The sequence below is a fragment of the Archocentrus centrarchus genome, chromosome 5 (genome assembly GCF_007364275.1).
Source record: "Archocentrus centrarchus isolate MPI-CPG fArcCen1 chromosome 5, fArcCen1, whole genome shotgun sequence".
Lineage (NCBI taxonomy): Eukaryota > Metazoa > Chordata > Actinopteri > Cichliformes > Cichlidae > Archocentrus > Archocentrus centrarchus.
In genome coordinates, this window is record NC_044350.1 from 7,336,531 (window position 1) to 7,458,426 (window position 121,896).

General features: G+C 41.3%; 2 protein-coding genes across 5 annotated transcripts; one reads left to right on the top strand and one right to left on the bottom strand.

Moving 5' to 3' along the window:
• The first annotated feature begins 29,766 nt into the window (after positions 1–29,766).
• sema3fb (sema domain, immunoglobulin domain (Ig), short basic domain, secreted, (semaphorin) 3Fb) lies at positions 29,767–87,930 on the top strand. 4 transcript variants are annotated; one of them, XM_030728651.1, is made up of 19 exons: positions 29,767–30,196; positions 32,104–32,301; positions 66,842–67,002; positions 67,350–67,412; positions 67,896–68,015; positions 69,087–69,176; positions 70,871–70,964; positions 73,105–73,224; positions 73,479–73,618; positions 74,693–74,807; positions 79,301–79,370; positions 79,472–79,616; positions 79,853–80,075; positions 81,111–81,199; positions 81,335–81,376; positions 82,103–82,260; positions 82,601–82,683; positions 82,886–83,019; positions 85,131–87,930. In XM_030728651.1, the coding sequence occupies exons 2-19, from the start codon at positions 32,184–32,186 to the stop codon at positions 85,581–85,583; spliced, it is 2,418 nt and encodes an 805-aa protein (XP_030584511.1). In that variant the 5' UTR covers positions 29,767–30,196; positions 32,104–32,183; the 3' UTR covers positions 85,584–87,930. The 4 variants fall into 4 exon arrangements, with proteins under 4 accessions (XP_030584511.1, XP_030584512.1, XP_030584513.1 ...); XM_030728652.1 differs by having other exon boundaries at positions 82,616–82,683; XM_030728653.1 differs by lacking the exon at positions 69,087–69,176.
• An 8,682-nt stretch (positions 87,931–96,612) lies between these two features.
• On the bottom strand, positions 96,613–115,542 carry camkvb (CaM kinase-like vesicle-associated b). The gene is made up of 12 exons (XM_030729564.1): positions 115,489–115,542; positions 111,576–111,641; positions 106,118–106,225; positions 105,898–106,029; positions 102,756–102,830; positions 102,189–102,327; positions 100,825–100,945; positions 100,641–100,716; positions 100,337–100,473; positions 100,063–100,141; positions 99,563–99,650; positions 96,613–99,367 (listed from the first exon to the last, which is right to left on the bottom strand). The coding sequence occupies exons 2-12, from the start codon at positions 111,578–111,580 to the stop codon at positions 99,005–99,007; spliced, it is 1,323 nt and encodes a 440-aa protein (XP_030585424.1). The 5' UTR covers positions 111,581–111,641; positions 115,489–115,542; the 3' UTR covers positions 96,613–99,004.
• Between the last annotated feature and the right edge of the window lie 6,354 nt (positions 115,543–121,896).

Genomic DNA, 121,896 nt, shown 5'->3' on the forward strand with positions numbered 1-121,896 from the left:
AAAAAGGCAGATATCCGCTACACTGTAATATGATGAACTAAAAAAGAAAAATGTGGCCACCTTTTCTGTGAACATTAAGCACCGAGACCTGCTTTGGCTCTTCTTTCCAGTCCCACAGTGTGGAATTCACGCTTACTCCCTGATGAAAGGATGGAGAGGCTAACTCATCTAAATGCTAGGTCAGGCCTTCACTGTCAGGGTTGTTTTTCTGCCCGTTCCCTCATCGTGACCTGGCACCTTTCTCAAAGTTCACTTCTTTAAAAAAAAATCCCCCATTAAGCCTCTGCTGGCGTAGAATAGTTGGACCTCTGCTCCAGATCACCCAGTGATGCCTATCCTCCACCTTTTATTTCACTCATGAGTGACTCTGAATGCAAAACATCTATTTATAGGTTTGTCATTCATCCCTTTTTCCTAATCAAGCGGTGTTGTTTAGCCAACAGTTATGTTTCCCTACATCTGTTTCTAATTCTTTGGGTGGGGGTAAGTGGGATAATAAATCCACCTCTATCAGTAAAGATTTAGAGAGAAGGGCTAATTGAGATATGTGGATTTGGGCATCAGATTACTTTGCTAAAAGCCTTTATTTCAAGAAAGAGTAATGTGTCACTTCAACTAATTTAGTCCTAATTTTGATCTATGCATAGTGTTTAAATTATGTTGTTTGAGTTTTAGCCTCACTGGAACTGCTGTTCCCAAAAATTCCTGTGCTTTATTTTGTATATATTGTCACATCAATCAGAAACAGCATCTGATTTATTTATTTTTTTTCCCAATTTGAATTTGGTTCGGTAAAATGTGAGGGCCACGGTATGGGCACAAATTAATTGTATAGTGTGAGTTAAGATATGTGCGTCAATAAAGTTGTCCAGCATTCAGTACTTGCCTTGCTAATGTGCTAGCGAGAAGGACAAGCATGGACAACAACCGTTTGCTCCTTAAGTATGTAGGCATAAAAGACTCCATTAATCAAAATCAAGCTCAATACCTGATTTAAATTCGGCTGCTCTCCCCTTCAAGATCACCCTCTTGCGCACCTCTGAACTGCTTTCAGCACTAACGCTTTTTCAGATCACGCTGTAAAATCCCATTCTGACCCCTTCAACTTGTGCATCTTTTGATTCAAACTGACCCCTCTTTACTGTCAGGGATCATCACCGGTGATGAAGGCACTCACCCCAAGACTACTGCTTTTATAAATAAGATGTAGATCTTAAAAAATAAAAAGCATGACAAATGAATACTTTATCATTATAAAAATGGAAAACTGCAAACACGACTCAAACAGGACTAAGCAGTGTATTTGTTTGGGGCTATTTTTTGGTACTGCTACTGCAACAGCAATATTTTATGTGTGACTTAAGCAAAAATTAAACTGCTTCATTGCTCATTGTGATGAAGAAACACAGGCCTCACTGTGTGTCATCCAAGCAATGGGCAAATGTTGTCACACACTAAAAACAAGACACCTCCCTTTACCTGTTTCACATCCTCTTGAGTCAACTGACCTTTAACTTGACAAGAACCATGACCTTATTTCTTGTTTATTTATTTACTTAGAGGTCATAGTGATATTGTCCAGTGGTGAATTATAAACTGAGATGCTATCAACTGAGTCATGCTGGTCCTTCTCACATCCCATTATGTGATATCTCTTCAGCACAATGTTACATGCTTTACACTTTTGCTAGTAATTTTTGTTGACCCACACATCTGTGTTTGATGATGCTTTCAAGCTGAGTTCAAAGTAAGGTCACTACAAATTACAAGAAAGGTCACTGCAATGTTTTTCTAAAGAATGACACATGGTATTTCAACTGAAGACTTGCAACAACAAAGAGAAGATAGAGATAGAGAAAATCTTTGATAGGCCATTAGATACTGTATTTTATTCTGAAACCAGATGCAAACTGGTCTGCCTGCATTATTTCACTGTGTGGGAAGGATTGCTGCAAACAGCTTCCAGCCATCACCACAGTATCCTGAGCATCTCACTTTGTGGAGAAGTGTAGATTTTAATTGCACCCAGGAACAGGGGGGAATAAAGGGTGTTAACAGAATAGCATTAGTTGGTGCCCTCTACCAAACAAGTAAGTTTAGATGACATCAGCTTGTTCCTTTTAATAAATTATTCTATAATCCTTTCTTCTTTGGACAAGGCTCACACTAAGCCTGCTGATAATAGGCTGTCATAAGTGAAAGTAGACAAGGATAAATATAAGATATGACTGATAAGATACGATTGCTCTTCACTGGTTTATCATTTAGCTGATGGTACTGTGAGATTTTTATATTTAACACAACATTTAATTGACTTGTTTAATGAGTTAAAGTTAATGCTTTTGCTTCTAAAATCACAAGGAGCTAAAAATGTGCTTTGAGAATCTACTCTGAATAAGCGGGAGAAAATGCATGGATGGATATTTATTGACATAATCCTCAAACTAACCCCAGGCTGAGACGACTCTTCTTACTATATTGTTATAATTAAGACCAAAGTAGTAGGACTACAGAACATGCACAATGTAAAATGCATGCCCTATGCCAGTGTATGACCCTCATTCATGTGCCTATCATATGAATCCACCACTGGCAATGCAAACTATTCTATAGAGGTGGGATCCTTTTGAACCAGAGCCAGATATATGTATCTATCTAGCTATCTATCTATTTATCTATGTACACACACACACACACACACACACACACACACACACACACACACACACACACACACACACACACACACACACACACAAATAGAAAAGTACACAAAGTGAAAAGACAAGAATTTGACCTCTTTGAGGTGTTCACTCCAGATGATATTGTAACAGCTGTATTCATCTCCAGAGTAAATGTGTGAGAGATGCTCTCTTTTGAAGTGTGAAGGGTAGAGCCAGACAGTTTTTGCAGGTCAAAGTAATTACAGAGCACCCTGAAGAAAAAGGCCAGAGAGGTCAGAAAGAGGTATATGGTGTGGCCTCGGATTACCTGCTATGACCCACCATCCCTCAAAGCTTATTGTTAACACCACATATTTTACATAGAGACTGTATATTTATGTATACAGTTAATGCTTAATATTGAAAACAGCTCTGTGTGTCTGCACAAAGAGCTTTTCACAGATGCACATTGTATCATTGGCTTGATATAGCACTCATATATTGACAAAAGTGTGTTTTTAAAAACCTATCTATTTTGCTGACTTTGTGTTGATGAATAAAATCATGGTTGTTCTCCACCAGAGCAAGCTGTTTCAGCGAGCAGCTCAAGAATTGTCTTTTGATTAAACTCACCACTGTATTTATTGGTCTGTGCAATCATTTACATATCATAAAACATTCCTCTCGGCCCTGCTAGCTCCTTTAAAAAGCTAACATAACACAATAGAGCAATAATTTACAATATTACATCATTAAATTTAAAAAGATTTCAAACAGGATATTTTACTGAATTTAAGGGGATTCATTTTTTATATTTTACTGATTATTCCAAAAGTCCTCACATTGTTTTCCTGTGGTGAGATAAAAAAAAAAAAAAATAGTAACTGTGTTGGCCTATTTGTCATTTGTCCATGTTCTTGTCTTGCTGTGTGTTGTAATGGAGCTGCTGCTGGTCCACAGCTGTCTTCACAAAGACATTATGATAAAACACTGTAACATGTAACGTGTGCCAGTGGCAAGGTCAGTGTGTGGGAAAACATCTATCTGTGTGTGAATGTGTGTGATAGGCCATAACCCTGACAAGCAGCATTATAGCATGTCCATAAATCATTGTTAGATGAATGTTTTCTTATCTATGTACACAGTTTCTCTCTCCCAACCAAAATGCCATGATGTAAACACACTGCGCATACCTCTGCTTCAGCAAAAATGATTGCCTAAACAGCCAGCTTTTACATGTTGAAGGGAAGCGCGCTGTTGGTCACCAAGATGACATTTGCCACCAGCGTAGCTGAGGTATGAGTGACTCTCAATCTCCCTTTTTCTGCAGCTCTCTCTGTGTGAGACTGAGGCCCAGCGAGGCTGAGATAAAAGGGGATGTCACTCAGCGTCTGCAACAAGGCTGCCCACCTGCTCCAAATACCACACAGCCCAACAGCTAATGATATACCTGGCTGTATTAGCAGAGGGATACTGGAATACAGTATTTCATTAAGGTTCACTGCTGGCTGATTCCAGTCCAGCTCTGGCGGTGTGCGGTGGCAGGACATGGTTGCAGGACAATGAGGTGATTATCTGTCACTTGTGAATGCTGCCAAATACCAGCAACGCCATGTTGATTGAGCTGCTATCAAATGCCAGGATCTGTGGTTCTGGGGAACAGGTGGTAAATGCTTATCGGGGCCTTGAGAGAACCCCCCACGCCAGCCCAATCTTCTATTGCACATTAACCTTGCTATAGGTCAGAAATGTGTCAGAAATGTCATGGTCTTTTTATTATACTTATTTTTTGTGTAAGCCTTGTTTTTTCCATATATTTTGTCATATGAGTGCCTTCCTTTTTCTTTCTTTGTCCCCTGTACTTCCCCTTGAAGCATTTCACTGTTAGCTGTGCAAGTTTTTACTTGCTCCCTGTTTCAGTTTCAGCTTTTTCAGCTTTATTTTGATGGTTAGTCTGATTTTCTGTGTTCTTTACTGATGTTCTATCTTCCATTCAAGACCCTCATTATTGCCTTATTTGAGCTTTAGTTTCCTTTCCTTGATGTGTGTATTTAGTCTAGGTGTTCTCCCTCAGTCTTTGTCAAGTTGTCCTCTGGTCCCCTTTTACTGTTATCTTTTGCACCTTACCAGCATGGCAAGAATGGTCTTCTCGGGTAATTCATGTCAAAGATATTCCTCTAAATCTCTAAACTTCAACCAAATGTTTTAATGGTCATGAAATACAAATTCATATCCATGCTATGTCTTGAGTTTGACTATGTTCTTTGAAAATTACTGAAACCACGTCGCTTCCAGAACGTTTTCAATCCTGTGCACAATAAACGCTGTTTCAGAGACCTCACCACATATGCTCGAAGCAAATGACAGTTTCCAAAATGTGTTGGCTGATTCTAACAAACTCTAACAGTTTACACTGTTTGATTAACTTGAAAGCACTCACTCAATGCAGCACTCAGTGCACAAGTACTCACACTAAGCACTACTGCCGTGTACTGTACCTGATCGTGATTGTCCTTCATGTCCCAGTTTGTCTCAGCATCTCAGCTCCTCTTTCATCTCTACTCTTTCTCTCAGATTCATAGGTTTATTCATTTTGTGGCCTAACTGCAATGAGTTTTGGAAATGGTGACATTCTCACCTTTTCACAGATTCGATTGGAGTTGGAGTCCCATTCTTGGGATTACTTTTCATGCAGGCTATGCACAAGTCCAACTGACCCATGCCCAGGTCCACCACTTCATGTGAGTCAGAGCACTGGTGCATGGCACGCAACAATCACACTAACCAAGCGAACTGGCCGTGTTACAAACTGCCTATTGTGAGTATGCCTAAACTCTAACTAAAGAAATAATTTTGCGGTTATCTGATAGGGCTTATGAAATCATACTGTAATTCTTTAAGAAATTTAAAGCAACTGTCTTCTTTAATGGATTTAAATCATTCGATTCAACAGTCACCTCAAGATGCATTGTATTGCAAGAGAAAATAATACAATAATACAGACAAAACCCAAACAATAAGACTACCCCCCCTATGAGCAAACACTTGGCGACAGTGGGAAGGAAAATCTCCCTTTCAATAGGAAGAAACCTCCAGCAGAACCAGGTTCAGGGAGGGGCAGCCATTTGCTGTGACCATTTGGGGGTGAGGAGAGGGAGACAGGACAAAAGATATGCTGTGGAAGAGATGAATAATAACTAATGATTTTTAATATGTGCATTAAAGGACATATCCTGGTCAAAATGACCCCAAGATTCCTCACGTTGTTTCTGGAGCCCATCCAGAGTAAGTATCTGGTTATACATAATGGTTCTAATTGTGGGCCGAGCACAATAACATCGGTTTTATCTGAATTTATAAGCAGGAAATTAGAGGTCACACAGGTGTTTATGTTTTCAAAACATTCCTGTAGTTTAACTAAACGGTGTGTGTAATTAGGCTTCATGGATCGATATAGCTGGATATCATCTGCATAGCAGTGAAAATGTATGTTGTGTTTTCTAATAATACTCCCTAAGGGAAACATGAATAATGTAAATAAAATTGGTCCTAGCACAAACTGGAGTCTTCCAGATAGATATGATTTAAATGCTTGTGTGCACTTAAGGCTCAGCTGCAACTACAGATATCACTTGGGTAAAAGAAAAGTGTTTCAGCACTCAGCAACCAAAAAGGTGACAACACACTGTTGACACAACAATGGCTTAAGTTCAGAAGAGCTGAGCAACTAAGCCTGCAGACATGAACAGGTGTTCTTAAGTTCATGCAGCTCAGCCTTGGACATGACCCTTTAACCTGTTTGCTCAAACCCTCTGAGAGACATAACTCACATTTTGTTTCATGAGTTAAGGAGCAGTTGTCCTTTGTCAGTTTTCTTGGAACTAAACTGTTAAGTACATTAAGTAACCGTAACCAAATACCCCATGTTATATTATGTTTTTTTGTGAGCCTTGACCCAAACTGATTTTAAACTTTGAACTAAAACTAACAAATGAATAAATCTATATACTGTATTAATTCTACTTGGTAGAAAAAATAAAAAGGTACTGAATCAGTTAAATTGAGATTTATTGATGGATGGAGGCCTCAGCTGTGTTGTATTACCCTTTATTTTGTCATTCTCTGCATCCTGAACTCTGAAGAATCCATTGTGTCTGTATATTAAATATATCTTTTATAAACACACTGCATTGTTTCTACATATATAATGTATCTGAAAGTTTCTCTCTATCCCAGTGCACATATTTAAACATGAACATCCTCTTGGACATGTCTGCTCACGGTCAGGTTGAATATTTGGCAGGTTGCTGAGGTGACAGAGGGGTGAATAATAGCTGTTTATGAGAGAGACACATCATCTCTACAAGTCACAAGCTGTAAATTATTATTGTTATTAGGAGGGCTATAAAGTCTTCATGTGAGGACAGGCTCTGTGATTCTGAAGTATCAAAAGCACAAACCATCTTCAGTTAAGCATGGGATGTGTGTGGGTGTGATTTACAGAACAGGTCAGTTGTTGTGTATCAAATCAGGACAGTTATACCCATAAACTCTCTCTCCCGACTACATGCCTAAAGAGAAGCACCAGTTATTTATAGGAACAGTTTCTTCTTACTAGTTAAAGTCTGATTTCTCTTTAAAAGGCGGACTTTGTCGGTTTATTACATTAAATTTGCCATTAATAGTTCATATTCAATTCAGTGATGTGTTGCAGTAATAGTAGCTGTGGCAGCAGAAGGGATGTCTAGCAAAAGGGACATTTTTGAATCCCAGCTGCATTAGGTAGCAGTTCAAAATGAATGTGTTATTTAAAAAATATCACTCATTGCAGCTTGTCACTATTTGTAAAGAGCACAAGAACTGTTTAAAATGAATTATTATCAGGTTTCTCTTTTCCTTTATTGCTTTCTGGCTCTGAAAAAAATCACCACGGAAAGACTAAAGGTTTTATTTCATACCATTTTTAATCTCTCTGGTTTATTGGCCTGCTGGTTTTGGCATCACTGTCTGGCATACGCAATCACCAGTTGCTATGGACGCTTCACAATTAAAAGTGAGCGTGAGCTGAGTGCTGCTAATACTGCTCAAAGTAGCATTAGCATGGCTCTGATCTAGCACATGAAAGTGAAGCACGCCAGACTCGCTTCACCCAACTGGGCACATTTACACAGTCTGCACACAATGCTAGCAGAGAATCCCTCCCTTTAAATATGGGGTGGTTGCCATGGATACCACAGACTCAACACCAATTTCAATTACTCTCCATGTGGCACTGTGTGAAGGCCACGCTACCTCAGAAATCCAACTCAAAGCAGCAGAAATGAAAGCTTTGACCAAACTGTTATTAACTTCATCTTGTCATGCATGAGCTGCACGTATAGTTTTGAATATGGTGAAAAATTAAAGGTATTCCTAGTGAAGATTTTGGATTTGTCTTGATCAGGCACATTGGTGACTCCAGTATCAGTCCATGAGTTACTGCAAACCCTCACACACACTTATTCATGAGAGCTTTGTGCATAAATACAGTCGTATGCATACACTACAACCTCAGAATGCTTCAATAATTCAAAATCAAAAGTTTCTCTGCCTGTGACTCCCCTCTTTTTTTTTTTTTTTTTATCACATATTCCTTTTGCTTGGTTGCTCTCCTGGGAGCGACATGGCAAAGCTGGAGATTTTCAGTCTGGTTTATTCATTTTCCTCCCTTCCCATCTCAGTGTCAGCCTGGCTCAAACAGTGGCACCTCATCACTTCCAGCTCATCCTACCTGCCATAGCCAAAGATTTTAGCCAAATCTTAGCTTAGTTGTTTTTAAAATAATCAGGCATATTTATTTTCCTGACCTAATCTTTGTTTTTTTTGGAAGTCAACAAATCTACCATGATGGGTTGTCAGCATACAGTAAATACATTAATTTGATCCACATGTATAAACCCTGTGGTGATCCAAAAGGGTCACTAAAGCGTCTTGGATGGATTTATGCCAGTCCATCAAGTAGGTGTTGAGATATTTCACTGGACAAGTGAAAAACCTTGAAATGCTTCTAGGGCTGCATAAAAAGTCAGAGGATCACCAAAGTCAGCATGCTTTATTATCTGCAGATCATGAATATCTGTACAAAATTATTCTTATCATAGTGTTAGTTTGGTTATTTGTTCCGATTGTTTTTTGTTGAGAATTTAATTAGAAACTCAATTGTAGAATTATAGATTTTCATAGGAAGACATGAGGTTGGCAAATAGGCAAGTGCAGTGACAAATGGGCATTTAGATCCATGTTATTCTCTGAGGCGACTCAAACAGAACACTCTGCTGCCATGTCATGTAATTATTTGTCCTTATCACCCATCATCCAGCTTTTTGATCTCTCAAATGTTACTCATCTAGCCGCAGTAAAAAAAAACAAATGGCACAAACAGCTGGAGGCAGGAGGGTAGTTACCAACATCTGTACAGTTAAAAGACAAAGAGTGCCTCCTGTCTCAGTTAGCATTAACTGTTCTCTGTGTGTTGCTGTAAATAAAACAATTTCCTGGTGACAGGCACATTTCCCTGTCAACAGACCACCAGTGTCCTTCAGCTTGTGATGTAAATCCCCACACTGGGAAAGCCCCTTAGGGTGGGATACAGGCATGAGAGTGTGTGTGTGACTATTTGTGTGTGTTTACATAAATTGGTCTTGGGTTGTGATTGTATGTTTGCATAAATGTGCATAAGAAAGAGAGGAGAAGAAATAAAGCATGGTGAGACACAGCCGGCCTTCTGGTTGGGTCAAAGTTCACTGAGCAACTTGCTCATTACAACTTTAGAGAATGTTTCAAACTGTTTGCTTGCTCAGGCTGAAAAATGGATGGAAACCTTTGGAAATTCATTCTTTGCTGACTGACAGAGGTGAATATTTTATATGTAAATAATCTTTAAATGATCATTCAACTCTTAATGTTCATGTTTGAAAATATTCTTATGTTCAGTTTAAGTTGTCAAGCAGGTCAGCTGATGACTTTCAAAATCCTAATTCATAGCAAAATGCCTCCAGAGTTTAAATATATTTAAATCAGTAACATATTTGCAGGTTTTACTTTTAGCACGGACTCATTTGATACATTTTATTGACTTCAAATCAATTTAACTCTGGTTTTTACTTTATGTCAGTTTCAGAGCTTGTAAATCTAAACTGACTGAAATATTTGATTTGAAATTAGATGTTTAATTAATTCAGCAGAAACTGCCATTTCCAGGGCTAAAATATTTAACCACTGTGAAAGTAACAAAAAGTGCAATTCCTTAAATCTTGTCTAAAAGTGGAGTGAAAAAGTAAACAAAAATGTCTGCTTCGTAGGCTCCTTTTCTGGTAAGTAAGTAACTATGTTTTAGCCTGTTTTTGAAGCATAAATGTTGCCATTTGTTGCAATGTGACTGAGTTCTAAAACAAAACAAAAGTAACCGTCAAAGAGCACAAAGTTTAGTGAAGTTTTTCAGCTTCTCCAGTTCCAAAATACTTACTTTCATAGTTTTACATTTTCACAACTCCCCAATCTAGTCCTCCGCGAGATTACGTAGACCACAGTTTACTTGCAAAAACAAAGAATTACCATCCGCTTCAGCTGTTCTTTGTGTTTATTGCTGATAAGCAAATATTAGCACGCTAACTTGCTAAACTAAGACGATCAATCTGGAAAACTTGTTAGCACTGTCATTTCAAGCACGCTAACATTAGCGTTTCCAGCTCCCCCACAGAGCTGCATGACGTTTAGGCTTCCATTAGTTTAACCCTGATTCATGGAATTATCTTTTTAACCATCAAACTGTGGACATTTTTCCACAGCTTTTGTTTTTATGTAAAACTAACAGGATTGAGTTTGAATGCTAAAGACCTTGTCACACACTAATATGAGCCCAATACATATTTCATATATAGCTTGTGAGGACATATTAGGCTTATTCTCCTCTTTGCTTATCTCTCCTCTCTCATCGCTCAGCTGTGTGTCACTATCCAGACCTCCATCAGAGAGCTGCTTGCTAATACTGTCAGTGTACTGTGGGGCTGCCTGCTGGGATAGGGGGATTATCTGATCACCTGTTCTACGCTGCATTCCCTCACTCACTATCTGGGAGAGCTGCAGGTTTTAGTTGCAGGTGGTGTTTTCCTCCTTAGCCCTCCCTCTGTTATATTTTCTCTCATTACCTTTTCTCATTGAAAAGGTAATGAGGGTTGCTACTGACACCATAAATTTCCATGAATCACCCCAGGTATTTCTCACAAGAAAACGTCTGATGTAACACCAAAAAGGTCCCCCCAAGGCCAGAATTGTTGCCTTAGAGCTCAGCAAATGACTGTTTCATCCTTTCTTATTCAAGAGGAAAATAGTCTGTGTGCCCCGGAGATATTTGCTATTATGCTCTGGTGGTGGGTGATTTCCTATTGTAGTATTTCCAGTAAAGACAAGTTAATGGTACATTTCAGCCAAATGGCAAACAGTTAGTTGGAGCTATAATCGTTTCCTTAATGTCTAAGTCACATATCTCAAAGTGATATTCTGTACATTGCTGTCCAAGCTGGGAATGATCTTTCAAAGTCACAGCCCAAGGCCTGCAAACAGTGATTGCCCTCCTTCAATGAGAACCAGACCAGCATGCTTAGCTACTGGCCCCAGTCTGGGCTGTCGTGAACTGGTCATCCATCACATAATAACTTAAAAACTGGGACCAGGACATTCTACACAGTGGTTTTATTTTTTTCATTTTTGCTTTACATTTTATAAAGCGTTTATGAGGCAAGCTTATCCTGTCATCAGTATTGCCTGGAGAGAACTAACAACAACAGATCCACCCTTGGAAATATGTAGTGTTTTTGAATCCTATTTTAATGACCTGGCACCAGCATGACTGGGTGGCATACATATATTGTCCTCAGACTCCCTTCACACTGTATAACGTAATTAGATAGAAACTCCTGAGGCAGTTGCACAAATATGTTTTTCTCTTTATGCAAACCAAAGAGGCCGCCTTGAAGTAAGCTAGTATTTTAAATCTGTGGGTGAAAGAGCGCTTTCTTTTTCAAGTGTGAGTCATATTAACTTGCCAAAAGTAAATTTCGTGCATGAGGCTAATGTTGATGCCAGGGAGCAAGATTTGTCCTGGAAAATCCTTTCGGGGTGACACTGCCAATAGGTCGTATAAGAAGAGCACAAAGGGTTTTCAGGGAAGGACAGAAATCCAGCCAGGCCTAGAAACCAAAACAGTTTGTGACTCAAAAGGTTCATGCAGAGTACTGTTTGATGATCTCTCCTGGTCTAGTTTGAAAAGAATGAAAGCCAGTGTCATTTCCAGCAGTGTGCTACTGACAGGATTGCTGCGCTAATGCTAAACTGAAATCTATTAAAGAACTTGACAGATGGTGTCTAGCATACACAGGCCTTCACATACAGCAACCCGCTCACATATCATCATAGGTATAGAGCAAGCCACTAATTACTACCAGTGATTAGAAGTGCATAAAACTCAGTGACTTTGTCACCTGGAGCTCTGGGTAAAACATCTGTAAGATATGAACACTGGATGACATCCGATCATGATGTCTATCGCAGCTGTCTCTTGGGTCTCCCACTCACGCCTGAGCACATTTTCAGTTTCTCTGATAGTGTTGCAGATGGAAAAGAATAATTTCTGATGGGAAAAGTCTGGCTGCACTTGATTTCTTCACACAGGTTTTATAAAAATGAACAGCAGCGTGTCTTTGCAGTGCCCTTTAAGTCCATCACATCCACTTCTAAGTAAATGTATTTAGTAAGAACTGTCAGTCAGTTCCTATTAAAAGTAATAAATCATATCCTCATTCTTGAGTTTTAATGTGTACTTTTTTCTTCTGTTTAAGTGTCTGTTCATTTACCGCTTGAAGAATTGCATAGTTGTAAGCTATAACATGACATTGCTTTCATCTGTTGCACAGTTATACCACACAGCTGCACTGTCACGGTAAGCTGGTCCCCTCTATGATAATGAAGCCATTCTGGAAGGGACCTTCAAATTCAGCCATCCTCAATTCAATTTGGACTTGTTGCATTGCAGTGGAGCTGCTTGCATTTTAAAAACTTTTTAATGTTTTATTTCACGAATACCTGATTCCTCCTTCAGTAACACTTCTGTTCATAAAAAAAAAAAACAGAAGTGTTACTGAAGACATCTTGGGGCACACAATGTTCAACCCAGCAGCCACTCCCATGACATCATGTAATCCCACTGAGCTCAGTTCACACCCAAATGCAGCTAAGGATTAATGTATAAAAAGGATTGATTGTGTTTGTGTAAACTTTGCAAAAGTCAATTTTACTGATTAAGGATGAATCCAAACTTGAAGCTGTGTATCATTTTGTGATGTTGACAGTGTTACTCAGTTCCCAGAGAAATAAATTCAATCCAGGCTTTGGCCTTTAGTGTTGCTGGCGCTGTGTAGTCTACAAACTGAGAAGCTGCGCAGCCCAGACATGCAGGACCCATAGCCCCTCCAGCACTATGGCAGACAACACATGTACCACACATAGAGAGCAGGAATTTTAACAGTACTTAAAACACAATATCGCTAAGTCTCCTGATAGTCACATGCAGGTATGTATCTATACTTTGTTCTGCACTTTGGGTAATGGGGGTTTATTGTACTCAACCTGAAGGACATCAACGTATTCATACACCCTGCAAACGCTACAGTTGCAGATGGCTTGAAGATAATTTTGAGCATGACTGTGCACATCCTTCCTGTCAGTCTTCATCTGAACCTCGTTGAGATATTTATGGATAATAAGGGCATGCCGATATGTGGGTTTTTGTTCTTTCCTCTGGCTCAGACCTACTGTATTCCAGTCACAGAGCACAGCAACTAAGCGATAACATGAGTCAGCACATGTTGATTTGGCATAGAAGAGAGAAATTGGTTTGTGGGATGTCATGTCATAACAGAGTATACCCTTTGTAATACCAAGTGACTTTCCATCATTACTGGGTGGTGTACGAATGAGTATCACCCGCAGATGTGTGTAAGGCACACCCTTGAATACTGGAACTGTCACCATGGCAGTGGTATCCTGTGAGCTGGTGAAGAGGAAAGAGACAAACGTCAACAGGGAGGAGGGAAACAAGGATGGTGCTTCAGCATCCTTCCTTTGTGTTTTGAACACCTTTCTGGAAGAGTTAAACCCATTTATATCATCCCCAAGCAGATGCAGCCCATCTGTAATATGGGACCTGACAGCATACCCACTTGATGTTAAAGTTCAGTTAAAATCAAAAAATAAAGTTTTGCTAAGAACTGTCTGTGTGTCCTTGTTTTTTATTTGTACATTTATATGATGGAACCAATTGGAGTCATTTTGACCCCAATATAAAATAACTGAACTGAACCTATAGCCAGCTGTGCTAGAGATCTAATCTCTTCGACGTGTCCATGGCTTCCATTACATGCCCGAAACCCCTCACTTAGGAGGCACATAGGAGGCATCCTGGTCGGATGTTTTTACCACCTCGAACATGTGGAGGAGTAGCATTTCTACTCTGAGGTCCTCCCAAATGACCAAGATCCTCACCCTATTTACAAGACTGAGCACAGACACCCTTCAGAGGAAGGTCTTTTCCACTGCTTGCATCTGTGATCTCATTCTTTAAGTCACTATCCAGAACTCATGACCACATGAGGAGAAATGTAGATCAGCTGGCAAATCAACAAATTCGCTTTTATGCTCACTTTTCTCGTCACAACAACAGACTGGTACAGCGTCCGGATCACTATCAAGATGGCACCAGTGTGTCTGTCAGTCTCCCACTCCACTTTCACCTCATTTGTGTACAAAACCCAGAGATACTTAAACTCCTCCACTTGGGACATCAACTCATTCTGAACCCAGAGTGGGCGCGCCACTCTTTTCCATCTCCTTCACACTCAGCTGCAAACCACCCTAGCGAAACCTGATGAAGCCAACAGAACGAAATCCTGAGATCACCAAACCTGACGCCTTCCAACCCTTGGTGGTGCCTAGAATCATGATAAAGGGCAGCCTGAAAATGATAGTACCTCTCAGTTTAAGTCTAAAGTCTGAATTTCCAAGTTCCTAGTCACAATTTTCAAGTGGAACATCACCTCAAGTTGGCTTTCCGACTCACAAAGTCAGAGCAGCCCCACCAATCCCAACTTAACAATCCAAGATGGTGGCAGTGAATGTAAACAACAGTAAAACTGGAAAACTTTTAATCTATACTACCACTGTTGCATATTTGTGACTCGCTGAACAAGTCGTACGCAGAGCAGGGACTGGAAACAACTAAAGCTAAAAATTCACCCCAGGCAGTTATAGCACAGAGTTTGCCTCATGATTTGCTCAGGACATGCTGCCATCTGACAGGAGGAACAAACAGTTACTACCTTCCTGTCTGTGATTCAGGAGCAATGGTAACACTTTTTACTAGTAGATTTTCCAGCGAAGTGTTGGACAGTCACATCAACAGGTGGGGATTTCTTCACTCCCAGGAGGGTCATTTTTGCTTGGCTTGGGGCTTGCAACGTAGCAGTATCAGCTCTTCCTTTCATGTGTGGCATGACCAGGGCATGTTCCATCTGTCTCAGCAAGATCTGGAAACATCTCCCACATTCTGATAACTTTCAATCTGGGATGTTTTACATCCAAATGATGCCATCTGAGTTTTTCTTATTTAAAAATGACAGAGTGCCCCTACCCCACTTAATATGGTGTAATACCTTAATTTAGGACCTGTGCCAAACACAAACTGAGCAATTAGTCCCATTTATTAAAAGTGCATAGGTATTTCAGGGTCCTAGGGGACCCCAAAACATTTGTATTTTTAAATTAAGCACTAATCAAAGCAGAAATAAAAAACAATGATGTGGCATCATTAGGAACAAACTGATTGACAAAGTTTTAAAAAACTGAAATGATTAAAAAAAACATACCAAAGAGATATGATGAAAAATATATCTGTACAGACCCCAGTCTGTAGGATGATGGCTTTTCACTGAATTGCTGGGGTTTATTCCTTTATTCCCACTTTGCAGTGCAGAGGCCAGCTAAAAACTAAGAGAGAATCACAGCCTTCCTGAGGAAATAAGGTAGTCTGAGTTGGTGGTGTCCTTTAATTTCATTGGTTAGCTTGCTGGAGTTTACTATAGTTTTATGAATCTATATTCCTATACATCTTATTGCCTAGCTGGCTATTGTATTTTTTTTTCTTATTTTTTATTTCCTTTGAGTTTACAGTTACAGTTTTGCATTCCTGTTTGTGTGAAACACACTGTAACAAAGAAAAGGATACTTGCTGATTTCTCCAATTCATTGCCAAAAAGGGTAAAGTGCACAATCAATACAGACAGTATTTTGTTATACAGATTATGAATTTAATTTTAATTTGTGGAGTCACACTGCATGACTCAGAATACAGACCAAAACTGTCCTGTTTAGCGATTACCTCTAGCCCTTCACCAACTCCTAGAGGATACAGCTAACCTTTCCTCCATCTGGAAGTAGGCGGGCCATTAAGACGGAGACAGCAATATTAAAGAAATGCCAGAAATGTTAAGCCCTGCAAAACTTGATTCACCCACCCACATCAGCCTTAATACTTAGAGTATTAAAGTGGATGTGAACTGTAGATGAAGAAGTTTTGGTACACAGACTTTTAAATATTTGTCTAAAATGGTGTTTGAAAATGGTCATACTTATTACCATGTATTTGTGTGATTAAACCTAAAGTTGCATTTAACAGGACTGACCTACTCAAGTCAACTAAAGTGCTTTGAGATACTGGGAGTGTTTTTGACTTCATGAGTGAGAAAGGTGAGGATGAGGGTGTGGGAGAGGAAGGGAGTATCCTGCCTCGGCAGAAACAATACGAGTTGTACAAGCCAGCATTGAGAGTTTGCAGGATCAGTTCTCTTAGGGAGTTTAAGATAACCCTTCAGCTCTGGCAGCAGTAACACCTCAATAACCAGGTTTACATGGTTGGCATGGAAATGGAGAAACAAAAAAGTATCAGCTCGGGGGAACAAAAGTGGCACAGAGTTTGTGGTTTTGCTGGGTGGATTCATTTCACTGGTGGCTATCATGTTTTCATTATGTTTTGTATAGAAAACCCAAGGAGGCAGAACATAGAGTGGTGCAACAATTTCACAAACTGTACTTGACCTGAAAAAAGAAAAAAAATTTACTTTAGAAGGAAGACGTACTACTGGAAATACTGGTGAAATTAGCTTTAACTAATAACTTCATATAGACCAGTTGGAAAAAGCTTCAGGTTGTCTACCTTTTTCCTTAGTTTGTGTTTTTCCTCTCTCCCTATGCTGTCTTCTTCTTTTCTTATTGACATCATCCTCCAACTGCTTGCAGCAGATGGCTGCCCCTCCCTCAGCCTGGTTCTGCCGGAGGTTTCTTCTTGTCAAAAAGGAGTTTTTCCTTCCCACCATCACAAAGTGCTTGTTCATAGGTTCACATATTCGATTTTTGAGGTTTTATCCCAAATACTGACTGTTTTTGTGATTTGGAGCTATATAAATAAGCCTTGATCGAATTGAATTGAATACTGTCATTTAATTTTATGTGTATTGATAGGTATATTTTAATTAAGAACTTCCTGACAGCTCTGATGGTGGTCAGGATGAATCCAGAGAAGATGAGCTTCATCACAAATATCACTTCATGAACCTGTGTAAGTGATGACCTGCTGCATCGGTAGAAAAACACAGAATATTATTCACAACCAGATCCTGACTGATTGGGTGTTGGCCGTACTGGGTCAGGGAAACAGGGCTCATAGTAAGAAAAAGCATTACATGCAGCTATGAGTGCAACCTGGTCTGCAGATTTGAAAAGTTATTTGCACTCTGAAATTAAAATGTGACAGGAAATCAGCAGGTTATTAGAATATGAGTTCAGTGGATGAGATCATGACCTCAGAAAGGAAAGAATGACAGCCAGGGAGGAAGTATTGCACTATTACCCACTAGGAGTTCCATGACATCCTCAGGAAGTAACCAAAGTGCAGGGCAGTGCCAAGTCAACACTACAATAGATAGCAAGACAGTGGGAGAAGGTGCCAAGCACAGACTGTTCTTCATATCACTGGTCTCCACCTCTGAGTGCATTTATGCGCTTCCACTATTTAATCCATGCCGGGAACCCACTGACTCTAATATCTTTTTAGAGTTTAGCTTTTAAGAGGGCATAGAGTTGATAACTACACATGCTGACAGAGGCAGAAAGACTGTTAGTCATGGGATGAGTTGTGTGATGGGTTTCTAGTAAGTGTTTAAAAGTTACATCAACAACTAGCAACAGCTCAGAGACCAGAAACAACCTGACCATGTCCTGAAGCTGGACTATAAAAAATTTATCAATACACCAAATGTATTTATTTCAGATATTTATATGTCTGTATGTATTATTTATACATTGGAACCAGTACCTGGTTAAGTTAGCTTTGCAAAAGACTGAAAACTGAGGGCAATAGCAACATTGTTTTTTGTCTAAGGGAACAATATCAGACAGCTTTGAAACTCATTAGTTAACTTGCTATATCTTGTTTGTTAACTCATAAAAAAAGTGTAAAATTACATGTTGAGATATGTAGGACTGTTTCTAAGCTGGAATCATGTGCTGAGTAACTGACTGAGACTCCATGGTGCACATCCACAGTACCTCCTATAAAATAACAAATTGGCTCTTGCATGAATTCGAAAACAAGACATAGCATGTTAATTGGTTAGCTTTAGAGGTGCTGGTGGGGAAATATTGCTGCCTTTGAAGATAGCTAGGTTTTTGGTTTCCCCCTAAGCTAACATTACTGACTGAGCTACATGTCTATGTAGGTTCTGAGTCATCCAGGTTATGGGAGTCTTAAGCACTTGAAATTCACCTCAGACCCAGTTGCCTTGAATTTCAAGCACTTAAGACTAAGCTACATATTTATTTTCTAGGCGTGGGAGTAGTGACAGTCATCTTATAAATAGGGTATTTCTCCTAAAGGTATTTCATTAAAGGATATTTTTATTAATATCAAATTATTCATTTGAACAAATGAGAGGGAAGGTAGTCAGAACTGATGTAATTGTAACATTGCATACACTGAGGACAGCTACAAGCATCTTAAAGTCCCGCAAGCAAACCTCTTCATGGGGACCATGAAGAGGCCACTAGGAAACCTGCAACTGTAAAAAATACCTGCAGAGAGTAAGGCAAGTCCTGAGGAGTCAGCTTACTGGGAAGAACAAGATCCGGGCAGTCAACACCTACGCCCTGCTGGGCGTCAGATAACCTGCTGGGATAATAAGCTGGCCAAAGGAGGCGATAGAAGCCACTGACAACAAGACAAGAAAGCTCCTTGCCATGCATGGAGGGTTTCACCCCAAATCCAGCACCCTGAGATTGTACACTAAGCAGAAGGAAGGAGGCTGAGGACTAGCGAGTGTCAGAACCACTATCCAGGATGAAACAACAAAGATCCATGAATACATCAGGAAGATGGCCACAAAGGATCATGTGCTTTGCGAGTACCTCAGGCAGCAGAAACCCAAGAATGAAGTGGAGCAAGAACAGGAGCCATCATGAAAGGACAAGCCTCTGTACGGCACTTACCACCGACAGATAGAAGAAGCGACTAGTATCCAAAAAATCCTACGAATGGCTCGACAATGCTGGGCTGAAAGACAGCACAGAGTCACTAATCGTGGCAGCACAGGAAAGAGCTGAGCACAAGATTGATAGAGGCTGGGGTCTACCACACAAGGCAAGACCTGTGCCGGCTGTGCAGAGATGCCCCTGAGACAAACCAGCAGATAACAGCAGGATGTAAGATGCTAGCAAGCAGGGTGTACGTACATGGAATGCCACAACCAAGAGGCTGGCATAGTATACAGGAACATCTATGCAGAATATGACCTGGAAATCCTGAGGTCAGAATGGGATATGCCCTCAACTGTGGTTCAGAAGAACAGAGCTAAGATCCTGTGGGACTTCCAGATACAGACAGACAAACTGGTGATGACTAACCAACCGGACATAGTAGTGGAAAGAGGAAGAAGATTGCAGTGATAGATGTAGCAATACTAATTGATAGCAGCATCAGGAAGAAGGAACACAAGAAGCTTGAGAAATACCCAGGGCTGAGAGAAGCACTAGGATGTGGAAGGCGAAGGTAACAATGGTTCCTGTGTGAATCAAACCATCTCCTAGAGGACCCGAACTTGGAGGATAAAGACCACCCATAGGGCAAGTGGGGAATATATATATATATATATATATATGTATATGTATATATATATATATATTAGGGGTGGGACTCGATTAAAAAAATTAATCGAATTAATTACAAGCTTTGTAATTAATTAATCGAAATTAATCGCATTTTAATCGCATTTCAATATTTGACATGAGAAATATTAATTTAAGTTTAGTTGATGAATGAATCAATATACATAAGCTTAAACTTCAAAATTTAGTTTATTTTCCCACCAGTCTACTACACAGACCAACGAAGGGTGGAAGTGCTCCTGTGATAAGCAAACTCCTGAAATTAAAGTTAAGCATCATAACTGGATAGTTTTATTCAACATTAATGTCTCACTTGTTATAGTTGGAAATTAATCATTCTCTCAGCTGTATTCCTTGATGTTGAAATGTGTTATGCTTGTTTTAACAGCTTATTTTGAATTAAAGACTTAAAATTAAACCACAAAAAGGAGAAAAAGTTCGTTTTCTGTTTAACAGCTGCTTTTACACAGCTGTGCGTCACACTCACGGTTGCTAGGCGACATGAGCTACGCAGAGGTGAAGGCAGCTGATATGAAGGCTAGCCGCTCACTTCCGGCCTTTGTGGTGTTCGTGGGCTGCGAAAGACGTGGGCCGGGTCCTTCGCAGGATGCGGCCCCTAATTTGGACATTGTGCGTCGATATAATCTGTATGACGGGAACTCGTGCACTGAGAAACGTTCCACGGTGCAAAGTGCGATTAAAATGCGTTAAAATTTTTAACGCGTTAATTTCCACATAATTAATTAATCGAAATTAATGCGTTAAAGTCCCACCCCTAATATATATATATATATATGCCCTAAACTGTATTTGTGATGACTCACAGGCAGGACTCAGGTGCAGGACACAAAAAATTCAGCAGAACAGTTTATTTCCTTCCTATGGAAGTCAATCAATGGCCAAAGTCTTGCTGAGGCAAAGACCTGGCGTTGATTGAGAGTCTTCCACTGGCTTATAACTTCACTGCATTAGGGACATGAGCAGGTGTGTCAGATCAGCCACAGGTGAGCGTTGGAACCATGGGTGGAGTTCCAAGGACCGCCTCCCTCTGCCACAGGCACAACTCCCCACAAAAACCCACAACCCCCCAAAAAAACACAAGCAAAGAAAAACAAAGAAACACAAGCAGGCCAGCCGGAGCCCCCAGGGGACCATGACAGTATTGGTAATTATCAAAATCCTTTTTTATATATGCACAAGACAACAATATCATTATTGTTGTCCATGAATTTTCAAATGTACTATTTTATTTTAAAAAAGTGGAGGAAAAAATTGTGCTGAAGGCCTGGATTCTTTTCCACCATGGCCCAGGCCTCTCTCTCTCTCGCTGTGTGGAGTTTGCATGTTCTCCCCATGTCTTCATGGGTTTCCTCCGGGTACTCCAGTCTCCTCCTGCAGTCCAAAGATATGCAGTTACTGGGGTTAGGTTAACTGGTCACTCTAAATTGCCCATAGGTGTGAATGTTAGTATGAATGGTTGTCTGACCCTCTGTGTTAGCCCTGCGACAGGCTGGTGACCTGCATCTTGCCCTGTGTCAGCTAGGATAGGCTCCAGCCCCCCACGACCCTGAACAGGATAAGCGGAAGAGAATGGATGCATGGATGGAAAAAACTGTGCTGGCTCAAATATGATTAAAAAAATATAAATTCAGTTTGTTGTCTGCCTAACATATTTTTAGTTTTAAACAAGTTTTTGACAGATTTCTAAAATTATTGTGTTTTCTTGTCTTTATTACAGGTGGTTTAATAAATGTGTTAAGCACTGTATATTTAAATTAATCAAATTAGATTTGAAGAAGCATTGGACAGTTTACACTATCAGATAGCCCCACAGTTGTTTTAGGGTATAACATTGTGCCTTTCTTTACTATTACTAAGCTAGTCTCACAAAAGTAAAAATATTAAGTGAGGATTGTGTCAGGACATTTCTTTCAGTTAGTTTAAGGTGCCGTTTACAAGAAGCCGTTTTCACTGGAAACTGTGTCGTTTTGATGCGTTTCAGCCTTTCGTTTACACGATGGCGTTTCAGAAACGATCCGCGTTTACACGAGGACATGTGAAACGATGAAAACGATGTAGTTCCCATGCCAGGCCACAAGTTGGCGTTGGTTTTCTCTTTGCAAAGTTTGTTTATGCAAGACGCGCATGCGTGGAGTGACACAGTAGGTAGTGCGGCAAATTGTTCATTACTTACAAAACGGCCAATGTGAGAGGTTTTGTGTGGACCGATGATGAGGTTGGATCGCTGCTGCACACAACGCTGAATTACAAAACGGTAAAAACACAGGAAAAGCATAAGAAGCACTCGTGAATCCGCGAGTACTGTTTATCAATTTGCGCGTGCGCGAAAAACTGTGGCCGTCGCAACCATAGTGCGCATGTGCGAGTCGAGCGTTTTCAAATCACCCCGGTTTCAAGTGTTTACGCGAGAACGCAAGCCGGTGCGTTTCTGAAACGCTCCACTCTGGACCCCGTTTCTGAAACACATCGTTTTCACTCTGTTGTCGTGTAAACAGAAGGGCGAAACGCATCAAAACGACACCGTTTTCGTGTAAACGCAAGGCCGAAACGCATCAAAATGACGCCGTTTCAAAATAAAAACGGCTTCATATAAACGGCACCTAAGCTGAATGAGTTTTTGAAGGTTCATTTTACTGCCATGGAGGAAATCCTTTCAAAGGTTTATGGCATCTCTCAAGATCTTTGTTATTATAATGAACCAAAGAGAAAATCTGCCAAGAATCACGCCGCCCCGAGATAATAAGCTCAAAACAATGTGCCTTATTATTGGAGCAGCACAAGAATTTAGTAATTGTTTTTTCTTTTTTAAATTATGCATCAATTCACTGACTGACAAATTCCACACTAATCCAAACCTCAGTGTCATTTTCAAATAAGAAACTCTTTGTAATAGTCCTTTTGGTGGTGTAACACTCTGACAAAGCATGGAGTAATGCAGCATTAGCCAAGAGGTAGCTGACAATCTGTGTGGGCCTCCCCCCCCCACCTCTGTGGCTTTTATTGCTGCATTGTCTTGGGATGGTAGCAGGACCTCCCAGATCATTACATTCTGATATGTATAATCACTGTATGTGTGAAAATGATTTCTGCTATATGCATATGTGAGTACTTTAGTGGCTCTGTGATTTAATCCTGTTTTTACCTCTCCCACGGGTAGTGGCAACACAACATCAGCTCTGTCCCAGTATAGTACCTCCCAGAAAGTTGGTGTGAAGAGGAAGTATGACACAGTATGAATCATGTTTGACCCACCTAAAGAACTTTGCTTGTGTTTCTTTTTTTATATATATAATCAAACGCAGCACTCTGCTGAATTAAATCATCATTTAGACTTTAGTAGATGGATTATTTGTTCAAATTCTGACATTCAACTTTACAGAGATTGCAAAAAAAAAAAAAAAAAGACTCCAGACAGGCAGTCTTGGAGAACAAAGGCGTATTGAGAATCTTAGACTGGGTTGGCTATTTCTCCTCAGGCCGATGTGTCGGTTTGTGATTTTATTCAATTACAGAATATTTACCTTTCTCATTATGTCAACACTGATGTAGAGCAGCGTAAAAATGAACTCACCTGTTCCCCAACACACACATTATATTATGCCCAACACACACACACACACGCACACACACAATTCAGCCGACACGGTTATAAATGTGCATACACATGCACACACATACTGTGGCATAAGTTTGTTTATCCAGCTAGGTCAAGACTGGTGTATGGGTTTCTTTCCTTTGCCCATTTGATGTGTGAAAAGTGGAAGGAAATCAAAGTCATTTCCTTCGTTCTGGTCGCTGTGGGTTGCGGTTCCCTGGGGCAGGAGGGGCGACACTGGCAGTAAAGTATCGTTTGGGCCGCGGAGTCTGGGAAGTGCCTGGAGTTCCACCGTTAGCCAAAAATAACAGAGGAAAGTGTTACTCAAAGCCACCAAACACAGGTAGGGGAAAAGGAAGGTGGTCCAAACGCTGAACTTTAATCTTCACTCCAAAGAGTCAAATACTTGTATTCATTATGATTAGAGAGCCTGAAATCCCCTTCTGTCCAACCTAAAGTACATGTTTTACTAACTCACTCACACTCAGCCATTTAGCTCAGGAGATGAGAAAAGTTTATTCTAAAGGCTCTCCAATTGTTGAACAAGTTTTATACTGTTGAGAGTTCTTCTGTGATCTAGATATGATACTTTTCTTTTCTCATTTAAATGCTAATAACTTTGAGGACATCAGCTAGAGAAAGTGCTGGGAGCAAAGCTTTTCTCCTATCTGGTTGCAACACAAGGTGAGCTCTTGTCTGCTGAATTTGAAATATTGCTAAGTCTTGTTGTTGGAGAAACAAGGCACTTTAAGTTTGAAGGCTTTGTGCCCGCACAAGTATGTGGGTGTATATGTGAGCCTGTGTGTTGGCTGCAGACTTAATACTTTCAGGGATCAGTATTATTCCCTTAAAATTAGGTAGTAGTTAGCTAATACAAAACAAAGAGGACTTTGTAATTTACACTACCGTTTTGTTCTCAAGAGGAACGGCACTTCAGGTTTGCAGAAAAATGTTAGTTAATAACAATTTATAATGCGACGAGGATGCCCTTACATCATTGTTACTATTCCCAGTAATTTTGTGGTCAGCGCGTTTGTTTTTCCTGCTGGGAGTCTGATGAAGTGTTGATACTGATTTACGTCACTGTTTATATGTTGACAGCACACGTAAGTCACAAAACACTAAAAATAAGCATCTTGGTATGGAACCACAAAATGATCAGTGTTTTAAAAAAATATAACTACATGAGGGGATTGTAATGAGTTCAATAAAGTATACAAACTACACCAACAATTAAAGGCATCCATTTTAGATTAATTGGTGGTTCTAAATTAGCGGTGTTAGCCCTGTGATAGATGTATTTAAGGTGTACCCTGCCTCTCTCTAAATGACAGCTGGGATAGGCTCCAGTCCCCCGCGACCCTGAACTGGATAAGCAAAAGAAACTGGATGGATGAATGAAAAAAAAAAGCAGCATTAAGAAATGTGAAATTAAATTTTAAAAAATCACCACAAAATCAATTTAGCCTTGAAAGAAAAATATGAGATAAGTTATAAAATTCAAATTTTTTCAAAATCTTTATTTTTGTCATGTAATTTATCCACATCTTTTTAAATCTATTCAAATTTGAATATTGTAGCATTACCTATATTCAATAAGTACAGCAATTAAAGCTTAGATTTCTCTGTGGAGCTACATTAATAATAATAACAGTTGTCGTTATTGTGTGGTGGCTTTTTGCTGAATCATTATTTTGTGTTTCCTGTAGCAGTGCAATTTTAAGGTACTTTATGTGATCATTTCCATATTATATCACTCAGCTATTTAAAAAAAAAAAATTACATGCCAATACTCTGTTTATTTACTTTACTTATTTAAATGCTGGATTCAAAACAGATCTGAGCGTATAAAATATGATGCGCTGTTGAAAATTACATTAAAAACATTGAGTTGCTGCTTATATTTTAGTGTATCAGTATTAATTGTTAAAACACTTCTGTCTGCAGAAAGAGAACTTTACTATTAATTTCATCTACATGTTTATACACTTTTCTTTTGCATAAGTAGAATTTTGTATGGAATTATAATTGTATTGTTTTTTACTTGTAATGGTATTTTTATATTTCTATATTTACTTTGTCGTATTTAGGTTGAATGACAAAAGTAAAGTCGGTCAACTTTATATAACATGTTTATATGTATTAATATGCCATTATGTTGTCACTAGATATGTGATGAGTATTTAAACTTAGCAAACACTGGTTTGATACATTTAAAAGAGTTATGATCAAAGATTTGTGAAATAGACAAAACAACATAAAAAACAGCAGTCGCTGCATTTTTATCTCAGATATAGAACCTGAGATCTTTTACGGTTCAGCACAGGATAAAACCCCATCAGGCACGCGGTATGTCACATCTCTCCACACGTGAAATTTAGATTGCATCGCAGATGATCCCCTGAACTGTGTAAGAATCACAAATACTGATATAACACCTGGCATCCGTTCATGCCCTACAGGCAGAACCACCGAAAGCGCTGTTCACACCTCAGCTGAACTGCAAGTTCTTCTGCAGAACATTAAAACAACTTCATGCGTCTTAGATAGATGTCAACAGCAGCTTGAGATCACGGACTGCCAAGATTTTTATCACAAATATCACAGTTCAGGGCTCCTTTAGAGGCAAGCAGTCTAGCCTCTCTAAAATGCATACAACTCAGTTTGGAGTCCCATAAAGGGGGGAAATGGTGCAAGATGCAGTGGTGCGTAGAATGTATGCAATCAAGCTGACGGCTGCTTGTTTCTTTTCCTTTCAGCAAACTGGATCACTTGTGGGCGATATCTTTGGAGAAGCATAAGGTCCTGCCTCGTCTTTACTGAATACTGAAGTTGTCCTGAAGAGGAAGAAGTCTACTTGGACTCATCAGACTGATCCTTTTCTATTTGACCTCTGCCAAGTCACTTTAAAAAAGAACCTTTATGTTGAGTCAGTCTGCAGAGTGAAGGCTGCAGAGTCAATGCCAGGCTTCATAAGCACGAAAAGTCGAGCGGACAGCTTCTTTTGACAGCATTGAGCCAACAGTGGAGTTCTTTTGCAAACTTTCTAACTCCCCGACAGGCTTAATGGTGAGTCGCCATTAAAGCTCCCGATTGAATGAAAGGCAGATAATGCAGGTGTGAAAGGGCACTGAATGGAATATGATTAAAAATGGGAAAATGTTTAATTTTCTCAATGAGCTTTAGAATATCTTCACAGGCGGTAACTCTGTGTTTGAATAGAGGAGTAAATTAACCATTTTAATGTAATTTTCCATGTACCATCAACTGAATTACATTTCTCACTCTTTTTCAAATCAATGGGTACATAACTGAGATAAGAGTTTTAATTTCTGATAAGTCAAACTCAACAATCATTACATTGTCTGTACTCTAAGTCACTCGACAGGTCAAATATTGAGTAGAAAGAAATCAGCGTAGCTCTGTAATAAACTTGTACCCACAAAACCTTTACCTGGTGAATGGAAGCTAATGGGAGTGATTTTTTGTATCTTTTTGATAAACTCTTTAAAAGTCGTTTTAAGTAAGTGAAAAGGATTCATGTTAAAGCCATTCACTTGTTGAAAGAAAAAGAACACATGTATGCACCATTAAGCCAATTCCTCTTGAAATTTTTCCCTCCACACCTCATGTGTGGGTGGCAGATGGTGCCTGGTTGGTTGTCAGAGAGAGAGAAGATGGAAGTACAATCAACTGATTTAAAGGAAACTATCAGCTCCTCCGTGTAAGACTCTTTGCAGTACTGTAGTGGTTGTGGAAGGGACAGGAGACCTGACACAGAGCTGCTCATGCAACAGCATTTTTTTCCCCGAGTTGTTAATCTACAACTAATTAATATACATATTAATAAAAACAGAAGTGGAATAAAGTGCTTTACATCACCGAACTTGATAATTGCTTACCTAGGCTCGTATTTGGTATTTTCTTGGCAAACTGTTGTTGCTACTTTTAAAAACATGCCTGTCGTCTTCCGTTTCAGTTGACATCATTTATAATTTTATATCACAGTTGATGAAATTACTTTGTGTGCTATGAAAGGTGTTGTTTGTAGTGACAAACCCACAGAGAATTCTCACTTTCTTTCATCTCATTGGTTTGTATTTACGGCCTGTGACAAGTGTGTCTCGCAGACAGCCCAGCAAGTTCCTCAAACCCAGCCAGTCATTAAAAAAGTAGCCTAATTTTTCATCTCCAAACACAGTCGCTGTTTTCTTAGTTAAAATCAAGCATTCTTGATGACCAGTGCAATAATTAAGTTTTGATGTTGCCCCATATTTTCTTGATGAACACTTTTACCAAAGTTACATCAGGTTTGCTTCACCCAAAATTAGTTAATGTACTGTAGCTTTAGATGCCTCTAAAAACCAGTAAAGTCCATATGCACCTGCATCTATTTAACCACTACTTTCTAATAATGATTATCAAATAACTTTTTAAAGTCATTCATAAAACTTTGTTTTGAAAAAATTTGAAACACTTTGTAATGCAAGCAAACACAGAATGTCCTGAAGAGGAAGAAGTCTACTTGTACTCATTCAAGTAATGTATGCTCTGTATTTCATAGACATTAGATCAATGGAAACATGTCTAACAGATGAATTTGATTCCAGTGACATGTTTCAAAAAGGTTGGGACATGACCATGTTTATCACTGGTTTTTAATCACTACTTCTTTTACCAAGACTCTGAGGATTTAGAACTGAGAAGATCAGTTGCTGTAACTTTTCAAGCCAAAAGTTTTCCCAGACTTCAGCTGTTCAGGGCCTCCTTTGTTGTATTTTTTGTTTCAATTTCACCAAATGTCTTCAGCTGGTGACCAGTATGGACTGCAGGTGGGTCACTTTAGCATCCAGAATCTTTAAATTCAAAGCCAAGCTGTCATAAAATGTGTAGAAATTGGTTTGGCATTATCGTTCTGACATAAGTAAGACCCTTCCTGAAAAGACCCTTCCTGAAAAAGATGCTGTCTTGATATAGCAACTACAGCACTCCAAAAACTGTATAAATTGTTTAACATTATTGATGCTTCTTTGAATCTGCAATTTACCCATGCAATCACGAATGATGGCTTTTCAACTGTGTGTCGCTAGTAAACCAAATGGTTCCTCTCCTCTTTATCCTGGAAAATACAGGATCCATGATTTCCAAAAAGAATTTCAGATTTTGATTGATCATACCACAGGACAGAGTTTTCCTTTTCACTTTTGTTTTTTGCCCATGTTCCTTGCCAGCACAGACTGATTTTGATCTTGAGTCTTTGAATCCTTCAATCATATTATATATCATTGATGATGAAAGCCCCAAATTCTTGTCAACAAATCCTAATTTTAAATAGTTGAAATTCAGTAGAAACTCAACTCAGATGCTTTTTTATACCCAGTCTGTTATTTATTAGTCTAATTAGTGACATTATTGGTCGTTGTTCATTTAGCAGTGCACAACTTTTCCAGTCTTTTATTAACCTGTCCCACTTTTTTCTTTCCTTTTTTTTTCTTCTTTGAAGTATGAATCTGGCTTCAAATTCAATAAAAATGTAGATTTATATTTTTTTAAAGGATCACTTTCAGCATTTATCTTTTAAGTTAGATTTGATTGCTTTCTCTTTGGGTATTCAGCCTTTGAGCTGCCAGGTTGTGAATATCTCTGTCACATTGTTTGACCGTTTATCTGTATAAACGGGCTGCTGGTAGTTATTTTCTACTTTATTTACAACTGAAGGGATAATTATTAAAAAAAAACGACTCATGACTTATTAGACTGTCATGACGCCACACTAAGCCCATAGTTAACAAATGATGAACAGCAGTGGGAGTTTTTAAAACCCGGCAATCAAGGTTTTGTTTCTGTCAGTGCCGTAATCCTTATCTGGTTTAAATAACAGCTGATCAGGGGGATAATCTCAAAACTTTGTGCTTTGACCTCTGCATAATAATAAATGTCCAATCAATAAATAATGATACAAATAAATTTTAAGTATCAGATGCACAAGACCAAAGGACAGTATGTAGTCTACTCTCTGACAGCATACTGTGGTATGATATGGTAGTAAATCACTCCCCCCCCCAGGCTGGCTGGCTGATGGGCGGCTCGGCTCGTCGCTGCCCGCCCTGTGGGTGTGTTTAAGGCAAATGGGCCTCTGCATCCACCTGCTAGCGCCCTGCCTCCCTACAGTCAGGAGCGCCCAACTTTCCTGCGGAGCACACGCTACGCGTCTGGACACCGCGGGGACTTTTTTTTAAAAATTTGTATCCAGCAGCTTTTTCCCACGAGATGTTGATTGTGATCGTGCGACGACATCATCCAATCGCCTCGCGGTCACGCACAAGGTTGAGTTAGAGAAACATTTTCTCCCTTTTTCAAACTGTAATTTTCTCATTGTGCTCACTGACAACTCCGGGGCCAATACACACGCAGTGCGCACAGGTAAAAACGGTCCCCCCACCACCACCACTCCCACCCCACTCCTGAACAGGGACCGTCCAGAAAGCCGCGCCGGGATTTTCTATTGTTATTACTGCTTTCAACTTGGAGAGAGAGTGATCGATCTGTTGGAATTGGTTTTGTTCAATGACTTGCAAGGTTGGATCTGAACTTATATCCGGAAAGCTGTGAGGTAAGCCCGCACGGACTGTTCCTTTTTGAATATATTTTTAGTTTATTTCCTTATTATGAATGTCATACAAGATGTTACCTGCTTTACAGCGGCGCGCTTTTTTAATACCTTAATTTATGATTGGCACCACGCCTTACTGGCTCTTTCATTTTCTTTTTTTACACCTTAAAACAGAAACACCAGTTTGATCACAATTTTCTTTTGATCAGAAAATAAATTCCAACATGAATCATTATTGGTGTTTATTTAATGGCTGTGCAGTTTACCGTGCGCTCTAATACCGCACCAGACTGTTTACAGTTCTGTCGTCCATGTGTAGCCAAGACTGCCAGTCTGTTACGCACAGATTTCAGCGTGTTTCAGCAACATTGAGCATTTCTGCATGCATTTTTTATTCTTCATTGCCGAAGAACACATTCATACATGCACATGAATGAAGTTCATGTATAGTTTTTGTTTATTATTTTGTTTAATATTTGTATTTTCATCACTGGGGCATTTTCCTGTGTCACGATAATTGCGAAATGTTAAAAAAAAATGTTTTTTAAACGTCAGCAAATGCAAATGGTTATTTTGTTTTCCGCTGGCATAAAACACCACTGTAGCCACTGAGCCGTGTCCATCTTGATTTTATTGGTTTATGTCTGTAAGTTTTAATGATTGCGTTACATTTGTTCAACACATGTCAGTTAATAAACTGTAAAGAAGCTGAGCGCAGCGGTGGATGTGCGCGGCCTTTTTTCTTTAAGCTACTTGGACTAAAATGATTGACTCGTGACTAAAGGTTAACACAAATGTCCTCTTTTGTAAACTTTTTTATTCAAAATTCAACTCACTATACACGATATATGTATTTATATTTTTAACTTCATGGTACAACGCGAGTGTGTCTTTCACAATCCTCGGTGTCATTTGTGAGATGTGCCCCGTTTGATTTTATGCGCTTGTGTGAAGGAGTTGGCCCCCGTCTCAGAATAAACAGCTGGATGGTTTACAAATTGTAAACAGCTGAGGTTTAAACAGCTGCTTTTACTCATAAATTCACTCCAGCCAACCATTCTGAAGACTGTTTTGCTCTGCTGAGGTCTCTGAAGGTGCGTTTGAGATGGAAATCCAGTCGTCCACTGTTTGTAGTGGCGGTGGTTTCTGTGGAGAAGAGCTTTGGAGACTGTAGGTGTCCGGCCAGTGAGCTCAGGGGGATATATAGGAATGGAGGGGGGAAAATGAAGTTTTACAGGCAAAGAGGTAGCCTGTAATACGAGTATTTCTGATGGTCAGTGATATATGTGTTAAACATCAGTTGCTCCAAGGTGTCTATAATTCATTAACCAAAGACCTTTTTATTAATAAACGTCTGGTTTAGGACACCTGTTAAGCTGTTAAAGTTTGAGGCTCTCATTATTTGCAAGCCTTTTAGCAACTTGTGTTTTAGTTGCATCAATCAAAATATTATTTTTGTATCTTTTTCCTTAAGTAGGTGAGAATTGTCGTACAACCCGGCATTAGGTGAACCCAATAATTACAGAGTGGTGTCACGATGAAGGAATGCATTTTTGGGTGCATGAAGAAGAGCAGAAGAAAAGCTTCAGTGCAGTCAGCGCAATCCTGCCATTATTTTGTCGCACTCTGAAAAACAAACATAATTTTTACCAAATGGAAATCATGTGCAAGTCTCAAAAAGTTTGGCTCCTCTCCATTAGGACTCATCAGTTTAATGAAACTCCCAGAAATCTGGGCGTGAACTGCACACCTCGGTGCTGTGTCGCCCAAAACTAGCAGTGATGGGACCCTTGGGAGCAACTGATTTGATACGTCACGTGAAATTATAAATGAAAACAGACTTATTGTGGCAGTGTAAAGTGGAGTCAGCATCTTCTCTTCTCATGTGTTACTTTTTGTCCCTGCAGATTTATAAAATACAAAAAAAAAAAAAACCCCAAACCAAAAAACTAAGCGGTCGTTGGGAGCCACAGGAGGTTGGTCCACCATGCAGCTGGACGGTCTGTGGACGGTCCACACCCTCCTGGCACTGTGCAGCTTGGCTTTTGGGAACCAAGTGAGCAATGAGCCCTTGGCCGCGCCCCGTGTCTTCATCTCTTTTAAAGGTGGGAACCCGAACTGCTCTCTTTCACCCTTTTCTTTCCTCTTGTCTCTCATTCTTGGTTTATTGCTGGCTTTTTTTGTGTTTTAGTCAGTGCTGGTTTCTTCTCCAGCCATGTGTTTCCTCACTGAGTGACTGATGACATGACAGTTGTGTAACTGGAGCGATTGTGGCTTTAATACATGCTTGAGGGTTTTGCAGAGCAAGAACTTAGAGCATCACCAGAGCAGCACTGTGCAGACCACAAACAAATCATGCAACTCCCATATGCTGCCCCCTCCTCAGACCTCCAGGCCTTGTAATAACCACCAGATGCTTCCACTGGTCTATATTGCACAAATACAAACACAAACAGTGACTGAGCAAATGCACATATTGAAGAATGTGTATGTCTTGCTCATTTCGAGAGAACACATATGATTATTGTTTTAGTTACTCAAATACAGCATCTTTATCTTCAGTCATCTCTAGTGCTGAATCTCTAAATTGGAGCCACAAAGAGAGATGGGATAATAAGGAGCATGTAATAACTCCACGGCCATTATGTGATTATTCTCTGGTGAAGCAGATGTACTTTGGGGGGCTGCGTTGGTGCGTTCCATCGGCCGTACAGATTAGGTGAGATAGTCTTCCGGATTCTCCGGGCCGCAGAGTGAGAGAGTGTATTATCAAGAGCAAATTGCCAGGATCAGCCAAGCAGAGCGACATCCCCAGGGCCTGTCCTACTCGCAGATCAAGCCTTTGATTAGCATCCAGAGAAAAGCTCGGGGAGCAAGCGGCAGCACCCCTGTTTGCTTTGCTTTTTTTCGTTTCCCACTGCTCTCTGGTAGTACAAGTTGACTTAATTAAGTGGACTGGCACAGTTCATTGTTGAAGGCGTTTTCCTGCTTTAATCAAGCGGGATTTAACACACCAGTGAGCTCACATCCAGAGTTGAGCAGTTTTTTCATTTTCCAGATATCATCTTAGTCAACGCGCTGTGTTGTTTTGAGAGAACTGTGTAAATTTTGTGTGTGTGTGTGTTTTTTTTTTACTCTATAAGCTGTTTTGCATCCAGACAGGCTTGTGTATAGGTGCATCTTTGGATGGCTGAACTTATATATTTGAAAGCGCTGGACTACACGCACCATTCTTTGGCTGACAAGGAAAAAGCTCAGCACTGCTGCTTACCTGTGTATGTTTGCCTCTCTAGTCAATATGAATTTCACAGTCTGCTGCTACTGCCTCTCTCAGAGGAATGCACCCCCCTCTCCATTCAATATTATGACTCCCTCTGCCTTAATTGCTTTTTGAGAGGGGCCTTGTAGTCCTTACCTTGGCAAGCTGGCTGCACTTCCCCTGATGCATCATGATGTGTTAAGTTTTTGCTTGAGCTGTTTGGGAAGGCAGTTTGCCTCTGAGCAGCAGCATAAATGGAACACAGCTTGAAGACAAGTATGGGCGATATGCAGGTTTTTATGTTGAGACTGCAGGAGGGAATGAGTTAATTTTCAGGTACCACTTCATAATTATTGATCATTATGTCAGTGAGTCACTCTGTGAAGAAAAATCTTAAATTGCAGCTGTAAAGCTGCTTGCCTGTGCTGAACTAAACACATGTTTCAAACTGATTAACTTGGTAGCAGAGCAGCGAGGTTAAGAACCATGACCTCCATCTGGGAGGCCCTCACTTCCCTATTAAAGCAGGTAGAGTAAATCATGGCACCTAATTGCTTTGCTTTTGCTCCATGTAGTGTGCACAGCTTTTATAACAGGAAAACACATTCTGTGATACTGAAATAAAAGCCTACACCTTCTCAGTATACTTAGAGGATGCAGGAAGTTGAATAATGTATCTGCTTATACATATTTCAATAAGATTTGCTTTTGTGGAGTCTGACAGATAAACATTGCAAGTAGACTTTGTTCAGGCTTATCATGTCTTCTGCGTCGGTAAGCTGAGGAGAAAGGGCGAAGCTGCCTGAAGAAGCCTGCCTCACTTTAAACAGCATGTAGCTGCAGAAGAGTGAGGAAAGAGAGCAAAGCAAATCCATAACAAATAATTAGGTGACTTTTTAAAGTTGGCTGGCATGATAGACTCATATCATATAGCCATGGAGCTGCTGATAAGTAGCTAGTGTACACAGTGAGAGATGTGATATTAAAATAGTTTCCTGTTTGGTTTCCTGATTTTTCAGTGGCTTTTTTTTAACAAACATGATTTAATGCAGGATTTCGTGTTTTCAGGATTTTATGGAAACTTGGTTAAAACTTGCATTCCATCCACAAGAAAACCTGCCTAATTATCCCATTCTGGCATCTTTGAGCTTTATTCACTTTTCTAATTTATCTTAAGTAGCGCCGTCAGTCTTGATTTAAGTCTGTTCAAATGTTGCAACACCAGATCATCACAATTTGTAATGGTGCTCATTAGTGAAATGAAGTGATGGGCAGAATTAATGTGAAAAATGCTTTAGCTTTTTTCTGTGAGACATCCAAGTCATGCAAGCGATGTTGAAACCATTAAGAGTTAAAAGTTCCACAGATTTACATGTGGGTTTTTTGTTTTTTTCATATCATGCTGTGAGCATTTTCTAAATGGGCAAAACACTCCAGGGAGAGTACGTTGCTTCTGTTGGCCCATATTTCTGTTATCACATATTACAGTTCCTGCATAAAGTAGATCCAAATCTAAATCCATACTAATGGCTCTGCTATTTTTAGGCACATGAACTTTCGCCTCATCTGGGCTGTTGTGAGTACATATACTTAAAATAATCACAGAACATCACTTAGGTTGTGCCGTGTTCTTTAAATCCTTTCAGTGCAGTTGTTGACATAGAGGGTGTAACTGGCGATTAAAAAAAAACCTTTTAATGTAAAGTTTTTCTTAGTCTGCTTAATTACAAAGGCGCGTGGTAAACATCAGCTCAGAACAAACAGAGACACGGCGTCAAGAGCCTCCATGCAAATTTTTACTTTGGAAAGTCATGCCAGCATAGTCTGCAGCTGAGGGTGGAGCCACGTCTTGCACCATAAGGACCATGTAAGAATTACCGCAGTGTGCTTCTCACCTTTTCTCAAAGAATTTTGAAACAGCTTCTCGCACAACTTCACCAATGTCATCATTGCCTGTCGGTACAAACAAAAAGTCCTTTAAATGCCGTAACATCATCAGGATTACAGCTCTCTCCCCCACCTCCTCCCTCTGAGTATGCACGAGGCCAAAGCCACCAGGATGACACCAGAATGTGGGTCAGCTCTGCTACAATAAACAGGCTCACTGCAGGCAGTGCAGGTGGCAGTAAGAGAAAGCCACTGTGGCTTATCATTATTCCACACAGTTCTTGTTTGCAAGCCCTCCTGTGAATGGCTAACAGCGGGCTACTATTTTTACTTCTCAGCAAAGTTTTTTAGTCTCTATTGGGTGAGAGTGCATGGGTGTTTGTGTGGGTGGGTGGCAGTGTAAAGGGTTAGAAACTCCCCTTTGGGGTCAAATGCCAGGCATTCTGGTATGTGTTAACCCTTGTTCTGCAGTGGCTATGTTTCTGTTTGGCTTTTAATTCCACTGAGTAACAACAGATGAGGATTAAATCTGTAAATATATAATGTAAAAAGCAGCTTAGAAGGGAAATAGCCACTTCAATAAGTCAGCAGTTCGGTATCGCTTCCACTCTGGCCTCGCCCTTTTACAGCCAGCCTGTCACTTATCTAGTAAATGTTTAAACTGTTATTACTGTTGTTCACACAACACATTCCAATAGTCACTTTCTTCTTTGGAGGTATACATTAGTGGCCAGAATCAACTTAAGCTCTTATCACTTGTGACCGTATCAGCATGCGTGTTTGAGTGTGAAGCCTTGAGTGTTTATTCAGTTTTGACTGTTTCAGTGAGAAATGCAGTTGAAAATTTCAGATCTTTTGTAATGTTACTTGTATATTTGCTAACAGTGATAACCACTTGTAGCTCCTCTTTCTATTTTCTGATGCAGGTCTAACTTGCTTCAAGCCAGACTGGTAGAATTTCACCCTAGCTGTAATATTGCAGTGTTGACCAACCACATGTAGAAGCCACAAAACCACTGACCCTGTCGTCTGGCACTGCTGCTGATGTTTTGCTGTGATCCCTAATTACTGTTTGTGAGACCTGAGTCCATATAACCCCACAGCAGCAGAGTAATGACTGACAAAGCATTGAAAACCACTATTACTTTGGCCACGTCCCAGACCTCAGCTTGTCTCCGCAGCAGCTAAGCTCAGTTATATTTAGTGTAAAACTCTCTTCTCCCTCAGCAGGTCCACAGAAGTCATTTGTGGCGCTGTGGTTAACCACTGAACGCAATCGGCAGGGTGTTGATGGTGGTTTAAGTGCAAATGCAGCTTTGTCCGGAGCAACTTGCACTCTGCTGTGATCCAGCTGTCAGAAGAGTCACTTAATTGCAATGTCCAACTTTGTCTGGAAGTCATTCTTAACTGTGTAAAACATTTTTAATTTGATTGAGTGACTGCAGAGAAGAGTGTGTATATTAAAGCAAAGTGAGGCTGTGCCGTGTGTATTTGTAACAGCTGCTGCTTAAGCTTTATGGGGGAAAATTTGTCTCACATTTATAATCTCTGTGGAGGAATGCTGAATTCGCACATTTGTTTTAATTTATGGGAAAAACCTTTCTTACGTGGCGTTCCTATAACTTCTTGTCTATGATAAAACACAATAAGTGGGGATCAACCAATTAAGTGCTGAATTCATGTCAGAATGGGATGCATCTCAGCTTGAAATGTATTTATCTCTTTGGCCAAGCTAATTTATGAGCACAGCATGGTTTATTTTCACTTCAATGAATTTCATTTAAATCTTTTAGCAGTTGGCTTAAATGAAATGTGATTGCTGGCCTGCTGCAGTTCCCATCCAACTTTAGGCATGAGTGCTTGTCTAGTAAAAAGTAATCACTGAACAGTTCACAGTGGTATACGTCCAACAGCCTCAGACTGAGAGGTCAGACTCAGGGATCGATTATCTGTCTGTCTCTGCACCCCTGTAACCTTAACTCTGCCCCCTATTTGGTGGATGACTGATAGTACCGTGATTACATTTTATTTCCGGACCACTGAGTTTATTGTTTTGATTGGAATGCACTGAAGATGAAAAATAACAGCGTACTTTGCATTTAAAGCACAGTGCCATTAGAATTCATCTCTCTGGTAATATTTTAATGGGAAAACTACAGATTCTCTGTCTGCCCATTTATATTCTTTGCTTGCACATATAGAAATGACGCATTGCCAAGAATGCAGGTTCTAATTGTTCTTTACTCATATCTATAATGAAAAGCCATGTCATTTGTAATGCATAATTTATTTTAAATGTAGCGCATATGCATCTTCATTAAGTTTTGCAGTTGAATTTATTCATCTGTTGGTCATAGACTACAGTATTGCAGAAGACAGTGCTACTGCCACCCGCGCCCCTCTACTTGTCAGGTATATGTGTGGGACAGACGTGTGATATTCCCTGAAAAGATGAGTATGTTGGCACCTTTCAGCATGTTGCCCCTGAATCCAGCAGTAATCTGATGCCCCGTCTATTGGTGCCAATTTCCTTCTGCAAATAAACTCGCGTTCACGGTGTCATCTCATAGTCAACCGTTAGCTCTGGCTGAGCCTCCCACCTGGCGCTGATGCTGCGACTCCTGGAATATCTGTTTTATTCTCTCATTGCCAGTAGCTGTGAAATGCACACAGGCTTTTCTTTATGATGGTCCATGAACTGACTCATTGTGTTTCAGTGTTATTGAATATAGCCACTTGGCACCTCAGCTTGATTTTCATGCCATATGGCTGCGAGGTTGTAAAGAGTATCATATGCTGCTTGGGTGGTCCTAATGTTTGATAAAAGAGGAAGTAGTATCATTGCTCGGATTCTCTTTCCTCAGCATATGGTCGCTAGATGTATTGTTTCTGTGTGTGCGTGTGTGTGTGTGTGTGTGTGTGTGTGCACGCGTGTGCATGCAGTGCAGAGTAGAAGAGAAGAGAACAGTGTCCTTACATTTCTCCAAGGGGTGACTGGTGGCAGTTGCCAAACCTTAGGTGACATCTTGAAAATGCTTGCTGTAGCCAATCAGCAGTTTAGTTTCTGGTCTTATTAGGTAAAAAAAAAAAAAAAAAAAGCAGCAAAACTTCTGTCACTTTAGAAGCTGGAAATAGTACACAAGTCCACCCTAACCATAGCTACAGTTACTTAATTATTAAAACAGTTGCCAAATAGACAGTTTAATTGCAATGTCCTTCTTCCTTCTGCTACTCAGTTATCTTCCCCTGGCACGAGAACTACAGTAAACACATGGGGACCGGGGTGTTTTGGATTCCTCGCATGTCAGCGGCACTCTCTTTTAGCATCTGCAGTATGGGATGTGTCATATTGAGAGTGTGGTGTTTGCACTTTGGCCAGGGTTTCACCTGTGGAGCAGCCGTCTGAGTCAGGTTACGTGGTCTGTCAGTGGCCCGCCAGTGAAACCAAAATGGGGTCTCAAAATGAACGAGGACCCCGTGTTGTCTGCCCGTCTTGTCTTTCAAGGGCATGTTGTTGCATTTGTTGGCCCCACCCTGAGTCTCCTCACAAGACTGAAAAATACCACCCAAATTGTCCACCGATGCTGCACCAGTGGAAAGAAAGTGAATCACTTTTCTTTCCACTGGTGCAGCATGTTTTGCACATATGCTTTTATTTATGGAAAGGGAATTGTACTCTCTTCCAGCTTTACATAAAATGGCCAAAAATGCAGGATTAGAGCGCTAGGAATCTCAAACCAAGCAGAGCTGACGTAGTTATGTCTTTTATGCCCATGTAGAATATGGACAAATGTGTTGGAGTAGTAAATGAGTTCACATGTTAAAACCAAGTAATCAGGTAAGATAATGGAGGTAAAGGTTTTACTGTCAACGGTAGCATAAAACTTCTCAGTGCAGAAGTCCGTCATTCACCCTCTTCTGTTATTGTACTACCCCTTTCCCTTTGTTCAGGAAACTGATAATAGATAATGATGTAGCATTCTCAGGCTTGACATCTTGGTAACCAGGTTGGTATCTAGCACACCTGCCAGGCTTCAAGGCTTGTACTTTTTCCAGGTGGCATAATTAAGACTTCCTGTGGGACTTTGTGTCTTTTCTCGCTTGTGAAAACAGGGCATTAGCGGAGACCGGATGAACAGGTTGAAGACTCAGACTAGCTTTGTCTCTGCACTGCTGCTGAGGCTGAACATTGTATATTCTTAGCACCAGTGTTTCTCTTGTGGCAGATTAAGGTGTCAGGGAGAATAATGGTCCAGACGGCTTACACAAGTTTTTGGATCCAGCTCAAATCAGTGCCCAAGTCTCACAATAGGTTTATGGTTTCGATTGTGGTATTGTGTGATTTCTTTTAGGAAAGTTTAACTTGAGAGAAAAGTGTTACAAAGACAGGAAGCAGTGTGCAGAGGTGGAGGCAAAATAATGAGGGGGTAAATGAATTTAGTGGTTGCCCAGGTGAATGACACCTGCTATGAAGTGCTTCTTTGTCTTGCCATCTGGACAGAGGGATGACTTGATCCCTATCATGGGCTAATACTTGCCAATTTCTGTTATCTTAGACATTAGACAAAGAATAGCTGTTGCTTTTTGGGACTTGAAACTGTGGATGATATTCAAGTTTTAGTCATTTATCTGGGCTTGAACACTTGAAGCCAGGCTGTCAAAGCGCTCTTTTCAGTGGAGCTCATCCGGAACACTGAACCACCTTGTCTTCAACCTGTGCAAATTCCCCCCATCGCCTCCCTCCCTCCTTTGGCTGTCTGTAGACGCTCATATCATATTCAGAGCACAGCTTCGTCATACCAGTCTTTGAAGGTATCTGTCCCTTTCCTCTCCTGCCTTGTACCTCAAGGCCTGTGGCTCTAGCCCAGCACATCACGCCAAACTGCCCTCTCCCTGCTCTGCATTAAGGCATAAACAGACACTTGGTTTGGATTTTGTTACAAAAAGCCAAATCAACACTTGTTCACTTTTGTTCTTTCCTTAAGGCTTCCCAGTGGCTCTAGCCTGAACAGTAACGTCACTCCCTATCTGTAGTTGCAGGCTTCAAAGTTATCTCTTCAAGAGGTATCTCATATCACCCTCATATCTCTGAATCATATCTGCTCTTAACACTTCTACTCTTCTCAATCTAGCTTTCTTTGTGTCTCTGGATCTGATTTTATTTGTCTTCTAGCGTTGTAAAGTTACTGACCTCAGGATGCATACGTTCTTTAATATAAAAAAATCCTCAGGTGCCATTGATACATATACACATTGCTTATGGATATTGTACTTCATGGCAAATAGGAGTGCTTGTGGAAGTTTGTTTAAAGCCTGTCTCAATGCATGTGGACATCCCTGAAGACATTAAGTACATAGGAATTGCTCAGGAAGGTCAAGTGGGAGGCTATGACCCAGACAGGGGAGGTCAAGGCCACTGCCACCTCCTGATCTACAACCTCAACATAATTTCTCACCCTGTGTCACTGGGGGATAGTATTTCAGATGCTTCTCGCAGACGTGGAACTACTAAGATGACCTCTTCTTTTTGTGTCCTACAGTTGGCTGAGATGGTGCAATGCACTGCGACCTCATAGACTGCATGTTGTTACAGCTCAAATGCTGTGCTGGACAATCACTTTGTTAAGAGTTAGGGAAAAAAGTGTGCATTAGGACCAAATCAGCAGTGTTGAAACATGTTTTCTACTCTTTCACCGTGTAAAATTATTTTCTGTGTTATTTGACAGCTTGGTCCAATGGGACCCCAAATTGCTCCCGATGGTCAGGCCATTACGTTGCATAGCAGCTTCCTGTTATTACTCTGTGTGTGAGATTACTCAGAGTTGCATAAGATTTAATAAATTTTTCCTTATAAAGTCTTTTAAATTGATTTATTGTAGAACATTTTTTTAGTTCATCATCCAAACTGTTCCATAATTTTACTCCATGAACAGAAATACATATTTGTTTTAAAGTAGTACGCATGGATTTACTCATAAAATCATACTTCCTCCTATAGTTTCTATCACTTGAATTTAAAACAAAGAACTTTTGTAAATTAATTTGCAATAGCCTCTTTCTGGCTTTGAACATAAGTAGTAGCATCTTTAAATTAGCCAAGTCTCTTAATTTTAAAATATTTGATTGAATAAACAATTTATTAGTGTGTTCTCTAACATTCACATTGTGTAAAACTCTTATAGCTTTCTTTTGTGTCACAAACAGCAGCTTAATATTAGTTTTATACGCGTTGCCCCACACCTCTATACAATAAGTCAAATATGGAATGACAAATGAATAATATAATGTCTGAAGTGTTGAGAGTTCTAAAATGTTTTTTACTTTGTTTAGAAGTCCAATACTTTTATATAGTTTTTGTTTTATGTATTTTAAATGAGATTTCCAATTAAGTTTAGGATCCAAAGCAACTCCTAAAAATGTAACTTCATTTACTCGTTCCACTAAATTTTCATCTATAGTCATTGTATTGGAATCATCTATTGTTCTGTTACCAAAAATCATAAATTCTGTTTTTTTCCAGTTTATCAATAATTTATTGTAATTAAACCACTCATTAAGTTTAGACATCTCACAAACCATATGGTCCATGATGTTTTTTAATTCATTCCCAGAACAAAATTAATTTGTGTCATCTGCGAACAGAATGAATTGTAACATTTTAGACACCTCACAAATGTCATTAATATGCAAAATAAAAAGCTTTGGTCCTAACACTGAACCTTGGGGGACTCCACATTTTATTTTTTGAAGATCTGATTTTTCATTAATTAGCTGTACAAATTGTTTCCGATTAGTCAAATAACTACTCAGCTAATTATGAACTATGCCTCTTATCCCATAATCCTGTAGTTTGGAAAGTGATAATGTGTGGTCAATGGTATCAAATGCTTTTCTTAAATCAGTAAACATCCCCACTGTATATTGATGAAATATGTCTAGTAAGCATGATCAGAAGAAAGTACTCAAAGTATTAAAAGTAATTGTGAACAATACAGAAAATGTCCCTACATATGCTATTATATAAGTGGATTATTACTACTGGTTCATTGATATCTAGGCAGCATTTTACTCTTGTAGTTGGTTGAAGTGGATCTCATTTTGAAATGCATGTATTTTGTGTATTTTGTGGCAGCTCGAGGGTTTTTTTTTTGTAAGTCACAGATTTTTGAGGGGGGATTTGTTTTTGCAATAATTCAGAAATTACCCAGAGCCCAAAGTAACAACTTCACAGTTCTTGTGTTTTGTCCAAGAGTGGAAACATTAAATATGTGGCACTTTTAACTAAACTAAAAATATTGGGTGTTTAATTATTGAAAAAAAAACTGTTGTGTATTGTAAGATATTCATATGTTTTCTGTGTAAATAATATAATCTCAAAAGCACATAGTAACTCAAACTGTCATATAAATGTATTGGAGAGAAAATAATATTTTTTTCTGAAACTCAGTAGAAGTGCCTCAAATTCTAACTTGTGTAGATAAAATGTTTAGTTGACCGTGAATCTTTGTCACAATAGTCTTGACAGATTAAAGCTGATAAAAGGGTTGCGCAAATATTATGTCATATTAGTGATGGTGAAGTCATTTGTTGATGTGTGGTTTAAGTCATAACACAGAGCTTTAAATGTGTAGTGTATAAGAATAGCGGTCATACGTAAATAAATTTTTCAGCTGCAGCCTCATTTATGATGATCGTTGTAGTTGCTGCGTATCAGTACAGTTGGTTGTAGTGATCAAAGTGGATTACACCTGCTGAACTGCGACCTTTTTATTACAGTTTCTGAAAAATGTGAAAAAAAAAAAGCATTTGACCTCTTCAAATTTTCATTTAGTGATAAACAAATGTTTAAACCGCAGTCATCCATGTGATTCTGTTAGAAAAGTCACAGAGAAAGTAGTCCACGGTTGAAGTGTAGAACACACAAACTGTACGCTATGCAGGTCATTAGTTAGAGTTCATTCAAGCATTTAGGGGTAAATTGCACTCAGCATTTCACCTCCTGCTAAAAACCTTCCAGCACCCTGCTTCCCACCTCCTCATCTGATCACAGATGAGGTCATACACTGTTCCATGTTGGTAAGGGGAAATGAGGCTGTTTGGAAGACACACTGAAGAGTTTAGCCCATAAGAGCACTCAGGCATAATACAATGCATGCACTTTGATGTCTTTGTAGTGGTGTGGTTTTGAAATGCTGATTTGGAGATTTCTCTTTTGCTGCCTCCTGCATGTTGGTGGAGTAGGTGTTAATTGCAGAGTGTGGGGATGGACTTCTGATCACACCCATTGAGCATGGGCTGGGGCCAGCAGTGACCCCCTGATGATGGGCCTGTTTTTTTGTAAATGACCCCCCCCCCCCCCCCCCCCCCCCCCCCGCGGTGGTGTGTCCTCTTGATTGGTGAGGGAGTGAACAAGGGGGGACCCTGGCATGCAAGTCCCCTTGTTGTTGTTGTTGTTTGGCGTCGCCCACACACTCTTCCCCCTGTGAAGGTCCTATAGCTGCAGGGATGTTTGTGTAGGTTTGCCTCTTATTCACAGAAGTTCATTCACATTCTGGGAGACCTGGGGGTGGATGTCAAACTGGCATCAGGCCTTTTTTGTCAATGAATGCAGCACACAGCATCCCGCAGGCCTTTTACCGTGCTTCCTATAGATTCCTCAGTCCGGGTCCGAGGAGCACCACTGTGGAACTCCAAAGAGAGGACAGCAATTTAGAGTGGAGGTGAAAAATGAGGTCCTCATATGGGAAAATGAAAGTGAAGAAGAGGAAAGGAGACTTTACATCCTCCACTCCACCATGGCATGTGGCCAAACCAACAGTGGGAGATGTGTTGCAATCGAAAAGCAGAGAGGATTATGAGCAGTCAGGGAAATATTTGTGAAACTATTTGGTAATGCCCTGGTGTTGCTAACTTTGTTCTGTCATCCTTTCTTTGATTCTCTGGGCGAGATGTACATGCTCGTGAGCTCTCCAAGTCTCTTATTGTTTTGTAAATCTTAAGATGAAAGAGCGTGGTGCTACTGTGTGTTCTAAGTCCCTGTTTGACTTCTTAACTCAGTTGCTTGTTTTCCTGCTTAGCCCTTCAATGGTGGGTTAATGAATACTTTATTGCCACTTTACTGTGTGGATCTTAGCGGCCGTATTTAATTTCCCCCCCGAGGGACGTCCTGTGGCGTTTCCCAGAGTTTCGGAGCAGCCTACTTTGCATTTCTTTTCTGTGAGAAGACAAACGGGCCTAGAGTCCAAGATGAAGCGCTCTGACAGAGGGAGGCTGAGACAGAGAAAAGGGGACGAGAGGAAGAGAGGCAGGGACAGAGTGGGCTAGGATTTCACTCCCACTTCTTTCCCTCCGAGCTCTGAATCAGTCCAAAGTTTCTCTCATGGGCTACAGTATGTATCAGGTTTTACCCCCACTCCTCTTCTCTTACCTTCCCAAGTTTTGACATGCTTATGTCTTATCTTCCAGGGTGGAATTAAAAGGGTCAGGAATAGAGTTTTTCCAGGAGAAAAAGTAAAGCTCCAAACACAGAAAGTCCTGTCAGTAATCGGTAATGGTACACCATTGGATGTGCCGATATTTTGGAGTTCAGCTTCAGTGGTGTGGAATCAGAGACCAGTGAATGCATTTCTATGGCACTGTAGTTGTATTTCTTCTAGAAAAAAAAAACCTTCCCAGGTCCACCTCAGGTGGGCAGTGACTGATATTGTAATCCACCTTGAAAGTGTTTCTTCTCTTCTGCTCATAACTCTGTCAGACAGATCTCAGTAATCCTGCTCAACTGTGACGAGTGTTTGCTGTTTTAAAGCCTGTAATTAAGTCAGTTAACCTCCCCTTTTTCCAACCAGCGAGGGGTTCCAGGGGGTCCAGGCACCCCCCCTCTGTCACACGCTGGACCCTGTGGTGAGCGATGGCATTTTAATGGAGGCCTCCCAGCAGAAAAAAAAAAAGCTAGTGGAACCAACCCGAGGGAATATTTAAAAGATTGACAAAAAAGAGCAGGACTGAATAAGCAGCCCCTTCCGGTCCACTTAAACGTGGAAGCCTCCTTTTTCCAAAGGTAATTGATTGGAACAAATTAGCAGTGGAGAGATAAACTATGGCTAGGTGAGATGCTGTGCTTCTGGTGATACACTTGGGTATAATTAACTCTTGTGTTGAGGCCCATGGTAAAGCTCACCCATGTGTTTGTCTTAAAGGCACTTTAGGACTCAGTGGCAGTGCTGGACCTAATGATCTGTAAATGAACTCCATTTTCCAGCAAAATATTTGAATTGTTTTGGGGCTGAAGTTTGTTTGTAGGTGAAGTATTATATCAGAAATAAGAAAAACAATTAGGCATTGCTCAGTCCTGTGCGGTGATGTGGCAGGCGCTTGTTGCACGTGTACTGTATTATTGTGGTGGCAGTGGTCATCAATTTGAACACAGGGTAATGTAGTTATCACTCATATTATGTCCTTAACAAAACCCATAGCAGCATCAGAGACACAAAGACAGTTACACAGTTAGAAGTAATTATATGATGAGTCAGTTTATTAGGATTTGCATGGTTAAAGGAAAAGCAGGAGTGTCTTCTGGCTGAAGCTAAGGCAGCAGAACATAAAAGCTCGGTGAAATAAAATCAACACAGGATCATAAAATTGGGGATATTTAAATGATACCTAGTTTAAGTTGCATATTATCAGCTTTCTATTCTGAGCTTGCCAAAACAACTTGCAAAATCCAACCAAGTTATGTCAAGTTCTGAAATAGCTTTTAACACGCAGACACCGGAGTTGCTGATAGATGCAGCGATGAGTCTTTTCACAGCTGAAGCCTACCTCTGTCTCTTTATCAGTCCAGGTTTAACACATCCCCACTTCTTTCTCTTAGCAACGTGCTTCAGCTGCTTGGCAGTGCCTCTTGAGATGTCAAGAAAATTCACTTTCATGCATTAATCAGAGGGGAAGTCTGAGCGAGCTCTGAAAAGAGCTGTCATGACCCCAAACAATCACTGACACACCTGATAGTTTACCCGTCAAAGAGTTTCCTCTCCTTTTTAATTCCTCTTTGGGATTCGTGACTTCATTGTGACGAATGCTTTCATGTGCTATTAAATGTCTGTTGATATGCCCGTGGACATTATCATTCCTTTTGTCTCAGTGGTCTGGGCTTCACACACAAGGTCTGCTGTTAGCAATCTCTAACAGTGTCATCCAAATGTAATTAAATGCTTTTTCCACAAGAGATGTAAGGTGCAAAACTCAGCCAGTAAACCTTTAAAATCTTCCTCAAGAGGTAGATGAAGAGAAGTGTGAAATGCACCGTTTTAGTAGCACTTCCATCTGTAGCCTTGGTTCTCAATCTCGCTCTTGCTTGTTATGATTTAAAAAGGCCTTGAGGTTTATTGTGATAAATATCATCTGAAAAAAAAAAAAAAAAGTTCTGTCAAGCAATACAGAGGTCTGGTCATTTCTAATTAGATGCCCCTGCAACCCTGACAAGTTTAAGGGGTAGAAAATTGATGAATTTCCCATTCAATCACTACCCGAAGAATCTTTAAAAGCAGATACAGAGATGTTTTTACCAGAATATGCTTAAATACATCTGCTACTGAAGCTATTTTTTTCAGCTTACATTGAAATTATTTTCTTAATTAAAATTTTTTTTTTAAACAAATGGACAGTTAAAGTCCATATTTCACCATCACCAGCCTACCAGAAGTGCCTCTGCAGAGGAAGCAATCCTTCATTTTCACTGTATGATGTCACATAATCATGACAATCATGCACTTAGCTGCTGTACTTTAGGTAAAGGTTGCAACATGTGACATAGGGGGATAGAACCACGACAAAGACCGTGAATTTTTGTATTGCAATCTCAGTTTTAGAACCATTACACACTGAGTGCAGAGCAGCTCACCCACATTATATTTCAGTCTGAGTCTGGTTTAAGCTACAAGTTAAAAAGATAATATACTCATTACTACTAATTCTTCTGAATCGTCTTATTGTGCAGTTTTGAGAACGACACAGTTTTCATAAAGTTTGCTGCTTCAGTGTTTTTAGATCTTTTTGTCAAATGTTTCTATGATATAATGAAGTATAATTACAAGCATTTCATAAGTTTCAATGGCTCTTATTGACAGTTACATTAAGTTCGTGCAAAGAGACAACATTTGCAGTGTTGGCCCTTCTTTTTCAAGACCTCTGCAATTTGCCCTGGGCCAAATCCTGACTTATAGCAGCCCATTCTTGAATAATCAGTGTTTGGAGTTTGCCAAAATTTGTGGGTTTTTGTTTGTCAATCTGCGTCTTGAGGATTGACCACAAGTTCTCAATGGGATTAAGGTCTGGGGAGTTTCCTGGCCTTGGACCCAAATTTTCAATGTTTTGTTCCCTGAGCCACTTAGTTATCACTTTTTCCTTATGGCACGATGCCCTATCATGCTGGAAAAGCCACTGTTCTTAGAACTGGTCTTGGACGGTTGGGAGAAGTTGCTCTTGGAGGGTGTTTTGATGCCACTCTTTATTCATGGATGTGTTCTTAGACAGAATTGTAAGTGAGCCCAGTCCCTTGGATCAGAAGCAACCCCATTTTTCCACATGCCCCAAACAATCAGAAAGGGGCTTCATCACAGAAAATGACTTTACCCTAGTCCTCAGCAGTCCAGTCCCCGTACCTTTTGCAGACTGTCAGTCTATCCTTGATTTTTTTCCCGCAGAGAAGTGGCTTCTTTGCTGCCCTTCTTGACACAAGGTCACCCTCCAGAAGTCTTTGGCTCACTGCACGTACACATGCATTCACACCAGCCTGCTGCCATTCCTGAGCATTGGTGGTGCCCCAGTCCTGCAGCTGAATCACCTTTAGGAGATGGTCCTGGTGCTTTCTGGACTTTTTTGGGCAGCCTGAATCCTGCTTCACAACAATTGAACCTCTCTCCTTGAAGTTCTTGATGACCTGATAAATGGTTGATTTAGGTGTAATCTTGCTAGCAGCAACATCCATGCCTGTGAAGCCCTTTTTATGCAAAGCAGTGATGACTGCATGTGTTTCCTTGTTGGTAACCATGGTAAAAGAGGAAGAACAAGATTTTCAAGAACCACCCTCCTTTTAAAGCATCCAGTCTGCTATTTCAGCATGACAGGGTGATCTCCAGCGTTGTCCCCATCAGCACTCCCACCTGCGTTAATGAGAGGATCACTGAAATGATGTCAGCAGGTACTTTTGTGGCAGGGCTGAAATGAAGTGGAAACGGGTTCATGGCAAAGAGGGACTTTGCAATTATTTGCAATTCATCTGATCACTCATAACATTCTGGAGTAGATGCAAATTGCCATAATAAAAGCCAAAGCAGCAAACTTTGTGAAAACTAATATTGTGGCATTCTCAACATTTGTGTCCACAACTATATGTGTTGGACAGTTTCACGTCCAAGAACCTGGAATTTTTTTTTTTAAGCTCACATCAGCTTTACTTATTGTGTAAGTGCATTCAAGCGTAAAGAATTGACTTCCACTTTTAAATTTTTATATAACAACTAAGTCTGTTTGGCTGTTGTTTATCCAGAAGTTGAATGTTATTCAAAAATAAACTGAGCATTATGTGTAATAATGTCAAGCAAGATTCAAGTTTTCTTACATAGGTTAATGAAAGCCTTCTTGTGAAGTTAAAAGAAACATGGATAAGTTTTTCATTTGTATGTCATTCATACATACATAATTTGTTTTACCCTGGTTGAAATATGATATGACCCTTTCATGGAGATGTACACTAATTAATCTCCCACTATTCCCAGTGGTGATACACTGCAGTTAACCGCACATTATTCCCAAATATTTTCTCTGCAGTGAACTCTCCCTGGCTGAGATACAAGCAATACATCTTGGATGAATATTCCACATTCTCAAGATAAATTTGCCCGGGGACGCAGATTACTCTCTCATCATATGGAGGTTCCACAAGAGCTCTGCTTTGACTTGTCTGCCTTAATTGCTGCGTCAATTAAAATGTTTTTCAGAAACACTGTGCAAGCTGAGCAAGGGCCGGGAGAATTGCTAGAGGCTTCAGCTCGTTTGCAGCTGTGTGTTGCCTGCAGTGTTGATGAAGAGAGAGTGAGAGGAAGTGAGGCTGAGTTGCTGGGGAGCTCAAGTGGTGAGCAGTCAAACAAAAGCGCAAGGTGTGTGCTCCTGTCCACTCAGCAGTAAATAAGGAGCACTTTTATCAAAATGTAAATAATATGTAGCTAAGCTTTATAGTGAATGAAAGTCAACCAAAATACAGAAAGCAAGTATCAGTTGCCTTCAAACATTTCTGATTGAAAATGATGTCAGATTATGTTAATATAATCACCATGGCTCTCTGCTAATCTGTTATTATCAGTGGGGCCAATGATAACATACCATATTAGCGATATTAAAATTGGAGCTGAATTTTGTTCTTTTTGGCGATGTGTAATATATTAATGTGGGCTCCTTTGAGACATGAAGGACTTGACCCATGATGGGCTTCAGACTAAATTAACGGGTAATTGCTGGGTGCTACAGGGCCACAGATGACTGTGAGAACAAGGCAGCTTCCCTCCACAGCTGCGCATGCTGAGACTGTCCTCCCATGACGAACAACAGCATCGGAGCATGTAACATAAACCAAAATGCCATAAGTGACGTAGTACTCTAGCGATCATGTTAATCATGTTGACCAATGAAGGAAGTCAGATTATATTATTAAAGAGCGATGAAGTTTGTGTATGGAGGAAGTTAAGTTGGATGGATGGACTGCATTACAGTCTCGGCCCATCCATCCAAGACTTGTATTTTTTAAAGCTTGACCGAGCTCCTTCCCTAACATTAACCACATGTTTGTTATTGGAACCTTTAAGAAGTAGTTATTGCAATCCATAAAAAAAATAAATAAAAAAAATGTTTACCTAAAAGCAAAACAAAGGGAATGCAATCAGAGTGTTATAAAACTAATAAGCTTTCAGGTCAAAGACCTGTCACTCAAACTGATTGTTGAATTCAATGCTGTGGCTCCAAAAAGGAGCTCTCAAACTCTCTGAAGGAGAATGTTGCCTCAAGCAGGAATCAGCTGGATCTAGCTACAAATATCTTGGTTACACAAGGCCCCAAAATGCTTTCAAACTACCATAATTTTTTTTTCATTTCCTTGTTCAAGTGATTATTTGTCCATTATTTGTGTCTTCAGTCTGTTTTGCAGCAGCAGAGTGAGACCCTTCTCACTTAAACATAGGTCTTAGGTGGCTTCCTCCCCTCTGGTTTCTTGTCTTTACCATCTAGGAATTCACTCTGAATAGCGCTGTGTTTTAGCCACTTTGCAATCTATACTCCCGACCTCTCCTGTAGCTCATTACCTACTGCCAGGACTGTTCAAGAGGAAGGCTGCAGGGTCACAGAACAGGATCTCCTGCCTGTCAGTCAAACGTCTGGGCTGCCGGGTGTCTTAGATTTAAACCCAATCGGGGAAAGACTGACTGGTCATTAAAATCTCCCAGGGAGGCTGAGTTTTGAGTTTTGCCAAAGCTCAGTATACTTACACAGCTGTCAAGGTGTCTGTATGTCTGCTGTGTTGTGCAGATGTCACCTCAGGCACTATTCAGTCACGCAAGAGAGAGACAGTTTTCCTCTAGATTAATGAGGAAGGGATATGATAATGTTGGGACATAGATGAGGGAGTTGAAATGTGATTGGCTCTTCTTTTCTGTTCTTTTTCTTCTTCTTCTTCTTCTTCTTCTTCTTCTTCTTCTTCTTCTTCTTCTTCTTCTTCTTCTTCTTCTTCTTCACTGGACTTTCCCAGGCTTCTTTCCCAATGCTTATCCCGTCATATGGGTCTGATAGCCAGACCTGTGGCTGGATGCAAAGAAATTTGATTTAATTAAATGAACTCGCTCAGAGTAGATGAACTTCAGGATCTAAAATGATTGTAAAGGAAATGCATTCTCATAGTCACGGGTCCCTGAAGGCGTATAATATGGAAAATAAAAACCTTAAATAGTTTTTATCTGATGCCATATAGTATGAGATTTGTTAGATTCTGTTGTTGTTGTTTTTTTTTTAAAAAAAACCTTGCGGTCTCAGTAGTATTGGCCAGTAGGGAATGCAGGCAAAGTGAGCATGCTAAGGGGCATGTATTGCAGTACAGTGAACTTGTTTGCCCCATTTAGACCATTCATTCACTTTTCTCCTCTCCTCCCATCTACTCCCTGCTGAGTTCTGCTGTCATGCCAGCCTCAAAAGTTATAAATCACTGTGGATTCTGCAGCCTTTTCATGGGTTTGTGTAGGGGAGTCCCTTTTGTAAGCTTCAGATGTTTGGGGTCAAAGCCAGGCTATCAACCAAAGTAACCAAAAGAATTGTCGATGTGTGAAGTGCGAGTTTGTTATTGAAACGATAAAAGGAAGTCCTATAGGGACAGTATATCATCCCACTCAACAAACACAACAAAGGGTGTTAGAGAGAGCGTGGACTTCTCAAATGAGGAGGGGGTGTCTTCACAAACACCACTTTTCACATTTTACACTTTTTCCTCCTGGTTGTAGTGTAAGACTGCAAGAGAGCGAAAGCTCTGACCCCTGAGTACACTCAGTCTTTTGGAGAGACTGCAGCCCTGTCAGAGAACATGATGCCGCCCCATTAACTGAGATAAGGCAGGTAGGGATTGAGAAGCTGAGATCAATGAATCATTATGGGGAGTGCAGAGCATTCGCGGCCTGAGCGGGATGCTTATAGTCATGGCTTAAGGCAGCGCAGCCCAGCATTCCCTCAGCCGCTTCCTACCAATCCGCAGAGAGGCCATCATGGTAGAAAAACCATGCAGGATTTTCTCTGGATTAACAGTTGAGTGTATGTCAAATATGCTATCCAGGAATAATGAGGCAGGGCATCAACCTTTTCACCTGACATTTTTCAGATTTCCAGAGCAACACAGCAGGTCTGTTACTTTGTGACAGTTTACTTTATTTCCCATTTATGGATTCTGCCGTTCTGTGGAATGCTGCGTGGTCTCAGGTCTTAGTTCATGTGAGGAAGATTTAGCTTGTCTTAAAGCAAGAAAAAAATGTTATATACCCATTTTTACCCAACCGAGGAGGATAGCTATCAGTTATTACAACAGAGGTCTAATTTATGCCGTTTTGTCTTTCTTTAGAGTTTGCATTTTTCTCAAATAACTGTTGAGATACAGAGCTGACACTCAAGTCGATCACACTCATGTAGCCCTTTGTGACCGGCTGGAGCGCCGGCACTCCCAAATGCGTAACTGTTTTCAAATGCCGGTCAAATTGCAACACATACGATCGCATAAAAAGCACAAACAACAAAATGTACTCCATGCACTTTACCATTTTCATTGGCATTTACAGCTATGGCATTTCTGCATCAAGCAAAATATGTAAATACAAAAAACTATTTTCTATTTTTTTGTGGGTTAGTGCACTTTTTAGCTACCTTCTGTAGTCACTGTGGATTTCTTTCATACACATTATTAAAATTAGGGTTATGAAGATTCTATTAATGTATAGTAAGTTGTAAAAATGCCAACCTTACCTTACCTAATCCTATTTGTCGCTTCCTTAAGCCAATAGATGACAGCGAGTTAGATGCAGCAAAGATTCAGGAATAAGTCTTTTTTTTTTTTTTTTTTTTTTTTTTTAAGAAATGTGTTTATTGTATTGTGGTTTGAGACATTCCTGATTACATTCTTGTGCATTTTTGACTACCCATTTTAAATGCTCAGTCTTTCCTGAGGCACAGTGCTGACAGTCCTCTGTGTTATTCTCTCACTACATTTTGGCTGATATTGATCAAACTTGAAAGGGGAGCCCTTAAGTGAATGTGTAAAAAGTGCTGGTAATCAATGATTGACAGTTGGTATTTCCCTCATCAAGGTCACCTTGCCAATTTCAGCGTGTAGAAGAGCTGCAGGACAATCAAGAGATGTGAGAAAGAGGGGCTGTTTTATCTCTTCAGATTTGGCTGTACCAGAGGGAGGTTAGGCGGAGAGCACGACTTTCAATCACAGAGGTACTTCAGCTCCGCGAGCTCGGTAGACCACGACTAAAAGGAGAAAAGGGAATATCGATCTTTGTGCCACTAGCATATCTGCACTCTGCTAGACATGTAATGCTGCTGGGATGGACTTTTTTTGGTCTGTAATTATAGCTACAGCTAATTCAGTCGGGACACAAACAAAGGGCTTTTTTCGCTGTTCAGTTCATTCAGAATTTGTAAATCACACTTTCTCAGAGTGTATTTCTCAGTCATTTGATTATTGCAATATACACTTACTGTTGAAAAGAAGATGTATAGCCTTGTAGTCAGAGCTCAGCCAAGACAACCTGTGGACTTGGATTTCGCCCCCTGAAGCTGCTGCACGTCATTTTTAAACCTGGTTGCACCTGAAGTCTCTAAATACATTTTGACAAGCACATTTCCTTGTAACGTGTTTAAATACAAGCTAGTTTCTAAATTAAGTCCTGCTGGGCTTGAAGCAAAACCCGTCAAGTTCACCGCTTATTAGCTCCTTATTGCAGGTCACATATTGGTAGAGTTATGTTCATAACATCCCACCTCTTTTGATTAATTCTGTTTGGCTAGGAATGTGAGAAAAACAGGAGAAGGCTCCCCTGATTTAGAAAGCATGTTTCCTGAGTTGGGAAAGAAATGAACTGTTTATGGTGGGGCAAAAAGAGGCCATACTGAGGGGGGTTATGAAGGAGGAGAACGAAGATGCTTTGGCAGAATGTCCCTCATTTTTCCTCTAGGGCTGCGGTTTTGGCCAACACTGCCAAAGCAAACACCTCCATATTCCACCACAGAGGACCCAATGTGAACCTTTCACATGCTTCTTGCTTTCACCTAATCTGCACCTTCCATCTGGAGTTACCTCATTTCTCCTTAGTTTGCTCTGTGGTTTTGCATGCGTAGAGGAACTGCTGTAATGGACACTGTTTTGTATCCATTACAGCCCTGTTGCATCTTATAGCTACATTGTGAACAACAGATCTGAACCATGGCCTACCCCTCAACAGCAGCGGCTTCCACTAGCAGAACAGTGCACCTCCCCACACTGCAAGAACTGCTCAGAAACAGCTCAGAGAACACAACAAAGAGCCAAAGTTATTGACCTGGCCTCTCCAAACCCCCAGATCTCAATCTGATCAAGCATCCACAGAATTATCCAGAACCATCCCGATCCTCTGAGGCTCCAAACAGCAGCCCCCAGAAATGAGGGAGAGCTACACTGCATGAGCGACGTGTTTTTAAAGTTGTGGCCGATCGTGTATATGTGCATGCCATGCATGTTATCAGTATGTTTGAAAGATACAAAGGGAGGAGGTTGAAAACACCTCTCTCTCACCCACTCTGTCCGCTTCACTCTCTATCCATCTCAGCAGTTATCAGGCTGATTTTAACATCCTGTTGGCTGCCGGGAGATTACCAGTGACAAACTGGGATGGCTAAATCGGCTTGGTAAACTCGCTGACCCTGCAAACCACCACCCACCCTCTGAGCCACTATCTCCTTAACACCACCTTACATGGGCATAGAGCACGGTGGGCCAAAATAACAGTCTGAACACAGATAAAGCTCAGAGGAAACATGTAGGAGAGACAAACACCCCAAAAATTGTAAAAATTTATTGAATAGATGAAATGAAATTCGCTGTTCCTGAAACCTTATTTTCTCTTTCAGCATTTAGTTTGTTTGTTTTTTTTTCTTTTTTTTTTTTTTTTTTTTTGCCTTTTTGACCTAAAACATAAATTTGTCCATTGGGGACAGCATATCCCAGAACACTGATTCCTCGGGTCTTAAGGGAACCTATTATCTTGTTCTGACTCAGAAGGAGGATAAGATTGCAGAGCCTCAGAAGCCCCTTTAAAACAACCACGGTTTAGGAACGGCAGACTTACAGCATCAGAGAGCAATAATGGAATCACAGTTTAGCTTTCTTCTGTTTTGTAACTTCCACATGTGTTTCCTTTAGCAGCCACTGAAGTGTTAGTTCAGTTCAGAAGGAGTTAGCCCTGTGACCCTTGGTTCCCATGGGTGCATGTGTTTGGGGTACAGCTCATTTCAGGCTTAGCCTGGTGGACGGTCCCAGTGAGGCAGTGGCTGCCGAAAACAAAAAGCTGTTTATAAAGGCTAATCGCCTTCATTTCAGATGAGTGCCCTTTAAATAGAGAAAGTAAGTGATTAGGCAGAATGCAATGAAGCTGCTGACATACGCGTGGAAAAATGGGATTTGTTCACTAATCCGGCTTCCTGTCCCCAAGGCCTGGGAATCAGGGGCACACTGGAACTCAGCTGATCATTTGCCTCAAAAGAGGTGACGGGTAGGGGGGGGACATCCTGCTTCTGTCAACTTCATGTGGCTCATGTCAACTGTGACTGATGACTGTACAGGCTTCAAGTGGCAAATAAAATGGTAAAGGCTTTCCTGTCTACAACTTCTTCTTAAGCCTGCCCACCCAAGAAACAGGAAGATAAGCACTGAGGTGGCACCGTGCGCACTTACCCAGGATGAGGGAGCAGCGGGGGACTGGTGGGAGGAAGAGACCTGGAGCAGAGCCACAATGGCTGCTGTCACAATCTGTCCTGCCTTCATGTCATTCTCAGGAAGGGGCTAGAACAACTGGCTTCCCACACTGTGACCCCACACTGGCTCGACAAATAAGGCATTCATAATCATGGGGGACATTAGTGAGCCGCTGGTGTCAGATACATTAGGTTTCTATATACTGTGTCTGTTCAACTGTAAATCTTCCTTTAGCCTGTCAGGATGCACCTGAGAGACATATTGTTGCACTGAGACATTTTTACTGACAGTTTTCTCAGTGGTGGATTCACTGTGCTAAGAAAGCCCTTTTCAATAAATACCCTGATACAAATAAAATTATTGGTTCACTGGATGAAAACTACTTGGAAATATTTAATGGTGAAGCTGCAGAAGACAAAGATTTACTTTACAGCACATTATGAAAAACATACCAACAAAAAAGAAAATTGAAACTCTTTGCTGGAAGTCAGCCCATGGCAGCTGAAACCTGAATTTTTGATGCCCTTTGATGTAACTGTTTGTGTCTGTCACCCCCCCAAATATTACAAACATAAGCATTTAATAATATTTATAAGATACTGTGTCAATCATGACAAAAAGCATATTTTTTTTGTTGAAACTCCTGAGCAGATTCTTACAAAAATGACAGATCCACCACAGATTCAACTTTAAAAAAAAATCTCTTTGTTCCTGAAATTTGACAACAGCTGTCAGTGCGTTTGAACAGAACTGAACTTAAACCTGTTGTATTACGTGTCATGAAACTTCAGTTTCAATGGGCTACCATTCTTTAACAGTACCTGGATGTGTTCTAGTTGTGTTTTTGGTGATGCATGGCACAGTTTCAGTAAAATTTATTTCAGCATTCTCATGGAGAGTTTCTACAACATTAAACAGGGAGTGAGACTGAGACAGATCCATCTTCATTACAGTAAGGCTGTTCTGGCCTCATAGCGGGCTGTTTCTCCCAGGTGCACACACTGTCTGGGCACAGACAGTAGAACGCTCAGGCAGAGTGTGTCTCTGCCTTTGAGTGTGTCCAGTATGTGAGGATAATAGTCTGACATGAGTCTGAGGCATGCCAGATTACAATAAAGAAGGTTAAAGGTAAAAGGGCCCTTCAACCAGGGTTTTATGTTTATTAGTCTTCGTGGCTGCTTCTCTTTAAATTCCAGTGCTACTTCTGTAGTGGGCTGTTATAAATATGTATTCTCTGCTACCTCCTCTGGCCTTTGTACAAAAAGTGGCATTAAAATGAATTTACCATGCTAAATGTACTCAGGAAGCCAGAAGGTATGCACCTAACTGTGGCTAGACAGATACCATAACCCCGTGATTCAGTGGTTCTCCGGGTGTAGTCATTCATAGCTTTTGCATGCTGATCTCCACTGAGCTGGAACACTTGCCTGGGAAGTGTTAGAGTGATGGCAGGGAGGTTACAACCCTGAGCCCACTGAGCCATGCTCGACATACACTCTCCCTTTTTCTTTCGCTCCTGTTCAACAGGCTCATTGAGATTCTGGACAGGGCATCCAGTAATGCCACTTTACCCGAGGCAATCCCTGTTTCCTGATTCCTCTCAGGCTGAGAAGAGATAACCCTGACCCTGAGCTAATCCCAGATTAAACCAGAACATAAAGCAGTGCCACTGCTGTCCAGTGACCTCTGACCTCCCCACGTCGCCTGGCTCAGGCTGCAGCAACACAGCTAAAAGGCACTTGCAAAGATTTTATCCAGGTGTATTCCAATGAGGGCTTCTTGAGTAATAATCCAAAGAGCTCAGAATACCAGGCTACTTTAGTAACCAGTAAATTGTTAGGTTATAGTTTTAGTTTATTTGGAACACAACTGGTATGAAGAGTTTGCCAAAGGATTGCAGAAACTGACGTGCAAGATGGGAAGGGGGCAAGATGTGTCACTGCTGAGGTAGGGACTGATAATAAAACACATGTCTGTTAAAACAGAGCCGTGTTTGTGCAGATGCGTGCGATTAGATCAAGGCTCTCCAGAGAGGATCTCCTTCCCTACAAGTTCTCCACATTTTACATCGTCCTCAGCTGGACCTCTGCTTTTATATTTTTCTTCTAGACTGAGAGGGAAGGATGTTCATTTGTTTGGACAGAGAAAGCAGGTCCAAAGCAGGTTCTACTTTGGGGAAGATACAGTGATAAGGAGAGGGACACTCTTGCTCATAGATTCTTCATTGCCTTTGCACCATGAGCACATCTGTCTGCTGTTACAAGAGTTTACATGAAAATGGAGATAAATGTGTACCTCCTCCCACCCTCACTCACCCCCTCACCCGTTCTGCTTGTCCATCAGTGCGCTGGACTTGGCAGGGAGCAGGAGAGAGGCTTAGGTGACGGGAGCCAGAGGCTCTGTGATAAGGCCATCTCTCCGCATGAGAGCTCATCAGAGCTGACAGTGAATACAAATTGATGCCATTAGCGAGGAGGGGGTGTGGATGTAGGAGGGGTGGGGCACAACAGTGGCTCCTAATTATATAGTGGGTAAGCCTCCCTAGGTCGGTAGGGGAGTGGAAGGGCGCGGAGTGCAATAGTAACGAGGTGACGACGGTAGGGTGTCACAGCTCCCACTGACACAGACGATCGTGGTGCGATTTCTGGATACTGTGAGGACAGACATGGTGGTTAATGATGTGTGATGTGGGAGTACTGTTGGTGCGTATCCATTATGACGGATCACATTCAACATATGTTGAGACAAGAGGGGGGCACACCTTTTCCCTAGTGAGGGAGCTCACAGCAACAGAATACAAACAGCATGCCATGAATAGCCAAGTAGCTTCGCTTTGTTGTGGTTTAAAGGCTGGCAAACCCTGGAATCACACCGAAGCTCCACTCACTCGTTTGTGTGTTTTTTCTTCTTTATGACAATAATTATTTGAGGTAGCATCACATAGTTTCGTACAAAGTCTTTTCATGCAGACAGATGGGGTAAACAAAAAGCGAGCATTTATTGTGGCTCATACAAAGCGGGAACATAAGGTAATGATATGGAAGGCTAAAACAGCTCAAAACCTAAAGTGGGGAACACACTAGGGCGAGGAGATGCAGGACCTTGGAAAACTGGAGCTAAGAACATAGGAACAGGGATGTAGACAGGATGGACTCTGAGACAAAGGGAGACGGAGCCAATAAATACACAAGGTAATGAAGTAAGGGGAAAAGGAGAACACAGCTGAAACTAATCACAGAAGACGAGACAAGGAAAGTAAAACTAAATACAAAACACACGAGACGAGACTATCAAATAAGACAGACAATATCATTAACACGGAGACATTTGAACTTGGCATAGAGTCATAAAATAAGCAGTACGGAGAAAGGACTGAATTAACACAGGAGACACAAAAGGACAAAACACAAAAACAAGACTGAGACTGACTGGGAATACAGAAGGGAATTAACCTGTCAGCTAAAACCGAAAGAGACATGACTGAATGGAAAGATGACACAAACTTGACACAACTAAACGGGGAAGGCACAAACGCGTGAATAACATAACATGGGAGGCCAAACACAAGATTGCAGAATTGCCAAAGAAGAGTCAAAGAGAAGAAACAAGGATCTGGTGGAGTTTGTGTGTCAGAATGCTTTGATGATCGATAGGCATCCACTCATTTTAACTTCTCTCTCAAGCCCCAATTTTTTTTCACTTTCATCTCTTTCTGGTCCTTGTATGTACAAATAGATTTAACACTATAAACAATGCAGAAAATTTGTCAATCTAAGTTTTCTTTTGCTGTTTTGCTAATTTGAACCCATATTCCAGCTCAACCATTAGTAAGTATGCAGGTCTGGATGTTGCATACATCATGTAAATGCGTTTTTTAATTATTTTGAGAATTTAAAAATGTTTTATTATATACAACTTGTACACAAAAAGAACACAACCAAGGCAGAATAACATGACTGCTAATGACTAATTTGTGTTCTAATCTCTGTCTTGATGCCATGCCTTGTCAGTTTCAAGTTTGAAGTGAGATGACGGCAAGCATAACTGCTTGTGCCGATGCTTTGCACATACTGGGCAGGTGTTTGTACAGGCATGCCGTTATGTCTGTGTTTTCTTTCCTAGCAGCAAGCTGCAGAGCCTGCCTCTCGACAAAGCTGCAGAGCCATGCGTGCACACACGCACACATGCATATACACACACAAACACACACACACACACACATAGAGGGTGCAGTGAAGCTTGGAGCCCGTCACAATAGATCACCATTCCTCTGTGGGTCAGGCTCTTTGGCATTACCAGTGGCTCAGATCATATCTCTAGATTCTGTGCCCTTGCATATTTGCTATCTGCTGAATGATGTGTCCTATCTGATGTGACACAGTGGCCAAGCCTTTGACCACTTTTATTATCCTCTGCCCCACAGAGTGACTAAGCCAAGATGAGCAGCTGGTGCATTCTCATGCTCTTATCGTTGCTTTTCATTTAGCAGCCCAGCTCACCTCAGACCCACTCTCCAGTAATAACACAGGCATTCTTTAACAACTCTGTCACTTCTCTGCTGCCTTTGAAGCATGCAGCTCACACAAACCCAAATAAGTCATGTAAATGTTTGACATGAAGGTAAATTGAAGGAGGGAAAGAAGGCGACTTTCGTGGCGCTGTGGGCCACGAAAGTCGCTGATTAAAAGTGACTCTGCTGAAAAGGTGGCAGCACAGGTGGTGGTCAGGCCCTCCAGTGGGCACCCGCTCATCGACAAGCAGGAGAGGGTTCTTTAATCTTTATCTCTATGTTAGTGCCCCTATATTAAGGCTTCCTTATTTTACAAATACAGGAAATCTCTGTGAGAAAGCTGTGCTAGATTAAGATAAGAAACACAGCCAGTCCCATACAGGCATCTGGATATAGGCCAACTCTGCTCCTACTGTGTAAATTCAGTAATTTTATAAAACATATACACAACAATGTCTCGTACAAAAAGATGCATATGCTTTTCATGGCTTTGTCAGGATATTTTGCACGGGGGTGCGAATTCTTTTTCACCAAACAGTTAAATACCACACAGCAAGTCAATAGTTAAACAGTAATGTTGCAGCTCAGAGTTGATTGCTCAGATAAATTGCTTTAAGTAAGTAAAAAGTGTGCTGGACTTATTCCAAACACATGAAAGCCCTCATAGAAAGTCAAGCATATTCTCCTGACTGAGAAGAAATCTGCAGAAGCAGCATTAGGAGGTCACGGTACAGCAGGATGAAGACAGATTGACACAGTCCTCTTAGATCAAATAGCAGATAGCAGCAGTCTGTTTGCTCAATCTCAACCCTTATTCTCAGCTTCATCTCCACTTTATTGGCAAACATAATAAACAAGTGCGCAACTGTGCCCAAGAGAATAAAATGCACCTTTATGCAGCTCCACAGGGAGCTGGCTCTTATGAATATTTCAGTGACTTCGGCTCATACAAATTAATGAGAATTGTGTCATGTCGAGCAAGTCTCTTAAACCTGTGGCACTGTCGCCTGTGGCGTCTCAACTCATTAATGCACCTTGTTAAAAGTTGACCCAACTGCCAACTAGGAAACCCTGCACCCCCCCCAAAAAAGTCTCTGAAGCTGTTTTGTGCCTCTCCATCATTGCAGTGAAGTGTGCCTTGTGAGGAGCAATAAGAGTATCTTAACTGGAGTTTTCCTTCTTTGCATTGACAGCATTCAAATATTTGGCTAGGATTCCTGACAAGTGCTGCCTTTGATGTGTGAGGGCATGCAACCTCTCCCACCCCCTCTTAATCACCCTAATTACCACCAGTGTGTGTGTGTGTGTGTGTGTGTGTGTGTGTGTGTGAGAACTGACACACCTCTTTCTGACAGGTTGGAAACTACCTCAGGGCAATGCTCAGGTAGTGCAGCTTGTTTGTGATATGCCAGGGGCTAATGGGGTATTTCTGTCACGTTATTGCACTACAGTACCTTAGAACATTTAATTCAGGCCTATTTAACCCTACTTATTTTAATTTACAGTCGTTTGATCTACATAGATTATAGTTTGTGTTTTCCGTCTCTAATTTTTCATGAGGATCATGCAGTGTACCTTAGGCAGAAGCACAGGCCACTGCAATAGTTTCTAATTAGCCGCATGTTCCACAATTGAAAACCACTGAACTGTGAACTGAGGCGATCATTGCTCCACACAATGCTCATCCACTTTGTTCGTTGCTCCCTTCCTGCTCAGTGTCAAAGCAACAGACTGCAAAGTTTTGTTTCTTCCCATCATTGCCCCCCCCCCTCCTCCTCCTCCTCACCGTCCGTACTTCTCTACAAGGAGTACTGCAGGCTTCAAGCAACAACATGCACTGACACTGACAGTGGCCTCCACTTTTAATTTACCCAATTTGAAACCAGAGAAATATGCAGTGGGCTGGAACACCCATATCAGTGTCAAGTAGCGAGTGGCCACTGCACTGTCAAGTGCCAGGATGTGTATTTAGCCCCTCTTAATTCTCTCGCTCTCTGTCACTGTTTTTGTTTAAACGCACAGTCTGAAGTTTTCCATGATCCAATCACTTACCCGATGCTTGCTGTGAATTTGCCAGGAAAGTTATGAGTGGGACGGGCTGCATACTGTTAAGCTACACTGGATACAGTAATCACTTCTTTAATGAGACGAAGTTCAAATGTTACCGAAGCACACTGCGGGGTAGGATCCATTAACAACTGAGTATGATATATGAAATCCAGTCTCCTCTTTCCCTTGTGTGACAGCATGATGGGAAATAATTTCATAAAAGTCGGCATTAACCATTGTGCTCTCTTACTTTCTTACTTCTGGAGATGAGATCTTGTGAGTGTGCTCCATGCCTGTCCAAACATATTTCCAAAGTAAACTTGGCCTGTTGGCTATTAATTTAAGATCGGGAGATACGCTATAACATGCAGGCCTGCGGCCCTGGAGATCACCGTCAGCAGCCAAGTATTCTCTCTGGAGGAAAAGGGCTGGCTCAGTCTGACAGTGAGGCATGTTTCTCCCCTATGTTTCTATACCTCATTTAACCAGGTAAGCTTATAAAAATACATTTGTACTTCTAATGGTCTCAGGAAAGGGTTGCAGTCAGATGGTAAATCCACTATTTTCCAGAACAACAACTGTATTATGCTGCAGGCTGCAGAACATGTCACCTTCAGTGAATGAGGAACTCAGGTAATCAGTCACAGCAACCTGCAGCAAATTAATCTGATGAATGCAATGAGAAAGGAAATAAAGAATCTGTGCAGTTTTTGGCATTTGTCTTGTTTTAGCACTTCACTGCAACTACACACAAGCCAAGGCGGTCACCTTTTCAGATTGCTCTCAGTGATGGTGGGGGCGAAGTGCTTTTTAAAGTTTTGGAGTTTTTACAGTAGAGTCTGATGGGTATTCTTTGGAACCATCTGTTTCTATATGACACAACCTTGAGATGACCCCTAACAGCATCATTGTTTCTAATCATAAATAGTGGGAGTTTTGCAGGCCTACAAAACTAGAGTTGACACAACACTAGAATTTCAAAGTCGATATTAATACAAAAGAGGAGGAGGCAAAGCCTCCTCCTCTTTTGCTGCAAATGAGTATCTAATCTAATAGTAATTTTTAATGTCCGTTAGTATTTTTTTCTTTGCAAAAACAAAGAATCTAACTGAGAAATTGCAGATTTTTGGGTATATTAATAATGTAGTAGCAGTAAAAATATTTGTAGATCTGCACCACCTTTAGCAGGTGGCTCTGATGTCACTAAACTAGAATTTCTTCAGCACTCGTTCAGCTCAGCTCCCAGTTCTCAAAGATCAGCAAAGAGCCTTCTTATGTACAGTGAGTAGCAAGAAACAGGCAGTGGACTGTTTGAGCCAACAGCACCTTGGGATCCTGGGAGAAAGAAGAAGATTGTCTGTGTTCAGTAGACTGAAGAGAGCGGACTGGATTACCATGCACTAAGGAACTGAGATGCTTGAGGTCACCACTGTGAAATAACTTAACTTTATGTATTACTGTATGCTACACCTGCATTTCTTTCATGAACAAGGAAGACTGAAAATAAGAAAAATGTCTTATCTGTGTGCAGGTGCAGGCATGCTACTGTAAAAACCTAAGTGAATGAGGAATGGGATAGACACTGAGCTTGAGGATCAGGTTGCCTCACCGGCTTACTATCACCTCTTAATAGAGCCATTGCACTTTCACAAGGGGGAAGCGGTGCGGTCCTGAAACAAAGCTCCTGCTGTGTATGTGTGTGTGCAGACCCCCCAGAGTGGACCTAAGCCATACACGCAGTAATGGGCTACTTTAAGAGTTTATCTGGCTTGGATAGACACATTCGTACTCTGCTCCCAGCCTTTAAATCTCTCGGATAAGTCTGTGTGTGGAAAATGCTGTCATGCTCTAATGTGGCTGACAAAGAGCACAGTAGTTCAGCCTCTCTGAGCCTTTCCTGTTTGAAATTGTAATCTCCTACTTCAAATTTGTAGGTGAGTCTGGGAAAGAGTTGATTGAGTGTGCAGTCTGATATATCTGAGCTCAATAAAATGCGAGTGATTGAAAACATCAGGGATCATCTGCAAATTAGATGCAAGTCAGCAGAAAATTAAGACAAATGACTCATGTAGCAAAATACAACCCAACCCCACAAATTCTCCTTCATCTTTTGGGTATGGGCATAAAAAACAAACAAACAAACAAAAAAACACTCCACACTGGCATTCTTCAAAAGTGTAGCCTCTCTGCATGGTCTCTTCGAGCTGATCGCGATTGAGTGTTTGCCTGGCACCAATCTCAGCCCAGGGACATGCTGTGCGGCCTGACCTCTGGAGCAGAGTGGCAGCCAAGCGCAGTCTGCTGCTATTATACGTCCTCGATCAACATGTCAAACGAGCACAATGCCATGTGGCCCCGCCTGAGGTGAAGTTTGACTTTGGGACTGAGCTGAGAAAGACTGGCAGAAAAGGGAATGATATCCAGTAGATGGAGTGACATACTTTTTTTGTACCAGGTTGCAGTAGCATAATAAAGTTGGCTGGGTTTCTTCAAGAATCTAAAAGGTTATTTCCATGATGTAGACCACATTACATATGGATTTGGAAGTTAAGGCACAAGGAAAAACGTGCCATTAGAGTAAATTATTCATATTTTAGCTGTGCCATAGAAATCAGACTGGACTATCTGCCTGTTATCAGATAACTATGAGATTAGAGTACACGTGTTTGTTTCTTAATGTGTGGCTCTCAATAGAGCGTGTTGTTGCTTTGCGCTGTTCACATTTCCTATTCAGCTGACAGATGGTCCCGTCCAGCTTCTCTCTGACAACAAACACACACTGAGAAGTCGCTGACAACCTGCTTCAGGAAGGGTGCTTTGACTGGTCCTCGGAATGTGTGTGTGTGTGTGTGTGTGTGTGTGTGTGTGTGTGTGTGTGTGTGTGTGTGTGTGTGTGTGTGTGTGTGTGTGTGTGTGTGTGTGTGCGCGCGTGTGCGTGTGTGTGTGTGTGTGCGTGCATGCTTATCCACCGTGCACACAGAAACACAGCTAGAGTGTATGGGGACTCATCATTCAACTTAAGACTCCAGCACAAATAATCACAGGGTCCGGCCACATGTTACAGCTCCTCTGCGCGGAGCTGACAGCTGCCAGTCAGTCTGCTGACCTGTAAACATTCCTTCGGTGGGCACAGTTATTAAATCAGACTATATAAATATAGAAAATCTAATGCTATTAATCTTTGCTTATTGACGTAACCCCATGCTAAATTTAGATCTGGCTCGATAGATGAGTAATATCAGATTCCATAGGGAGTCTGTTTAAAAAGGTCTCTAGATGGTGTTTATTTTAAGGACCAGTGGTGGACATGTGGATGTCTTTGCATGCTTGGGTGGTCAGACCTCTTCCTGAGAAACACCTAACAACCTCGCTTGAGTCTTTCTTAGTAACATCAAGCCAACAGAACATGACTGCACAGACAGAGCTTGTAAAAAAAAACCAAAAAATCTTGAACTGGCCATTATAAATCCACAGTGTTTCCTTTAGGGTCTGATATCCCATATTGGCTGCACTTTTGTTACTTTAATAATACACTGGTACACTTGCATTCTACTGTGTCATATTTAACCAGTCAAACACAGCTAACTGCATGTGACAGTTATTCCTCGGGTTTCTTTCTGCCACATTTTGGCTGCTAAATCAGTGCAAACAAACTGGGTTAACCTCAAAGTGCGGTCCTCTCCTGCGGTCTGTCGGCTGTAGAATAAGGCGAAACAGTGAATGGAGCTTTCCTGCTGTTTGAGTGAAACCTCTGTATTTGTCCCACAATATGTGAATGCCACCCTCTAATGCCTCTCCCCTATAGATTGCAAAGGAGTGTGTTTATCTATGGTGGGACATGGGGCCTTTGCTGTCTTAGCAGTGGCCTTTTGCTCTGTCTATACGTGGTTGCTGAACAAAGCAGAACATATCAAGCAAACACTTCAACACAGAGTCTACAGGGAGATTAGGTTACTGTAGACATGTGAGGACATGTCAACTGCTTTGTACTCAAGGCGCACACTTGTCTGACCTTCAGAGAACGATGTCCAAGCATGAATTGAAATGCTGTACCTTACCCTATTCCATAAACTATGTCGTATGAACATCATATCTAACCCTCAGTTTACTGTTTCTGTGTTTTCTGGCTTCTCCACTGGAAGTCACAGACTACCACTAACGAGTGACTTTCTAGATCCTTTGATCCACTCAGGAGGTATTAAGCCATCAACACAGTTTGACAGACACTCAGTAGCACTTGTCTCTAATGTGTGGTGTTCAGTTACAGAAGTGTTGGTGGAAAACCATCAGATAAGTCCACTGAGGAGTGGCACGAGGAATGTGTCGGTTATGCATGCATGTGCGCGCACAAATAGTGCACATGTATCTGCAGCTGTCAGTAATGAATGCATTTCTGATTCCATACAGAGCTGAGATCTACTGGTACTGCTCATCACTTCGCCTACCTCCTCAACACATCTGACTACCGGATCCTTCGTATGGATGAGGACCATGATCGCATGTATGTTGGCAGCAAGGACCACATCCTATCCCTGGACCTCCACGATATCAACAAGAACCCACATATTGTAAGACCTTTCCCATGCTTCCCTCCCATCAGGCCTTAAAATGGCCTGTTACTCTGGGAATGAAGCAAGTGCCTTTACAGCAGCTTCATCCAGAGTGAAATGTTCTCTACCCTTGCCCCAGCAGCAGACATTTCGGTTTGTTCACATCAAGTTTTTGTTGGAGCGCTCTTTTTTTCTTGTGTTGGTTCATTAAAACACTGTAACTGGGCTGTGACAATCCCAACAGGACTTATATTAGCCTTGGTGGATATCCCTTTTGCAATTTTAGTCCAAAAATCCAATAAATGCCAATGATGTATAACGTTTTCGGCTAGAGCTATAAAATGCCGTCTGTTCCCCCCTCGCAGATCCACTGGCCGGTGTCCGAGCAAAGAAGAATGGAGTGCCTCGTGAGTGGGAAAGATGCCAATGTAAGTATGCGTGTTGACAACACTCATACCCAAAGTAGGATTGGCCAGGTGAAGTTGTTTCCTTGAACTTGATAGCTTGAAAAAATAAAATAAATATTTTTTTAAATAAATTACATTTAAACTATTCAACTCCCTGAACTGTTCCCATCAGCTTTGATTTAGTGAACCTGTTAAATTGGCTTACCTGTAGGGTTGGACTTGGCCCAGTAAAATTCTGGTTCCCTAATGTCTAGCCAATGAGAAAGGACTGGATTGGAGCAGAGAAGCCCAGAGTCCTCCTTTATGCCAGGCCGGTGTGGGGAGCACAGCACTACTGGCTGATAATTTGATATACTGCCCAAATATAAATAGAAGCGCATTATTACTGGCAGACATTTAAGCTTTAATAAGAATCATTCAGTGTTCAGTAAATCTGCAGGAGGTCCAGCAGGAAAGTTAAACTATGAACTGCCATTTAATTTACTTCAGATTTTGTGCTTCCAGGAGGAGTGTGCAAACTTCATTCGTCTGATTGAACCATGGAACCGGACTCACCTGTATGTCTGTGGGACAGGAGCTTACAACCCAGTCTGCACCTTTGTCAACCGCGGACGCAAACCTCAGGTTAGAATTACTGAGGACTGTAGGGGCCAAGAAGGTGATCTTAGCAGCACAAACAGCTTTCTCCATCTACATCATGAATGACATAGTTTGCCTCACTTTTTTTCTTTCTCTTACTCTCCATCTACCCTACGCTAAGCTCCCTTTATGATGATTTTGCACCATCATTAAGCTTGCTTGTGGTACCCTGTCCCCATATGGCAAAGCAGCCAGCACACCAGCCTCACCAGCACACAGCTGTTGTCCCCAGTGTGCTGTTAGATCTACTCTGGTTAGTCTCAATCTTTAATGGGACCTCTTGAATTTCCTAAACCTGGCCAGGCCACTGCGCTGCCATACTCCTCTTTAACACCTCACTTTTCTTTAAATATCGCACTTGTTTCCTAATTGTGACCAGGGGACTTTTATAAAACACAATAAATAAAAAGTAAATTTCCCATTTGACTTTCCCTTGTGATCACAGAGAGCTTACAACAGCAAGCACAGCTTGCTGGAGCCCCTTGCTTCGTACAGTTTCTTACTAATGAAGGGCTTCCACCCAGTCACTCACCTATCCCTTCACCCCTTCGTGCATCCATCCAGGCCACCTGCCAGCCTCTACCATGTGAGATGCTGGGTAATTGGAAGTGGGAGCTCCCATTATGGGGTGCAAGTGGAATGTTCCAGTTCTAGTGCATTAATGAGAGGGCCGTTATTTTCTCCATCACGCTGACAGGTCCGAATCACACACCCTTGAGCACCTTTCTCAGCTGGGCTGTGGAGTTAACCATAACTGTAAAAACAAGAGGGGATACACTGCACCAACATATGCACACACACGCGCATATCCTGAAACACATAGGAACACTTAGTTTTGTCATTATTAATTCAGACGGATTTTTGTCAGTTGATTTTACCACTTCAAGAAACGTCCCTGAAAATGTGCTTAAAGCATTGTAGCTAAATGTTTCACCATGCCAGCAGTTTTTAGGGGTATGCATGAGGCATACTGTGACAGCCTTTACTGACTAAACCTCTGGATCCCTCCTCGTCAGCAGCGTAACATCCGGACTGTATTGCTGTTTCCTATCTTAGACTTCCATGTATCTGCAGATGGCCCAAGCCAGAGGAAGGGCTAGCCGCGCAGCTGAACCCAGTGCGGTGCACGAGACACTTGGACTAAAGGTGCGATGCGGGCCCTGTCTGAACGAGCCCATCACCAGCAGCATGCTCCCTTTCTATGTGTCTGTGCACATTGTGTCAACGCCATCTTTAACCTGGCCATCATTTGTCGATCTCTATAACATTTGCCATGCATTCTTTCAGTCCCCGCACGATCTCGACATTTTTGTGTAATTTAAAAACACATTTAATTTCGTTTTCTCTTTCTTTCATTCATATTGTCTGTGTAAGCGTCATTGTCTGAGCACCTTTTCTTATTAGCCTTTGTCCTTTTGGTGCTTTGCATCTGTGTTAAATGCCACATTTTGCATGAGATTTGGCTAATCAAGTGGCTATGGCTTATCAAGCTGCAAAAAAGGAAAAAAAATGGAAGGCCCACATTTAATTAAACAGGCTTTTGCTGCAGTTCAGTGCATGACACATTCATTTTTATTTAGCATTTAGCTGGGGCCGTAAAGAGCAGACATCCGAATCATTTTTCTTCATCATATGAGACAGTCCATGGTGTCACACCCTGCAGTCCTTCACCCCAAAGAGCCCTCCACCTTCTGTAGGAATGTTATTCAGGCTCTCCCACAGAGGCGACAGGACTAGTCAGCATCTGACCCACTCCCACAGCAGGCTCTGTTAGCCTAGAGCAAACACCAGCCATCTGTAGCCAACTAGCTATGCAGCAGAGGAAATAAAAGAGTCACATACTTGAACATGTCTTCACTGTTTGAGCTCTCCAAGCACTTTAAAACGCAGAGAGGGACGTTTGAAGGACGATGGGGCTTTATGTGAAGTGGGGCACTTTGAAAATGTTTCAACTGTTTTTTTAGACCGATTCTTTTTCTACATCTGTTTCAACCTTTTCTCAGGGGTCATATTTTATAGCAGGGCTGTAAAAACACATTCAGGGCACAGTTTCCCTCCGGTACACATAAATGTTTGTGACTTTTTTTTTTTTTTTTTTTTTTTTTTTTTTTTTACACGTCGCTGTCTGGCATGGCTTTGAGTAAGCTGCCAGCACCCACTTATCTGCACAAGTGGTGATTTTAATCAAAGATGATGCAAAGGGGTGCATGTATGATCTAGTGAAGGGAGTTTGGCACAGTACTCCTAAACAAGTGCTGATGGACACCGACAGGGATGTCTTCATCTCGGCCCTCTGGGAGTAAAAAACAGGGATTGGACATGCTCTGGTCTGTGAGGTGGGGCTACAGGACATGTCATTGCACGCCACTGTTTCATTTTCCCCACTATCATACGCAAATTCCTGCTAATCACCTTCAGTGCTTGCGTGCTGGGATGCCATGAGCAGTGAGCATCAGTCATCCAGCCTCCATCTCAGACTTGTTTTCACTTTGCTGGATTGCAGGTGTCAGCAGTCGACCTGCACACCCATAGGCACCAAGAAGCTGAGAGATATTTGGCATGCAGCTTATTATGCCGAGAGAAGCAGGCCGCAACACAATGTTTTCCACAGCAGAGTGGCATGGAGATGGATTAGAAATTCCTCACTTTCCCTGCATGTATTTTTCTGTATGAACGTGCACTCGTTATTCTGATGCTTCATCCCCCATCAGGACCTAGAGGTCCCACAGGAGGCAGAGGCAGCACATATGCTGCCTCATTTTGCCTACACAAGGGAATCACAGTGACAAGATGGAGAGTGCTGAATTTATTGCCATCTCTGTATGATTTTTCCATTTCAGGAAGAAATCTTTCATTTGGAGCCGGGCAAAGTGGAATCTGGGAAAGGAAAGTGCTCCTATGACCCGAAGCTCAACAGCGTGTCAGCTTTGATCAGTAAGTATCATCTGGGTTTGGTCACATGGGATTATAGGCACGGTACAGTCCAGCACAGTTCCTTCTAGCAGCAGCAGTGTCATCTCGTGAAGATTCTTCATCTTTTCTCTCATTTGTCCTTATATGCTCTTCTGTCTGCTTATATTTGGCATACTTGGTAAAGAGCTTTTTATTGTTAGCCAGTGACGCTCAGAAGGTCAGGTCAAGTGTCCTTGTCACTTTGCCTTTTTCCCACAGTGAGTCGTTTAGCCTAATGGGTCGAATCACTTGGAATTTTTCCTTCTTAGGATTACGATGGGCACAATAATATGTGCCTATTAATATTTTAAACCTTCACTGAGGAATAGTGGCTTCAAATCTAAATACTTCTGACAAAAAAAGGTTCAGTTATTGTATTACCATTTGAAAATGAAAACTTTGACTTAATTTGGCAATGTGTTATGATGTGGGATCAGTGCCTCAAACAAAACCAGTGAAGCAAAATATCAACAAAATGATCGTCTGCTTTTGCTTTTTTCAGATTCCAGGTTATCTTAAATTTCTAACAAGTTTGAGTTTGGATAAAATATGTTACCATCTATTGTAGCACTCATGAAGACAGTGTCCTCTCTTCCATTGCCCAAGGTCATTTAGTCAGGTCCAGGCCACACAGTTGCCACCAGTGAAAGGCGATCTTCTCTCTGTGGGTCGAGACAGCGGGTGTAAATCACTGGCACTGCTTCTCCACATTAGCACAGTGCCAGCTGACCAGTATGGAACCAGTACTGTCATCCAAGATGGATTTACCTCCCACATCCACCAGTTAGCATCATGTAAGGGACACTGTTGTTAGTGTTGATAAGGATTAAGAACCCTGTACCACAACAATAGATTCACCATTGGCCACTGACTGCTCGATCCTCCACCACATTAGGCATCCTATCATCCGTGGACATTTTAATGATATATCATCAATCTCCCTATAGTACTGCCGGGGACCATGACATTGAGTATAATGGTGGTACAACAGTGTTTCTTGTTCCTACTGTCTCCATATTCCATCTCTGAGAGCCCTGAGAGGAACACCTAATCTCCAGAGGGGCCCATACAGCCGCTGAAAGACCAACACCTTGCCTTCCTGTAGCTTTACAAAGCTGGGGTTTTTTTTTAACCCTGTATTTTATGTCTTTATGATATAAATTTGAAGGCTGTTTCAGGATGTGTAAGTGCCATTGTTGGTATTTTTTGTGCTCTGTAATGTCCTAGTTATTTCATTAGAAGGAACTGCGTACTTACACTGTACTGACAGGAACATGAAGCTAATACCCTGAAACAAAACAAAATATGAATCTATTTAAAGCTTTAAAAAAAATTATAATATAGTTATAGTTGCAGTTTTTCTAGAGGAGTTTATCTGTCCACTGTTGATACGGTTAAATTCATAAACGTGTCAGTTGTTGTTTATTTTGTGTGCTTGCATCTGTTGTCAATGGATTAATAAATTAAATATTAATTTGTACCTGAAAAAATCCCCAACAAATGTACTATATACTCCTTTTTGTAATGTTTGCTAAAAACTGTACTGCCCAACAATTTTAGAGAATGAAAAAGCCTTTTCTGAAAATATAATTTTTCGTTCCACACCTGTTGTTAAAAATATAGATCTGCTGTAATGCACTGAGGTCTGGGTACCACATGAATGATCTAAAAGTATGCCTTAAAAAAATTACAGCTAATTTCTTCACTGGCTTTATTCTTTTTTGTGAAATGTGTTGAGAACCCGAGCAGCCTTATCTCATTTTTGTCATCAGATTTTTTTAATTTAATCTTTTAAGTAAGCAAAATAATATAATAGAGTGTTTTAAAGCAGTGCAATGACAGATTATTAGTAAACAATGAGAACAGAACAGTAAAGACTTATTTTGTTTATGAGTCATTTAAATGCCAGTTGCTTAGATCTCAAGTTACAGCCATGTCCTGACCACTTGCATGTGTCACTGATGACTTTGTTATGCTTCTGTGTTGTGAAACTGAAGAGCCTCACGATTGTTATAAATATGCTTTTTGAAATAAAAGCTGGTGTTTTGTGCCAAGGGTGGTGCTGGAATAATGTCAGAGTCAAAGAATCTCATGAAACTCAAGTGTTTTCTCTCTTTCTCAGATGGAGAACTGTACGCTGGGGTCTATGTTGACTTTATGGGAACAGACTCTGCCATTTTCCGTACTTTGGGGACAAAGACTGCCATGCGAACAGATCAGTACAACTCCAGATGGTTGAATGGTAACAGCCCTATTTAACCTATAAATGTACATAAGGCCTTCATCCAGCCTTCTTAGACGACCTCTTAATGTGCTATCCAAACAAGGTTATAAAATATAGCTAAAATGTAAAGATTGCTGTTTTCTGCAGATGTTTTGAACCCCCTCAGCAAGCTATAAACAGGAAACACTGAAAGTTTATAAAAAGATTTCGAGCCAGATGTTTTCCCCAGATCTCCAGCCACATAAACATCTCACCACTTCTTCTCCCCACAGACCCCACTTTTGTCCACATACACCTCATCCCAGACAGCGCGGAGAGAAATGACGACAAGCTGTATTTCTTCTTTCGAGAGAAGTCCTCTGAGATGGGCCAGACCCCTGTGACCCAGTCCCGTATAGGACGCATCTGCCTGGTGTGTATACGCTGTGGAGCATTTTTTTGTATTCAGGTGTGATCATGAGATCATCAGTTTTGAAAAGAAAAACTGCAGCATGATTAATAAAAGGCCCGAGTCTGCCAATGTGAGCCACCCACTGTCTTTGAATGTGTACAAGCTAATGACTAGTATTTACCTTACGTTAACATGCTGGACTCCACATGTCTTTTTAACCTTCATGTCAACAATGGATCCCTCTGTATGTGAGATTGCCCTCTGACCTCTGATCACAGGATCTCACCAGCCTATACTCCCTGGTAGTCCTAAAACTCTTTTAGTGTACATAAGCACACAAAACCACAGAATGACAAAGCCTGGACCAAGTGTCATCTTTCAGAGCTTATGTGTTTACACAGTAAATCTTCCTGTCTTGCAGGTTTGTGTGCATGTGTAAGCATAAGAGCGGAAATATTAGAATAGCTATAAGTGTGAAGATATGCAGTCTATGTGTGCTCAGCGCCTCAGCTGTTCAGTGTTGCATTTATTTGAGGGGGTCAGGCGCTGACCCGGTACACAAGCACTCATCCCCCTCTCAGTGGGCTACGTCACAGCCTCCAGAGACCCAGTCCTGTCACTCTTACTTCACCGCACATCTGGATATTCTTTGCATGTCTTTACACCGTGCACACCACTAAAAAAAACACTCAGTTCATTTATACTGGAAATCATGAAAGCATTTCAACTTCCCAGACAGGAAGGCATGAAGAGAATGAAGGCTATGGACACCCTCTGAAAAGAAACATTACTTTAAAAGACATGATTCCTTGGAAAGTGTGACACATTCTCAAAAGATCCCGGTATGGATTCTGGCCTCACTCCACCACAGATGGGAGAGCCTAAATAGGAGGAAACAGTGTTTACCTAACCCCATCAGCACACACCTCCCCTTTAGCTTCCTGTCTTTGCAAACCAGAGACATGCATGTGTGGGTGGCTCCACCTGGGTTTTTTTTTTTTTTTTTTTTTTTCTTCAGGAGGGGCTGGGGCTGGGGCTGACGAGGATGCAAGTGATGGAGAAACTGTGTTTTGTGTCCACCCTTTCCAAAAACAGAATGATGATGGAGGTCACTGCTGTCTGGTCAACAAGTGGAGCACCTTCCTGAAGGCCAGGCTCATCTGCTCTGTGCCCGGGGCCGACGGCATGGAGACGCACTTCGATGAGCTCAGTGAGTGCAAAGGACTGTAAACCTGCATCATGCTGTGCTTCTTTACACTGTTTTCTGTTGATGTGGAAATGTGTAGGTTACTTGGTGGGGGTGGGGTGATGTTTTATAGCCTTCCTTGTCAATCAGATGTGCTTCAAACACTGTGATGCCTTTTCCGTAGGTGGTGGTGCTCACTGCTTTTTTTTGCAGATTGCATCCTACACATTTATTACTGCAACTCACAGTTATTTTTATTACTGATTAGTCTGCAGATTAGTTTGACATGGATCTTTGGCACTTTTCAGCTGTAACATGTGTGAAGCCATTAATTCATTATGAAAATAGTTAGTGCACCTGATTTATTAAATCTGTGGAAAAATAGCTGTTTTAACACAGGAATTACACTTTTTCATGAAATGAGTTAGCATTACTTACACATACTCCGACAACTTTGGTTACACCCCATTTTTTAACAGATGCCATACCTCTTCTTTGTGCAGTTAATCATTTTGACAGTGGGTATTGAATGGCAAAGGGAAAAAAATGGCATGCCTGGATTTATTTAAGACATGTTCATTTTCATTTTCTGTCATGTACAATCGCATCTGAAATATTGAGTAGACAATAGTCCTCTGCTGGGTTTGGTTCCACTGCAGCACCTGCCAAGAGTGCAAACACGCCCACACACACACACACACACACTCAGGCACACAAAAACTCAGTCTTTGAGCCATATGGTAGGCCCATACACCATATTGTAAATGGAATGACACCCGTAACCCTACCACTGTAGTTGTCATTTACTTTCAAGATTTCTTAAACAAAAGTGTCTGTTTTTTGTGTGTGTGAGGAGGCGGCCTGATGGTGGACAGATCGGGTCACCAAGCAGGAATGTCTGTGACTGTGAGACTATTAGACTGTCAGAGGGAAACTTGTCCTCTGTCTGTCACCACTTGTTGGAAATAGAGACAAAGACTGATAGGAGGCTTTGCTGTTGCTTTTAACCTATTTTTAAGAAAGAACAGCATTATGCCATGATAATTTTTTCCCTCTCTCTTTATTTTGGTCTTTGCTTTTGTCTTCACCTGACTGCAGTTCAAAAACCACCAATTTGTTTTTACATGGTGACATTTATTTTATACCTCTTTGAACAATTTCAAGAGTGATGCTTGAAAACGCGGCGGCCTTTTAGTGTTGTGCAGCCACTTCCCACAAATCAAGAGCAAGCATTCATGAGTGGGAATGAGCCTGCTTTGCAGTTACAAACAAGGCTGCTGTCTTTACCTAGTTCAGTCAGTGTTGACACAGACACTGTGCATTGTAGAGTGGTGCTGCGAGAGAGCTGGGGAGCTGTCAGTGTTTGGCGCTGATGATGAATCTTTTGGATATTGCTTGAATAAGGCTGTAAATGTGTAATGGAACCGGCTGGTGAATGAACAAGGACAGGCATGCCAGAGTAGCCCAGAGAGAAGGAACGACTACACGAAGCAGGCATCCCTGCCAAGGACTCCTAGAGGAGACAATAAATGGGACACAATTTTTTTCATGCAAATGGCATCACATTTACTGTCTAGTTTGAATGTTTAAAAAGGTCTCTTGTTGCAGAGTTTGTCTTCGCAGACAAACGTGGCAATTTTAGGAGGCTGGAAGGGCCTTTAACTGCTGCACCAATGTTGATCATTGGGAAAAACAATAAACTGCTCTCCTTCTAACAGTTAGATGAGAACATTTGTGCAGCTCTCTTGACTGTCCAATAAATATGACATCCACAGGGCAGTGCCAAGCCTGGTAAAATAAATAAATAATAACAGGGAAAATAACTAGACTGGCTTTGTCCAAATATCCACTTACTAGAACCATTAAATCCATCCATCCATCCATTCATACCTGGAGAGAACCCCTGCAGGCACAGGGAGAACATGCAAGAAAAGCCCCAGCCAGCTACCTTCTGGTAGAGTTCGCCATATAAATCTAAAAGTACATGAATCAGACTTTATTAACAATAAATAAAATAATAACAATAAAATACAAATATCCAGACTCTGTCACACAGCTCTTTTGGTGGCACTCTTACAGATCTTGTTGCAGTTATAAATATAAATTATGTAATAAATTCAGATGAAAGACTCCAAACAAACATCTGTAAGGAAAGAAAAATGCAGTGCATTCAGATTTTATTTATTATTGCTGAATTTCATTAATGACCTGTTACAGTGCAGGATGGATGCTTATTACCTCCAGCTGGGTTTACCTTTTTATATGAAATAAAATAAACACCACAAATTCAGGTTCTCTGTTACTGCTGGTGACATTCGGCAACATAAGCATCTAAACAGCATCTTTTGAGCTCAGTGTGTTATTTATGCACCAATCTTGAGGTTATTTCTTGTTTAATCTGTGATCTTATTGGACCAAAAGTCTTTTTCCAAAGTTTACTCAAACATCTGTTATCATGTAGAAGAGTAGCGCTGTAACTGCATTATGCTGCACATCTGAAAATAGTTTCAAGCCGGGACACGTTCTGAGTTCAGCGAGATATCCTTGAGTGAGAACACTCTTAACCCTGCCATTCTCTCAGAGTCTTTAAAATATGAATTTATAAGTTATTATTACCCCGTGTAAGTTCCAGTCCATTTACTGAGGAGTTTATTCAAATATCTGTCGTCTTTGATGTAGATCATTTTGGCAAATCAACTCTGAGACCTTCGGAGTTGAACTAGATAACATTTTTTTTTGCTCTGACAGTTTGTACCTAAATGACCCACAGTGATTTAAAACATGCTTTTTCATTTAATAATATAGGGTGAAATATTAAGAAGTTCCTACACTTTATATGAGAGATGCTTTCACATACATTTCTTATCAATAGGTAGGGAGAAATAAAGGCAGAGAGCAAGAGGAAAAGAGATATACAAAAGAAAAATAGTAATTGGCCAGTCAAGCAGAAAATAAAATCTTTTTCTTTCTTTCTTTTTTAAATAAAATGGGATGTGTGAAGGCTGAGATGTTATTGCCATACAAACATTTTTTTAAAAAGCCAGTTGTGGAATGTGGATCCTTTCCTAGTTGTTATTAACCTGCCATGTTCCCTGGAGCAAAATCATCCATGTCCTGTCAGGATACCTTTTATTGGAAATCGCGTAGCTTTTTTTCCCCTGGAGCCTTGATCTGTTTTTAGTGACTGTATATGAACTATGATAGCTCTACTGTATGTTGGCCTCAGTGGCATCGTGTGCGCATGTGCACACTCTTGTATTTTCTTGCGTGAGCGTATGACAGCAACGGCTGTATGTCACGATGAGGATCATCTGCCATGTGACACCCTTGATGGCCCATCACGCTGTGAACACGCTAACCCATGACCGTTCACTGCTCTGGCTGTGGCAGGTGTGCAAGATGGCATGGTGACGCAGGTGTGTGGATGGGTATGAAACTGGTAGCCACTCAAGAATAAGCACAAAGTGCCTGCTATCCTTTTTCTCCTGAGATGAGTTCACAGCTGCAGTCAGTCCCCAGAGGAAGACTGTACACGCTCACTAATGTAGACAGGACCAGAAAGTCTGCAGTTCAGATTCAAAGATAATGCTCACCTCATCCATGTATCATTCTATCTACATAGCAGTCTGACAGCTAATTTCTCATGCTGGTCTATATGGAACTGTGAGTGCATAAATCTTGGCTGGTATACTTAATCTTTTCCAGGATCTGATCAGTTCACCCTATCCTTTCACTCTTTCCAAACTCTGATAGTCACATTTGAAGCTTTTCTCCCTCTGTTTCTCACTTCTTGAATTTCTTGTTTTCAACTCGGCAGCAAATGCATTCTTTTTCATACTGAAGGCCATTTTCTATTGTAGGCAGTTAAAAACTGCCTCCTGGGTCTGTTATTTAGGCCAGGTACTAAAGAGCAGAGAGACTCATCACTAATCATATGTTTAGTTCCTCTTTATTTGTTGCTGCCAGGTGAGCATCTGTGATTTAAACACCTCTAAAACTGGCTTAAATGCATACTGTGTGATGCAGTTCTCCTTTGGGAGAGAAGAGATATTTCCTTTCTCTCAAAGTGGAAGACTATGGATGCTGGAAGAGGAGAACATCATGCTTGAATTTTACTGGGGAATCTCTCTGGGTTTAGCAATCCTCCAGTCTAGACCGGAGATAACCAGACTGTTTGCTTTCACAGCTTGACTTCAAATATCTGTTTGGCGCTTGGATTGCTTCATGTAGGATGATTAGGTGACAGGTTATAATATTACTGGTTGCTGAACTTTTTTAAGCTGAAAAAAGCTCTCACAGTTTTATAAATAGGAAACTGGAGTCATGTTATTTGATTATGCAAAGGTTGGGTGTGTAAATGATATACGGTACCCACACAAATCCACTGGGTTTACACAATAAAGAAATAGCATGCGCGCCACCAGGAGTGATTGGACTGACTGAAACAACTATAAATATTAGTAAAGAGGAGCGCTTTGTGCTTTGCACTGACCTGACTTCTCTCTTTTCCCTCGCAGGAGACGTTTACATACAGCCAACACAGGATATAAAAAATCCTGTCATATATGGAGTCTTCTCTGTCTCTGGGTTAGTACACAATACTGGATCCTGAATAGGCTCTTTTTCTGCTTCTTTCTTAAGATAAATCTGCCTTTTTGTCTTTGGCTTACTTTACTTTTCCTCCACAGCTCTGTGTTCAAAGGCTCAGCAGTTTGTGTCTACTCTATGGCTGACATCCGCATGGTCTTCAATGGCCCCTTTGCCCACAAGGAGGGCCCCAATTACCAGTGGGTGGCCTACACTGGGAAGATACCCTACCCTCGACCCGGCACGGTGAGCTTCACCTCTCACTGACCCCACACATAAATCCCACGGCAAGCTGGCATAACAGGGACTTCTCTCTAACTTAGACTTTAAAAAGAAACCACCTAAGTTAGATGCAAGCGTCAGCACAACTGAACTCAAAATATTACTGCAAGACAGCCTCTCCACTAGGCCTTTTTTATTTATTTATGTCAGTTTTTTGGGTTGTGGTACTCATGCAGAGAATGTTAATGTTTCTCTCCCAGTGCCCCGGAGGTACGTTCACCCCCAACATGAAGTCCACTAAGGACTATCCAGACGAAGTGATTAACTTTATGAGGAATCACCCTGCCATGCACAGTGCCGTGTACCCAGTCCACAAGCGCCCCCTAGTGGTTCGGACCAATGTGGACTATGAGTTCACAACCATTGCAGTGGACCAGGTGACAGCTGCAGATGGCAACTATGAAGTGCTCTTCTTAGGAACTGGTGAGTGGTTTGTAAAACTGCAGTGTGATGATTTTATTTGTTAGACATGATCTCTGGAGCCAGTTCTGTATTTTTGGGGTCATTTGTAACGGATGTGTATAAATGAAGTCAGTCTGAACCCATGACCCCTTTGATTAGAGTCATGGAACGGTGAATGACTGAATAATGGTGGACAGAATCCCCCCCACCCCTGGAAATAAATCTCATGTAAGTGGAGGGCTTGGCTCCCCTGCAATCATTTATCATTAGGAGAAAAGCATTCTTCCCTTTTGTGCTTGAGTGGAAATTTAACCAATCAAAGGGTTTTACCTCGCTGTCTTCACATGAAGTAAACAACAGGAGATTTGTACCTGGAGGGCAAGGGCGGATCAGCGGGGGTGGGGGTAAAAGAAGAGAATCAGAAGAGGAGGGAGGAAGGAGGGGTATAGTAAGCATACCCATCACCTTAATCTTGCCCACTGGTGTAAGAAAGATTTGTCTGTGTGTCTAGAGCCTTTAATAAGGCCCCAGTGTGACAGCAGCCACAGCTCAGTATGCTGCCTTTACATGTTGCATATGACGCCTCCTAACTGGCTTCTTTGTTTGTCTGTGCATTATGGGGGAGAGACTAATGGGCTTGCGTGTGATGATGGCCACTTTGGAGGAATGTGCGTCCTTTCAGCTGCTGTCAGAGGCAGCCATTCAGTCCTGCTCTGGGGCTCAGTGCAGAAGTCATAATAAATCTCAGGTATCCCTCTCACAGGAACTCTTTGTAGAACGTCTCATGACATCCTAATGAATAGGTCAAGGCAAGAATGACGGTAAAGGTTTGTCATGGCGGCAGCAGTCAGTATTCCAAGTGGAACAGAGCTTCGTGTCACTGAGTAAACCAAAGAGAACTGTGTGACAGAGAGTACAGTGCAGCCTGTTGATATGAGGATTATCCCCTGTTAAAGGTTGCTGAGAAAATAAAATGGGAATCCAAGGGGCTGTTGATAGGCGGAGGGCTGTGAGGCTGTCAGTGTGTAGCTGACGTGTGTGCGTTGTGGTCCACAGACAAGGGAACAGTTCAGAAGGTCATCGTGCTGCCTAGAGATGACCTTCAGACTGAGGAGCTGGTTCTGGAGGAAGCTGAGGTTTTCAAGGTAAGTTTTTGATTGCTGTCTCTCTCCCTCACCCTCCATAATACATTTCCTGTCCTTATTTTTCTGTTTTGCTCTGTGTGCCTGTTAAACTGACGACAACGCACCGTGCTCACAATTCTCATTTTCTACATCAAGGTCCCTGCTCCTATAACTACAATGAAGGTCTCATCCAAAAGGGTAAGCCTGCCTGCACAACACTTTTTCCTAACCTTTGCTCACATAGGAGAAAAGAAACCGCCCTCCAAAGAAATTAATGATGTGATTCGAAAAGGCCACAAGTTACATACCTACAGCTGTATTTCCGTTTTTTTTTTTTCCTTCCTCATAATTCATAGAAAAGCCATAAGTCTGGGAGACAATGAAGAAAGAAAGATGGAAAAGACATTAAAAGTTCAGTATTTTCTTTCAAAATGATTAAAATGCTTGGCCTCTTCTGTGCCTTATGACATGAGTCTGCAGACAGAGAGTTAGGATTACACAAAGCCTGCCAGACTGATGAATGTCAACAGCTGATCATAAAATTATGATGGCAACCTGATACATAGGGATGAGCTGCCCCCCGACGATCCGGGGCCCTGCTGCTGTTTTAGTGCAGGATGGATGCTTAATACATCCAGCTGGGTTTATGCCATAATAAATGCCACAAAATTCACACAAATTCAGATACTCTGCTTCTGTTGCTGACATTCAGCTCTGAGTGTCATAGCTTCAATTTTAGTGTCTGAATTTCAACAGCATTTACATCCATTTGTGTTTAGATGGGCTGAATAAAACCGAGTCGTTTTTAAATATAGGGCGCATTTTTGAACTGATGTGTGTGATTTGCAGTGTTGGCCGCTGCTTTTTCACCTCAGGTGTCCTATAAAAGTCTAAAAGTCTCTTTTGCCCTCTCTCTTTCAACAGCAACAGCTGTATGTTTCATCTGTGGTAGGGCTGACCCAGTTGGCTCTTCACCGTTGTGACATGTACGGTGAGGCCTGCGCTGACTGCTGTCTGGCCAGAGATCCTTACTGCGCCTGGGACGGCAAGTCCTGCTCCCGTTACTCCGCCTCACAGAAGAGGTAAGCACCAGCAGCACTGTTAGCATGAGCTACACTAACTTCATAACTAACTGACTTACTGACTTAACGGGTTTGTTGAAGGATGTTCAAATCAGACTGCCTTGATGGCTGAATGGCTGTTTCAGTGGTATTCTTAACCTGTTATGTTAATCCCAGTCTGGGTAAACTATGGTTAATGACACTAATAAATCCCATATTGGAATGACATAAAGTAACAAGGTGATGGTTCGTGGTTATTTCAATTTGCATCAAATAATTTATTGCATTTCTGTATTGTTGAATGGCTTTGAATGGCTTGCAGTTGCTTTATGGTTTTTTCTCTCCTTATTTGGCAATACTGGTCTGACCCATTTAGACGTAGCCGAAGGCAGGATGTCAAGTACGGGAACCCCATCCGCCAGTGCAGAGGCTTCAATTCCAAGGGTAAGACATGTGTTCCTCAGCCTGTTAGGTTTCTGTTAGTTTATTAATGAATTTGGAAGGTTGACATCGTAGCTCATTTTTGCTGCTAGAAGCAGCTGTTAAAGTTAATGCAAAGACAGGATGCTGTGATTTGCCAAAACTTGCGGAGCTCATGGTAATGAGTGTTTTGGTTGCCATGGAAATCTCTGTCTGTGCCCTGCAGCCAGTAAGAACACTTTGGAGATGGTGCAGTATGGGGTGGAGGGGAGCAGTACCTTCCTGGAGTGTCAGGCGCGCTCTCCACACGCTCTCATCAAATGGCACGTGCAGAGGGATAACAGTGACCGCAGGAAAGAGGTGAGCGGCCTAACAGTGTATTTCTCAAAGTTTCTGGTTATACAAGCAAATTGTATCATGGAGTAGTTCACTCAGATACATCATTATCCATTATTAATGTCACACAGACTCCCTGAAGTATTGAATTTGCTTGGATTTCCCTTCATTGGTAATACATGAGCATTTCCATAAATTTTCTTTTGGACATGCTCACCACAGTATTTAATTTCTTTACTTTGTTGTCATGGAGAAGAGGAGAGATTTATGTGTAGTATGACACATTTGATAAATAACTGGAGTGTAATTTCCTCTTGATTATCTGTTAACATGATTAAGTGTTTCAGGCTCTGATTGAATGATGCCTGATTTCTTGCACAGGCCTCCAGCTGTCCTGAGCCATGGAGGGAAGGACACATAAAGGGGAGCTGTGAAAAAAGCTTTGTTATGATATACAACCCTGAGGCTCTAGTTAAAGTTTTATTGTGAAGCTATGTAATGTTGCTGCCTCTCTTTTATTGACTATTCTGTTGGAGAGTCTCTGTTCCAAAAGGCAGAGAAGACTTTGCTGCTGATTCTGAGCAAAAAAAAAAAAAAAAGGCTTTCCTTATCCAATCAGATTTCTGCACGTGGATATACAGACAGATATAGTTACAGTTCATTCAGAGAGGTTCATTCACAATTTTTGTTCACATTATGTGGTTTTGGCTTATACTTTATGGCCAGGTTTGATGGTATGCAAAAAACTGAGGATTTGTCCCAGTGCTTAGGTACATTTTTCCAGTAAAAGCCTGTGGTAATTTGAGGACATCCTATCAGACATAAAAATACAAACAGTGAAGCTCAGATGAAACGTTGGAACAAATTAAATGAAAACAACTTCACACATTCACCCTGAAGTGCACAAGGGAGAAATGCAATTAATAAGGCAGTTAAATCAAGAAGAAATGAAGTTACATCTGTGTCTGTTGTACATAATAGACTCAGCACATCATAATGGATCATTTCTGTCTGTTTCATTTTAAAGGATAAGACCTGTTTCTAAACATATTTGATAAAAGCATATATTTAATTAGGTTTAATTTTATTCTTATTGGTCCCACAAAGAAGAGATTGCTGTTGTTACGCAATAGCTCCAACATGCCATCAAACTGGTGAATAGATATTGCTAAGTAACATAGATAGATAGATAGATAGATAGATAGATAGATAGATAGATAGATAGATAGATAGATAGATAGATAGATAGATAGATAGATAGATAGATAGATAGATAGATAGATAGATAGATACTTTATTGATCCCAAAGGAAATTAGGGCATCTGGCAGCTTAATACACACAATAAATAGATTACAAACAATGGAGGTATGAATTATACGAACTATACTAACTATACAAACTATACAATTACACAAACAATACTCAGTACATCTGTGCAGGGGCACAAAACAAAACAAAACAAAACAAAGAATACAGGGATATGGATGAGGATGAGGATCCGGTAGTGCAATATACATATACAAAACTGGAGAGGCAGATGTGCAAACAATGCAGTACAGTAATAAACAGTAGTAAAGTGGTAATGATGATTGCATGTTATCGTTTGTATGAGCGTTATAAAAAAATAACTACTTCTGTGAGGGGAAAATTTGCTCTATAGAGACCAAAGATGATTTTTGTAGTAGGCGTATTAATATCAGATGAGTTTCTTAGGATTGACTCATTTTTGCAGCCAGCCTCAAGTGGCCACTAGAGGAACTGCATTTTTTTGGCACTTCCACAGCTGCGATATTGCCAGTTGTGGCAATGTTGATACTCCTACATATTAGAAGCAACAGTAGGAAACACCTGAATGGAGAAAATGAGCCGACAATAACTAATGAAACAAATGACACAATCTAAGGGCAACACTAGGACACGATGACAGAAATTTCGTACCACTGCATGTAAATGTGATGCGAATGACAATAAAGAATCCTTGAATGATGATGGCCACATCTAAATCTAATTACATGAAGATAAATACAGCTATGAACTAAACATTTACACATAAACATGTAATAAGATTAGCATCCCGTCTCTGGACGGGTCATCACATTAATGTTGCTAATGAACTGTTCTCCGTTCTTTGCAGATGCGCTCTGATGGTCGGGTTTTGAAGACAGAGCAAGGTCTGCTCCTGCGATCTCTGCAGCCCTCTGACTCTGGCTTGTACCAGTGCACGGCCACAGAGAAGAACTTCAAACACACGCTGATCAAGCTGCAGTTGGTGGTGTTGTCAAGTCGGGCTGTCAACAATGCACTGGTGGAGGGCGGTGTGGGGTTGATGGCATCTTCTTTCCACTCCAGCAGCACGCAGTGGACCCCCAGTGCAGGTCAGTACAAGGACCTGCTGACCATCCTGAGCCAACCAGAGATGAGCCTGATTAATCAGTACTGCCAGGACTACTGGCAGTTTGGAGACCCGCTGCTGGGCCCCCTTAAGGCCCAAGACCTGAAAGAGCTCAAGGAGCAGAAGAAGCCCCGCAACCGCCGACATCACAGGGACGAGGAGGAGGAAAGGGAGCAGCAGGGAGTAGAGACATGAGGAGCCTGACTTTGTGTTTGAAGCACCCCCAGCACAACCCTCCCCCACCCCATGAAAACTGGGAGAGACTCAATGAGAGTAGCAGCGTGAAAAGAAAAAAAAAATCCACAAACCGGAAAAAAAGCTGAGAAACTGAGAAAAAAGAGGCTTACAAACAACCCCACCCCCCACCCCACCCAATACATCCACTCAAACAGTAAGATATATGATACACAGTATTTATTGTAGGTTGTATATAGTCTCATTCTGTGGATTTCTTTGTACTTATAGAAAAAACATGCTCTTTGTGTATAGGTACCTTTGGGGCAAATGTTGTTATTATTGATATTGTTAATTTTATTGTTGCTGTTACTGTCGTTACAAAACTCATCTGCCAGCATCATATGACTTTGGCAACTCTTTGAAATGTGTTATCAGGCACGTAAGCTGTTGGGATAGAGCTACAGGAAGCTCTGAATAACGGGGAAATGAGTTGTTGAAAGGAGGTGACGGGATCTCTGTTGTTTTTCGCTTGCTTTGACTCAATACCAGGAGTTTTATATTTGTGGACACTGCAGGAACACCTGTGATGCAACCTCGTTGTAGCTGCACAGAGACTTCATATTGCAAGGGGACCATTGACTTACGGTCCCGGTACTTCCTCCATGGGAACCCAGACTTACAGAAGACTACTCAAAAAAATTCTAGAAGTTGTAATTGGGCCATTTTAAAGGAATCTGGTGCTTTCTTTTTGTTTTTGTCTTTGTTTTTTTGGAGGTCTGAAAAAAACATGCCAGCACAGACACTGATTATGATTTACATGTTTAGCAGTGACAAAACTCTTACTGTACTCTACTCTTAGTAACCTACAGTTTCTTCTGGCAATCAATCCAATTTAAAAAAGAAAAAAAAAAAAGAGAGAGAGAGAGAGAGTAAACAAAGCAAACATCAGAGCAGTTATGATGCAAATAAATTTTTTCCAATGCAAACATCCTTTGAACTGAGACTGAGGTGCAATAAGGGTTGAGGATTTTGCACATCGGGCATTATTCTTTTACGTTTCAGGGGACATCGGCTGGGGCCAAATGCAACAAGCACACTCGGGCATAGCACAGCTGTGGATGAGACATTTGCAGTGTATGATGAGAAAGTTGCCCGGATCAGGCAGCAGTTGTTAGCAGTTCTTGGCACGCAAGACATCTTTTTTTTTTTTTTTTAATTTCCTTTTTGACATTCATGTGTGGAAAAAAAAATAGCCCGTATACACAACAGAGCATTGTAACAATGTTGTGACACTAACCAAAATATTGAATATTGGGAAGCTGGCTTTCATTGTGTGCATGAACCTGTATTTGTACTGTAATTCTGAGATAATAAGATAGTGTGTGTTTTTTTGTTTGTTTGTTTGTTTGTTTTGTTTTTTCAGTTTTTCATCTCTGTGGGTGTACAGTGCCGTCTGACCAACTTACTCACTACAGCAAACTGGGGAAAACAAATGCTTTAAAGAGACTGTCATGTCAGATATTCCCTGTATAAAGCACGATACGTCTTTTTATTGACATCGTTATAGATCTTGTCAAAGTATAAAGTAAAATTATGTTGCTTATAAGTTTGGATAGAGTATATGTGGGAGAGTGTCATTTAAGAAATGGAAAACGAGCATCATATTAATTACATAGACCCTCTTGTTACGCCGTGCTGCCAAAAACATTAATACAGCACGTCTACAGGAAGTCAAACTCCTGTGTAAGAAAATGTACGACAAAAAAACTGGAACAAGTTTAAAATATATTTTCATATCATTTTAACATTAAGGGGCTTCTAATACATCTTGCCCAGCTCCTTTTCAGGCAGTATGAAAGTCTGCGTGGATGCCTCGGGGAAGATACATCTATAATTCATACATGGGTATCCGTATCTGCTCCTTAATTTGGGATCTGTCTGTATTCCTGAGAATCAATCAAAGCTCCTGATCATCTTGTTTAAATGAGACCAGGGTCTTAAGGCGAAATATAAAAAAATGCAAAGAAAGGTTGTACAATTTTGTTGGTATTTTTTTTTTTAAATGTGTCTTTAGTTTTTGAGTGTTTGTTTTGTATTTTTTTCTTTTCTTTTTGCATCATCCAGACTTTATGAAAAAAATAAGCAAAAAAGAAAATGCACAAAAGTGATGTTATTGTAATGACTTGTGTAAATTACTCTTATCCTCCCTTTCCATTGTTGTTGCTGACTAATAAATTAAAGCTCTATATTTTATAAGAATGGAATGCTCCCCCCCTTCATTGTGATTCGCTTGATGCTGGATGTTTTCCATGTTCTGCCTAGAACCCTCTGGATCCTTGGAATAAAGTTGTACCTGTAAAAGAGACATGTATGCACATTTCTATAAAATATACACACTGCATTTGAGTTTGCAATGAAGCTGTTGGAATAAAAGGACATAGGAGTTCATTTGTTCTCTGTTTATATCTGAGCATCTTTACCTCTAGGCCTAATAAGTATGGATTATGCAAGTTCCTAATCCGCATCAGTTAATATGGGCAGGCTTGATGAGTACTTAAAGGCTCATTAACAAAGTGCTAGACAGTCAACAACACTGCAAAACACCTTCAGGGGTTGATAATCAATACTTATTTCTTAACAAAGGCAGAAACTCTAAAACAAGGTTATTAAAGTTAACTAAAACTAGATGTAAAGGTAAATTTTAGTTTACTGAAATAAAAATAAAATCTATTTTTAGTTTAAGTCTTTGGTCACAGCCTGTGTAATTCTCAGTCAGCTCCATTTACAAATGGAGCTGTCTGGAGCTGGAGCTGTACTGTTATCTGTTTACTGAGCTTCTTAAATCTGCTACTAACAAGTACCCTGGATACTACAATAGGTAAAAAGACTAAATCTAGTACTGAAGCCGAGCAGTAGTGAAAACTAAACAATAAAGTTCTAAACATCAATAAGAAAATCCACAATTTACTTGTTTAAAAAAAACTCAAAGCAAAATAGAAACAAAAACTAAATAAAAAATCCAAAACTGTAATAACTCTGCTCTAAACATGCCACAAAGTAGCAGAATCTCATTACTTCAGCTCTTCACGGGCGACCTTTTCATAAGCCAAAGTCAGCAGCAGTCAGGAGGTCTTTTTCTCTGAGGACGTTTTGACACGTCACAGTAGAGAAAACAGATGTGTGAACACTTGAATAATGGCTGACTTCTGTTCAGCTGATTCAGCAGCTCGTTATCACACCGCCCCGACTTAAGAAGCTTAAATAGAGCAGAACAAAAATACCTGCTTTGATCAAGGCTTAGTCCCACTTCATCCAGGAAGGTTTCAGACACCCAGTGGGTCTGGGTCTCTGCAGTCCTCAATGGAACAATCAGTAGAAACATAGGAAGTAAAACTAAGCTGAATTAATATGAAATATGAAGAGAAAATGAACAAGAGTTCACTGGTGCTGTCATGCTTACCTTCATTCCTTACAACCTGGATCTCATTTCATGTTAAAAATTGTGGAAGGTGGAGGATGGAGCACAAACCGTGGCTTTGTGACCCCTAAGTGTGCATCTCTCACTAGTAGTCCCTTTTCTACAAAAAATGATTTAACTCATGCTTCTTGTTCAGGGCTTTAAACATCTCTAACATACAGTAATGCTGTTTGCTATGGATAACATTTGGACCTAAGAATATATCCTATATACTTTTGGGGTTTTAGCTACTTTCTAGTTAATAAGGAGGCAATAAATAATTAAATTGAAGCCAAATTTCACCATAGACAGTGAGCTTATCATGTAATGTGAAGATTATGTTTGAATCTACAATATTTCCAGGTTTTTTTTTTAAAGTTACACTCTAAATAGGTGGCATTTAAACTTCATGTGACGTGATGAAGTCTTTGGTCAGCAACAATAGTCAGAAACGACTCTCTCGCCCTTTGAGACAAGTTTAATCTGGAATTTTACCTTTTTTTTTTCAGACTACATGAGGGCATCATGAGCTGCCATTGTTAGATTTCATCTATTGTGTGATCTATTGTGCAATAGTTCATAAAATGCAGGACTCTCAAGTCCCCTTACTCAGCACTAATATTCCCATCATATAATGGCACCAATGTAATGGGTAATGGAAGTTCATGAAGGCAAACTCTGGCCCACAGCACCCAAGGGGAACGGGCCAGAGCAGTGTCAGTTGAGCCGACCAGAGTTTCTGCACCTCATAAAAGCTTTAATGGCACAGCTGACCCCTGATCAGCCCAACAGTGACTCACTTTTTCTCGCAACAATCTAGGTCAGGAGTAAAGTGGCAGAGAAGAAAAAGTGATAGATAGGAGAAGACGAAGGATAAAAACCACTGGGGGAGACCAGACATGGGAAGTACAGGTAATGCAACAATGTAAGAAGAGAAACCCATGGCAGCAAACTACCGTGTCTCTAAACCAATACATGCAATTAACAATTGGATGACAACAACAACAAAAAAGCCCTCTCATATACATCTCCACAGGATTTGAGTCCATCCATCCTCTTTTCAACTTCCCTGCTTGTTGCTGGTGAACATATAAATCACTGAAAATGTATGAAATTTGGAATTTGGAAAAGACAGTGAATTAGTTCACTGATATGAGTTTAATAGATTTTTGTATGACAGTGGACCTCTGTGATTGAGAGGAATAAAATATATCAGGCTTTGGTTATAGGATTGGATTGATTTTAGTGCAGATGACATTTCATTAGGAACATCTGAGCCAATCACATGGCAGCAACACAATACGTTTAGGCATATAGACACGGTCAAGACAATCTGCTGAAGCTCAAACCAAGCATAAAAGGGGAAGAAAAGTTATTTATGTGACTTTGAATGGTTATTGGTCTGAGTATTTTAGAAACCGCTGCTCTACCTGGATTTTCCAACACAACTATGTCCAGGGTTTACAGAGAATGGAAAGAGAAAATATCCAGCAAGCAGCAGGTCTCTGGGTGATGATGTCAGCGGTCAAAGGAAAATGGCTGATAGGAAGGTAACAGTGACTCAAATAACCACTCATTACAACCAAGTTATGCAGAAGAGCATCTCTGAAAGCACAGCACATCAAAACTTGAGGCAGATGGGCTACAGCAGCAGCAGACCACACCAGGAACCAGCTAAAAACAAAAATTTGAAGCCACAACTGGACAACAAAAAATTGGAAAAACGTTGCCTGGTTTGATGAGGCTCGATTTCTGCCGCAACATTCAACATTCATGACGGCGTGGATCCATCTTACCTTCTATGAAGTGTTCAGGCTGCTGTAGTTGCGGTATTCATATGGTATTCCAGAATGTTTTCCCAGTGAATCCTAAAGCAAGCTGGGATGTAAATAAATAACAAAGCCTTCATGTCCCTCCAACTTTCAGACAGCTCAAAGGGTTCATGGGAGTTAAATCATAATGAGCAAACAAGCAGAAGCAATGATGCAGAACATTTTTGCACTGAGTCGCATAAATTAAAAAATGAAAAACAGATCAGGGTACAGATAACATTTGTTCACAGATGTTCATACATAAGTTCAAACATGTATGTCACAAGGGCGGGTCAGACCTTTCTACAAAGGAAACTTTATCTGCTCAGTTTAGACTCACTGACACATCTGAATATGAGAGAATGAGGACATGTCTGCAGATACCTTTTTAGAAGAGCATGGATGTGTTTCAGGATACAAGGAACAATGTATCAGATTGTTTGGAAAACCATCACAGGGCGTTCAGAGCATCAGATGGCGTCTGGGCTCTGGAGAATTCTGATGTCTCTCTTTCCCCTCATATAGGCAGTGCTCTGTTCCCTCTGCTTATCTGATCCCTACCAGGGAATAGCAGAGCATGTAAGGAGGAGTTAGGGTGGGAGACCAACGGTCCCGAATAGATGACACCAATAACCAGGGTCGGCTTCCTCTGCTGTGGCTGTCAAAATTACATCTGTCATCACCACACAGATCACTTCAGATCCAGCCACCTCCGCCTCTGAATCACAAACCAGCCTAAAACCAAGAAGCTGATCTCCATTTTGGGAATTCAGAACCACCAACAACAAAGGATGACCTGTCAGAATCTGATTGGACATTTCTGTCCGCCATTCTTTGCAAAACAATAGCGGTGTGTTACTGTAGCGAATTATCTCCAAAGAGTCAACTCGCATGACACAGTGCCAAGCTATGGCATCATTCAGTGGACTTTTCAGATGTGGAATTCAGCTCTGTCTTATCAGTGAGCCTGATCTGGTGCTCTGCAGCTCAGAGGCAGTAGAGGCATTCTCTGGATATCTGCTGTGTGTCTCTCACAGTGAGAGCTGTCGGACAGTGACCACATTGTCGAGGCAGAGAAACCTAGAAGTCTGAGAGGCAGAAGTCTGGCATGAAACTGTGGCTTTGTTTGCATCCGGCCTCGTGAGGACCAACAGAGCAGTGTTAAAAACTAAAGCCAATCTGTTGAAGAGATGATGAACTGACGGCAATTTAAAGTCTCAGCCTGGGACTTGTCATAAACTTGTTAAAAATTTACCTCCCAAAAGTGTCAGGGCGTTTTTGTTTTACATAATATTCTGGACTTTTCAAACTCTCTGACGTTGTTTTGTATGACCTTTTTATACACTACATACATGCAGATGAGGCTCAGGGGAAAGTGTGAGACAACCACTACAGACAAAGTGCACCTGTCAAAGTAAAGCAGAGAAATAGAGGGGAGCATGACTGCTCTCTGCTGCTCCTATGCAATCATAGCAGGGGTTCTGGCTCTATGTCTGAATTTTATATCAACCAGCATGTAGCATGCTGTCATCAGTACTGGCCAACTTCTTAAAATACAAAACACCATTTTAAGGGGGAAGGGGGGGGGGGGGGGGGGGGGGGGGGGGGGGTTCGTGAAAAGTATAATGTGGTAACAGTTCATATTATGATGTCATGCTGTCTGCAACATTTGCTGAATAAATCACAGAGCTGAGGGAGAAAAGCAGTAAAACTACCAGGTAAAAAATCCCCAATACTGCTTGAAGTGCTGAATTCTAAACTCTACCAGTAATTAAGGTATTATTGGCAAAATGCATTTAAATGAGAAAAGTATATGTGCTACTAGTAGGAAAAAACAGTGATATTAAACAGTGTTGTAGGTGGTCAGGCTGAGCTAGTTTTAGATACTTTAGTCCAGCAGTGCTTTGTTTATTGGGGGATTGGATATTTTTAATCTATTAGCTCTACTCGTTTAAAAAGCTCTTTTGTTAAAGATTAATACTCCTGTTATCACTACTAGTTAGCTACAAGTTGCCAAGTGGTGTTTTGAATGGTAGATACATGCAAAATATTAGGATATGATTTAAATGAGGTTAATTAACTGAACTTTATGTTGCATTCATTAATATGAGTTTAGGTACTTAATGTTTGCAGGTCTTTAGTGTATCCATCCACTACACTGTTTGGGTGACAAGCTTCCCACCAGAGGGCAGTGTTAGCTTTCCTCTCATGTGACAGCCACATATGAGACATATACAGGGGTTGGACAATGAAACTGAAACACCTGGTTTTAGACCACAATAATTTATTAGTATGGTGTAGGGCCTCCTTTTGCTGCCAATACAGCGTCAATTTGTCTTGGGAATGACATATACAAGTCCTGCACAGTGGTCAGAGGGATTTTAAGCCATTCTTCTTGCAGGATAGTGGCCAGGTCACGACGTGATGCTGGTGGAGGAAAACGTTTCCTGACTCGCTCCTCCAAAACACCCCAAGTGGCTCAATAATATTTAGATCTGGTGACTGTGCAGGCCATGGGAGATGTTCAACTTCACTCTCATGTTCATCAAACCAATCTTTCACCAGTCTTGCTGTGTGTATTGGTGCATTGTCATCCTGATACACGGCACCGCCTTCAGGATACAATGTTTGAACCATTGGATGCACATGGTCCTCCAGAATGGTTCGGTAGTCCTTGGCAGTGACGCGCCCATCTAGCACAAGTATTGGGCCAAGGGAATGCCATGATATGGCACCCCAAACATCACTGATCCACCCCCATGCTTCACTCTGGGCATGCAACAGTCTGGGTGGTACGCTTCTTTGGGGCTTCTCCACACCGTAACTCTCTCGAATGTGGGGAAAACAGTAAAGGTGGACTCATCAGAGAACAATACATGTTTCACATTGTCCACAGCCCAAGATTTGCGCTCCTTGCACCATTGAAACCGACGTTTGGCATTGGCACGAGTGACCAAAGGTTTGGCTATAGCAGCCCGGCCGTGTATATTGACCCTGTGGAGCTCCCGACAGACAGTTTTGGTGGAAACAGGAGAGTTGAGGTGCACATTTAATTCTGCTGTGATTTGGGCAGCCGTGGTTTTATGTTTTTTGGATACAATCCGGGTTAGCACCCGGACATCCCTTTCAGACAGCTTCCTCTTGCGTCCACAGTTAATCCTGTTGGATGTGGTTCGTCCTTCTTGGTGGTATGCTGACATTACCCTGGATACTGTGGCTCTTGATACATCACAAAGACTTGCTGTCTTGGTCACAGATGCGCCAGCAAGACGTGCACCAACAATTTGTCCTCTTTTGAATTCTGGTATGTCACCCATAATGTTGTGTGCATTGCAATATTTTGAGCAAAACTGTGCTCTTACCCTGCTAATTGGACCTTTACAATCTGCTCTTACTGGTGCAATGTGCAATTAATGAAGATTGGCCACCAGGCTGGTCCAATTTAGCCATGAAACCTCCCACACTAAAATGACAGGTGTTTCAGTTTCATTGTCCAACCCCTGTAGCATGACTACAGTATTTGGAGTGAAGTTTGTGGAGGCTGTTTTTCTAACATCTGGTATAATTGCATTTGTACATTATTATACTTTTTTCTCTCCTTCTTTCTTTTGGTAAGTTTAGAGACATCATCTTAGATCATATTTGGAGATCCTCCCAAATAAGCGAAGTCAGTACCTCAGATCTCCTCTTTAAGGTCTAAATGCACAGGGGTGAATGCTAGTTATTGTGTTATCTGTAGATCAGTCAAATAGTGTGAAACCAAAGACTGTATATAAAATATGTATATAGCTACAGTAGAAGTGTCTGAAACCAGTGGCAAACAGGGGGTGACTCCTCCCACTGAAGTCTAATTGTATAGAAATGTGGTTAGTAATTCATTTGTTGTTGTTGTTTCAAATGGTAGCTTTAAGGCTCTCCTAACAAAAAATGGTGTTGCATATATATATATATATATATGCATATATATATATATATATATATATATATATATATATATATATATATATATATATATATATATATATATATATTGCTAAAAAAAAAAGGTAAAGGATCTCTTTGAAAAACATTGGATCTCAAGATCAGCCTTGACAATTTTACCGAAGTTTTATTGAAACAACTTGAAATGGTACTCATTAGTTTGTGCCATCCTGGCATCGTTGGACTGCCTGTGCAACCTCTGTAGGGTCCAGGTATCACCTCATGTCACCAGTAGTGACACTGACCCTAGCCAAATGCAAAACTAGTGAAAAAACAGTCAGAAAAGTTGAGGAGGGAAAAATGTCAGTGGCCTCCACCTGTAAAACCATTCCTATTTTGGGGGTTGTCTCATTGTTGCCCCTCTAGTGCACCTGTTGTTAACTTCATTAACACCAAAGCATCTGAAACTGATTAATAACCCCCTCTGCTACTTAACTGACCATCAATATGCCAGAAGTTTAAATGACTTGATGCTAAATTCTGATTAAAAAGTGTTCCTTTAATTTTTTGAGCAGTGTACACCAATCAAGCACAACATTATGACCACTGACGGGCGAAGTAAATAACACTGATTATAGCACCTGTTATTGGGTGGGATATAGTAGAGAGCAATGAACATTTTGTCCTCAAAGTTGATGCGCTAGAAGCAGGAAAAATGGGCACGCATAAAGATTTGAGCAATTTTGACAAGGGCCCACTGATTTGTAAAACCTCATGCCTGTAAGAATTACAGCCCTTGAGTGAAAGCGGTAAATGGCTATATATGACAGTATTTAAATCTTTAATGTATTATATCTGCCACCAAATATTACGAATTATTTTTCTTCAATATACATATGAAACGTGAGAAAAATATGAGCACACATTAACTCAAATTGAATCTGGCAGTCAGCATCCTCAGTCATATTATTGGCCCTAGATCAAGTTACACTATTATACTGTTTACAGATAATGAGTAATGAAACACGTGTGTATTCTGCAGGATTTTAGGGTGAGAGGCAGGTAAGTCCTTTTTAACCTGTATGCCAGTAAATCGATGTGCACCATATCTGTTAATCATTGCCATAATTTCTTGTTTGGTGTAATGTCATCAGTCTAAATCTGATACCAGACAGAGGAAGAAATGATAAAAGCAAAAGAAAACAGAACAGATTTCCAGTGAATTGTACAAATGAACTTGTCGAAGATTTTAGCTGATATATAAGCTTTGCTCACAGGACAAAAAAATTTTGTATTCCATGTGAATTTCTCTTTTCCTCTCAGCAAGGGCAAACTCTGATCACTGATATTTCATCTCTAGGCAGCTGCTCGAGGGAGCCAGGAAACTGACGCTTCTCTCACCCTACCATTCTTAATGAAGTCATCCAATGACAAAAAGACAGAGTTAGGATCCCCTTGAGCCCTAATGGCTCTATCAATGGCTGCATACTACTGCAGAATGGGCATTAAAAAGAGAAAATCTCACTAGAGGAAGCCTATTTAAACCCCAGAGGACCTAGAAAGTGAGCTCTCTGCATTCTTATTCCAGTGCAATACAATTCAAGTGTCTTGGAAAGTGTCACCAAATGGCACTGCTGGGAATTTTCGAAACACAAGTTCACACCCCACAAGGATGGGTGCTAAGCTGGTGCTAATTGAGCGCATGTAACACAGATGCTCTCCTCGGGGTTAGGGGGAAAGCAGAGTTTAATGACGCAGGCTCTTTCCCACATTTTCTCAAAACAATCTTCACTGGTTTGAAACATGCTATACACACTCGTTTTGCTTGGATGAGAAATAAGAGCTGACTGTACACGGATTAACAGATGAATCCAATTTTATTACCATCAAAGTCATCAACTCAGTCAAGGAGTACAGTACAGAGCTCACAAATGCAGGACAGGACCTACAGATGACCACTGGTCCTGGCAACATCACATCTACAAATACACCTGTAAGTGCATGGCAAAATGACCAGACATGGAATATTAAATACAGGGTTCATGAATATGTATTGGAAAAAAGCATTGCTTCAAACTGTGCAACAGTATATGAACAGTATTTATTTGCCATCTAAACAACAGAACACACTACATGAAATAATCTATTCACATTAAAAAAAAACCCTTCTGATTATCTTCTTGAAGATGAAATATTCATCCCAAACAATGCAAGAAATAAAATGGTGAGATAATTCGAACGACGTATCGACTAATCTACTTTAAACACATTTGAAAGAGACATTTATGAGGAAAAGACTGAAACAATAAAAGTCAAACTTCAGATTCTATAGTAAATCAGTTATTTTTCTTCCCATTTAATTTCAAATGGAGAATTATATAATTTCATATCATTTGAGAGGTGTGCACAGTAAATACTCTTGACAACGGGGGGGGATCAGACAAACCGGCTGTGCAAAAGCTACAACATACTACACTTTAATTAAGTCATTGCACTGACAAAGTGGCTACTGTCTTCAAGTGGCCAGAGAATGTTTTAGTGTGTTTTCACAAAAAACAAAAAATCCTATGGGAGCTTACAGTCCACCCACAAACACACACATATATTTGACAGCAGCCATATGTCAGTGGCTATATGGGTCAATGGCCCTGATGGGCCTGACAGTTGGCAAGGACCATAGACTTCTACTTACAGGTACATGGACTGTATCGAAAGGACACCAGGAATCACAGTTTCTGCAGCCAGTGGAATATTGCTCTAATTCCTCTAGAGTGGTTACAGAGGTTTCCTTCTGTAGCTCATTATTAATACTCAAGGGGACCAGCCATAAGAAAGGACAGATTGTTATTACTGTTTATCAAGTATAAGCTAAAAATGTATGATTTAATAAAAAAAAAGACTGTAAGAGCCAAAGAAAACAAACATAGTGAAAAAGCAAATTGATCATGAACATAAGGATTTGAATAAATAAATAAATAATAGAAATAATAAATGTAAACATGTGGTTGCACATCTCAGTACAATACAGGCCAACAAAGAGTAAGTGATGATACCCTAATTACAACAGAGTCACGACAGCGCATGAAGTATTTGAGTCAATATCTGAATTACAAATGTTATCATCAAACCAAAGATGACATGACGTGACGCCATCCGAAAAAGAAAAGCTACAAAATAATTTGGATGCATAGAACTGCTATGTACTGTAATGAAAACTTGTTTTTTGTTTGTTTTTTGTTTCTTTTGTCATATAACTCACATTAACAGCGGGGGCGGAGAAGGAACAGTAGTACCGGACAGGATAATGTACAGCACACGTTTGAAAAGCACATCAGCCTCGACATGGCTTGTGGCAAGACGCGAGAACGCTGTGGCCTACGATAAGACAAAGCTGGCTGTAGCACATCTTTATCTGCCAAGTGGGTGTAAAATGCACAGCAGAAGTGAGAAAGCATGCTGTTTTGGCTACTTCTACAAAGGTCTCTATATACAGAATCTTTACACTTACAGCTATGAGGTTCTTTCCTGAGCAGGAACTTAGCAAAGAAACATAGTGTCTGTGTGTGCTTATGTGTGAAGCTGCCTCGTTCTAAATGCAATACTGGCTTAAAAATTCCCAGTCGCTGATCTCAGCATTGTTTAAAGCACATTAACTGGTTAGTGGAGAATTTAACAGGTCGTAAAGATATTCATATGTGCCAAGTGAAAGAAATACATGTTGTCTTCTTCAGGTGCAAATGTTAAGGTGCATGGTAAAACATTTCAGCAGTAAAACTTTTCTACTGATGCTCTGAACAAATACTGGAATTGGGAGAGGTTTCCCAAGTTGGCTCATTAAAAAGGAATCAAAGCTGCTTTCAGCACAATAATGTCTTCCATTATTCTCTTATCACTGAGAAGAAGTAGAAAGAAAACATTAGCTGTAAGCCCTAGCTTGACAGCAAATTGTTTTACCCCTAAAACTAAAGACTGGGAAGTTGTTGTTTATATTATTTGATGCTCACTGGAGAGTCGGGAAATAAAAAAAAAAAAAAGAAAGCATCATACATGGTTAAAAAAAAAAAAAGCCAAGGCAACGCAGCAGTCAGGCTCAGGAAAGGTAGCACACAGCTTCCATGAGATGATACTAATGCTGCGAGTGAAAGAGAAGCAGAGTCAGTGTCACCATGCTAGCAGCTAATGTACAGTGTGCAGGAGTTGGCGGGGACTGCAGAAGTCAAACAGGGGAGGGGGGAGGTGGGAGGTTGCTTTTAACCCTGCTCATCACCAGCCTCGGCAGGTGTGTGAAGAGCAGCTGAAGCTTCACCGTTGCAACGCGATGTGGGCTCTTCCCCCTGTGGAGCCGGGCTGGGCTGCTGCTGGTCTTCGGCTGAGGCCGCCACCCCAGCCGAGGCCTCCGGTGCCAGCTGACTTTTCTCCACTCCGGCGGGGAGCTCTGTGACTGGAGCGGTTGAACCCTCAGGCACTGTGGCAGATGTAGGTGCAGGAGGGTCGGTGGCAGCCTGGGGGGCTGTGGAGTCTGCTGGGGTGCCAGCTGCGGGGTTTGTCGCCTTTGTGTCACTGTGCTCAGGTGCTCTCAGTCTCTTCATGATAGTGGTGACCCGAACAGCTTTCTGTGGGAGAACAAAGATCAAACTGAACTCAAACCGGTGCTACATACAACCCAAAAAACGTGCTCAGAGAACAACTCACAGTTACACAACTTTGTACAGTGCTGCTGTATATCTTTGTTCAAAGACAAGGAAATGCAGTTGTTGTTGAACTTTTTGGAAAAAAAGCTTCCGGAAAGCAAGAACAAAAGGCCTTACCTTCCATTTAGCTCTGGCAAAGTTCTTTTCTATTTGTGCACACACATTTTCCTTGATGTTCTTATCTGAGGCTGCACCACCAGAGATCCTGTTGTACAAAATAGTAAAAACACAACTTCACAATAGAGATCTATGCTACCCCTATCTGAGTATGCCACGGGCTGCTACACACAGCATTACTCAATTTGTTGTCTAAACTTGTCTCAAGACAAACTAACCTTTAATGATCATTCTGATCACTTTTAACTTTATCATTTTTCTTCTGGAGTTTGGCACTGACATCTGTGAACTACAACTAAGCAGGCTGTCCAAATCAAGGTCAAGTAAGTAGTTACTACAACATGAAGACCCCCCACCCCCCAAAAAAGTTAACTGACATTCCTCTGATTCATTCCCAAGGAACAAAATGTACTTTTGAGAAACCTTTCAGATCAAATTAATAAAGTTTAATCAGAGTTGTGTGATTTAAAGGCAGAATTTATCAAAGCTCGGCTGCCTACCATTCATGGTTTATAGCCTCCTGGGCTGTCAGTCTCTGGTCTTGATCCACCTCCATCAAACGTGCAACCAGACTCTTAGCTGTCAGAGAAAAATATCATACAGAAGAAACTCAACAAAGAACAGGTTTATTCCCCTGACAGACGAGAACATAAATATGATGTATGTTTGAACACTCCAGAGGAAAGATGAGGAGAAAACTCTTCAAATCGGAAATGTTTCCCAAGTAAGTTGTGAGTGTGTTTCTTCACGATGTTGTCTTTATCCTAAAAGTACCTGAATCGGAGATGTCATCCCAGTACGGAGAGTCAAACTCATAATCTCCTGCTAGGATCTTTCTGAACAAGTTCTTGTCATGGTTTTCATAATCATCATCATCAGTTTCATCGTAGAAAGGAGGGTTGCCTGACAGCCTGATGTAAGATAGAGTGGAAGAAAAGGAATATGAGGAATAAAAAAAAATTAAATTCACCCCATATTTAAACAAGCCTATGCTGTCACACAGCTTAATAAATCAGGCAACTTTCAACATGTGACCAAGAATAAGCTTCTCTCATTATCCCTCATGATCATAACTTACAAAATATACGTGATGACACCTGTTGCCCAGCAGTCCACGGGTCTGCCGTATCGCTGTCTGCCAACTACCTCTGGAGCTGCACGAGAAGAACCGATATTCATTAAATTTCTGCACGTTTGTAAGACACAGCAAGTGCTGACATAACATTGTCTCATTTGCATGTTGTGAAATTTAATATTCTCACCCAGATACTCTGGTGTCCCACAGGGTTCTTTGATTAGTCCGTTCTCCAGCTTGGCAAGATGGAAGTCACTGATGACTATTTTTGAGTTCTTCAGGCGGTTGTAGTAAACCAAATTCTCCAACTGTGAAAAGTGGCATTTTGCAGCTGATGTAATATTCATATTTAAGGCTTTTTTTTTTTTATGTTGCAGAGTTAACATTTGCACTGCTTTCAAAACAAAAATAACGAGAAGACTTAAAACATATAAAAGTTTAATTATGTAATAAGATGTGGCATTTCAGCACTACTTAGTTTTCAAGGCATTTGTCACTGACACACATTTAAATGTCAATACTCATACAGCAGCCACCCTTCTCTAATTGTCTCAAATTTGCATACTAATGAGTGAGACGGTGTTTTGAGCCACATGCTAATGCTCTGACATTAGCATGTGGCTCTAACAAGCTAATATAGTGACCGTGCTAACATAAGTTTGGCACGGTCACGATATTTAGGTGTGTTAGTTTAAGATGTCTAGAATGTTTTGGAGGTATTTGGTCAGAAAATAAGGAACTGAACACATTCTAATTTTGACCTGATGACAGTGCCGTTAGAATCAACAAAAAAATAATATAAATAAATACTAATAACAGAATAAAAGCAATAAAAGCTTTAATAACATTAAAAGACAACCAAAAAACAACATCACATAAACTTAAATCAATAAAAATGATCAAACAAATTATTTACAAGAAGTCATTGATTCTGAAATTCTTAGTTCCTAAGCTGTATCTATCACATGAAGGTAGCCGCTGTGAATGTAAAAACTATTCAAACTTCACTTTTGGGGAAAATAATATTAGATGTTTGTGCTTGAACTCTGTTCTGTATGTTGTGAAAGCCATGCATAATGCATGACATGTATTATTTGCTCTCTTTAGAAAAAAAATCTGAAATTCATAACTTTTACAGTCTATTGAGATTTAAAAAAAAAAAAAAAAGAAAGAAAGAAAAAAAAGTGGAGTGTGCTACAGCCCACTGCAGACAACTCTCATGGGATGACACACTTGTTGGGTACACACAGCACAGTATGCTGATATCTTGGTTGAATTAAAGGGAAATTAATTTCAGGCAGCAGAGGTTTATATACTTTTTTTTTTTCTAAGCTGAGGTTGGCTGTTAAGAAAACAGATAACAGTGCAGAAGTGTGTTTTATTGTGGTTTTTCAGGTGAAAGGTCATCTAGCCATTTACCAAAACTGAACATTATTGAACACATGTTTTAAAAATTAGATTCTTTGTAGGATACTCTTTTAATAAACTCCATACAGTAATGGTGCTTTGATTACTTCGGACTTGATTATCTTCACTGTTGAAGCATAGTACCTTGAGATTTCTGTGAACGATATGCAGTGAGTGGAGGTAGGCCACAGCCTCCAACACTTGGCGCACCACATTGCTGGTGTCCCGCTCTGAGTAGTAACCTTGATCCAGGATCCAGTCAAACACCTCTCTGCCTGTTGCACTGTGGAAGTTGTTGAAAATCAGGAATGCAATTTAATATTAGTATTGAAAGTTTTTTAAAAAAATCATTCAAAGTTAGCAAAAAACCTTTCTGTCATTCTTTTTGCTTCTTTTTCTCGCTACTATTCAGAAAAGAGACAAAAAACGAGAGAGAGCTGTATAATTTAATAATTAAATTTAAATGATGTCATTCCAATTATTTTTTTCTTTAAGATTACATAAAAGACTTCCTTATAAGCCAAAATCCCTTAACTCACAAAACAAGTATCCCATGATTTGTAATTGCATGAACATGCATGACTGGAAGTCAGAGCTGTTCTCTGCAGGGGCCTGGGTGCATTCACAGATTCAATAGATGCAGTTCAAGTAAAGTAATGGCCAAGACAAGCACAGAGCTTTTCCCTTGACTCATCAGACATCAGAACTCACAGTTCAAGGAAGAGGAAGTATTCTTTTTTGGTCTCAAAGACATCCACCAGTTGGAGAATATTGGGATGCTTCACCCTGAAAAGATGTCAGAAAACACAAGAAGAAAATGAAGTCAAATATCATTCATCCTTTTAGAGGGCTGATGTAAATACCTGTTTTAATGCACATGGAATCTGAGAGAGGAAGCGACTAGAACGAAAAATGAATAAAATTACAAGACATATTTAAATTTCCATAGATAGTCAAGCATGCATAAACATGAGAACTAACTACACCTTCAACAAGCACAGCATCACGGTGGAAACATCATGTTTCATTATTGTTCTAGCCAAAAATACACAAGGAAGTTGACAAAATAGCCTCCTTGTTGTCTTCATGATAATGCTTCCATAGTACCGCCTGTGGAAGTGTGTTACAAGCTCTGTCTTTAATTGCTACCCTATTCATTCCAAACTCAAAGTTTATCTTGTGAATGAAAAATTGAGATTTGCAACATTTCTGAATCATTTTCATTGTGCATCACCCCTGACAGGTGTAGCGTTTCGTAATGATAGTTTGCATGTCTGAATCAGAATCCAGAGAGAAGCTGTGAAGAAGCTGTGTTACATAAATGTTCTTTTTCAAATTCAGACATTGAATAAAAGGCAGAAAGTAGATGCGGTCCAGCAGATGGCAAATTGGGAGAGATTCTTGAGAAAAAGTTTACAGTACCAGTTACCTGTGGACCATAGTTTCTTTCCAACCGGTAAGTGGTTGTTTTACAACCAGCAGCTGTAACAATTTAAAAAAGAAGAAACTGAGTTTTTGCAAACTCGTACTGTAGGTGTTTGCGAGCTGCATGCATTTGTCTACACTTCTGATAGGCACTATTTTTCTGTCTTTGTTTAGGACTGGAACATTTACTGTAGTACAAGTGGCAAATGATACCAAAAATATTTTTGTCTGTGACTGTGGAAATGTATATAACTCATCTCTTTAAATATTATTAAGGCTTAAAGTTATTCATAATTACAGGGGCCAGCCCTTCCAATGCATGCTGGGTGGCTTCAAGTTATAGTCAAAGGTACTAATGCGTATGCTTTGAGCAATTGAGGTAAGAAATTTTTAAAGCTGTGTTTCACTAGTGAAAAATAGCATATTATTTAAAATCACAGTGGATTATGCACCTTGCAAACCTAGCTTAGCTAGCCAATGTTAACACTATGACGTTAAAAAAAAAGAAGATGGTGACCAGCAAATTGCCAAAAATGGTAGTCTGCAATGAAGTAGGTGATATCATGATGGCTATGCCCACCTTTCATACACAGTCTGCTACTATAACAGTTTTGACAAAGTTCTGCAGACTAGTAAGTGTTTGTAAAAAAGACACAGTCTCACCCTGAAAAAGCTTAAGAAATCAGATCCGGTCTTTGCCTTTTGTCCTGTCACTCTTTGCTCTCTTCTTTTCCCCCTCATCCCCAACTGGTTGCAGCAGATGGCTGCCCCTCCCTGAGCCTGGTTTTTCCAGCGGTTTCTTCCAGTTAAAGGGGAGTTTTTCCTTCCCACTGTTGGCAAGTGCTTGCTCAAAGCGGGTTGTACAATTGCTTGGGTTTCTTTCTAATCTTTTAGGGTCTTTACAATATAAAGCACCTTGAGGTGACTGTTGTAAACTGAAGTTAGATAAATAAAATTGAATTGAATTGGATACCAAGACTTTAAAAAAAAATCTTGAATCTATATTTAAATATTTTAATTGTAGGATTGGTTTTTCAGTGACAGGCAAATGTTTTGGATGCGTAAGTGTGTATGAAGGGATAAATGGGAAAGAATTTGTAAAACGACTGAAGAACCACTCCAGTTAAAAGGTGCTCTACAAATGCACATCCTTTTGTCATCGTCTTTTTCAAATTTAAACTGCTAGACTCAAAAAGCCTTCTATCACAAGTCCATTCTTAAAGTGCATCCCCACGGGGAGCGATTTGCTGATGGTTGGTCGCTAGCGCACATTCCAGGTTCCAGTTGCCTAGGTAACCCTCTAATGTATTTACTACCCTGTCATATGTCAATCGCTTGTATGCTGCACTCTTATTGGAAATCACATGTTCGCCTTGAAGTTGAAAAAAAATTATGTTGGGGCCCGCCCACTTTGCATCTCCAGTGTTTTGCTTGTTTTGTTTTTCAGGCGTAGCAGCTTTAAGTTGCCAAATGTTATTTACTTTCTATGGTCAATATCTCTGGCCACTACGATTTGCTTCCTGTGTGAATGCAGCTTAAGTGCACATCACCCTGTAACTACTAAGTTTCAATTTCAGACTTGTGTAAATTGCATAATGCACCAGGACTAGATTTCACCTGTGTTAAACTGTGACTGTGTCACATGTAAAACTGAGATAAACAGAGTAATTCAAAAAAACTGTATGCACAAATAAAAATACATACAGAATACGTTATTTAAAGGAGGGAAACTTTAAACTGGGGCATTTACAGAGGCACCAAAACATGAAACTAAACAAGAAGGAGCTAAACTGACAGTACATACAAGCGAAGGTGATATTTTCATCTTTAGTAATAATAATAAAAAATGAAAGTTTGAATGAGTAATCTTTTCTTTTCATTCTTTTCTTGTCTAATGCCTGCCAGGATTTGTACATTAAAATGTAATTTGATGTTTTGCCAGCAATTGTTCACAGACTTTGATGCTGTCATCTTAATGCTCAACCCCCCCACTGATGACTAAAACATGAAAAGTGGATGCAGTGCACATCCCTGTTATTGAGTTGTCCAATGTCTAATTTTCAAAGGAATAATGTGTGTTTTGAAAGGCTCCTTATTAAAAAAAAGAATGCATCTTTATGTTAATCTCAGTCTACTGCTTTGCTTCCTGTCAGCGACAAATTATTTGATAAGGCTCAGGTTATGCTAATGTGGGCTTTACAGATCATCAGAGAGAAGCTGAGGGAAAATCTCTGACAATAAAGACTCTAAAACAGTGACTGTGTGTGTGTGTGATTAACTCAGCAGAATGAAGTTCACTTTTCTGCTTTTTTTTTTTAAGAGCACTGAGCTGTATTTTCGCCTTCACAAACAGATGTTTTCTGTGAAATAATTGAATTAAATTCAAAGAGTGAGTCAGGTTGCAAAATTAATCATATGAATAACTCACATCTTCAAGATGGCAATCTCGTTTTTTGCAGCCTTACGGACTTTCCTCCCGTCCTTTTTCAGGAACTTTTTACACGTGTACATCTTCATTGTAGTTCTGTCCTTGGCCCTGAATATCTCACAGAACTCTTCCCTGGAAATAAGGATTTCATGGCACTTAAGTTTTTCTAGTACAACAAAAAGAAATAAAGAATAATTCAAGGACCTGCTGAAATACTTACGATTTAACGATCTGACCCAGGTCATATTTATCTGTCACGTCTGAAGGACTGTGGTAATCCTTCTTTTCTCCAATTGTTAAACAGCCAAATGGCATGGCCACTCCTGACCTGTGATAGGAAAGACAGAATGGCATAAAAAAATGAAGATAAAATCATTTTAGTCTATCGGGTTGTTCCAACTGTTGCTAATTTATTTCCTCACACTGAACCATAATCTTACAATGGATGATGACTTGGCCACAACATAGCCCTCCCTGAGCCATAAAAAAAAAAAAAAGACTCCAGCAGTGCTGAGAAGGCCTTTCCAAAGTGTGAGCACTACAGAGCCACCAGAGGAAACTTGCTAAACAGAGCTTTCATGATCCAGCATTAATATGAACAAAGCCGTAGACATATCTCATGCACAGTTTTACACAGTTACATCTTATAATTTAGAAAAGTCTGGACTGAATGTACCAGCACTTTTCCATGGGCTGAAACTTACAAACCACAGGGGTCAGGGAGCAGTAGAAGCAGCAGCTAATAGGAACAGAGCGCCCAGCGACGTGATCACAGCAGCAACTGAAGTATTTCCAATCAAGAAAGGGAGCCAGCAATTACAAGCAGAGCACTGTGGGACTTGCAAAAGGTGTTGAAGTAACTGAAATATTTTAAGAGCTCTGAATCAACACATGAACACCTAATTGCGGTGCAGTCTTTCTGTGACTCTCTTTGAGAATGCAGAGTCAAATTTCAGACCAGTCTGCACTTTTTTTTTATACGGGTGTTCTGTCAGGCCAAGCAAGGCAGGCAGTGCTTGCCCATTGAAATAAAAAAGAATAATAGAGATAAATTAAAATCTACTAAAGTTAAAGCAGTCACTGTCCTTGCATCTCAAAAAGCTTTCTATCATAAAGGGCCTGGCTTGTTTGTATCCATCCTTTAAATTTACTAACCACCTTAGCCAGTGTGTGATGTAAAGGAGTCGAGGACTGAAACATACAGTAATGTCCCAGAGGTGTTCTATTGGATTTAGGTCATGCAAGCATGGGGGCCAGTCAATAATATCAATTCCTTCATCATCCAGAAACTGCCTGCATACTCTCACCACATGAGGCTGAACATTGTTGTTCGCCAGGAGGAACCCAGGACCTGCTACACGAGTGTAGGGTCTGACAGTGGAGCCAAGGATTTCATCATGAGATCTAATGTCTGTTAGAGTGTCGTTGCCTAGCCTGTAGAGGTCTGTGTGTCCCTCCATGGATATGCCTCCGAGACCAGTTCCAGGCAGCATAATGTTCTCCGTGGTTTCCAGACCCTTACACATCTGTCACCTTTGCTCAGGGTGAACCTGCTCTCATCTGTAAAAAGTACAGGACGCCAGTGGTGGACCTGCCAATTCTGGTATTCTATGGCAAATGCCAATCAGGCTCCATGGTGCCGGACAATAAGCACAGGGCCCACTAGAGGATGTGAGGCACTCTGACTGGAAGTCATTTTGTAGCTCTGGCAGTGCTCATCCTGTTCCTCCTTTCACAAAGGTCCTGCTGATAGGTTAAGGACCTTATATGGCCCTGTCCAGCTCTCCTAGAGTAACTGCTTGTCTCCTGAAATCTTCTCCATGTTCTTGAGACTGTGCTGAGAGACACAGCAAATCTTCTGGCAATGGTACATATTGATGTGCCATCCTGGAGGAGTTGAACTACCTGTGCAACCTCTGTAGGGTCCAGATATCACCTCATGTCACCAGTAGTGACTCTGACCCTAGCCAAATGCAAAACTAGTGAAAAAACAGTCAGAAAAGTTGAGGAGGGAAAAATGTCAGTGGCCTCCACCTGTAAAACCAATCCTGTTTTGGGGGTTGTCTCATTGTTGCCCCTCTAGTGCACTTGTTAACGTCATTAACACCAAAGCAGCTGAAGCTGATTAACAACCCCCTCTGCTACTTAACTGACCAGATCAATATCCCAGAGGTTTAACTGATGTGATGCTATACTCTGATTAAAAGGTGTTCCTTTAATTTTTTTGAGCAGTGTATTTTATGAGTGGGCAGCACGGTGGCGTGGTGGTTAGCACTGCGCCTCACAGCTAAAGACATCCAGAAGGTCTGGGTTTGAATCCACCTTGGCCCGGGCCTTTCTGTGTGGAGTTTGCATGTTCTCCTCGTGTCTGCATGGGTTTCCTCCGAGTACTCCGATTTCCTCCCAAAGACATGCAGTTACTGGGGTTAGGTTAACTGGTGACTCTAAATTGCCCACAGGTGTGAATGGTTGTCTGTCTCTCTGTTAGCCCTGCGACAGGCTGGCAGCCTGTACAGGGTGTACCCTGCCCCTTTCCCTATGACAGCTGGGATAGGCTCCAGCCCCCTTGTGACCCTGAACAGGATAAGCAGAAGAGGCTGGACGGATATATTTTATGTTATTTTAGAGTTCAAGGGAGAAGCACAGTGATGTTTTTTTCCTTTGTAGTTTTTTTCTCTGCACCATAAAGTCAGGAGCACTGAACCCAAATCAAGAGACCATGACAAGTCAAGCTGTTTTTGGATTGTCATGGTCCACTGCAGTTAGCATGTGTATTTTTGTTTACAGCCACATGCTTTTGTGCAGGTAAAAGCTAGTATCTCTTCTGTGGTCTGTGCAAAGCCGCTATATGAACTGACAAACATGCAAATTTCAAAATTATATAAAATATTAAATAATCTATGAAGAACATGTACATTAACTACAGGTGTAAGACAGTGCAGCTTAGGCCAGGAAGTTAATTTAATGGTTTATTAATCCATGCACTATGTTGTCAAGCTTTGCGCTCAGTTCATATTATAATACATATATAACTGGGAACAAAGGCAGAGCAGGGAAGTAAGTCTAACTCTTCTCAGCAGAGTACAATCTTTAAATAATGACAAAGCTGTAGAAAATCAAACACAAATCAAAGAGCTCAACCACAAAAGACAAAGCAGTTACACAGTAATAAATTAATTTGCTTAAAACAAATGCATTCCTACATCATATAGAAGTGGTTACAAAAAGGATGTTAGGGATCATCACTTACATAACAGTGGATCCAGCACACGGCTCAAAATTTTAAACCTCAAGGTTGGTATAATAACTTCAACCCAGTCACTCCTATCATCATCGCCTTTGAAAACGAGATAACAGAAGGATTTTTTCAAGAAGGCCCTCAGAGCAAATGAAGTAAAAGTGATGCATGCTGTTTAGTGGCAACACAAAGACACTATAAAAGTTTTAACAATTAGATATCTAATTCAAGTCTTCCTATTCATTAAAAAAACAAAAAACAAAGCTAATTAAAATCTAAATTGATGCCAAACAACAGCCAAAGCATTCCAGACTTCATCAGACTGGTTGCCTCTTTTGCTCTCCACACATAATTTTACCATAATGCAACTAGAGTTGCTCAAACAGACTGAATATTAGAACTAGAACCAAAAGTGGACCGTAAATCCAGAAAGCCTCTTTTAGAAACATTTTCACCTTGCCCTTGGATTCTGCATATCTACATGGAGAAATCTGACTATAGAGAATAATATCATATATATCTCAGTATAGTAAATCTTATGGAAACACAATTGGGTAGTGCTGACTTTGACTAATTTAGTGTCTTAAATACCTGAGAAATGGAGACATTTAAAGAAAACAGGGCTATTAAGGAGAAGTGCTCATTGATTGGCAACATCACCTCCAATGGCTGAGAAGCAGTGCTGAAGAATGGCTCTCTTGTATGATAATATAAATCATGAGGACATCTATGAGAATGCTCTAACATATTGAAAAATGTGATTCAATTATGTTCTTTACACCCAATGTGAGTAAATTGCTTTCTAAGAAAAATGGCCTGAGAAAACCTAAAGAAATTGGAACCAGTGAGAATGTGATTAAATGTTCCAATGGATCAAATCCCTAGACATATTCAAGAAATCCTGAAGGAAAACAGCTGTGACTCTCTAAGTGGCTACCAGTTATGTGTCCTTTAAAAAAAACATCATACCACTTAATCCAGTGCAACTACTTAGGGGCTAGCAGCACAACACTGCATCCTGCTGACTGGCCTCGCATAAATATTCTCTCTGCAGAACTGGGAATGTAAAACAAGGCAGTAATGAAAAATGGCTGCACAGCAAAAATTATACAGATGAATATCGGGTATAAAAATATATTTCCTAGCCAAGAAGCAACCATCTGCACTGTCATTTTATGTGACGAATGCATACATGTAAATGAGCATAGGAGAAGTACTTGGTGATATGTAAGAAGGAAATCGGTTTTCTGTAGATTCACAAAACTGACTCATATTCCAGTCTACATGTACAAGGCTCAGATGAGAAAACTGTGAAGAGAAAACTGCTCTCACTTAACTTCCTTTTCTTAACTGAAGCACAGCACTGAGTTGTGCAGTCAGTGAGAGGAGCTGACCTTTCCTGGCTCCCTATCTCTTTCTCTCACACTCAGTACATTGTATATGAATGCTTTGGCTCAGTAAAATTGTGCTGCAAAGATGAAAGAAAAGTTCTGCGGGGATGGCAGCTTAAATGGTCAACATGCTGGGTAGGTTTGGCAGACAGTGAAAGGCCGAAACAAGTCAGAAAGATACATTAAGCTAGAAAACATTTATATTCGGTAAGTAGCCACTGTCATGACATCTGAAGGAAAATATACTGGAGAAAAAGAGAGTGAACATGCAATTTTGGGAATGGTTTGCATGAAGTAATCCAGAAAATTAACCTTTATGGGGTTTTTTTTTACATCCTAACCTTTATGGTGAGCCTGCAAAGGCAGAAGAAACAAAATGGAGAAAATACACAAAAATCCACCACCAGATAACATGATTCTTCAAAGAACATGTGAAGTAGTGGAATGGAGGAAGAACTTAAGCATTTGAAGCAGAAATAGCAGGATGCGTGCCATAACACATAACAGAGGCTGCATAATGGGTCCATTTGCATTGACCAGCATCAGCAACATTCAAGCATTATCGCCCCATGTTCTGACTATTATCTGCCTTTGGGGAGCACCAGTCAATGACTCATAATGCTTTATGTGCCAGTGTGTGATGGGACTCTGCCTTGGGCCCACCTTGGGACACAGTGTTATATCACCAAGGAATTTCTGCTGGCACAGTGAGGATTTACAGGACAGAAGATGGATAGTGATAAAGGTCGGAGGCTTATTAAGCAAGTGCAATACCTCCTTCAGCCAGGCGAAGCCATCAGGAAATGAGACGTTTTTCTTTTTTTGTGCTTGATGAAATCAATGAGAAACTCTTGCAGCACCTGGCAAAGTCTAAATGCAGTGCTAAATGCGCACCATGTCAACACTTTTGGAAGCAGGTAAGGGGGGGATTATTTTAGCTGCCACTGGGATATAATGCTGGGTTACGCCACAGGGAAGTACAGTACATACTGTAGTTGGAATAGTTCACCTAAGGGAACATTTTTTCCATGTTTTTAGAAATGTCTTACCTCATGTTTGGTTGTTGACTGTCTGTAGGATTCTTTCACACCCTTACTCCCCCTTAGGCTGAGTAGCTAATAAATGAGGATACACAACAAAGATCAGATCCCATACATTATGCTTGTGCTGACTGTAGGCCATTACATACTTACTGAAGTGAACCCAAGCAGTGCTAAGCTTCAACAGTTACGCACAAAGTACATTTTACACGGACAACTGCTCATCTTATATAAGATAAACAGCATAACAAATGATTGAAAAATGTGTCACATCTTTGTAACATCGCACATTTATCATGTGAAAAATCAGGATCAAAAACACAAAAGGCTCTTCACACCTAAGAGAAGAAACTAGACCTCATTTTTCTCAAGTTTGGTGCTGACTGACATATTTATGTGATGGCAGAAGTTGTTTTGCGGGCATGAAACAAGCAGCAACCTCCAGCCATTAAATATGAACCTAATGTCAAAGTGCCATACAAGCTGAAGGTTCACTAATGGCCACTTGAGGCTAGCTCCAAAAGCGAGTCCACTGCCATAGACTTCTGTAATAAAATGTCCAACATTATAGCAGAAATAAACATGTGTGCAGTCAGATAATGGTATTGAGGCTTTTTATTAATAATTAGATTGTAGGAGTCGGTGGAAGGAGACACGAGCAGGTATGTAGTCTCAGCTTTATTCGGTAAAAAACACACAACTAGAACTCCAAATATCTCTCCTCCAAAAGGAGGAGTCAAGCCCTTTTATCCCAGGCCTCTCTCTCCCGCCTTTTCCAGATCTATTCCCGTCTCTCTCTTCACAATAAGAGCTTGGGGCATTCTGGTGTGAAATGTGCATATATGTGGCCACCACACAGGCCCCCCCTGAACACACAGAATGGCAAACAATACAATAATAAAAACAGCAACCATTTTCAACACAACATAGCAAAAATAAAATACCACCTCAAGAGTATCTCCTAGGGGGTTTAACAAGGCGGCCGCTACGGCTGTGCTTGGCGACCACAGGTGGTGAAAACGAGGGAGGGGCATAGCCCCGACCACGGCGAGACTGCCCCCTGGCAGGGGAAAAAACAGCAGCTGGGGGCAGGTCCTCCGAGTGAGGCATAGAAACGGGAGGACGACCGCGGCGCGGAGGTTGGGCCAACTCAATAGGACCATCCGGAAACATGTGAGCAGGCTTAAGGCGATCCACCGAAACCCGCTCCTGACGACCTCCCAGCTCAACCAAAAAATCCTTAGGTCCCACCTCTAGCACACGGAATGGACCATCATAAGGAGGTCGAAGTGGAGAACGGTGCGCGTCATGGCGGATAAAAACGTACTTGGCAGACATCAGGTCCTTTGGCACATATGACTGTGGAAGGCAGTGATGCGCCGCTACCGGGGCCAAAAACCTATCATTCCCCGGGAAAACCGGCCCGCTCCTTTTGTCGGCCCCCGAAGCAGATGCACCAGGAAGGAATTCCCCTGGAACCCTCAAAGGCTGGCCCAGGACCAGCTCGGCTGAAGAAGACTGCAGGTCCTCCTTAGGTGTCGCACGCAGGCCCAGCAGGACCCAAGGAAGGCGGTCAACCCAGCTGCTGTCCACCAGCGCAGCCCGTAAGGCAGCCTTCATGGTACGGTGGAACCTCTCGCAAAGGCCATTGGCCTGCGGGTGGTACGCGGTAGTGCGATGGAGTCTGACGCCAAGGTTCTCCGCCACAGCAGTCCACAGCTCAGACGTGAACTGAGGACCCCTGTCAGATGTCAAGTCAAGCGGTACGCCAAACCGAGATACCCAGGAGGAGACGAACGCACGAGCAACATCTGCTGAGGTGGTTGACGCCAAAGGAACTGCTTCAGGCCACCGAGTCGTCCTGTCCACCATTGTCAGGAGATGGGTGAAACCCCGGGAAGGGGGAAATGGACCTACCAGGTCTACATGGACATGTTCGAACCTTCTCTGGGGTATGGGAAAGTGCTCCAGAGGGGATTTGGTGTGTCGTTGCACTTTGGCGCGCTGACAAGCAACACATGAGGAAGCCCACGCCCTGACCTCTTTCCGGAGGCCGGGCCACACAAACTTGGCCCCTACCAACTTAACTGAGGCTTTAACTCCTGGGTGCGAAAGAGAATGAACTGCCTCAAAAACCCGCCGACGCCAGCAAGCAGGAACCAAGGGGCGAGGCCTGCCCAATGAGACGTCGCAAAGTAGGGTTACGCCACTATCCTGAAATGAGACATCTTCCAAACGCAAACTGGACTCGGCCCTCTTAAAAGCCTGAATCTCCGTATCCGTAAGTTGGTCGGCAGCCATGGCAGAGTAGTCCACTCCCAAATGCACAGAACTAACCTGCGCCCTGGACAGACAGTCAGCCACCCGATTACACTTGCCGGCGACGTGCTGAATGTCAGTGGTAAACTCTGAAATAGCAGAAAGCTGCCGTTGCTGCCGTGCAGTCCATGGTTCTGAAACCTTTGCCATGGCAAATGTGAGAGGTTTGTGGTCTACAAAAGCGGTAAAGTGACGGCCCTCAAGCAGGAACCGGAAATGACGCGTCGCGAGAAAAAGGGCAAGGAGCTCCCTGTCAAACGTACTGTACTTTCTCTCCGCATCCCGAAGCTTCCTGCTAAAAAAGGCGAGGGGCTGCCAAGCACCGCCCACCCATTGTTCGCACACGGCCCCGACTGCAAAATCGGAGGCATCGGTAGTAAGGGCAACAGGCGCCTCGGGAGACGGGTGGGCCAGCAGGGCAGCGTTGGCAAGAGCAGCTTTGGCACTGTCAAATGCCTGCACCCGCTCAGGTGTCCACTCTATCTCTTGGTTGCCCTTCTTGCCCTGAAGTGCACTGTACAGAGGGTGCATGAGGTGAGCAGCCCGGGGGATGAAACGGTTATAAAAGTTCACCATCCCCAAAAACTCCTGCAGGGGCTTCACTGAGGAAGGGCGCGGAAAAGCAGAAACTGCCTCCACCTTAGCGGGCAGGGGAAACGCCCCTTGGGGCGAAACGAGGTGTCCCAAAAACTCTATGGCCGGCAGACCGAACTGGCATTTAGCTGGATTCACAATCAAACCGTGCTCACTGAGACGCTCAAACAACTGGCGGAGGTGCACTGAATGCTCCGCGGCGGAAGGGCTGGCAACCAGTATGTCATCCAGATAGACGAACAAAAATGGCATACCACGCAAAACGGAGTCCATGAGGCGCTGAAACGTCTGTGCCGCGCCCTTCAGACCGAAGGGCATTCGCAAAAACTCGAAAAGGCCAAAAGGAGTGATAACCGCGGTCTTGGGCACATCACGCGGATGGACAGGAACCTGATGGTATCCCCTCACCAAATCCACCTTTGAAAAAATAGTTGCCCCCGCAAGATGAACCGAAAAATCTTGAATGTGGGGAACCGGGTACCTGTCATTAGTCGTCGCATTATTAAGGCGCCTAAAATCCCCACAAGGGCGCCACCCACCGTCAGCTTTAGGGACCATGTGCAACGGGGACGCCCACGGGCTGTTTGAGCGGCGCACAATACCAAGGCGCTCCATGTTTGCAAACTCCTCCCTGGCTATCGCTAACTTCGCGGCATCGAGACGGCGTGCACGCGCAAAAACCGGCGGACCCACAGTGGTAATGTAATGCTCCACACCATGTTTAGCTACGGCTGCAGAGAAGGTGGGAACCGTGAGGGTGGGAAACTCGGCAAGCAAACGCTGGTACTCATCACCTGTGGCAAGCATGTTAGCGAGGGGCAGGGGGCGAGGACTACCAAGTGTACAGGGGTAGGTATCAAAAGACACAGCATCTATCAAGCACCTATTAGCTACATCGACCAACAACCTGAAAGCACACAAGAAATCAGCGCCGAGTATAGGTACTGACACAGACGCTATCACAAAGTCCCAGTTAAACTGACGTCCCTTGAAACACACAGTCACCAACCTCATTCCATATGTGCGAATGGGGGTACCGTTCGCCGCGTCCAGCAGGGGTCCGTGACATTGTCCCAAGGCGTCCGCAGCTGAAGCCGGCATGATGCTACGCTGAGCACCCGAGTCCACAAGCAGACGGCGTCCCGAAGCAGTGTCCTCAATGAAGAGCAGCTTGTCCGAGCTGCCAGCGCACACAGCTGCTAGTGAGCACCGGCCCTCTCGTTTCCCTGGTGCTGGAAGGTACACGGCGGAATGCAGCGCTTCGCCTTCACTCCGAACCGGCGATGATAGAAGCAGAGCACGCTCTCCTTCCTCCGGCGCTCTGCGACGGCGGCCACAGCACCAGCTTCTCTCGTCTCCGCCCCTTGTAGAGCCGCACTCGGTAAAGTGCATGCACACCGGAATGCCTGGATGCCAGCAAAATCTTGTCCGCCTCTTCAGCTAGCCCGCGGTAATCCTTGGCCCGTATCAGAGCGGAGCTGGCTAGCGCGGTGCGCACGGGAGGGGGGAGCTGGCGCAGGAACAGATGCGTAAAGAGAAACGAAGCGTCGCCCGGGCCGAGCAGAGCCAGCATGTGCTCCATCAGCTCGGAGGGTTTACCATCTCCCAAGCCATTCAGGGATAACAGGCGATCAGCCCGCTCTTCGTCTGAAAGCTGATAAATCCGCAGCAGATTCTCCTTCAGCGCTCCATACTTGTTAGCAGGCGGCGGGTCCCGGAGCAGTCCCATCAGCCGGCGGGTAGAAGCAGAGTCCAGCGCCGCGACGACATGGTAATACTTGGTGTCGTCTGAGGTGATCCCGCGGAGGTGAAACTGGGCCTCCACATGCTGGAACCAAGGCTCTGGATCGTGCTGCCAGAACTCCGGGAGCTTGACCGTGGCCGCAAAAATAGCGGGAGAAACGGCGGCGGCTGGTGAGGAAACGGCGGCGGCTGGTGAGGAAACAGCGGCCGCGGCCGTTGAGCTGTCGTCAGCAGACATGTTCTTTAGTCGGGGTCACCAATGTAGGAGTCGGTGGAAGGAGACACGAGCAGGTATGTAGTCTCAGCTTTATTCGGTAAAAAACACACAACTAGAACTCCAAATATCTCTCCTCCAAAAGGAGGAGTCAAGCCCTTTTATCCCAGGCCTCTCTCTCCCGCCTTTTCCAGATCTATTCCCGTCTCTCTCTTCACAATAAGAGCTTGGGGCATTCTGGTGTGAAATGTGCATATATGTGGCCACCACAAGATGGCTAACTGTCCAACTGTCAGCTAATTTGAATCACTGATCTGAACCTTTCAGCCTACACTATGCAATTTGCTTCTGCTAACAATTAATCAGATAACTATGTCTATGTGAAAGGTGTTGTAGTACACAAGAACTAAGACGTGACCGCAATTTCACTTTAAGATAGTTCTTCTGCATCGGCTGAAGGTATAAGTAAGCAGATGTTTGTCAGTGTGATGTTTTCAGATTGCTTTTGTGAGGAGTTTCCATCTTCTGTATCTGTGTTAGCTTCCTCTGGCTTCATCCCATCCCTGTGGATGAAGGGTAGACAAACTGCTTAAGCGCATAGAAAATGTGCAGTGCAAATATATGTGCAAAAGTGAATGCGGCTCGTAGTATAAAGAGCTTTGAGTGGTCGTTAAACACTATACAAATGTCAGTCCATTCAAATTAAGATGTAAATTCAGTGCACTCATTCATTACTATTTTCCCCCCTTGGTAATGGGTGCCGCCCAAGCTCAACTCCCCCATTTCACCATTTCCTACGTGTTTCACTGCAACACTGCAATCTTATCATTTACTATTAATGCTTTTCTGAAGTTTTCAGGTAGCAAACATAACCAGGAGATAATAATTGGTCAAAACTTTCAGCTTTAATACAAATACCTTGCTGTACAGCTCCGTGTTGAGTCCCTTGAGCATGCTACTTGAGTGTTTTGGACAAACTAGTAATTCTGTTTTGACAGGGCTCAGCTCAGCCATCTAAAATATCATCTCTTTCTCTGACAGTCTCTCTGTATCTCTCCATGTTCCTGAAGATTGGTTGGAGCCTGAGTCCAAAAAGAAGAGCCTCTCTAGCTTTTTGGAAATAAACATCCTTGACCTTCATTTTCTTTCATCCCTGCTGATCTCCTGGGATTGCCCAAAAGACTGAGAGCACTTTGCCTTCAGCTAAAAAGAGAAGATAAGGTCAGCACAGATGGGCACAGTGACAATTGTTTAAGTCTTCACAGAGCCTATTTCTGAGCAAAAAGTTTCTATTGCATGCACAGAGTGCAAGGAAACTATTCTTTTTGCAATGGAAGCAAACATCAACAATGAAGGATAATGGAAAACACATCTGTGGGACTGCAGCAAGTCAGCTCTGAAAGCCCTTAAGTTCAGCTGTGCCGAAAAAATTGAAAACTAATGGGGCTTCTAAATAACACTCGGGCTACAGTTAACTTTGAGTTTCAGTAAGAATTCATCATTCATTCAACTTTCAAGTAATGATTTCAAGATTCTTTTCAAATTCCACCTTCACTGAGATTCACACAGACTGTCAATGACAGACGGTGGGATCGGCTTCTCTGGGGGACATAATACAGATCCTCTGCAGTTTCTGTTATGCAATTGTATTTGCAGCTTTACTACAAAGACCACTGTGCTGTTCTACTCATTCTTGACTGGTAATAGGATAATATTACTAGCAAAGTAAAGCACTTTTCCCAGTCCTAAGCAGCATCTACACACATTCAATTCAGCATTTATTAACCTCTCTTTATAACTGATGATAAGTGTATCAACACTTATACCTAACCACATGTTGTCTAATCTTATGCTCCTTGTTACACTGACTTTAAAGAGTATACAAATATGTGCCTGCAGGATCCACTCTATTTCTGTTTATGATGATATCACATACATGTCATATGTTGAATAAAATCTCAGAGGTCACTCAGTTGCTATATTAAAAATATGACAAGCAGTGTGGGGTTGTAAATCTCATCTGGCACAGCTGCTTTCTGTGTGAAACATTACATAACAAATGTAAAAAGAAACCTGACTTTACTTGCAGGTGTGAAGTTCTGAAGGCGGAATGACTCAAGCAACACCAAGAGTGTGCAGCACTTCCTTTTCAAGTCAGGTGTGGACACATAAAACATCAAGAAGTGCCAGTTGTGAAGGGGGAGCAGATGCATGGAAGCCATTGGAAGTACACCATTAAAATGACAACAAGGCAGTTATCCATTAATGTAAAGCTGCCCAACTCTGAGTGAACTTTTATGAACAGTGGAACCAAGAGCCCAGACAATCTATTAGCGCCGAGAGTAAGGACAGCAGGCTCAGTGGAATACTGATGATATGAAATAAATCTACATCGGCAGTAAGTGACCCCGGCAGTGCCTCTGTTACAGAGGCCAAAATAATAGCTGTGACTGTTCCCTGAAAAAAGGGGCAAGCCACGATGGAGACCAATTCAAAGATATTTTACAGTATATATTTCAAGCTGCATTAATTGAATGGCATGAGTGTACTCATAAAAGAACTTCTCAGAAACTCACTGGGGAAGAGCATCAGCAACATCGTCACTCTGCCTCATTACTGCACTGCATAAGAATTATATCCTTTTTTCATTTTGACTTTAAGGGAAATGAATTCTTGGAAATGTGGACCAAAAAAGTTTGCATGCTCTGTCTCTGGGGCTTTTTACTGCACTAATTAAAATTGCACAGCAGCATATGAATCTTGCTGTTTCAACCTTTAGAGGGCTAGCATGGACCAGAGAGCTGGAGAAAAGCGAGGCAATAATAGCAGACAGGAAACACATGAAGGGACTGAACGTTATATTAATCCACAGCATGTGTAGAGCAGGGTTAGAATAAAGATGATGGCAAAGGTTTTCAAAAGTGGGCAAATGCACAATTGAATTAATTATTCATGGCTGGCAGTCTCCATTTCCACAGTGTGTCTCACTGGGCCTGTGGTTCGTATCTTTCTCGTATCGAGGAATCTCTGTGTCCTGGGGCGCTTGCTAAACAGTGTGCTAGGAGCAGAAGCATGGCAGGGCTGGCAGTACAGTAATAATTACAAGCCTTCTCTTCTCAGCCCTCTTCTAATCCCAGTTCAGTACTCAGGATTGCTTGACAGTGTCGGCATCAGCCTCACACAGGGCAGATTTCTCCAGAATCCACTACATCTCTCAATTATTTGCCGGTATCATGGAGGAATGGAAGCTTTTCGAGGGTTTACTGAAGGCCGTGGACCTTAATCATTCCATCACTTTTAACGTATGGTCACAAACTTTCATTCATTCAAAACAAAGCTTTGCATCTGACTCACACTGCTGCATTGTTCTGTGAATGAGACAACTTTGCAGTGGTTTCTTCAGCACAAGAGTAAGCACTCTTCTCCACTTCACTTCCCTCCCACTTCCTTCTGTCATCCTGTGCCATCACTCTCTCACAGCCACAATGCTGGTTGTTACAGCAAACAACAGCAACACAGGTTTAACCTTGCACCTTGAAAGAGTCACAAGACAGAGAACAGTTGCTTCTTATGCCAGCTTCAAAAGAGGAGGTGAGACTGCAAAATTGTGTCACATACAATAAAGAGTTATGGTTTTATAGTACTGCCAGCCCTTCCAGGACCTTCCAGGACCGGCAGACTACCATTTTTACACCTGCTGCCCACCATAACATTATTTCTTATGATCTGTGATCATTTCTTATGAACCAGTGATCTGTCCTGCCTAATTAAGGATGTGCTTCTTAGCATAAGAAGCACATCCTTAATTAGGCTGGACAGATCACTGGTTTTGTTTTTCAGCTTTCCGTATATTTATATTTCACAGCAAAAACACCTCTGAGCCAGCGTGCACTGGATCCTTAGCAATCATCATCTGAAAGCTGACAAACAGCAGAGCAACATGCTGCGGCTCTTCTTTGTTTCTTTTGACATTGTTGGCCAAAAAAATGACACCATAGGTTCCAGCAGACATCTCACTACAAGAGATTTCAAAACTGGAACACAGCCATGCATGACTGTCCAAATGAAGCCATATTTGTGCTTCTCCTTAGTATCGTTCTAGTCCTGCCAGTATAAATGCTATGTATCTTACATCTCTGTCTTACTGTTTTTTAAAAATGATCTAGAATACAGAAAGCCAGCAGAGACACGTAGGAGCACCCTAATGCTAATTTAAACAGCTCCTTGGAGCATTTTCTTCTGTATAACATCTGTGTCATGAAGACGGTGACTATGAGATACTGTGGTTTGGTCACATCAATTATTTAAGGGATTCAAGTGAGTAGATGCTGACTTTGCTACTTGCACTTGAATAGTAATTGTTGGCTGTATTGGTTTTCCAGGGGAAGAGCTTTCATTTCCTACATTTTTATCTGCTAAGTGGGGATTTCTGGAATACAATTAAAACCGTTTTGCGTTTGATGAACTTTACAAAAGTTGTTTTAAAATATTAATTGAAAAAGTAATTCAACCCTGTTTCCAGAAAAGTTGTGTAAACCTACAGTATGCAAAGGGTACTTAGAAACAGAATGCAGCAAACTTGGGGATTTTGTGAAAGGTGCAGAAAAAATAAAGGTTTTAGTATATTCAGTGATGCTTTGAGTAATAACATGCAGTACTGTAAGTCCCTCATTTCTTTAAATTTTGTTGGGAAAATGGGAAACAGGTGCAGCAATTTATTGAAATGTGCAAACACACATAGAAACACAGTATATAAGGCACAAACAGAATCTGTACAATTCTAACGAACCTGAAAGTCAGTATTTGCTACGACCAACCTTTATCCTTCAGCACAGCCTGAACTCTCTGAGGCAGCTTTCTTGTCATTTCTTTAAGCAGTCTTCAGGAATAGTTCTTCAGGCTTCTTAAAGGACACTCCAAAGCTCTTCTTTGGATGTTTCCTACCTGTTGTTCTGTTTTCTGTCGAGATGATCCCACACTGCTTCAGTAATGTTGAGGTCTGGGCTCTGGGGAGGCTAATCATAACTGATAGTGTTCCACTATCTGTTTTTCCATCGAGGCATGCTTTTACTACATTGGCAGTGTGTTTGGGATCATTATCATACTGAAAAATGAAGCTGCCTCCAATCAGACACTTTCCAGATGGTATCAAAATCTCACGGTACTTTTCGTAGTTAATAATCCCACCAATTTTTACAGGATCCCCAACGCTACTGGCTGGAATGCAGCACCAAACCATGACAGAACCTCCACCATGTTTCACAAATGGCTGTAGAAACTCACTGTTGTACCTCTCTCCCGACCTTCTCCGTACACTTTTAAAATATGATTCAAAAGTTTAAATTTGTGTTTGTCACTCCATCAGACCTGCTGCAACTGATTTTCAGTCCAGTTCTTGTGCAATTTGACATAGCTCAGCCTTTTCTCCCCGCTTAAGACTGCGTTCTTGACAGCCACCCT

What these genes read in the sequence shown, in the direction of transcription:
- sema3fb (XM_030728651.1), top strand. Translation starts at nt 32,184, where the DNA reads ATGCAGCTGGACGGTCTGTGGACGGTCCACACCCTCCTGGCACTGTGC. An exon ending in AGGAAGCTGAGGTTTTCAAG is followed by an intron (nt 81,200 to 81,334) that starts GTAAGTTTTTGA and finishes TTCTACATCAAG; the next exon opens with GTCCCTGCTCCTATAACTAC. An exon ending in TGAAGGTCTCATCCAAAAGG is followed by an intron (nt 81,377 to 82,102) that starts GTAAGCCTGCCT and finishes CTCTTTCAACAG; the next exon opens with CAACAGCTGTATGTTTCATC.
- camkvb (XM_030729564.1), bottom strand. An exon ending in GAGATTGCCATCTTGAAGAT is followed by an intron (nt 102,831 to 105,897) that starts GTGAGTTATTCA and finishes ACATCTTTTCAG; the next exon opens with GGTGAAGCATCCCAATATTC. An exon ending in GGTGTCATCACGTATATTTT is followed by an intron (nt 100,474 to 100,640) that starts GTAAGTTATGAT and finishes ATCTTACATCAG; the next exon opens with GCTGTCAGGCAACCCTCCTT.